At 41.0% G+C, this 144179-nt stretch overlaps 7 protein-coding genes across 12 annotated transcripts; 5 read left to right on the top strand and 2 right to left on the bottom strand.

Annotated features, from left to right (window-relative positions):
• Positions 1–84651: 84651 nt before the first annotated feature.
• Positions 84652–87246, bottom strand: atox1 (antioxidant 1 copper chaperone). Its single transcript, XM_061290400.1, has 4 exons — positions 87086–87246; positions 86091–86166; positions 85317–85447; positions 84652–85014 (listed from the first exon to the last, which is right to left on the bottom strand). Exons 1-3 carry the CDS (start codon positions 87089–87091, stop codon positions 85323–85325), a joined length of 207 nt encoding a protein of 68 aa, XP_061146384.1. The 5' UTR covers positions 87092–87246; the 3' UTR covers positions 84652–85014; positions 85317–85322.
• Positions 87247–90724: 3478 nt separating this feature from the next.
• On the top strand, positions 90725–104026 carry mbnl3 (muscleblind-like splicing regulator 3). Of its 3 annotated transcripts, none has more exons than XM_061275843.1 (7): positions 90727–91750; positions 96377–96541; positions 97114–97317; positions 97383–97607; positions 98017–98164; positions 98465–98565; positions 99119–104026. In XM_061275843.1, exons 1-7 carry the CDS (start codon positions 91577–91579, stop codon positions 99134–99136), a joined length of 1035 nt encoding a protein of 344 aa, XP_061131827.1. In that variant the 5' UTR covers positions 90727–91576; the 3' UTR covers positions 99137–104026. The 3 variants fall into 3 exon arrangements, with proteins under 3 accessions (XP_061131844.1, XP_061131827.1, XP_061131836.1); XM_061275852.1 differs by having other exon boundaries at positions 90729–91750; positions 99116–104026; XM_061275860.1 differs by lacking the exon at positions 98465–98565 and having other exon boundaries at positions 90725–91750; positions 99116–104026.
• A 670-nt stretch (positions 104027–104696) lies between these two features.
• rap2c (RAP2C, member of RAS oncogene family) lies at positions 104697–109224 on the top strand. 2 transcript variants are annotated; one of them, XM_061284164.1, is made up of 3 exons: positions 104697–105663; positions 106356–106668; positions 107883–109224. In XM_061284164.1, the coding sequence occupies exons 1-2, from the start codon at positions 105391–105393 to the stop codon at positions 106632–106634; spliced, it is 552 nt and encodes a 183-aa protein (XP_061140148.1). In that variant the 5' UTR covers positions 104697–105390; the 3' UTR covers positions 106635–106668; positions 107883–109224. The 2 variants fall into 2 exon arrangements, with proteins under 2 accessions (XP_061140148.1, XP_061140139.1); XM_061284155.1 differs by having other exon boundaries at positions 104699–105663; positions 106356–106641.
• A 967-nt stretch (positions 109225–110191) lies between these two features.
• On the top strand, positions 110192–114315 carry zgc:92907 (uncharacterized protein LOC436733 homolog). Its single transcript, XM_061287543.1, has 6 exons — positions 110192–110402; positions 110725–110887; positions 111714–111852; positions 112581–112688; positions 112856–112945; positions 113270–114315. Exons 1-6 carry the CDS (start codon positions 110322–110324, stop codon positions 113307–113309), a joined length of 621 nt encoding a protein of 206 aa, XP_061143527.1. The 5' UTR covers positions 110192–110321; the 3' UTR covers positions 113310–114315.
• Positions 114316–115985: 1670 nt separating this feature from the next.
• On the top strand, positions 115986–125713 carry sesn4 (sestrin 4). The gene is made up of 9 exons (XM_061287736.1): positions 115986–116252; positions 120576–120773; positions 121126–121308; positions 121518–121769; positions 122213–122315; positions 122520–122644; positions 122713–122879; positions 122963–123107; positions 123763–125713. The coding sequence occupies exons 1-9, from the start codon at positions 116004–116006 to the stop codon at positions 123850–123852; spliced, it is 1512 nt and encodes a 503-aa protein (XP_061143720.1). The 5' UTR covers positions 115986–116003; the 3' UTR covers positions 123853–125713.
• A 330-nt stretch (positions 125714–126043) lies between these two features.
• foxo4 (forkhead box O4) lies at positions 126044–133869 on the bottom strand. The gene is made up of 3 exons (XM_061287629.1): positions 132119–133869; positions 129867–131284; positions 126044–129114 (listed from the first exon to the last, which is right to left on the bottom strand). Exons 1-2 carry the CDS (start codon positions 132569–132571, stop codon positions 129878–129880), a joined length of 1860 nt encoding a protein of 619 aa, XP_061143613.1. The 5' UTR covers positions 132572–133869; the 3' UTR covers positions 126044–129114; positions 129867–129877.
• A 977-nt stretch (positions 133870–134846) lies between these two features.
• Positions 134847–140321, top strand: ubl3b (ubiquitin-like 3b). 3 transcript variants are annotated; one of them, XM_061287973.1, is made up of 7 exons: positions 134849–135007; positions 135088–135191; positions 135303–135416; positions 137682–137790; positions 138313–138399; positions 138493–138570; positions 138941–140321. In XM_061287973.1, exons 3-7 carry the CDS (start codon positions 135390–135392, stop codon positions 138991–138993), a joined length of 354 nt encoding a protein of 117 aa, XP_061143957.1. In that variant the 5' UTR covers positions 134849–135007; positions 135088–135191; positions 135303–135389; the 3' UTR covers positions 138994–140321. The 3 variants fall into 3 exon arrangements, with proteins under 3 accessions (XP_061143846.1, XP_061143957.1, XP_061143909.1); XM_061287862.1 differs by lacking the exon at positions 135088–135191 and having other exon boundaries at positions 134847–135007; XM_061287925.1 differs by lacking the exon at positions 135088–135191 and having other exon boundaries at positions 134849–135023.
• Positions 140322–144179: the final 3858 nt, after the last annotated feature.

Genomic DNA, 144179 nt, shown 5'->3' with positions numbered 1-144179 from the left:
CATGTAAATGTCGGGCGGGCGCCGACTGTAAGGTGGGATCTGCGCGTTCATGCGGGTGACAGCTTGAGCTTCCCGCTTTTCCTTTACCCATGCCAGATGACTAATCTGAGAGGCTTGGAGTGCAGCCGGAGGAGCAGGAAGGTGATGGGAGTTAAGGGTCCAAGTGGTAGTATAATAGAAGAAAGCGAGGGAAACAAATGCCGGTGTGTTGCAGGTAGAGGAAGATCAACGGGCAGCTTTACTGTAAATGTGAAGTTTGTATGATTTTGGCTTCGAAATAATCATCCATCCATTTTCTATACCGCTTGTCCCCATGGGGGTCGTGGGCGGGCTGGAGGCTATCCCAGCAGGCAGTAGGCGGGGGACACCCTGAACCGGTTGCCAGCCAATCGCAGGGCACACAGAGACGAACAACCATCCACACTTACCCCTTGGGGCAATTTGGAGTGCTCAATCGGCCTGCCAGGCATGTTTTTGGGATGTGGGAGGAAACCGGGGTGCCCGGAGGAAACCGGAGTGCCCGAAGAAAACTTACGCGGGCCCGGGGAGAACATGCAAACTCCACACAGGGAGGGCCAGAGGTAGAATCGAAAAGCTAAACAAGTAGTGCATTGTATCCACACAAAACAATCGGCTGTGCGAACTTCAGATTTAACTTGGCCAAAACGTCTTCAATTCATTAACAAGGATATGAATGTGTAGTGTGTGTACGTGCATGTACGGTCAAACAGTGCGCACTTAATGACAATGGCGATAAGATAAGCATAATTGCATATCTGGCTGGGCAACATATTGATTTCCATTCTCTGTGTAATTAAAATCATTTGGTTCCAGTGAAGAAACACTCCACATAATTATCGTTTGCCTTGTGAGTAATGCAGTCACCTCTTCGCCCCCCCGTTTGGTGCTCTGCTTGGCGCCCCGCCGTCCCCCCATGTGGGCACCCCCATTGCCGCTTTGGAGAAGTGACACCTGTGACCTACTGCGGGGAATTCAATTGGATCGCCGTCGTCGGCATGCGGGGGCCCGCTGAGGCTACGATGCAATACCAGGTTTATGCATGTGCAAATCAATATTCATTTATTCCTTCATTCACACACATGGTCCATTTATTGTTCATTTTTGCAGCATGTGGCCGGTGATTTTTTCGTTTGACATACCAGAAAGTCCGTCGTACTTAGTCAGTCACTCAAGCAGTTAGTCACTTATTTTGTGAGTTAGTTGCATAAAGTCAAGCAGCCACTTTATTCGTCTGTCACTTAATTCGGCTATTCAGACAGTATTTTAATATGTTAGCAAGTGATTGAGTCGATTGGTTAGTTTGAGTCCATCAGTTGGCAAACTAATTATTTCGTTAGTCAACCAGTTGAATAATCACTGATTGGTTGGTTATTATAAAACACTGGCTTCCTAACAAAGGAGACGGACGGACGGGACTGACTTACAGACTATTTAACAATTGATTGTGTAGCCCAAGCCAGAAAGCATTTAGTATCAGCAGATCCTGATTTAGTGCATCCATCCAGCCGATCATCAAAAGCAGTTTGCAACCAGCTGAATTGGACTTGTTAGAAGTTGACCACCTCGAGTTGATTAATTCCTCAAGTGACTTCAGCTTTCTTCCTTCCTTCCTTCCTTCCTTCCTCAATGAGAGCAGGACTGTGGCGAGCAGGATGCCATGTTCTAATCAGCTGTGATAGTCTCATAATTAATGGGATTTGTTAATTGGCTCTTTCCTCTTCGGGGACACTTGCTGTGAATAAAGTATTTACAGGACACATCGCCAAGCATATCCTCCAAGCCTCCCTCCTTCCTCTTCCTTTTCCCCCCCGACAGACTTGAACTCGGCCTGTCTTTGACATGGCTTCCCACGGCCGTCATCTTTGTGTTTACTAGCTCGCTACACGGCCTGATAACTCCCACAATGCAATTCCAATCAAGTTGCTTCCCTCTTCAAACAAGACTCCCCCATAGCCTCGCTTGCACCCACTTTGGTGCTGTCGAGCTTGACAGGCGAGAAACCGCGATACGAGCGCTGCCGCCTCCAGATGAACAAGTTGTTTACAAAGACGGCGTCGATTTTACGGGCTACAGGTGTAACGGAGCAGTCGCTGTGCTCGAATTGTGTTACTAAGCAAGTGCAAGTTACTACAAGCTTCTGGATTGACAGCTACAATGTACAAGACAAACACCGCCACTGAGTGATGGGCAATCCTGGCATCATTGTCACCTAACGTTTTTTTGCGTCATGTCCTCACAAGCTTTACCTGACTCACGCTTTGGAAAGGAACTTTGCTCATTTCAAAACTTGGGACCCTGGAGCCTTAAATCAATTTTAAATTTGCTTGCTGTAAAACAATGAGAAAGTCCCTCATGACCTCTTGAAAAAAGCCAATTGAAATTGTTCTGGTAGCTAGTTCCAGGCAGCGACTCCACCCCAATAGCACAGTGGAATATAGTTTCGCAAGTATTCCTAATAGTTCTGGTTTGACCTTCTACGCTCTGGCCTTCCTACGTGTTTTACAAGTTCTCTCTATTCTTATGTTCAATTCAATTAAAAAACATAGATGTTAGGTTCATTGACAATTGAAGATGTGTTCTATGGGTTGTTATCGACCTGTTAAACTCAACTGTGACCATAAAGAAAACTAATAAATGAAGCCATACTGTGAGGAATCTCGTCAAGAAGTCTTCTCAGTAAATAAACAGGAAGTGGCTGACTTTTATGCAACTGCATCGGGATCAGTACCGTCGTCACTATCAGCTTGTTGTCGGGCCATCAAATCAGAATCAAGTACCCTGTGGATAGATTTCAATTATCTGCAGCAAAATTAAACCAAACATTGTGATGCTTGTCTTAGGTTCGACTCTTGTTTTATACACAGGCATTCCCAGGCCAGTTGCAAGATGCAGTTCCTGAGGACCCTCCTGGATGTCAGAACCTCTCGCCCTGTCTCTGGGGGTGAGCCCAGGCACCCTATGAAGGAAGTTCATTGCAGTATTTTCTAAAGATCTTTAGCACAGGTGAGGCTAGCAAGTTAGCTTGGTCAGTAAATGCAAAGTGCTTCATAATCACAACTATTCACTTCCCTGATTTTTTTCCGGGTTTTTCATCTTGCCCCTGGTATCCTCGGCCCCCTTCTTTAGGTCAATTTGTTGCCAGTCTTTCTTTTTCAACATTTCACGGGGCTGTTTTATTTAATCACTTTGGCGCTGTTTACAGGAGGAATTTTTCTTCCACGCCGCTGTAAAATCGCATTCTACCCCAGTCGTGGAATCCACGGTGGGATATTTAATGCAAAGCTGGCGTCTGGTGCTGCTGACAAACTTGACACGACAGTAAAACGAGCCTTTCACGGGCCTTGTCAGCCGGGTTGAGATTTAAATAAAACAAAACGGCCCGCCTCCAAACAAACAGGATAATTATGGCCTGCGGTGCCAAGCGCTGTCTGTCTTCCCGCATTGACTTTCATTGCGCCGACATTTAAGCGGGAAAGAGTCGCCTCTCGTCACCAAGCGGGAGAGAACGTTTGGCGGTGGAAATCAAGCGTGTGACAGACGAGAATAAATCTTCTCGCTAGGCGCAGTGTGAAGACAGAGGACAGAAGGTTACGTAACGCACATGGAGGAGACGCTCAATCTGCTTTGTTCCATTGCTTGTATGATGTTATTCACCGTCCGCTTTGGAAAGTACGTCGTCTGATAAGATCTGTTTTAAAAATACAAGGTAAATGAAACTGATATCTAGGTGTCATGATCATACCTATATGACGTCATAGTCGGGGCCTTACACCCACAAACCCTTGTCGAACATACACTGTAACAAGCGTAACATTTCCCCAAGCTAACGTTGATGCCGCTGCCATCAATTAAGTACCGTATTTTCCGGACCATAAGGCGCAGCGGACTATAAGGCGCACCTTCAATGAATGGCCCATTTGAAAACTTTGTCCTTATATAAGGCGCACCATTAACGCATCATGTCAGATTTTTAATCCATATCAAATCATTCTCCATTTTATCTTTTTTATTTCAACTTCAGACGCAACAAATTACTTTATAATCACAAAATAATGATCCATAGTCTTTTTGATTCATAATTCATAGTCTTCAGCAGGCCACTTAGGACTGAAATCATGACACAAAGCTTCGGGCCATTTTAGATTTAAGATTTTGGTCCACACATCAGGCGCACCGGACTATAAGGCGCACTGTCGGCTTTTGAGAACATTTTAGGTTTTTAAGTGCACCTTATAGTCCGGAAAATACAGTTCACACAATCTCCGTTGAGATCATGACAGCAATCGCTCATCCAACCTTGTTTTCTTAAAAGCTCTGTCACTAGGCAACCATCAACTAAAGTGCCCTTTGCACATTTTGCTTGACCAATTGATGTCTAAATGGAGCACCCGCTTCTCTGAAATAACATCAGTCGGCTAGCTTCTGAATAAAAAACGCATTAGAGGAGTCTAATAGGGTGCCTTAGTCCGAAGACCTTTTGTACAACTTTGCTTCCGGTCTGTTCACTGTAAACTATCTCCTCTCGCTCCTCTTTATCTCTATTAGAGACAATGTTGAATAATAAACGTGCTTGTTGGCACGTAAAAGAGTCTCGTGGGGAGCCTTCTGCTGGTTCCCGGGTTTTTCTTCTTCTCAGCAACGTTAATGCCGACAGATTGAAGCATCAAGACAAATGATGGGGTCACTCCAAATGGTTCAGCTACACTCCGGATGAGTAAATAAGATGAATAAGATGATAAATAAAAGGATTCATAAGATCCTTTGCAGATCCTTTCTGGTGAGTTGATCATTTGAATCGTGTGTTGGCACAAAGTTACATAAAACTAAGAGCTCGCCAAGACCTGATCTGGAGAACCCTGATGTTTCTTTAAACATCAATAATTGGGTAACCATTTTTTTAAACAACTATTTTTATTAGTATTTTTATCATGTTAGTCTTCAATTAACCTAAAATGTATTTTGTAATATTCATATTACAAAAACGGGCAGGGCAGGTCTCTAGGACCAGACCTGGTCTACAATAAAGATGACTTGCAGTCTTGAATGAATCCAACAAATATGTTTTTCCTGTTTTAAGCAGCTTTAATATCCATGAAGATCATGATTGCCACTCATGAAGGAGTTGTGCCTCAGAAAAAAAGATCATTACAGTCTGTTTGTTATGCATTACAGTACACTCGGAATCTTTGCTTGATGAATGAAAGAGGAAGATTGAACAGGAGAAACTGGCATGTTTAAGAGGAGAAAGTATGACAAGAAACAGACGACACAGTCTGGCAGCTCCCGTAATTAAACGTCATACTCGAATGACGTTGTGCCGCATGGACACTTTTTTTTTTACCACGGACGACTTCCGTCATTTATTTTCATCTGTCTCCCTTTTTATGTTCGCATGATAATTTTACTTTTCACAGCGATTGGCAAGCAACCCGTTTAAGGGGATACCTAATGCTTATCTGCTATTTAGAACAAACTCCAGATCCTGTTGAAGATAATATATGCCATTGAAAAGCTCAGACCTGATTGTTGTCGCTTGTACTCAAAAGCCGTTACTTGCCGGAAATTCCTCCAACACGATGTTTTCTCCAAATATACATTAAAAAACAATCCAAATCTCAGAGTCCATTTGAGTATAAAGACAGGCTTGTTTTAATTTCATTTGCGTAAACAATCTGATCCATGGTGTCATGTCGCCCATTCCCAGCTACATTTGTCTCTGATTCGATATTATTTTCATTCGTCTATGTCACGCCTGCCCGTGCAGAGAAAATGTTTCTCTCACACGTTATCACTTTGTCTTCATACATTTGTTTATGGATTATTTCCTCTGCCTATGTATTATTATCTGACGTTGCTGTACTTCATCCTCCTCCTCGGAGCGTTGCCTAACGAGCATCGGGGACAACGCCATTTTGCTCTGCTCTGTGGGGGCCGGAGGACATCTATTCAAAATGTGCTCATAAATAAAGGAATGGTGGAAGAAGGACGCTTGATGCGCTGCTGCAGATGGGAGCGTGGAGGGCCTCATCCTGCAGAGAGCGGCCCACCCACCGACAGCTCGCTGGGCTAACATCAGCAACACCGTCAGCCTCATGGAATTCTCCAACAACACCGGTGTAATGTCGTGTGGCTGGAAAAAAGCTTGGAAAACATACTTATTGTCCTCAAGATATGCATTATTATTAACATGGATGATGGTTTAAAATCTTGTATTTTTCAGACATTGAGGAATGTTTAGCTTTCAGCAAAATTGGTTTAGATTAAATTTGTGTTTTTGATAAGAGACAATAACCAATTTAATAATTCAAAGGACACATTTGTCAACAATGACAATATCTTCAGTAAACCTAACAATGGAGAAATTAGTCTTTTAAGAACTTAACGTACAAGTTTTTGGTTTTTAGTCTTCTTGTGTCTTTGTTCCAGGGCAATCACCCTAAACTAAACCTTTGTTGTCATCAATTAACCTAACCTGAAAGTCACAACAATAGACCGAATTAATCGTCAATGACATGTTAGTGTAGACAATTTGGAGTTTTCAAAAAACCAATTATGGAAAAAATGTTTGTCAACATTGAAGACGGCGGACTGAATCGAACATAGTCTGCGTCTCCATTGAAGTAAGTTTGGAATCTTGAGTGACGCTAACAATTGTTCCCTTTTTTTATGGAATGTAGTTGATGAGCAAGCATAACACGTCGAGGTGTCTTCCTGGTTAATGAGGTCCGCTTCGTGGATGTCGTCGCCGTGTTGTTGTGCCTCCAGCTTCCCAAGACGTCAACTGTTTAGCGCAGCTAATGATTGGCAGGATGAACGGATTACCGCGCCTTAATGAGCTGCGCCCGGAGACGGCTTCCAACATGCCTCGCCATCACTTGCCCTCCATGATGTTAAAGATTCACACCTTCCTTCTTTTCCGTCATTAAGGTCTCCGATGTCCACTGGCAACCTGCTAGCCTGTCAGCCAGCTCGCTCGCTTATGCTGATGATGCAACTCATCCATAATACTAATTGGACGGAACAGCTGCAGAACCTTAAAATGATCAAAAAAATCAAAGGCTTCGAAATCAAATAAATATATATGTTAGATTACTTCAAGGCTAAATGTCTTTGATAATTATGAAAACCTATACGATAAGATAAAGACTGTAAAAAAATGTGCTAAATAATCTAAAACCAACTTATTTTAGAGACTGGCTCAGGTTTTACTAAAGACATTTTTATTTCCGTATAAACACCTAGATAAGGTTCATTAAATTGTTTTTATATAAAGTGATTTAAGTTTCCAAAAAATGTGGTTGTACGGACAGAATTTCGTGTTAAATAAAGATTAAATTGGTTTTGATATTTACAACAATCTACATCAGGTTCTTTTAACCACAAATTATTTTGACCATGACTAAATCGTAAGTGAATTTTAATCACGATTAATTGACTTTGGTTCATTAAGGTTAAAATGTCTTTAATTATTAATTCGTCACCCGAACCGCCTATCCTCACAAGGTCACAGGGGTCTGGAATATTAACAGAAAAAAAATTACAATATTACAATTAAATTAATAAATTGAAAATTAAAATACAGCTTCATTAATTAGCTTCATTAAAGGCTAACTTAATTTTGATGTTAGCAAAACATGGTCAAATATCTTTTGATTTTTACCTGGGCTGTACTCAAGTAATTATCTTGAAAATCAAATAATCTGACAGTTATTTCTCAATAAAATGGATAAAAAATATTGAATTAAATTATATTTATGACTTTAAACAACACAAAGTTAATATGATTCAATCGTTAGTTTGGTTTGTAACACATGGGAAAAACACTAAAAAGAATGTCGATTGTTGATTTTCAAAATAAAAGCAAATATTTTCAAACGTCTTTTTTGGTTTCAGCACAATTTGACAGAAACAGACTTTTGTCGAGAGGTGACAATTCTGAGGACTTTAACCAATTTTATTAAAAAAAAAGTCGCAATAATAATTCAAATAGTTTTTAGTGCACTGTAATGTTTGCAAATGGTAAAGATTCGATTAAGATTAACATGTCTTGAATGTTGACTTGGAAGAGTTGATCTCATCTCCCAGCATGCAATTCTCTTCAACGTCTGCCCTGAGGGGCCCGACACAAGCATTCAGCGCGAGTCAGGTTGACGCTCGATTCCTTTGCGTCCGTCTTTATTTCTTTGGCTTCTATGATGAGCATCTGTGTTCAGGTGCCAGTTTCTCTGCTGTCTTTTCTCCGCCAGGTGAATGTATCAAAGTGCTTGTGACGGCACCAAAGGAACCGAGAGAAAACAGCTGAATGTTGAAAGTTTCAAAGTCATGGGTTTCGGGTTTTAAGGATTCAAGGTAAAGTTTACAATCTGTATTGGGTTTTCAAGCCAGGATTTGTATGCTGGGGTGAGTTCTTTAGGGTTTAAATACAGATTTGAAGCTTTGTCAACGTGTCATCTCTTTTCTGCACCTAGCAAACATGCTAAATACGTTTGTGACGGCACCAAAGGAGAGACGGCAGAAAACATGTCAGGAGCTGAATGGCCACTTTGTTTGGGAAAACAAGCACCTGCTGGCTGCTGGGAAGTTCTTGTTTTATTTATTTGAATGTTTTTTGGGTTTTTTTACTCCAACAGACAAGCATGAAAAGACACGTTTCCCGCCTTTGACGCCATGACGAGCTGACACTTGAGGAATTTCAGCCTGACAGTCACAACGACCAATTTGAACGGCGTCCCGATGTCTCCAAATGTGTCATTGGCGTCTCCCGTCAAGAGAAGCTCAAAACCTGGTGGGAGATAAGCTAGCGCACTCGTGTTTGACGTACAATACAAACATTTTGTCAGCTCAGACATACGTCAAACATTTGGTTGCCAAATGTTGGACTCTCGTCCTCCACAGTAAGTGATGACAAAGTGTCTCGTTTTAATTGTTACAGTTACTGAGGGTTGGTTCATGTACTTTGGATGGTGCACAAGTTTCAAATTTATTTGTACAGGCTATCAAGCCTGGGATGGAATTTTAAATTCTAATTCAAATTCTAATTTCAATTCCATTTCAAGTTTGGGGAAGCTCTCAAATCAAAGTATCAAACCACGGTTAGGATTTCAAATTAAGAATTCAAACCATGTTTATAGTTTTCAAATTAGGGTTTCTGGTCCTGGTTAGGATTTCAAAGCTGGGCTAGGAACATCTATTTAAGATGCTTGTCACAACGAAAATATCATCTCTCCACCCTATAATCCAGAAATGGTACGACCCAGCAGTACATAAACCAGGAAGTATCCAACTTACTTGGCCTTTCAACGTCATCAAAGACACGTTCATGTACCAACCCACACTGTCTGTGAGAGGACTTTATGCTTATATTTATATTCTTTACATATAAATTGGGATCAAAAACAACAAACTCATACATTCCACACATGATGTGTGCGTCTCTACTATGTTTATCTGCTTAATGCTGTAGCTTCCATACAATTGCATCACTCCATGAAAGTGACATTTCATATTTAGGATTTCCTCCTTGTTTTAACCCGTAGAGCCATCCTAGCATTAATCATCAAACTTGTACACTTTGTCATTTTACGCTTCACGTTCATCTGCCTTCAATGGCACGCTCACACCGATTGGAAATGTTTTTTTGGAAAATTCACAGTGAGTGGCAACTGAGCTGCAAAGACGATGGATGATTTTGCTCCTCCCGGTAATTAAACCATATCGTTACTGGAAAAATCTTGACGCACTGAAGCAGGGATGCCCACGCTAATGCTGGCGCTGTCAGTCAAAATGGACGCCAAAATCGCAGTTTGAATGGATTGTTGCCACAAACAACAAATTGAGCCCTTGAAAGTATCTCAAATAATCCTAAAAGGCATCATCTTGACATTGTTGATTAAAGATGTTCTTGGCAGACACAATGACACATCCTCCAAGGATGAACATGGAGCTTTTCCACAAGAAAGGATCCCACTTTATTAAGCTGTCCGCTTCACAACTTCATTAAAGAGGATGTTTGCGGTGTTGTCACAAGATTTCACCATCGCCTCTCTTCGCTAATCACTTACCAACGTTACTCGGGAGAAGTGACAGTAAAACAGGTCGAAATCCAGATATTGTATTGGCTTTTGCTTTGAGTAACCAACAGGAAGCGCTTGTTATATGAAGTTGTCTGATTGTGTCTTAAAGATGGAAGGTCAAGTCAAGCGGTAATGGCCACGAGTTTGTATTTCATGCGGACGTGTTTCGTACGTCATGTCCAAAACCTGAATTTCTAATTTCATACACAATCGTGCATTGTGGACACAATTTCATCTTTTTCTTATGTCATGTCGAGTGCTCCAAACAAGTCTGACTGCGTGACCAAAAGATCCTCCCAAAGATCAATATTTGCACATTTGAGCTTGAACGTCAAGTACACAAAAGCTACGCTACGCTAACAGCTGGCTGTAATGAAAAAAAAAAAAAAAACGCAGGCAGGCAGATAAGGCCGTCTGGATTTAAGTGATGCCGCAGAGCGAATCAAACACACCTACCAAGCCGGCTTTGAAGCCTGATTCTACTTTAGATCCTTCACAGGGGAACGCCCGGAGCGTGACGAAGCTCGCGTACGAAGGGCCGCTAAAAGCCTCTCGGACTCCTGCTCAGGTGGTCTTTTATTGGTCCCTCCGCTAATGTCCGCAGGCGTCCATTCTATTCTAAGTATTTTTACAGCTATGCCTGTGCTCGCAATCTGACCCAATGCACGCACACACCATAACTGTTGATGGATGCGTCCATCGTAAACACGTGATTCCGTACTACTACACACTTACTTTCTGCTTTACACTTTATATTGGACAAACCAACTGCGCAGTGGATTATGTACTTTTACCTTTTTGGAAAACGAGGTAAATCTGATTTTTCTAAAAGGTATTAGGCCTTCCTTTTCCGTGACATGCGCACACTCACGGCGGATAAAAAGGAACGGCAAAAGTTAAGTTTCATTTTCAGTATGTGACTCACTTGCAAAGATCATGTAATATTGTAATGTAATTGTGCGAACAAGTTCTTTATGGAACGTCTCATGTTTTTATGAAGACCAGCGTGTCTTTGATGGGAGGGGCTTAGCTTTTGGATGAGCTGCTCATGTTTCATTTTGCAAAAAAACACCTGCCGGTCATTTTTTATTTTTTTGGAGGGTTGCGTTTTACTTTAATTTTCCCAGAGTGAGTGAGGCTGTTATTTGGCTGCACGGATGGAGGTGCACAGCGGACACCTGTCATCCAGATTAATTACACCCCAGGCAAAACATCACAGCACACCAGAGCAGGTGCTTCCTGCTAATGTGAAGATTTTATTTTTTCAATGATGATGATTTCTTTCAAACTGCAGCTTTTTTTTTTTTTTTGTACTATATGTACTTTTTATGCCAGACATCCCCTTAGAACTTCATATTAAGATGAACCACAATGTGTACCCATTTACAAAAAATACTGGTAAAAAAAATAAGACCTACAGTCAGGCAAGGATGGATGGATGGATGGATGGATGGATGGATGGATGGATGGATGGATGGATGGATGGAATCAGACAGACAGAGATAGGAAGGAGGGAGAGAGAGATGGCAGAAAGCACGTCTATCTCATATAATGGAGACATTCTACAAAAGATGACATCACGTTATTGCAGACCATAATAAATACTGTATGTTGTAAATTCAAAATCATCTCAACAAATACATATGGTAAGAAACCACATGCAAAAATAAATTATACCGTTTGTCCTGCTACTTTATCTAACATGGAAGCGTTGAACTGCAATAACATTCAAACATAGTTTTTACAAGAACATTCAAATGAATTTACAAGATACATAAAGGTTGAGAGCTGTCCTCCACACAATATTGTGTATCATTCCATTTTGTTCACCTGTTGTTCTCCTCTCTGAAACACTGCCGGAAAATGAGAGGAGCATTTTGTATAGAAAATTGTTTTTTTTTTTCACGCTTTATTTTCTGCTCCAAACAATCAGCAGCAAAGTGCTTTGGACAGATGCAAATCACCTCATTAACTCCACAACCTAAATCCATTCGGCGGCGAGCAAGCATGAGGAGACGGGAAGAGACAGCGAGGCTGGAAAACGGCAAGAAAAAAAACGAAAATTCCAGTTCCGATGAAAACATCTGCCGGATTGGTCCATCTGTGCCAACGAGGGAGGGAGCGAGTCGGCGGGCCAAGACAAAAGACAGCAGACAGAGGCGGACGACACCATTGTGCCCACGTATGCCACTGACACAAATTGTTTGGAGTGGTGAAATTCAGGATAACGAAGGCGGGGGCCGGAACAAACATTTTTATGGTAATTCTGTGTTATATTGTGGGTCAAAATGACCCCATTTCAATATTTACCCCTTCTCTAATATAAATTATCAAGATTTATTTTGAACACTCATTATCTTGTCCTCTTAGATGGTGAGTCAAATTGACCCATTTCAATCTTTACCCCTCCCACACTCCTTTTAGCTTTGTCTCATGTTGTAGGTCAAACTGATAAAGATTTAACCCGCCTGCTTTAATGTGAATCAGTTTGAAAGATTGTGTGGATTTAGTCTTCATGTGTGGACATGTGGGTCAATTTGACCCATTTTAAAAGATCTTTAACCTACTTCTTATCATGTAGTTTATAGTGACCAATTCATTCAAAATTGACAGCTTTTCAACCTTCTTCTTATGTAGCGGGTCAATTGACCTGTTTTTAACGTTCACCTCATCGCTATCATGACGGGTCAAAAGAACCAGTTTTTAACATTTGTATTATGCTGACCCATCTTTTATGTCCTTAACCTGGCTAAATTTGAAATGCTCCTTATATACTGTGGGTCAAATTGATTTTTGCATTCAAATATTGTGTAAATTTGATTGAATTTTAATATTTAACATTTTTCTCACCTACTATGATTGCTCAGCGTGCCAGTTTGTAGCACAGATGTGGAGGAGACATTGTTGGCATTGTACCCACGTATACAGGTGCCACAAATTGTTTTGAGGAAAAACCCATGCAATTATTTTTTTGAGGAAAAAAAATGCAAAATAGCGGGGGTGGATCAAAATCCCAGAGATAATGCTAAATCCTGTAGGAAACAATTAAAGGCGCCATTGTCTCTCACGGCCATCTTTTTAGTCACACGCTCGCTCTTTGTGCCGTCTATTGCCTGATTCCGTTTTAAGAGGATTTAGCGTTTGATACACCGCCGACGTCGCTGCTGCCCGCAGCGTTGCTGGAGTAAAGAAGCGAGAGTCCCGGGGTCAGCAGAGGACAAGATGTCTGCTGCGTTATCACCACACGGTGGTGAGAGGATTATTATTATTATCGTCAGGATTATCGCCAGGATTATCCCGCCGCTAAAGTAGAGATTAGCGCATCCGTCCACCAACAAACAGACAAAAGACTTACGCGATGCATCACCAGTGTGAGGATATGGTACTATCATCCAGTCCTGACGGGTCAAACCGACCCGTTTTAAATGCTACGTTATACTGTGTGAAAACTCACCTGTTTTTATGGTCCTGTTATACTGCGGGTCAAAACAAACCAGTTATGGGTCAAACTGAATCGTTTGAAATATTTAGGACTGTAACGTTTACCTCTCACGTTATAGTCAGGGTAACACAAACCCATTTTTAACATTTAACTCTGTTGTAATACTGGGGGTGAAACTGGTGGGCTGTGGGTCAATTTGACCCGCTTTTAAAATTGAACTCTGTAAAATTGAGTCACAGTGACAGATTTTTCTACGTTTTATGTATTTCCCTATTCTCATATTTCCAGTCAAATTGACCCATTTTTAGATTCGATCCCCGTGTTCAATTTCAATTTGTGATGACATTTTACCACTTGCCCAAAAGTTTTCAAATCAGCATGAAATCACAATTAACATTGTCAATATTATTTATTGGGTTATTTGTTTATTATTTATTCATCACTCATGTTATTTATTTATTATTTATTGTTTGTGCCTTGTTTTTATTTTGTGTCGTCTACTTGTATGTTTATCGTGTACTGTGTCTCGTCACCGTGGGATGGAGGAAACGTAATTTCGGTTTCTTTGTGTGTCTTGACATATGAAGGGATTGACAATAAAGCTGACTTTGACAATATCTTACTATCAGGTCAAATAAACATATAGAAATATAAATAACACTTATGACGCCACTACACTCACTCACTACACAACTTTGAAATGTGTCACTATGACCCACATCATAACAGAAGATTAAATTGCTAGATTAATACGCACTCTATGTTCCCGTGAGAGTGGCACCTCCTCTCACCTTTGTGTAACACTTCATCTTTGCTGTTTAATAGCGCTAATCTGCGAGAACGCAATGTGCCTCCATAGAATACATTTATTACCCTGAGTGATTGATAGGACAGCTTTCGTTGATTTTAATTAATACGGCAGGAGGTGAACGGGCGCCTTGCTCGGACAAAGATTTATGCCACCGGTGAAGTGGTGATGGCCGTTTTGGCAAAGTATATAATCTGTCAGCTCTTTAAAATGCAATTATGGATGATCAGAATAATAGCAGAATACAATCTCGAGCAGAGAAGACGACGCAGATGAAGCAACGGCTAATCACGGCCAGAGTGCACTCGGCAAAAGTTTCCACAAGTGTAATTAGATAGCAGGGAGTGTTTGCGTGGCTGCTAAATAATTAAATAATCTACTTAGAAACAATCGAACATCATCTTTAGGAGGAATTCAAAGGATCCATGGAATCCCAATGAATCCTAGAATTGCTATTTCAAACCAGAAAGGCAAATTTACTGATTTTATTGGCCATGGGTTCTTGAGACTTTTATGTGGATCCATTCATGAAAGACATTTCTGTCAATTACTTAAATAGTGAAACTGGTTTCGGGGACAGATTTTTTTAAACTCTTTTGAGTGCTACTAAGTCGATTAGGCATCAAAACAAGATGGCCAACTTCCTGTGTCTTCTCGGGCCTGATTTCCTGAGACGTTTTTGTGGGTCTACTCATTATAGACACGCCTACAAAATTTCATGTTACCAAGAAAAACTAAGTTTAAATTTCCACTTTGATCCAAAATGGTAGACCATTCGCTAATTGTTAACATTAGATTGCAGAAGCCCATAGATGGCCTCGCAGAAATCAACATGTTATAGTAATTCTAAACTTTTGGAAACCTGCTACTATAACCAATGACGCAGACAACAATCCTCAAAGTCAAAAAAATTCATAAAAAAAGATTGCTTAAAAACTGCAATATAGCAGGGTCCATCATTTGTTTAGCTTTGGATTCCGGTCTGCTCCAGTTGCCCACATCTCAGAGTGGACCACAGCTCTCCGAGTCATTGGTTTCGTTTCCCCGGATCCAATCGATGCGCCACTAATGGCGTTGCTGTAATGTGTGTCAAATCCATGCACCAGGGCGACCGTGACAGTGTGGCCGCCACCCGTGTATGATCTCAGGTGGCTGGACGAAGAGGACGGGGTGGGCACTTTCTACCTCCACCCCCGACCAACCGCCGGCGGGAATCGGGAAGCAAAGTGGCCCTAACCTGATTTTCACGCCATGATTGGATATTGAAAATTCAATATTGGCGGGAAAAAAAAGAGGTAGCGAGGATCAGGTGGCCATTTACACCTGCCGTGTTTCCGCCAGCACGGTTAATGTGTGAGAAGTGGATTTATCAAAGGCCCACGGCAAGAGGATGGGATAAGTTTATTTGGACGGCCCCGGGTTGGACCACTGGGATAAGGACGGGGGATTTTTGCAGTCAATTTTGCTTCATTTACCCATCTAGCGATTCAGACTGTCCACAGATGAATAAAAAGGTTTTTCATTATTGAGAGCAGAAGAAAAGGAAGGAATGCAGTACAGTGGAGCCTTGTGATTTGAGTTTTTCTAACTAAAGCTAACAGTACCCACAGTGAGATTTTTTTTTTTCTCCTATGTGGAATAACAAATACAATGTGTGTGAGTTGCAGTGTAATTTTAACTTGACCCACAAAATCACAGCAGGCTTTTTTTGTCTTCCTGCCTAGTCTGTAAGTTTTTTATTTTTTTTTAGCGCAGATAACAAACAGGAAGAGTCCGTTATGGATTTTCACTCTAGCGGCGTGGCGATCGATACATCATCTTAAAAGTAAAATGCGCTTGTGCCAATTATTGCGCACGTCGGCCGCCTCGCGTGAGTAATCGGCCAATTTAGAGGACGACGGCGAGGCTAAGTGCGGCGGCCGTCGTCATAAATCGCGGACGTCCTCGCTGGGCCGTGCGCCCGACGTGAAATTAAGTTCCCCAAACGCACGTGTTAATATGGCTACCGCAGCGAAAGGTGCGCGGCGGGCTTTCGCTGACTCGTCGTCTCCCTGGACGGTCCTCAAATCGGACATTGGCAATAAAGGTAACAGTTCAGTAGAGACGGAAACGCTGCTCTTATCTTTTAAGTACGTTGAACTTTTTTTAAAAAAGCTTATCTTGATTTTTAATATGCAATGGTTATAGAATATTTTATTTAATTGTATTTATTTTGTTGGATTAGGCAACCATTTTAATTTTCTTTAATGATTATTAAAAATCCATCCGGACTTTTATATAAAATATTAAAATAATTTGGCTGAAAAATATTTTTAAAACTTTTTACTGTTGAGAAAAATGACAAAATAATTATATTGGAAAATGATACGTCTGGTTTTGGATTTTTAAAGGTATTTTCATTTGTATGTTTTTGCACTGGGAAAAATAATTTATCCCGAGTACGTATGAAATGTATTTTAGAAAAGTCTACACGGTAAATATATTTGAAGTACTTACTAATGTTTAAATATATATAATCTGTATGTTGAACATAAAGCTGCACATTTTTACTTATTTGTAAATCTTTTACTTACTTTTTGGAAGTTTTTCAGTTTTCTCCAGCCTGCATTTGCAATCATTCTGAATCATGCTAGACTGATTTTATACCCTTACCCACCTTGTGCTAGTTTTTTCCCGCATCGCCTTCATACTATCAAGTTTTAATCATTGCTCCTAAATGAATGGAACTGCATTTTATCAATGCATATTTGTGTTTTGTATGACGTTGAACAGAATGCGTGTCAGCTGTTTGTGGTTGTTCTGACCAGCAGACAAGAAAGGTGCTGAGAAGCTCACAAAAGCTGTCACCATTATGAAGGATAGTAATTCACGTTTGGATGGGCGTGCAAAGCCCAAAATGAGCTTGATAGCTTCTCACACACTGGTTAGAAAAAGCAACCCCTGCACACAGTTTGACTTGGCAACACGAAATTTGCTAGACATGTCCATTGATCACCGTTTTGTTTTGCAGCAGACATTTCACGGTTATCTCTAGAACTGGAACAATTGTTGAAAACTCAGCCTATGAAGCCAGTTTAGCTTTGTGACATGAACATTGGTGGACATCTTTATCCTTAGGAGGCCCACAAAAAAAGTCTCAGGAAGCTACTCCCGGAAATCCAAAGGAAGTCAAACCTTTTACTTTGAAAAAGTCGTGAAGTTCAATTGACTCTATTGCTGAACCTGACTTGTACTGAAAATTCAGCCCGATGACCAACATAACATTTTCTAGAGATGTCCATCATGATAATACCCACAAAAAACTTCAAGAAGCCCTGCCCAAAAAGACAAAACAAGGCTGACACAAATGTATATAATACGTACATTGTATATAATATGTACATGTTGTGATTTCCTTCAAACAGCGTATCGTTGCATCAAATTCTATGACCGACGGTTACGACAACACTGGCCACAAAATGGAGTCAACAAAGCGGCAGCGACATTGCGACTGTTTTCATTTTCCACCGCCTGGGTTGCGTCAAGTCGGTCCACTGCGCCGCATCCGTTGCATCAGCGGCACGGCATCCAAAGCGCTCGTTACGGCACGCCAGAGGACACAAAAAGTGCCTGCACAAAATAAGAAAATAACACCAGAATGATCAAAGCGCGTGTTTACGGGAGGGGTTGCGGTCAATGATACTCCAAATTCTGCCCCCAGGTGAGAGAATCAACAACATGGTGTTCTCAGCTTGCCCCCTCGAGTCAATGCACTCGTGCAGGAGCCGACTTGCTGGTTAATTACTGCAGCCAACGGTCAGAGGCGTGACTGTTTAAAGACTGTGGTTCTCAAGAGTACTCGCCATGGGATTTTGTTATTGTCTCAAAGTTGCAACGGGCTTTTACAGAAGTTGGCAACGACGAAGAAAAGATTTGATACAAAAACAGAATTTGAAAACAGACCCCCTTATTAACAAACTGACGAGGCCTTGTAATGTGGTTGACTTATATTTTATAATAAGTCTCCGGTTAGCATGTATGTGGTGTGACTTATTTTAAAGTGTGACTTAATATCATTCCCATTTACGTTAGACCACAATGTCATGTTACTGCGCAGCTCATTTTTGTTAGCCAGGCTGTAATAGTGTTTCCCATTATGTTAGCATTAAGCTAGCTGACGTTATGTAGTTTGCGTGAACATTTTCGGTCTTTATTATAGTGTTGGAATTGTATATCTCTACTTATCTCTTCTGAATATTTGTATAATCCAAAATAAAGTTCTTAATAGTTTAACTTCATTTTATGACTGTTTTGAGTGGATTTACACAATACGGGTCAAAATGACCCACAACATAATAAATGTTTTTTTCTTCTCAGGGTTAAATGCATACATTACAATGATTAGTTTTCTTGTCTTAAAAAAACTCATCAGGGTGTGTTCAATATTCCGTTAAACCCCAAGTAAAAACAATTTATTCTCGTCAAGGTAATTCCAAATAAAGAGCAAATTCCACCTCGGATGCATGTTAAATTTTTCAGACACCTCCTGTAATTTATTACTACCGCTCCACGACCCATGCATAATGGACTTGTAACCTATGTTTGGGTCCCGACCCACCGGTTGAGGATCACAGCATTAGACGTGCTGAAGGTGTTGTGTCATCGCAGGGTTGCCAGACTAAACGAGCATATATTCCCCCCTCATGCACTGCATAAAATGTTCAAAAGCCAGATGGTAATAAAAGCAGCACATGGAGAGCAAGCAGGGGGGATGCACCGGAGGGGGGAGGCCGCCTGGTGCTTGCGATGAGAGCGAGCGAGCGCACACGGCCGCTACCAGATAAGCCAAGTGGGCGCCTCTCTGCCTTTTTTTTTTTTTCTCGTCTCCCTCTCCGTCATTACGGCGCTGAAACATTTGATTATGCAGGCTGGCAAGAAGTGTTTATTTGGTTTTTCTTCTTCTATTTACTGCCACGAGTGAGACGCCACGGGGGCCCTAAAGAAAAGAAGAGTGACATGCAAAAGACAAGTGTCGTATTAACGCCTTCATGCATGAATTAGCTCCCCCAAGTGTTTTTATTACGACTCGTCAGGCATGACGGAAACGTGAAGAAAGGAAGTGTGGAGCTAGGCAAAAGTGCTTTTCTTCTATTGCCCCATCAGTCTGTGTCAAAATTGAGACAATTCAAAAGCTATTCACAGCAATATTTTAAGTCTTTAGAGTAAAATGTGCATCAGGCTATACAATGAGAAACAATTCACAATCAATCCAACCTTATTTGTGCACCACTCAGAGAGAAACTTTCAAAGATGTGAATTAGTCAATACAGGAAGTAACTTTTCACAAGCAATATTTTATGCTTCAGCACTAAAGGTACAAGCTATTTTCTTAATGTCACTAAAGTCGATTGCTCGTTGCTCAGTCACTACAGTGAACGGCTGATGACCGTCAATTAAATATTTGGCTAACTGTAGTGACTGATGCGATTACGTACTTTGACCATTTACGCATATAAAGTAGTAACCGTCTTTTTAATAGCATCCACTGTCGTGATTGATTATTTTTTTTCCAAGCCTAAAGGGGAATAAAACCCGCCTGCCTTTTGATCCCGAGCAAGTGGAGCGATATCTGTGAGCCGCCAATCACGCTGCATCCATCTTAAGTCTCCAAATGCAACAAAAGTTATTTGGGAGTCAGCGCGCGTGGTCCCGACTCGCAGCATCCCGCCTGTGACGAGGCGGAATATCCTAACGCATCCCTGACATTTCCCCTCCCAATTATACACTAATCCGGCATCCCCGCCACAATGTGTCTGCATTTATCAGTGGAAATTGATACCATTTATATTCATTTTGCAGCGTCGCACAATAGCGCCGTACAGGAATGGATTGGCATCCTAAATGCGCGTGCATGGAAATGGCCAGATAAGACGTTCAGCAGCCTGAGCGGAAAGATGAAGATTTAAGGATTTTGGATCTATTTTGTCAACTGTTTTTTTTGTGTGTGTGTGTGGCTGTTGGCTGTTTTTACCTGCATGGAGGAATTCCAAATGAGAACGCTATCTCCCTCCGTCAGTCAACAGGACTTACTTGAGGCCTGAGATGCTCACTAAATTGGACTTGGTTGTATGTTTCATTTAAAATCATGTCAGACGTGAACGTTTGTTTTTACACTTGGTCAGGATTTGGTGTTAACCCCTTCTGTTTTGGTCAAAATATTGGTCTTGATCTGCCCTAGGTCTTGACTCCTTAGAAATCCGCAGTTAGATTGCATTTTTCTCTAGACTTAAGTTGGGCAGAAAATAAGATCTTTGGTCTTGAATCCCAGGCCTGCTGACTTGTTTACAGATGGTTGAAGTCATGACCATGACTAGGGCTTAACTCCTTAAGTCTAGGCCTGAGCGCCTTAAATGCTTGATCTTAACAAGGATACTGGGTATGAGAAGTTACCCCAAAAAGTAGGGTCATGATTTTTTCTGAGTCTAACGTCTCGACCTTAGCTCGATCTTGATGCTGCGATGTCATGATCTTGACTTTGTCTCAACTGCTCAAAGGTCTTGGTGTTGATTTGGACATAATACATCAATGGTCTTGAATTGGTCATCTTGGCTTAAAGTCCCTCAAAGTCAGGGGTGCCCAAGTCCGATCCTCAAGAGCCCCCATCTAGTCTGTTTTTAGACATATCCAAGCCTCGTCCAACACACCTGATTAAAATGATTAACACATCTGCAAGCTTTGCAAAATCCAAAACGATCCTTATTATAAGAATCAGGTTCGCTGGACGAGGGCTACATCTAAAACCGGTTTGGTAGGGATTCTTGAAGACCAGTCTGCTTACTAGTCTTGACTCCTCAGTCTTTGTCTTGGCTCTTGAGTCTAGGTATTGTCTAAACTCCTTGAATTGTGAAGTCTCGGTGTCACATGAACATTCAAGCTTCTCGTTGAGGTTTTACTCTGTGGTTATTATTTAGTTTGTTTTTGATCCAGTGAGCCAAGCTGACATCATCCCCCGGCTTCTCCCTGGTCTTCAGGTACATGTTGGGCTGCACCCGCCGTCTATCTTCCACCATTCTCCTTTCACGTTTGTTTCGAGTGCCACCTGTGAGTACAACGAAACCTGGTACAGTATCTAATTGCTGCAGGCGCCTGCCATTATTATCTCTCCCTCCTGTTGTCCCACCGTCTAAATCCTTCACGTTATTGTCGGCACGTTTTCATTATCTTTGAGAGAGTCGGCGCTCTCGGTGCGCTTTGATGAGTTTATGAACAGTGGCACCTTTAATCCGAGGCAAGATGCTCTGGAGAGCTCACATCAGAGCGCCGTCAGCCAGGAGGGACCAGGCTGATGCAATTTTACATTTGTAATAATAATCTGGGAAGCCTTTAATACGAGTCAAACAAAGCCCCGTCAAAAGGAATACGGCCCAGTTTATATGAGGTAAGGGAGGCTGCTGCTCTCGTTTGTTTGTCGCAGCACACGCTACAAATGGATTTCTCATTACGACTGTGTTTCCTCTACACCTGTGAGGATACTGACCTTCGCCAGCTCACAATTAGGAACACTCGCAGGAAGCCTTTCATGCAAATTGGAGGGATTTATGAGATGTTTTCCAGAGACGTTATAGGGGCCATCTGATCGGGAGCTTTGAATCTTGACGTCAAAGTTGATTATCAGTACGATGTATTATCCCACATTGCCATTTTTACACGCTAATTTTAGTTGGTCAAAATAGATTGAGAACAAATTGAGAGTTGTAAAACTCCATTTCTTCCCTCACTCAACAGGAGCTACGTGGCATTACATCTCCTAAAGATTGTTAAACAATAATGTGAGAATATTTATTCTTATTCTTATTATTCAAAAGTCACAATCAATTTTATAATAGGTCATTTTAATACTAAAAGTAGCATTCATCTCATACATGACTAGAAAGAACGCCCTTTAGCTCTCAAACAGGCTGCTTGTTCAAAATTACAAATATATACTATTTGTGAATACATATGTAAATAAATACAATTTAATTTAAGAGAAAGGAGGCAGTTACCATAGCAACATTTTTACTGTATTGTTTTTCCGGTCCTTCTACAAAATGAGACTCGCTCTCACCTGTGCCTGTCATCGCCGGGACGGCAGAGCAGGACAGGAAAGATTCTCCGGATCTCTCCTTAAATTGCCAATTAGCTTTAATGAGAGCTTTAATTTTAATGAGATGTGCCATTCATGTGCACGTCAACACAATCATAAGCCGAGCGACCGGTCAGCGAACCTCCGCCCGATCAGGGTTGATTTCTTCTCGCCCCACCGCCATCCCTCCTGCCCTTTTTCCTTTTAATTCTTTTCATTTATTTATTTCCAGCCGGAATGTCAGTCCATCTTATTCTAATGAAGCTTTGATTTCTGCGCGTTCCAGAGCATCCGAGCCGTAACGATCCGCCGCCCGCAGCCCCGGCCTCAATTAGATTATCCGTGGGGGAGGCAGAAGTGGGGTGGTGGGGAGACGGGATGATGTTGATGGTGGTGGTGGGAAGCATTAAAGGCATTGGCATGACTGACCTCATGCCGGAGGTTTGATATAAATTGCGTTAATGGTTTTAATCCCTCTGAGTGCACAAGTTAGTTTGACAGGACTTTTCTGTTCAACACGGAGGATGATGGAGAAGTCCATTAAAATGTTGTTGTGTTGCGCGCTTGGGAATTTACATGCTTTTGTTTTATGACTTGAAGATTACACTTTGATATCTGTTGGTTCCTCAAACTCGTTTCAGACTGTCGTAATTGTCCTATTTTGGTAATCACCAATCCAGGTTGTCCTCAATCTTAAATCCCCAGGTCTTCATCCGGAGAGTCCTCACTGAGGCTGTATCCATCTGAGCCTGGAAATTCTTTTTTTTGTGTGTTATTCCCTTGGTTTGATTACGTGCTGACTCGCGAGAAGAGTTGCCTCTGCTATTTGACGACTGACCCTTCGACATTCATTCACTCATTCATCCCTATTCCCACATTACATTCATCTCCAGTCTTGCTGGTCCCATCCAGGTTACATTCCAACACTAATTCGGACAGTCCCTGTTAGGGTGGTGCTCACTCTAACTTATTTTGCAAGAACCACACAGGAGACAAGTCCTTTTAGACACCTGCAGGTGGAGAGTCCATTCGTCGCTGTGCTTACAGCGAAGGTCGAATGAGATCTGACTCTGGGCCCATGCAGGAACATTTTTATTGAGAGAAACAGAGTGGGGTTGAGAGTGGGGGTGAAAGTTAAAACAGTATGGGGTTGAAGCCCCTTGCCTGCTGATCAAAGCATAGCAGGGGGTCTTTTACGACGTTGTGTAAACAAAGCAACTTTGATTGCATACTCTGCAGCTAGTCAATCAGCTGAAAATATCTTAGCATTTTGTTCTACTACTTTTGTTAAGACAGGACAAGCTAGGTAAATTATTACAGGTTACATTCCAACATAATCATACAATGAAGATATTCTGTAAACCCTAACAGTCCCCACCTTGGCTTTTTTTCTTATCCACTTGGGAATCTAGATCAAGTCTTTCATTGCTTTCCTCATCCTTGCTGCTCCCAATGCAGGGATCAGATGTCTTTCTCCATCATGGAAATCTTTAACCTGGTGAGCCCTTGAACATACTCAATGCCTATGACTTAGCTGTAGTGTCCACTCCTTATATACTTTATATCCATCCCACGTCCAGTTTTGGTGATCTCTATCCCAATATTCCGATTCTTGGAGTCTCCATTTTGTCAGTTGCCCTTTTTTGTAGCCTCCACCCTAACCTTTTCCATTTAGGTTGTCCTTATGCAAGCATGTCTAGTTCCATTTATTGTACCCACTGTCCTGTTTTTTTTTTTCTATTGCGGTCCCTTTTGAGGTTGTCCTCAGTCCACTGACATACCATGGTGATTTTCTTTGTCCAGGAAATCCTCATCCTGGATGGCCAACATGGATTTCTACTTTTTGGTTGCCCCTATCCTGGGTGTTCCCATTCCTGCTGTTCTCATCCAGATAGTCTTAAACAAGGTGGATGGTCGTCTCATGCTTTCTCACGAGTGTGTTATGTTGACTACAAGCGAAAGTCACTTTTATTATTCCGAATATGTGACAGCCGTGGCTCATCCCTGCAGAAGAGGCTGCCAACTGCAGACGACATTAACATTAAAGTAAAGATGGAAGTGACCGTTCTGAAAGCACCTGTGACCAGAAAGAGACTCCAGAAAAGTTATTATACACCCTTTCGCACTGAGTGTAAATGTCTTGGGTAAATAAGAAAAAATATCCATTGAAAGTGTTGGTAATGAGGCGTTTTTCCTGTAAGCTAAAATCTTCTCGTCAAGGAAATGTCATCAGCTTTCGCCGTGGTAACTGCCGCCCAGCTACGATTAAGGGTTACCACTTTTAACTCCCACACGAACCTTTAAATGCAATTTAGGATGGGGAATGGCGCAGCTCAGAATGTTAGATGTGTGTAATTAAAGGGGAATGAGCAATAATGTGCATGGCGCCAGGTCATCCTTTACGTGCCACTATGGGGATCTGGATAGAATAACAAAAAATTTATAAAATGCGTATATATGGCATCATGAATATTGCATCAGCTGCACATTGTAATGAGCAACAGCATTGCAACATTTAGTCTTTCCAAAGAAAACTAATATTAGTTTCAACAAAGAACTAGGCGTTTCAAATTTGATTCCTAAGAAATGGTTAAAACTTCAAGTTAGGGTTTGAAGCCAGAACTGTTTTTTTTATGGATTCGGATTTTAAACACAGTTTAGGCTTTCATGCCAGTGTTAGTTTCAAGCATAGTTCAGGAACAACGTACAGGGTATGCGTGTGTGCGTGGGTATGTGTGTGTGTGCGCGCGTTTGTGCCGAGGAGCCTCGGGGTGCTTGTGAACAAGGTTTCGAGATGGAGTCAGAAGAGGACCTGAGGGAAACGCTGTCGTTTCTGGCAGCTCACGTCCATCCAGAAAGTCCACAAAGTCCATAAAGTGTCATGCGGACGCTGTGTGGCTGCAGGTCCAAACAGTCGTACATTCTGCCAGAGAAAAAAAAAAAACAACCCGAGCAAGCACAACACCTGCAGGCTGATTTATTTCATTGTGGCACATCCACACCTCGCTTTTATTTACAGCCAAGAATGTGACGTGGATATCTACCACCTCAATGCATCTATAATGTTTAGATTACACAAAAAAATGATACATTTGAACAATTTCAATTGCATGAGCCCTAAAATTTACAGTTCAAACCAAATTGGGAGATGTTCTGTATATTTTCAGGCATGGTTTCTCAAGACTTTTTAGTGGGTCTACTAATAATAGACAGGTCTACTCATTTTTAGGTTGCTCAGTAAGACTGGCTTTGGGGGGTTGAATTGAAAAAGAAAATCCAGGGGTCACCTTTTCTTGAGAACAAGCACTAAATTGTCTTCTTTAGAACAAAATAGATGCCTACCTGTCTATTTTGGGGCGTGGCTTAATGAGGCTTTTTTGTGGGTCAGCTTATGTTTGACATGCCTACTAAATGTCAGTTTGCTAACTCAAAAAAACTTTGGGGGCTTAGTTTTAAAAAAAAAAAAAATCCAAGGGTGATCCCTGGAAATGGCCCTAAATGTTACCAAACCAAAATGTCAGACTTGTATTTTTTGGGGCGTGGATTTTTTGTGCCTCTTTTTTTTTATTCTTGACTGTCAACAGAAAAAATCATATTGCTAACGGCAACTAGGTTTGGAGATTGAATTTTTCAAAACGTCCTCGGGCCACCCTGCATGGATTCCACTTAGTGGGTGCATTATTAGGTAGCCTTTTAGCCAGCAAGTAAAAGACTAACCTTGGTGGGAAGCGTTGACTGCCGCCCACACGAGAAGTGAGTCATGGCAGTTTATGAAAAACATTTGATCGCCTACACGCTGCGGACACTTCAATAGGTACACCTGCATAAACTCTAGCCATCAAAAGCTAACTAGAAATGGCTCCTTTTATGGTCGTGAGATTATAAAAATACCATTGTTGTCTGCAACTATTCCCATCATAAGTGGCCAATTGTTGCCTAGAACGAGTTGACTGCTTACAGAATGGACATCAACCTATCGTTAGTCATGCCTGGAATGATTTACTTTGACCAATTGCTGCTCTTAAGTGGAATGACAAGTAGGTCAAAGTGAATGGACAATACATGAAAATGGAAAGCAGTGACGGGGATTTTCCAAAGAACCTCAAGGTGCAGCGAAATGGAAGTGTTTTATTTGAGATATCAGGTTGCCTGGATTCAAGTCAGTCAGTTAAATATCTTTGGAATAGCGCCCCCTGGCTTTGCAGTGCATAATCAGAGGCTTTGCAGAGGACGTGTATCATTAGGACGTCTTCATCCTGAAGGTGAACAAGATGGAGTATTATCGTCTTCGTCTTTTGGCCTCCAGAGAAGTAAAGATCGTCCCGGGTGAGAGGAGGTCTCTCCCGTAATGGCGACTCTGGGAGACGAGACTTCCCGAGGTCATGCCGCTGACAGTTAAAAGAATCTTTTGACCCGTCAGCCAGCGCAACGCTAGTTTCTCCGCCGGTGATTATACCGCCACTTCTAGCCCCCCCCCCCCCCATCAGCTGACGGGGGCTGACAGAGAGGGTCGACCCGGCCGCGGGAATGATGTTGTCGTGTGGTAAGACAGTCAGGACGGAATGGCAAAAGTGTCTGGAAGCTTCCTTGTCAAAGCAACGAGGTCAATTTCAAACTGTGTCATCAGGGCAAGAACTGTTTTAATTGGCTGGCTGGTCAATGTTATTTTTGTCACAGCTGGTAAAGTCTACACTTCTATACTCGGGATTACTTTTGGAGACTTGTTGATTCCTTTTTTAGGAAAAAGACGGACCTGTTGTTGTCGATCAAGTGTCAACACATGACAATTGCATGATTGTGAGCCTGAGCAGGCTCCATCTTGAGCTCAACTGTCAATAATTGTGTGTTCAAAGCCAACTCTATTTTTTTTCCAAGTTTAAGATAACAACACTTAACTTACTGTTTCTTGGCCAAGTCAACAATTGCATGTTTGTGCTCAGACGTTGCCTCGTGTGTCCAAAGGCTGTTTAAACTGCCGTTTGTTTACCATGTGCCGCTCTCTTTCTTACCAGATAAAAGCCTCCGATTTTTCACAACAGTAATAAAAAGCGCCATGACACATCTTCATATCTGCAGAACAACAGAAAAGAATCGAAAACGCATCAAAGCTAAATGGTGGACTTTTTTTTTTTTTTTAAGCCCTGCAAGTTCATATTGATTTTCACAGAGTGGAAATGTAATTTTTCTTTGTCCTTCCTCGCCTGCCTGCCAATCAGAGGTGAGAGTACGAACTCCCACCGACGTCTCTCACTTGACAGCCTCATTTCCAAGACGGGAGGCCAAAGTGGCGGCCAAGCCAGCGAGCCGGCCGGCGGCTTCTGCTTTTGTCTCCTCTCATTTTGCAGAGAAAAAAAAAGGAAGGAAAAAAAAAAAAAAACAGCGGGAGAGTTTGAGATGGTCCTACCGACCGTTCAGCCATTAACTGCCAAGCTGATTGCTTTGTGCAAAAGGTATCCAAAGAAAGAGGGGAAAGAAATTAGGAAATAATGGGCGGGGGTAATGGAAGACGATGAAAAGTGGCAGCCTGGCTCATCTTGGCAAAGTTGAAAGAAAAAGAGAAGGTGGCAGGAGAAAAAAAATGGTATCACCGATTAGAGGTGAGATAAAGGGAGTTCTCTTTTTCTCCCAGGATTTTAGCTTGCTATGAAGTGGGGATGATAAAACTAATATTGAAAAAAGTAATAATAATAATAATAATCTTTCCCTTTAGAAACATCTCAGATGAATGTGCATCAGTTCCGAGAAATGTATGGCAAAGAATAGTTGTTGTTTTTTTGTAAAAAATAAACCGAGCGTGTAATAAAAAAAAACTGTACGAAATTAAGATGAAAAATTAATGGAAAACCGAACCATCTAAAAATTAGGGCATACGAAAAACAATGTTCCACTGCATACAAAGAAACGGTGTTTATTTACTGTATGCAAAAATGTGTACCGTTTTTTTCCATGTATAATGCGGCCCCATGTATAAAACGCACCCTAAAAATAGCATGTTGATGCTGGAAAAAAGCCTGTACCCATGTATAATACGCACCCAAATTCTGACTCCTACTTAAGTCCGTAAACGTAAAATTATTTCGTAAAGATCATCTTTGGGAACAACCGGATGTTATTCTGCCGGTCAGTATCACTGCGCATGTGCTAGCAAACTCGATAGCGAAGAAATGTTTCAGATTTGTGTAGGGTACATTGTGACAGTAAACGAGCAGGTGATCGAGCAAGCGTCTGATACGAGAGCATTGTGTTCGTATGGAGCGTGTTTGAAGTGAACAGCAGAGAAGAAAGTGCATCTGTAATGGCGGCCTCCGTATGATATCCGGATTAAAAAAAAAAAAATTGTACCCATGTATAACGCGCAGCCCAGATTTTAGGACAATAAATTAGTTAAATTTTGCGCATTATACATGGAAAAAACGGTACTTTTGCTGTACTTTCCAATTCAAGCTCGTATGATATCGATGCCGTGCTAGAAGCTTTATTCCATTTGCCATTTTAATCAAATTGGATTTTTCATTTGTTGGATTATGACTTGTTTTTTGTTCTAGAAAAGCCCAAGATAAAAATCAATTCGAACCTGACTAACTTAGCACGAATGGCAAGTAGAGATTCCAGCTGTAGTTTATGCTAACATGTATACTCTATTAGTTGTATATAACTTCATGTTCACTGTATTCAGTATAAATAGTCAAAGTCTGCTTTATTGTCAATTTCGTCACATGCAAAGACACACAAAGAAATCAGAATTACGTTCCCACTATCCCACGGTGACAAGACATAGTACACGATGTACATACAAGTAAACAACACAAAAAAAAATAAAAACAAGAAGGCACAAACAATGAATAGATAAGAGTGTTTATCGATAAAACCAGCTAGTGTTTTACATTACCTTTCAACACACTTTAACATGCTGCAATAGGATAGCAACCCATTTCGTCCCTTTTTTCGTATATTGACCAGGAAATGATGAAGTAGTTCTTTTTTTTTCTGCCCCATCCCTCGCCTCCCTTCAATATTGAGCACAATGAGGCGCTCAGCTGGATGCTTTAACAGCGGCGTGCCGCTAACAAGCAGTTGAGGGAACTCCAGCTATAAGGAGGAGGGAAAAATCAACAGTTTGATTTGCAAAACGCTGCACTCGGACCAGGAGGAGCCCATTACGGGAAGAGCGAGGAGGAAGCGGAGGTCGGAGGAAGATGAGGAAGGTGACGCTGGGAGCGGGAAGAGTGTCGATATCACAGCTCCAATTACGGCTTTCTAAATGGGCCCGGTGTCGGAGGGAATGAGCCGCTCCATCCATCTGTCCCGACAGCCTCTCTCCTTAGCCCGTCACTCCCGTTTCCCGTCGCAATCTGTACGTTTCTACTTGGCCTCGCAAATTGATAATCCGATTGCGCCGTAACCCGGTTAGCCGCACGGTGCGCCTTAACAGAACGAAGAGGAGGAGGATGAAGCCGCAAGCACGGCAAATCCAGAGAGCTTGAATCTGCTTGATTGATCGTCAAGGAAATTCACATTCGATTAACAATCGTGGCGGAAGCCTAGAAAAGCCAACCGGATGAGTTTTTTTGTGGCAGTGTAACGGCATTTTGAGTCCAAAAGTGGTTCATTCCAACTGACATTTGGTGAAATACGGTAAAATTAGATATTGTACAAAAACTCATACGATACGACATCAGCATACGACTGATTCAATTATGATACAATCCAAAGTGATGAGATATCAATAAATTACATTAAATAAAATTGACTTCAATTACGATACAAAACGATTAATTTCAATGAATATAACAAGGCACAATACATACAATTCAATCTGGTTCAATTTAGCAACACTTGATACCGCACAAAAATAATGTTTTGATTTTGACACAAAGTGATCCAGTCTAACCGTACCGTACGATTCACTGAAATTACAATATGATACGGTACAACACGATTCACTCCATTACAATATGAGGCGATACACTTCAATTAAAATACAATTACTATGATACAAAACGATTAACTTCAATTAAGATAGGATTCATTCGTGTTACATTTCCGTCAAAATGTAATTCACAATTCACTCCAATTAACATATAGTAGGATAAAATGCGATTCACTCTGCGACCCGTATGATTCAGCACGATGCAATTCATTCCAATTCCACTGTGTGATTCACGTCTGCTACAATTAAATGACGTAACACGTTACAATTCGGTCCTGTAACAGTGTTACACGCTACTGTGTGATTCACGTCTGCTACAATTAGATGACGTGACATGTTACGATTCAGTCCTGTTACAATGTTACACACTACGACGTGGTAAACTATGATACAAAGCGATCCATATTAACACACACTCTGATTATGATTCATTATGCGATAGGAAGAGATTCAATCTGAAGCCATAAAATATCATTCACTGATTCCAATTTACTCTGAATGTAAAACGATTCACTGGAATTACCATTTAATACGATACAATGTGATTCACTCAGATTACGATAGCGGTCGGCGATCACTAGCATTAGCGAGCCCTATAATTGGATTGAAGCAAGTGGTTCATTAGATTTCTTCAGAGAGTTTGGGAGACCTAAACCTGACGTGTGCCAATAAATAAAATATTTCAGTTGGCTGCGGTTTTGCTCTTCATGGATTTGTTGAAGCGGCGCAGGTAACGGCGTTCATACAAAGAGGAGCTCCGGAGTTCGATGGAGGCGAGCGATCCCTCGCCAGGCTCCGTATTGATCCCGGGGCTCTTCTCGTGGCCCGCGGCAGATGAATAGCGCAGCGCCGACGTAATTGAGTCTTTACGGAGCGCACGTGAAGACGACAGAGGTGGAATGGCTTTCAGATTGTCAATCTGCTCCTCTATTACGCTGCTTGGCTGTGCATGTTTGCCAGAGGACCGCGCGCATCTCAATGCGCTTTTTGTGTCGGGAGTGGCGCCGGCCGCGGGTGAGCTTGCCGACGTCTCGCTTTCTTCGTTTGACGACCGCTGAGTCTGGAAGATGGCAACCTCAGCTCGAGTGAGTGAGTGAGTGAGTGAGTGAGTGAGTGAGTGAGTGAGTGAGTGAGTGAGTGAGTGAGTGAGTGAGTGAGTGAGTGAGTGAGTGAGTGAGTCAGTGAGTCAGTGAGTCAGTGAGTCAGTGAGTCAGTGAGTCAGTGAGTCAGTGAGTCAGTGAGTCAGTGAGTCAGTGAGTCAGTGACAACCCTCGATCTGACCCCCTTTGTAAAAGTGACTTACCGTGACTATAAGGCGCACCTAAAAACCTAAAATTTTCTCAAAAGCGCCTTATAGTCCGGTGTGCCTTATATATGGTCCAAATTCCTAGATTTAAACTGGCCCGAAGCATTGTGTCATGAAATCAATCATAAGTGGCCCGCTGAAGACTATGAATCATGAATCAAAAAGACTATGGATAGTTATTTTGTGATTATAAAGTAATTTGTTGCGTCTGAAGTTGAAATAGAAAAGATAAAATGGAGAATTATTTGATTTGGATTAAAAATCTGACATGATGTTTTAAAATGGACCATTCATTGAAGGTGCGCCTTATAGTCCGGTGCGCCTTATAGTCCGGAAAAAACGGTACTTTTTGTATTGTGTAGGTGAGTTACTTCCATGATAAGTGAGGGAGTGAATGTGTGAATGAGTGAGTGCATTATTTATGAGCAAGGGAGGGAGTAAAGTGTTTCCACATGCAGCAGAACATCCCAGTTAGTTGTTAATGGCAAAATCATGAAAAAGACCATTGGAAAATGCCCGTCGGCGGATAGAAGCCCCCTGCCTCTCGTGCCCCGACGTCACCTCAGCTATGCTGTCGTCGCCATGGCGATGGCGAAGACTCGGGGGAGGATTAATGGGCGTCGGGTGGCGAGGCATCTGCAGCTCGCTACACCGCCAACTGCTGCTGTCACGTGATGAAAAAGAACCTCTTGGAGCTAACGTGTGCTGACTTCCTGTGTGACTCGGTCTCCCTGTCTGTCATTTCTTCTGTCTTGTATTATTTTCAACCTCTGACTTTTACTCTCACCAAATTGTTTGCTTGTTGGGGACCGGTTCTTTTGGTTCCTAGATAGGCCCTGGGGTTACACTCAATGCCACGGTGATTTCAGGGTAGAGTTCCGGTTTGTCTGTGATTCTCCAAGTATATCAATCTTAAGATTAGCGTTAAGTTTTTTGTTCGTTCTTGCCACTAACACAAACTTCTTAATAACCAAAGACCCGCAGACAGATGTCAATAAGTCATAAGTGTCTTCTGCAGATAATACAAAAAATTAAAATGAGGTGTAAATGTGAAAAGCAAACCTGCTGCCAACTTATTCAATGCAGCAAACCTTGACAAGCTAAAGCCTGAAGGCCGCCGTGTATTTGCCTTCCGTTCCGCGACCTCAACCTGGACTGGGCCTGCGAGTCCACCTGACAAGACGAGGTCAGTGACCCGGACAGTCTTTAGAGTCGTCAAACCTTGAGGCGGCCTTGGGAGCGTCACCTTTCCTACGAGTTCAGGAAAATGTGGACACAGAGAGAAACACAAACTCCCTTTGGACCTCATTGTCTGTGGATGCTGTGTCATCTTAAAATCATACAGACAGGGAGATTTTTTTTAAATGTTGGATTCAGACATTTTCCAGACTTTAAAAATAATGTGAAGAACCACATAGAAATTAGGGTTAGTTAAGATTCTGACATTTTTCAGACTTTAAAAATAATGTGAAGAACCACATAAAGAATCAGATGAAAAAAAGAAACACATTGAGGTTGAGGTTAGTTTTAGTTGAGGCGTGCTTGATGAGCCATTGGTATTGTAATGTCAAAAACAGCAATCTATCTTTAGCACGAAATTTCTTTACATTTTCTAGATTAGTCGACAATTTAACAAAAATACCAGACACACTCAGTGATTTACTAATAATTGTGACAAGTGAAGAAGTAATACCAAACTGACCAAATTGTCAATGCCATTGTAACTTTTTCAAATGAACTCAAAATTTTATTTATTTTAATCAAATGTTTTTCTTTGTCTGGAAATAAATTATTTAATCAAAAGTCATTCATTTTTTTTAATTTTTTTATTTCAAAGGTGTCACCAGAGCAAACAATATTTGTGTTCTGCCTGTTTCTTTTCATAACAGGTTGTTTCTTCATTTTTTGGTCATAAACCTGTGTTTTTCATGAAACGGTTGTTCTATACTGCTGATTACCCCCCAAAAAATAGGTCTGATTTCCATCCCAATGAAAGAGAAGCGATTGTTCTCCTTGGTGCGTAGATTGTCATGGAGCACACATATGCATCACGAAAGATCCGACAAAATGAATATTTCACTCAGACTAAAACTCCTTCGCGTGTTGTGAAAGAAAAACATCAGCTTCGATGTGTTACAGCCCCAAACACTCTGAAACTGGAGAGGTCTCTTTTTTTTTTGGTTAGGGTTTTCTTCCTGCGGTCTCGATACGTTCTGGTCGGCAGGTTGCCGCGTCGCTGGCTATCTTGGATCACAGCGGCGTGACCTCTCGCTCTCATCTGGCTTTCATCCCCGTCACACCTGCCCAAACCACGCTCCGCCAGCATGGCCTCACTCTGTGGTATCATGGCGCCCCCTAGAGGCCACTTTTTTCCCCTCCTCATCCCCCTCTTCGGCATCAGCGGGGCACCTCATGCATATTTCATCAGGTTTAACTCCACTTAAAATATGCATTCTAATTGGGCCTAAGTGGCACAGCTCAGCTCCCTAAGTAGCTCCTCCGCTCGTACGCTCACGTCCTCCTCCTGACGGACACGTTCGGTCTCAGTCTGTGTTCTCCTGCCGGCTGTCTCGTCTTGTCTTCTTCCTCCTTTTTTTTTTCTTTTTTTGCAACTACTTCTTCACAGACTTGACCGAGTCGTGTTGCTTTGTTTTGAGCACATTGTACACGAGGAGGAAGGGAGGTGCGCACTGTGGGGATACTAATGTGGCTAATGTTAGCTCATGTTTATTTGGATTATGGATGAGCTTTAAATAAAACAAAATTTAGTGGGGTACACCCTGAACACATTTTAAATATAATGTTTAAATACAATGTTCAGACACACTCTTTCTATCACTCTTTGTCTCACATACACACATAGAGCACACGTTAGTTAGTTAGTTAGTTAGTTAGTTAGTTAGTTAGTTAGTTAGTTAGTTAGTTAGTTAGTTAGTTAGTTAGTTAGTTAGTTAGTTAGTTAGTTAGTTAGTTAGTTAGTTAGTGTGAGCTTAGCGAGTGCACAGTGTACGTATGTGGTGGAGTGTGTCGGGGGCTCGGCGACATGATGGAGCACACTGTGAGGCAGGAGGCAGCACTTTGTTTCCATGGCGATGGCAGAGCAACTAATAACATGGTGGTGGTAGATAAGACGGCTCACACATATGCTGGAACAGGAGGTGTGCGTGGATGATAAATATCCAATCAATCACTCAGCAAACAATTTCTTTTTTAAATGTTTAAGCTAGAGCATGTACAATTTAACGCCCCCTGGATTTTAATTTTGCATTACAGCAATAGAAAAGAGCCGTGGGTTCAATATGACGTGGCCCGATGGGTTATGTTACTCAGCAACATTTTTATTACGTTTTGATGACAGGACCTTTGATGGTCAGCTAGAGGTCCTTGTGAAGTTGGACTTTTCAGCAGTTCTTAGACGTTTATCAATATGAAGAATGTGGGTTCTCGTAAACTTGCCAAGCAGTAAAATGCAGATAAAATGATTCCCTATAATTGCTGCGTTTTCTTTGTGTATTTCATGTCAGGCACCTCGTTGGGCAGCTATACATCTTTGAGAACGCATTTGTTTAAAATGTTTTATAAGATAAACGATTCTGGTGTCGGGGGCATTTTTTTATTATTTTATTAAGAGAGATGAGAACCCCTAAAATTCTCATCAGGATACAATTTGGAGTACTTTCAGGAATTGTGAAGCCAGAAAAAAGGCGATTAATATACTAACAGCGAGTTGAAAAAAAAAATCATGATGGCCACACTTGATGATTTGAAGAAAGAAGTGAAGAGTTATTTCCAGTATGTTCCTAATGTTCTCATTCAACTACACTCACATGAGTTGAACACACACACACGCTACATCTCTACACACGCTTTCCATCCGCATACACATTAGTAGTGCAATGATCCAATTAATCAGACTTTTCGCTTTGGGTTAGAATACTGATTCCTCGTATTTTCTCTTTGCGAGCTGGAAATCCATCCGTCTGTCTGAGGCGTTTTTGGCCAGGAGGCACGGCGTCGCCTCCCGTCGTGCCGGCTGCCATTAAAACTACAAAATATATCGACGTATAAAAAGGATCCGCATAGAGGCTGGAAGAGGGAACGACGGCCACTCAGCTGGATGCCGCAAATGAAGCCGAGGCCTGGCTAAAGCCTTCATACGGGCCTGGACGTGTGACAACTGCCAACGCCCCTTGTGGGACCTTAGCTGTTCTGTTGGTTTGACCGAAATCATTTGAATATTACAATTAAATAAAAGCAGAAATACATACGGTAGGCCAACATCAACAGCATTGAGTTGTCTGTGATATTTCACTTGCTTGTTTTTAACTCCCGTGCTCTTTGCGTGCGTGTGCTCCGTATGGGTGGCTTCATACACACACATTAGACGGTTTGATACACACACACGCACACACACGCAGGCACAGTCAGACCTCCACTTGCGCAAGCGGTATAAACTTGAGATCGTCGAGTATTGTCACATCACAATCGACTCCAATTACAATTAAAGTAGCAATCCACGACAATGAACACTTGAGAAATATTGAACACGAGTGAACAGCAATCATGCTTTAACTAAAATCAACCTCCACTTATGTATCATACTTACGATATATTTGATTCTAAACATGTTTTTTTATTTAGCAAAGCTATTGAATCAATGTAAACATCAACTATTTTGCAACATGTACTAGATTATACTACCTTATAATTTAACAAATTGGCATCACTATTATTTTCCACTGCACGTCTGCCTCACAGTTCGGAGGTTCAATTCCACCTCCGGCCCGCCCTGTGTGAAGTTTGCATGTTCTCCCCGTGCCCGCGTGGGTTTTCTTCGGCCCAATGACCACTCCAAATTACCCGTAGGTGTGAGTGGGAGTGTGTCTATGTGTTACCTGCGATTGGCTGGCAACCTGTTCAGGGTGGCCCGTTCAGCCGCTTCCAAACAACCGTATATACATCATAAATGTAATTTGTGAAAGAGGCGCTGTCCCTTTAAGAAATGTTGCATTCAAAGTTGCACCTCCCGTGCATCCAAACTAAACATGACAAGTCCAAAAGTCCTTTGAAGACTATCAGCTTGACTTATTTCATTTGCCTGATCAAAAATCATTTGGAATTGTCATAAGTCGCATCCTTCTCATCCTCTTCCTCGTCGTCATCATCATCATTCTCATCATCACACGTGTGTTTGAGGCTTGTGAAGGATTCATCCAGGGATTTTTATTTATTTCATCACTCCCCGCCGTCTTCTGAGGGAATCAGATAACGGCGTCGCTAACGATGATGCTGCCAGCTCGTCTGATGCCTGACAGGAAATAGCTGGGGGCGGCGCAGGAATGACGCACATATCAAAAAAGTCCTACAAAAATTCAACAAGCGCTCAAGTGCTGAGATGGGATCGTGGACGCCGGCTCAAGGTGGAAAGCACGTAGTGACTCGGAATATAATGTACTATTTCTTTTCAATATGCTCCCACGGATTAATCCATGTATTTCAATCCATTTTAGTGGGGGGGGGGCTCCCATTTTGGCATTTTACTGCCCTCTGCTGGCTACTCAAATTGACTTCAAAGTGCCCCCCGGCTCACATTGCAAACGTCACTTGACCATACCAAGAAACCAGGTGAGCTGTAATCAGTTATCTTAATTCTTATTCCACTAAAGAAATTTTAATCCGAGTATTTTGCCAACAAAAGACAATATTGAAGCGATGATCATTTTGTTTTACTTCCATTTAAAAAATAATTGAGCCAAGTTAACACAATATCGCCAACATTCTTCATCACAATTGCACAATCAAAATAATCACATGTGGAAATAATCCATAAAAGCAACGGCAAATTTTTCCTCACATGAAACGATTAAGGATTTACCGTCGGGATTAAAAGATTTTTACACTCTCAGGAAGCCCGACACTTCATTAAAACGGAAAATAATACTGCAATTGTTTTTTTTTGTTAATTATGATGTTGCTCTCTGACTGCTAATTTGGAAGTTATGTGTGTGCGTGCAATCGTGTTCACGCACGTGTGTGTGTGTTTTCATTAAACCCGGACAGCCATTGTTTTGCCGCCTGCTGTTTATCGGGCTGCGGCTATCGCTAACACAGCTCATCATTCACTGCCATATTGTGGTGGCAAACAATGAGCCGCCGCCACGCACAATGAAGCCTGACGGGAGCGCGTCAACAATTGTACGTTTGTGAACTCAAAGGTGGAGAATTCTGACAGCAGTTGCCGCGTTAGTTAGAAGGCCTCGTGTCCTGCCCGTCTGAGCTTTGGACGATTTCTCCTATCCCGCAAGATAGACGATAAATTTGAGTAATCGTCCACAATTGTTTTTTTTTTGCAATTTAAACGTGGCTCAGAATTATGTAGTGATAAAAAATCTGGCAGCAGCGGATAAATCAATCAGAGACATTGGATGCTCTTTTAATTTGCAAAATCATTTTGAAAATGTGTATGTTGATGCGGAAACAAGTTTACATTTTTAGTAAACATGTTGAAATACTAAAGAGGAGACGTCAAAGCTTTCATGTTGTTGGTGTCAGTACGGAAGGGGCGAGCGGGAGACTCTTTGTGAGAGTTTCCCCCTCAGAGCGGAAGAATCGGCGAAAAGGTTGCTCGGTGGATGATTGGCGGCTGGTATTTGCCGTGGCGAGGTGAACGCCAAGTCTGCTTAAAAAAAAATAAAAAAGTAAATAAATTAAAAAAAAGAAGTGGCGCCTCCCTCCCCCTTTTTGACTCTATGGTTAGAATAAGAAGCAGTCTGAGATAAAAATCGCTGGTTTAAAAAGTTAATTTGAACCCTTAATTATACCTCGAAACCCAATCAATGTTTAAATTTGAAACCAAAAATCCGAGAAATTTTGATACCCGGCTTTGAAATTGTAATTCATGTTTGAAAGCCAAATATAAAACCCTAACCTAACTTTTTCACTAGAAGCCTTAACCATTACTTGAAAGTTTGAAATCCGACTTGTCAATTTAAGACATAATTTGAAACCGTAATTTAAATCCTGACCCTTCAATGTTACAACTAGTCACCAAACGTGTTGCGGCTATGTGGTGTTAGTGTCGCGTTGGCATCTCTTCGGTTCATTTGAACTTTGACCCCGCCACAAAGGGGCCGGTGTCAGTCGCCGCTTCCAAACAAATGAATGAATAAAATGCGTCCGCTGGAGGTTAAAAGCTGCCTGATGCTTTTATTGAAGGTGAGCTATGCACAGCGGCTCTGTTGCGACGAGCATTTCTTTTCTTCCTTTGTTTTTTTTTTTCTCCACGCTTTTGTGACATTTGGGCTGAGATTGCTTTTCATTATTGGACTCCGCTGGATGCATTGTGGGTAAATATGGCAGGTGGAGGTCGCCCGGGGAGACGAGAGAACGTTTGGCAAAGTCAAGCCGCAGGGAAACGCCGCCGCCTGTTTCGGATATAAAAAAAACAAACGATAGTACAAAAAAAAAAAAACACCCACAAAACAGGTTGTGTACAAACACAGCAAGAGTGACCAAATCAATCCCACAAAAAAACTATTTGAAATTTTATTCAAAACCCAACCCACTCCTGAAACTGCACTTTGAAACCTAACCTGAGTTTATAATCCTAATTTGAAATTACAACCACAATATTAATCCCTGCTTGAAACCGCAACATTGAAACCACAGCCATTGTTTGGACTCCTAATTTGAAACCTAAACCATTGTTGGTAATGCTCATTTAAAATCTTAACCCTGACCACGATGAGTCATGACAGCATTATAAACACTCAATTCTGTTATCATGAGTTAGCTACATGTTGCTCAATGCTAATAACAGATGGAAACGTTCACGTCTAAAATCTGTGCATCTACCTAATGAAATAATTTTGATGTTAAAAAAAACAAAGAATTAAGGAATAACGAAAGCCAAACCAGAAGGAGTGATACATTTTTCCAAGGTGTCTGTCCAGTGATATAAGTGTTCAAAAATCCAGATTTTGTCTTATATTTCAGGTGTACCTTTCCAATGCCCTGTGTCATGTCTGAGTTCTGCTTTTATCTCATTTTTTTTATATATCCGATTTTTACTTGGCACTTTATATGGAGCTGTGGTTGTTTTTAAAGTCTTCTAAAAATAAAGTTGAGACTTACTGTTAAAAAAAAAAAAAGACCCTTCTTGGAAGTGGATTTTAAAGTAAAACTGTGACATTTCCGAGACGAGTAGAATACTTCAGGACACGTTCGACATCTTTCTTCCACTTTGAGCCTGTAGCGAGGCTAATGAGCGTTAACATCCGCTTATATGTAAAGTACCCCACCAGCCCAGCCGCCTGTGGTGCCCCACAGAGTGATGCGGAGAGGTGGCTGTAGAATACGCCAAACTCCTCCTCATCCGCTCATTAATGCCCGCTAACACGGTGAAAATGCTCGCCGGAGTTTTAACAGCCGCTGTTTATCCATGTTCAACGTGACAATGTTGACTTTCATCATCTCCACGCCAGCCAGGACATCAAAGTGAGCCAAGCTTCACCAGGACATAATAGAACAAACATAGTGTGTGTTTTAATGGCACTTTGAATTGTTTCAATGGAAGCTAACACCATGTCCAATCATACAAGTGTCCAAGGATGCGGGTGTCCATTGACAAAGGTCCCTGAGGATATAAAGCACAGGTGTCAAACTCAAGGCCCGGGGGCCAGACACGGCCCGCCACATCATTTTATGTGGCCCGCAAAGACAAATTGTACATCAAATTTGTGTGTCATTACTAGAATTGCAAATTGTCTTCACTTTTAATATATATTTTTTTAAATATTTAACCAGTTCTTACTCGTCTGATTTGAAAACAAGTGATTTGTCAGTTTGTTTTGTAGCTTTTACTGTACTATATAATATGAGGTGCTCATTCATTTATTTGGGTTGACAGTCATAATGGCCCTCCGAAAGAAACTATGACTACAATGCGGCCCGCGAAACAAATGAGTTTGACACCCCTGATATAAAGTATAAAAGTTATTTCCTACAGGTACACCAGTTTAATTATACAGGTGTCCAGTGATTCAAAAATTTTGCAGTAACATACCGTGGGATTCTAATGATATACTTGTGTAGAAACAGAAGTGGGTTTTTTTTTTAAATCATCCAGTGTTGAGTGCTTTAGTTGTGATGTAATGTCAGCCCGAAATAATCAGAGCTTATTCGCTCTTCACATCTCAAAAAGAAGATGAACATCCTGGAGGTGAAATACTTACTCGCAACTTGGTCCTCGTTTGTAACATTCTTTTCTTCAAAGGAGGGATGCCGTTAAACCCCAGTTTTCTCCTCAGGGGTCGGCAACGAGAAGCTGAAAAACACGACAGGCGATGTGCAGAGGAAAACTTTCTGCTTCTGTCAGATGATACAAATGATTATACATGTGTTTGCTTCATTTTTTTTAGAAAGGACAAAATACAAAGCACTTGCTCTAATTTGGAGTTCCCCAGGGCTCTTTACTAGGGCCACCTGTGTTTTGTTATTGGTTTCAATTATTGTTTGGATGCTGAATTATATATAATAGGAAGTAAATCTATCGTTGACCTAGATTCTCCATGCAATAAATTGAACAAGTCTCCATTTTGGTTTAAACCAGCCATTTGTGGGTCAAACCCAGAATGGAATTTGTCCAAATGAGCTCCAACCGAAGGCAGTACTTTTCAAAACGTTTTTGCCATCGTATGTGGTTTCATCATGTGAAAGTTTGATTAACATACCAACATTTGGAGCATTGCCAATGAAAAAGGTAGATGCAAAGTCCTATTCATCACAAGTTTCCGCCTTAATCACCATAATAATAATTATTATTGTTTATCTGAAACATCAGCAAGGTCAGAGGAAATTCTTTGCTCCTTGCTCATGTTTTGAACTACTTTAAATACCGACTGTCAATGCACTAGCAGTGAAAGGCGTCATCCTTTGAGTGTGCGTGTGTGCGTGTGTGTGTATGTGAATAATTAGAAGATGAAGTGGCTCCTCTTTTCATGGCAAACACAAGCTGTCTGAATTCCCTTCAATGAGTCATTATCAAAGTTCAATGTGAGGTTGTCGCAGATACAAAAGGGCTGCCGCGGATGTTCAGCTGAATTCAAATAGAAGATTTCAAGAACACATTGCAGATTCACCAGCAATTTGTGTCAATAACATCTTTTTTCCCTCCACCTGAAAGCTGCTAACCCTGAACGCCCACAAAAGTTATAAAGTTCCTTTTGCACCAGCAGGACACAAGCTAACCCTGTCAATGCATGTACTGGTTCTAATGTTACAGGTTGACAATGGCATATGTGTCCAGAGATACATGTGTCAAGTCACACGTGGCTCTTGAGATTATACATGTCCAACGACGAAGCAGGTACCTGATAATTTTGTCCGCTAACACAAGATTACCATGTTTTGGGGATTTTACTAGCGTATTTTCCGCACTTTATGGCGCACCTAAACATATTCTCAAAAGCCGACAGCGCACCTTATAGTCCAGTGTGCCTTATATATGGACCAAATTCCAAAATTTTAACTGGCCTGAAGCATTGTGTCATGAAATCAATCATAAGTGGCCCGCTGAAGACTATGAATCATGAATCAAAAAGACTATGGATCATTATTTTGTGATTATAAAGTAATTTGTTGCGTCTGAAGTTGAAATAAAAAAGATAAAATGGAGAATGATTTGGTTTGGATTAAAAATCTGACATGATGCATTAATGGCGCGCCTTATAGTCCGGTGCGCCTTATATAAGGACAAAGTTTTAAAATGGGCCATCCATTGAAGGTACGCCTTATAGTCTTGTGCGCCTTATAGTCCGGACAATACGGTATATGTGATTATGAAACAGGTGGCGAAGCATACCTGTCACGACACGTCTGTGTGCTCGCCCCTCCCCTCCTGTGTGCTCATGTCCGTGGTTTCTGTCTGTGTGCTCGCCCCACCCCTCCTGTGTGCCCATGATTAGTGTGATCATTCTCACCTGCCTCTTGTTACCTGTCGCATATTTAAGTCCTGTCTGTGTGTCACTCCCTGTCGGAGCATTGATGTGTACTGTCATGTCGTTTTGGTTCCTGTCTTTGGTAGTGTCACCCTGTCTTTTTGTTCCACGTCTTTTATGGTCAGTCCTGTGGTAGGTTTTGTTAGAGAGTGATGTCAGTTTACCGAGTCTGTATTTTGAGTTCCGCCAATAAACCCTGGTTCAAGCTGCACTTGGTCGCCCTGCTCCATTTCCACCCCGTTCCGTGACAATACCATTATCTGATATAATTTACTTCCATGTGTCCAATAATACTAGTATCATAGGATACAGGTGTTATGCTTGAAGGATTATAAAAGTAATATGAGGACGAATGAACAAAAATGAGCCTGTATGAGAGTTACGGTCATGTTTAGTCATAGTTTTGACCGTTCAAAGAATGGGAACAGTTTACCAGAAATATTGTTTACCATATATAAGTAGCTCGTGATCACTAAAAAAAATTCCAGTCTACATCTCTTTGGGTCATTTGGTTATCCACGACTTTAAGGCGTTTTTCCAGTGTGGACATCAAAGTTAGAAGTTTCCACCCTGTGAAAACGCATGTGTGAACAAGCTAAGCTAACTTTAGTGAAATAAAAGAAAATTACCAACAGTAATAGAGAGCTTTTTTGTTTTTTTCTGTAAATGTGGCTTTTTCTCTCCCGATCAAATGTGGAGCATTAGATATTTTCAATTTAACTAAGTGAGCAAACCAAATACATATTTTCAGGCTGACCCTGAAAACCATGCTAACACAATAGCATTTTGTCTGAAGAGAAATAAATATTTTATGCCTTCATGACTGAGCTTTGTGGAGTTGTTGACCAAGCTGCTGCCTCTTCCTGACGTTGTTAGCGCCGCGCTAATTAGCGAGCAGGCTTCTAATGGCGGCATGGACGGCACTCAAGTTGAACTGAGACCGGCTGCGTGGCTGCCTAATGTGTTCCGCGGAGTACTCGAAAAATCACGTGTACTTCATTTGATAAACAAACTACTGCCCTCGCTATTTGTTTAGTGTAGCCATTGACATCTGGAGACCAACATGAACCAGGGCTAACCCGCTGTGATCGGACAGTCTGTGACACATCGCCCCATGACAGCTCCTTATTGCGTGAATGAACTCTTGACGATGAATTTATCAACAATGCCCTCATTTAAAATGACAGAGAGAGAATTTCCCGGAAGAATGCTAAGTGTAGCTATTATTCTATGATTTCCAATTAGGATAGGGTTGATTTGAATTTGGACGAGTTTTTTTGTTTGTGTCTGTCGGTTTCCTCGGCGCAGTGATTTTATTGTCAATCTTGTATTGAGATTTGCGTTTCTATATGCAACTTGAAAACCCTAACCCAATTTTGAAACTAAGATTTAAATGTCAACCCTGTACCTTCATTTTGGATTTAAAGCCCCATTTTCCATGATGGTTCTTGATTCCATCTAGTAACCCTGACTTGAAATCCCTTTTTGTTCTCAATGTGATGTCTAAAACGCAACCCAGGCTTAAACCCTACTTTTAAACTGTTACTCTGACTTGAAACCCAATCCACGAAATTATTAACCGATTGAAACCCTGGCTAGAAATCCTGTTTTGAAATGGAACCCCAACTTGAAAGCCGAGCTTTAACCCTTGCAAATCCTACTTTGAAATCCTAAGCCTTACTTAAAACCCAACCTTTAAGGTCTGACCATAGTTTGAAACATTAACCTTGTCCTCAAATTGTGATCAAACCTCCATCTTGAAGGCTCGACTAAAAATCCTACCTTGAAACCTTAACCCCGGCATTAAACCCTAATTACAAACCAATCTAACGTCCTCTCAAGATGGCCGCAATCATTGATCCCAAATGATTCTCTGCTGCTTCCTGCGTGCAGCCTCAGCCTCTATTACGGCATCAAGAGGCTGTGGAGCCCTCCAGCGTAGAAAAAAGACAAACAGAAAATTAATCGGCATACTTTCTCTTTATCTGATTGGACTCTTGTCTGGTGAAGAGGCTTTTGTGCATCCGCTCAAAACCTCATGGACAACCTGATCTTGTTGATAACCACACAAAGAAAAACCTCTAAGCCTATTTTCACTTTCCTTTCAATTTTTCAACCAGGTTTGTGCCGATATCCACCCACACTGCTCTCGTTTCTACTCCTGGACAAAGGAAGGGTTGCCGAGCACTTAACTTAAAAAATGCTCAACTTGCTGTCGCTTTTGATTCTGATCAATACTAAAATTCCTTTTAAAATTGCACAAGTGAACAAAAACACTACAAAACAGACAGCATCACCTGTTGCTAGGCAAACGTTCTTGAGTTTCTATTAGCATTAGCCAATAATGAATACTGTAAACATCCATCCAATCCATCCATTTTATAGAATCCAAACTCAATATGCTAGTTTGATGCCCTTACCTAAATTCAAACCGTTAATTACAAAGTGTAACCTGAAAACCCCTGTCTTGAAACGTCCACTTCTTTGTGGATAAGAGGCTGATGACAACAGACGGAGTAAAAAGCCTAACAAGACAGACGTGAAACGGACCACAAGACATTAAGACACAACATGCCACGCAACTAAATGTATTCAAAATGAAACCAAAATCTCAATCCAGAATCCAGATCAAAAAAACGCGGCAACATGCATGTTAAAAAACAAAAAAACATTTTTTTTTTTTTTGGTTGTAATTAAAGTTGATTGTGCACTGCTGTCATATTGTTTTCACTTGTGTGTGTCACGTTCAAAGCCGAGTGGACATTTCCTCTTGGTCTTGGGTTTCTTGGTCATTCCGGCTGGATTTTAATTAGCCCCGCGTGCTTGGAAATGCACGATTTAATGAACAAAACGTCTGTAGCGTGTGTCAGCGTCGTCGTTTGGCCGTATCGCCGGTTGCCATCGCGCGGTAGAAAGGGAAAGTTAATTAAAAAGATATGACAAAAGGCTGTCGGGGCTCCAGCCGCCTTTTCAATTACGCCTTCATTGTGCCTTTAAAGCTCTCAATCAGCAAACATCCTTTTTCTTCTCAAAATCCTCCCCAGTGAGCGGACTTTGTACAAGCCGCCTCAAAATACCAAAAAAAAAAAGGAACAGGTGAGCTACAATGAAGGATTTTGTGTGATGCTATTGCAAGAAAAAGCATTTTGTTCCACAGCTTGATTCTGATTTTGAAACTCTAACGCTGACTTTGGATCTAATTTTTGAACCGTAACAGGACTTTGTAACTGGTTCGAACCATTGTTTGAAACCGGTAGAAAGAAGAATAGGCAAATTGAAAGTTGAATAGGATTAACTTGGGAATTTGGATTTCGGTCCGTTATGAACTCACAAAGCGCGAAGCTCTTCGTTAAAATGGTGGCGCGTAGAAAAAGAAAAAAATGATGAACCGCCCAAAAGGAGGTCACATCTTACATCCAGATGTATCATGTCTGCTGGATCTACAGAAGGATAAGCATGAGATTTTCCAGGAGATGTGGAGAAGAGGCTTGTTCATGTTCTCTTTTAATTTAGTATCAGATCTGGATTAAATTTTTCAGAGCAGTTCAGTTGCAGAGCCCTCATTTAAATCAAATGAGATTTGATAGTTTTCTTTTGAAGTTGTGCATTATTATTTTGATTATTATGTTATGAATATCTAAACTTGTCCAAACAATTTTCAAAGTTCTTTTCAAGTGTTGCTTATTGAGGCGCTTTTTGTGGTGTTGTTAAGAATTGACTTGGATCTACTAAATTTCATGTCGCTACAGCTGGAATCAAAATAATTTTCAAATTTATACGAAAGGTAAAAATATCTTGAAAATGTCTCCTTCAACCCAAAAGGCCACCTTCAAGCGTCTTTTTGAAAATGGCTTCTTGCATCTTTTTGAAAATGGCTTCTTGTGACTTTTTGTGTTTCTGCTCAAGATAATTTGCGTTGCTACTGGATTTGTGGACCACATTTTCAAACCTGTGTGAATGTCAAAAATGATTACAATTTCTTTGTAAGAAATTACTGGCTTTCTGTCTCTTTTTGAGCATAATTATTTTAGACTATTTTGGTGATTCCTATTTCAAATGTCACGTTGCTCAGTCATACTGACTATATAGATTACCCGAATGGCTAAAATTGATCCTTTGAACCGACCAAACTTTCTGTTTCTTTTTTGAGCGGACCAGATAGTAGACCTGTCGGCTAAATCTTATATTGCAAAGACAAACTGGCTTTGAAGGCTGAATTTTCAAATCCGTATGAATGACCAAGAGGATCTTACATTGGCATAATTGAACCAAATTTGCTGATTTTTTTGGGGCTTTTTGAGAGTTTTTGTGGGTCTATTTGGGATCCTTACCTACCAAATTTCACGTGACTAGGTCCAACTGACTAAATTGACCAAATACGATGTATGGCCATCATATGCCTGAAACCGATACCTCAAATTAAAATGGCCGATTTCCATTTGGGTATGGCTTCTTACGACTTACTTGTGGGTTTACTCATGGGAGTCGAACCAACCAAATTTCATGTTGGCAAGGGTTTTGGGGCTAAATTGAAAAATACATTAATCTTTGGGTCACCACTGAGCCCATTTTAAACATTTCCATCTCTTTCTCTTTTCGAAACATTAAATAATAGCAAGGATGAACACACAAGTAAAATTTGGAGAGTTTTTTAGCATGGCAAAGCCCTCCAAATGGTGATTTAGTTTGCGATGAAAAGATCCAGGCAACGCTCGAACGGCTTCAATTTTTTTGTGCTTTAACCGTCAGACATCCGCAAAAAAATGGAGCTTTCAAAAGCTTCTTTTCCTCTTCCAGATGTTGTCTTTGAAGCAATAAATGACAGCACGCCGAGAGTCAAGAATAATCTGAAGAGGAAGAGGAGGTAGCCATGAGTCAAAACAGATTTGGAGCCCTCCGCCTCCTTCTCGTCTTCCTCCACCACTTTTTTTTTTCCATGTGCAGGCAGAGCGGGGACAAGAAGTTCATTTCAGGGCCGACTAATTCCTTCATTACAGGTGCAGGGGGCTGAAGACGCAGATAGGAAGGACGGCGCAGCTGAGGAGGGAGGAGGCTAAGGAGGAATAAAAGGAAATGAAAGAAGGACGCTTGAAAAGTTGCGATTTTTGCGTCACAGACAAAACCCAAATCCAATATAGACTTTCTGACCGCTTTTGTCCAGTAGGTGTATATGAGCATTCTCAACTCTTAAAGAAGAAAAAAAATCTATCTCTGGACCCTAATTTCTTGTCTTACCTAGAACCCAAACCTAGATTTGAAACTCGTATATAAAACCAACACTGTTTTGACACCCTACTTTAATACCTTAAATGGGCTCTGAAATTATCATTTACATCTCCAAACGTTCTTTGAAACCTAACTCAGGCTTGAAACCCTACTTTAAACTCTTAACCCAGTTGTAAAATCCTAATCCAGTTTTGAAAACCAAACTCCAAATTGAAAACCCCAATGCTGTTTTGAAACACAAATTTGAAACACGTCTCAGGTTTGGATCGAAACCCCTTAATCGAGTTTTAACCCCAATTGTATCACCAAAATCTGTGACACAAAAGCCGAAACTGTGTTTAAAACATAAATTGTGACTTAAAGCCATACTTTCAACTACTAACACTTGTTTAAATCCACAATCATGGTTAGAATCCCTATTTAAAATCCCTACCCATAGTTTGGAACCCAGACTTGCGATCCCAACCCTACCCAGATTTAAAGTCTTGCGTTAAACCCCTAATTCAGGTCCAAAACCCCAAATTATAAATGTGCTAGCCTAATTTAAATCCTTAACTGTGGCTCAAAACTCTTTCCTTAAAGCCTAACCCAACAGTCTCTTAAAAGCATCCTCACACATTTAACAATAAGCATCTCTGCTGGGTATGAAGTCTTTGCTGTAAATGATTTATCACGTTAATGGATAAATATCGATTATGAGCCACTCCAGATTTTGCGTTTTGTACACGTGCTATCGACGGTTTCTATTATTGCAACCTAAGCGCGGTGTTGTAAAGAGGCGGCCTTAATTGCCTAACGATAAGTAAATAGTTTTTCTATATTGCCATCTGGATGAAGTCTCAATGGGAAACTGCAGTTGGAGTCAATACTAACTTCCAGTCTTTCGAGTTCCGTAAAAGAAACGAGCGCATCGTTTTGCTTGCGTGTACCGTAATTTGTTGTCGTCCTTTTTAGCAACTTTGCCTCAGCGGAGCTCCTAGTTAATGGCGTAAGCGCTGCCCCGCTAACTTAGTGGCGGTCAAAGAGCGGTCGGAGGTGGCGGGCTAATCGATGGCGAGCGCCAGTGATTTATTAGGTTTGCTGAAGTCAGCGGCGAGGCAAAGCGAGGCGGAGGGGATTCTCGCCACCTAGGATTCCCTCGTTTGTGTGTAGGCACACGCCGCCCTCGCGCGCCTTCTTAATGTGAAGTTTTTTAAGACCTGCGCCAATAACCTGCATTGCTAACAAATGCTGTTGTGCATCCTCGGAAGCTCCATTAATTGTGTAATGGGAAGAAAGGCATTGAGGGATGCCACAAGTGGCGCTCAGGGGTTGTGATCTTAAAGAAACAAGAAGCTAGCTACATGCTATACAGGAAATGACCACAGAAAGAATTTTGAGCCTGACCCAGCAGTTTCCAAACTCAGGCCTGGAGACCATTCGCGGCCCGCTGACCATATTTTTACGGCACTCGGCATGTACGTTTTAAAAATGACTTTTGATAGAGCATGCAAATTTAGCTTTTCTAGACATGCAAGGAAACTATCACTGAAATAGTAACTTCTTGCTAACACATTGTGAATTATGATATTTCAGTTGCATCAAGGTCTGATTTGTGAACATACCAAATTAGAGTCATGGTTTTGGTTCTGAATATGGCTGTGGGACACCTCAAAATCTGGAAAAAAATGTTTGCCGTTTCAGCTTCAAATTAAAGCCCTGCAAAAAAATAACTAATATATCTTGCTTACATTTACTGAATTGCTTAATTGGTTGGGTTTATCATATTTAGATTAAATTGAACTACTATATTAAAGATATCACTTGTAGGTTTTGATTTCTATAAATGTAACCCTTGATATATTGACATATGAAAATATTTTGGACACCCCTTACCTAAATGCCACTGACACTGAAGTTAACACCAGCAATACAAAACTGGATATGGAAGTGTGTAGCAAAAAAATGGCCTAACCTTGGAAAACAATTTAACTTATCGGCGGCACAATAAGTAGAAATTTATATGAAAGTATTTTGAAATAAAGAAAAATCATGACTGACATGTTCCCATGAATAAATACAATGTAAATGCAATACTATGCTGTCTAAGAAAATTTGAATAGCAAAAAAAGCCGCAAGAAAAGTCAGCGGCGTATGTGACGAGTGCTCTCAACACACTTCCGTTGTCTTCTGCGAGTTCTGTGTTTATGATATTGTCACCAAAAAAAAAAGACGTTTTAATCTCCTTTCATCTTGTGTCTTTCCTCAAGTGTTTTCCCACCAAGAAATAATTGGAGCAACCCCACTTGCACCCCCTCACTCCTGTCTTTATTCCCATCTTCGGTGCCATCCCGTGGGAAAAAAGAAGCTCATTGCAATTCCCGAGCAGGAAAAAAAAAATCCCTGAGAACTTCCCCTTGGGCTTGCCATCAGCGGATGACCAGCAAAGGCTGCATACATCTTACCGCAACCCCCTGCCCGAGTGCATTGTGGGAAGGGTCCCCCGAAGGTCCCCAATGGCTCCTCATAGATGGCTTTTTTGTGAAATGAGTCCTCCCATAGGAGTCACTTGTCTTAAGCGATTAAGCCACAAATGTGAGATATTTTTATACCCCATTATATATTTTCTCTCCCTGGGAATATTAATTGTAATTTGCCTGTGTTCTGCCCGGCAACTGGTTAACACTGCACGCCAACCGGCTCTTTAATTTAAATGCTTGATTTCTTTGTCGATGTTTTTGAACGTTACGCCTGTATGTTTTGCTATATATAGTATATAGTACAACATAAAATACAGAAATAAAAAAATAGCTACAGTTTAGATTTTTGTATCTTGATTTAATTGATAGAGAATAAAAAAAATAATAAAATGTAATTTTGCAAGATCAACATTCTTTTAATAATAAATTGATAAAAGAAATTAAAAAATATATATATTTTGAAAATGATTGAGATTTATTTTTGGAACTGAATAAAAATTACAGAAGTTTTCTTTTAAATAACACATCTTTCAAAAATGGAGAGACAATAACAGATGCATTATTCAATGTCTAAAACAAAATTATTCAGTCTCAAAGTGAGTTTTTTTTCCTAAAACTTATTTTTTAAAAATCACGAATAAAAAATCTAATACAATGTAAGAAAAAAAACATTTTTAAATGAGTGAGTGCTAGAAGATGCACGATCACGCGTGGCAAACCCGTCGAGATTTCCAAGCTTATTAAAGACACTCGAGAGCCTTACCCCAGAACCCCCCCCCCCTCTCAAGGCAGTTTTTGTTGCAAATTACATGTGCATGCGTGTGTGCGTGCGTTACAGCATTCATCTGAAATGCAAATAACACAGGATTTCCATATGAATGTGCATTTATTATGCGGAGCGTATGTATTTCCAGAAATGGAAATTCATCCTCATTTCCATCCAACACGTCTTGGCTTCTCTTTAAAGGAAATGTGATGTCATCTTGTCAATCATCTTCCAGGGTTGCATGTACGTAGTGGTGTGTTGTCATGATTTGAAAATGTAAATATTGCTTCTAATTAGTAGTATAGATTATTAAATAAGTAAGAATCCATCCATCCTTTTGATTTCTCTTTTCAGTGTAACATTTAGCATTTTATCTTCAATGGCATTTTAATCCAGTTTTTCAACCATCACAACCATCACAAATAAACTTGACTTGACTTGACTTGACTTGATCACATGCAATTTTGACAGTAATTGCAACTTTCTCACACATTGTCGATACAGCATTAATAATGTGAGTATTGCGGGATACGTTTCAAAAATGTGGTCACGATTGGGTACAGATTTACATGACTGAACAAATGAAGCACTAAAATAAATGACAGTAAATTATTAAATTGTCATTCAAAAGATGTAATATGCAACGTATAGTATAAGACAGTTTGCTGCGAGGGTTTAGTGTACTGCCTTTGCGCTCCAACGTGTCTTTTTCCATTATTAATCTCTGCATGTCCATAAATAAATACATAAATGAGGTCACGGTGCTTGAGTGTTTGTGTGTTTTATTTTCTTCTTCTCAGTGGGGGATTGACATGCGTGAAATGTGACCGTTAGCCACGTTCTGATGAATGTGGCGCATCTTGTCTGATATGGACGCAGCTATGTGTGATGTACTCATCGTTATCATCGCCGTTGTCATTTGTAGGTTTGCACACAGCAGGATGGAAGCTCACTATTGAAAATAACGCATGTGATCGTATGTACATGCAGGAAACGGGTTACAGCAAGATTAATCCATAACACATATTGCATAATTTATATTGCAAATCATCTTTCCCCGTTTAAATGAATGGAAATGCCATAAATGTCCCCCCCCCCCACCCCCTTCCAAAAAAAGACCAAAAATATCATGTTTCTAATGAGGGAAGTAACATTCGATTGTTTTGTAATCAATATTAAAACATTTGATAAGGATTTCATTGAATAGATTATAACGAATGTAGCGTTTTTTGTTAGTTTTTGTTTCAATTCAGTGGACATTGTGCTGCTCCTTGGTTGTGTGCCATGGCTGCTAGGGGGCAGTATAACACAGACTCCTGCTGCTGGAATTTTTATCATATTTCTCAGAAGATAAAGAATATATGCCTGGCGGTTTTATATATTATCTGTCCGCATGTTGTTTTTGATTACCGTATTTTCCGGACTATAAATCGCTCTGGAGTATAAATTGGACCAACCATAAAATGCATAATACAAAAAGCATATATATTAGTCACACTGGAGTAGCGGAATGTAACCCCAGCAAAAAATGAGGGATTACTGTAATTCATAAGCTTCCTCCTTTAAGTCTCAGACTTTCTTACTTTTGTTAGTGCGTGTCTAGGTTTTCCTTGTGCAGTGATTTGTGTGTGAATTTCAGGGGGTGGATGATTTAAAAAAAAGCAATCTTAACTGACATTATCATGATGCTTGAATAATTCACAATGGCATCAAGTATTCATAACGTATTGAACAGACCTACCTTGAGGCGCATCCCAAACCTGTGTGCGTGTGCACGTCTGTGTGTGTTTATTGGAAAAGGCTGGGGTTGATATTGAAGCCCCTCTGGAGCAACAAAAGGAAGATTTAAGCAAAAAGTAGCTTTTGCTGCACTTTATTGACGTTTTATGTTCATCCGGGCAGAGAACACAAGAATTTACACAGTCTCGAGTCTATGCCATTTGTAACGATTGCTGCTCGGCAGGCGCTGATCTCATCGGCAGGTTACACTTTTTACGCGAGTTGTACTGATTGATAATAATAATAAAAAAAGAAATACTGTACAATAAGTGTTGAAAGATTTTTTTAGCTTAATACTTGTATGAAGGCTAGAAAATATATATACTGTATTAAAAAATGTAATGAAAAATAAATAATGTCAACAACAAAAACAAAAAAAATTCATTATGAGAATAAAATGTCATAAAAGCTAATATTAAAAATGATCTAATCATATTTAAAATTATGTTATGGAAATGATACACGCATCTGATCCAAACTGTATTCATTCATTTATCTGCCTGTTATGGGGCCCTATTTTCAGCACAGCGTAGAATTGCCTGCACCTTAGTCACATTCACCAAAATCACATTATCTGAGCCGCAATTTAGACCTGTTGGTTTGAAGTCTTTCTGTCACAAAAGCGCCTATTACATCCAGTGTGGTGCAGTGTGGTCAGTCAATTCACAAATACGATAAACTAGACTTGCCCCAGCAAAAAACTTAAAGTACAAAAAATGGAAAAGACTTTTTACCGCAAGCGCACATGCAATTGACTACCAAAATAAAACTTTGTGATGTTCTCAAATACCGTACAAGTATGTATGTGAAAGTAATAGGTTCAATATTTCATTTAATTCTTTTTTTTTTTTTTAAATAAGTCTACATCATTTCTTCGTTCATGATTAATGTAGGCTACTTTTAATTAAAATGTACTGTGTTTTTATTTGAGTTTTTTCATTTTGATAAAGATTAAATATGTTTTGTTATCTGCACTGACTTGGTGGTGTTTTCCTTGACAAAAAAGGTTTTGCTAAAGAAATACGAATCATGATTAAAAGGGTCACTGGAATCGGACGTTTTTGTTCCACTGTAATGGAACCACCCCCACACGCCCCAAGCCACCCTCTTCCTCCTCTTCCTCTTCGTCAGCTTATTATGAAAAGTGTCCTCTGGGTGCGAACATGAAGCAATAACACAGCGGCAGCGGCTAATTGCGTTAGCCGAGCAGCACAGTGGCTGGCGAGCGGGACAAAGGGCAAAAATCTAATAGTCAGGTGGCAATATGGCAACCAAATTAGAGCATTAGTTTTCATCAGTGTCCCCCCCCCCCCATCAGCCAGGGGGGGGGAGACAAAGGGGGGGTCTACAAAACACCCCAATCTAATTGCCAGCGTGCAAGCGTGACTGGAGGGCCGGCGAGTGGTGATGTGAAAGATGTGATGTCATTCTTGGGAGACGTAAGCAGCTTTAACGCAATAATGCCCCAAAAGCCGCTTCATTGGGTACAGCATCCAAGTGCCTTGACCTACGAGTTGAATTCAGTCCGTCAGCTTGTAACACAAATTCGCTCAGATCGGATCAGTTTTCCGATTTGAAATGAGGTGAAAGTCTATTATTCTGCTTGAGTTTCAATCAACTAACCATTGGAAAATAATATACTTTGGTTAGTTGGAGTTGGAGTTGTTTTTTTTACCTGATCAGTTGGAAGAACTAACCAAGTATCTTGTCTGGGAAAATAGATTTTTCCTCAATTTCAGCAAGGACACATTTATGCGCTGTTTGCACTGTGTACAAATTTTTGGGGTACAAATGGTGTCGGCAAAAAAGGAAGAAAAGAAGCAAAAGTGGGGTATTTAGCGCTAATGTTGGCAGTGTAGGGGCGACGCGTGACATCACCGAGCCGAGATCAATAAACGGTGCATGAAGACGCACACACCCGACCTCCCGGCACAAAGAGACGCTGACCTTTTTTCCATGATGCCTCCCCCTCTCGCTCATCTTTTGTGCCACATCAATGTTGTTTTCCTCGTCTGGCTGAGGCCTCGGCGCAAAGAGCAAAATAATCACCGCCTTCGCTGAAAGCCACCGCGTTATCGACTGATTTAAAGCAAATGTACGCCGGGCCAGAAGGTCGCGGTGCCAAACTCGTTAAATGGGGGGAGTTAAACAAACTAAAGATAAAAGGAAAAAGGGAAACAAACACCAGGAAAGGAAAATTGCCCACAAAAACTATTGAAGTTCATCAAAGCTCGGAAACTTTGGGCTGCCCGTGATGTAGTAATCTTTTCAGGTCATCCATCAGATGTTAATCGAGCAAATGGTGAGCTTTGCCCTTATTACAAATGGTCGGTATCAGCCTTTTAAGGTATCGGGTATCATGGAGGCTGCTGATGCCAGCCACAAATACCTCAGGTTAAAAAGAATAACTCTGACATTGTGTAAGTCCTCTGGGGCAGTAGTTTATTTGTAGTATGGTTTGTTGGTCAATCAATCACCCAGTCGATTGGCTGGTCATTCATTCGTTCTGTTGGTCGTCTGATTGGTTGATTAGTTGGCTGTCGAAGAGTCAGTAGGTCTCTTGGTCAGCTAGTTAGTTAGTTAGTTAGTTAGTTAGTTAGTTAGTTGGTTAGTTGGTTGGTTGGTTGGTTGGTTGGTTGGCTGGTTGGTTGGTTGGCTGGCTGGCTGGCTGGCTGGTTGGTTGGTTGGTTGGTTGGTTGGTTGGTTGGTTGGTTGGTTGGTTGGTTGGTTGGTTGGTTGGTTGGTTGGTTGGTTGGTTGGTTAGTTTGGTTGGTTAGTTTGGTTGGTTGGTTAGTTTGGTTGGTTGGTTGGTTAGTTTGGTTGGTTGGTTGGTTTGGTTGGTTGGTTTGGTTGGTTAGCTGGTTGGTTAGCTGGTTAGTTGGTTGGTTAGTTAGTTAGCTAGCTAGCTAGCAAGATCTAAATGTGATGAAGGCGCTTGCATGGAGAGCCCTGAACGGCATGACCAGAATACGGAACCCCAACATCCGCCGCCATATCAAATTCAGCTTCTTCTATGTGACGGTAGAGTCTGTTCCCATCTATGGCAGAGAAAGTCGGACACTCAACCTAACCTGAGAGAGGTCCCAGAACGTGTCCTAGACCAGGATGTTGCGTGCAGTGCTTAACATCAGCAAGAATGCACACGTGACCAACAAAATCCAGTACAAGGGAATACAAAGGGTGGCGCACAAAACCTTGAAGTTTCCAACTTTTCCTTTCAGTCACACAAACTCGCCTCGCCCGCCCGTGGTGGAATGCAAGTTTGCTGGTCGCAACATTTTGCGTCAAGTCGACAGGCTTTGAAGTATCAGGGTGAGGAAACATCACGTATCAGATGTCGTTGCCTGGCACGTCTCACTGCAGTCGAGTTAATAATTCACAGTTGGAAAGTGCTAGAGTGAGCCAGCTCAAATCAAAGAATAATAAAAGTATTTCTTTTCTTCTTCTTTTCTTTCTTCACACAGCTGCAGGTGAAGCGTCATATCGCCGCCCATCAAATATTCACACAGCCGGAGGGGAAGGGGGACCCGGACGGAGCTGTAGCCAGCCTCTTTTGTCACTGAATCAGAGCCCGTCTCGTTGTGGTGCAGCAAAGCTACTCGCTCCAAAAGAGGTGTTCAATACTAACCAAAGATTTAAAGAAATTGATGTTGAGGTACAAGGATGGCCGGTTGTTGTAGGATTTTAGATTTATTTATTTATTCATGATATTATTTTAGACTTTTGAGAGAAGAAATATAGAGTTTATTTTTTAAGTTGATTCCGTTGAATGGGGCGTGGTTTCTCTTGTTTTTATAATGCATTTTTTAGATTTTCATGAGGAAAACTAATATTTTAGGAAGAAAGTCACAATCTTAAAGAAATATTTTTAGAAATCTAATTTTTGGTAAAAGGAAGAAAAAGTTGACTCGGTTTTGCATAGGATACATTATACTGACTATTGAATATAAAAAAGAAATATTTTTTTGTATACTAATAATATTTGTCTATTTGTCTAGGTTTTAGAATAAAAGTCCCAATCTATAAAAAAATACTAAGAATGATAATGATCAAGCTAATATTTTAAAAATGTACAACTAGAAATTCATTCCCGTTTTTACAGACTTCTTTCAAAGTCAACATTGATGTACTTATTCTTATTATTAACCAGCAAGAAGCTGAACAACAAAATATGTTACAAGCGTAAGCTGGAAAAAAAGTGTTGACCTTTCGTGCTCCATCTTTAATCACCAGGCTGGCGTGTGACTGATTTTCGCTAAAAGTCGAGTGAGGAACAACTTTTGAGTCTCCAATTACCGTTTTTTTCCGTGTATAGTGCGCAAAATTTTACTAATTTATTGTCCTAAAATCCGGGGTGCGCATTATACATGGGTACAAAAAAAAAAAAAAAAAATATTTTTTTTTTTAAATTTTTTTTTTGTTTTGTTTTTAAGTCCCAATGATCGTCACACACGCAGGGAGGCAATGGGTCCCATTTTTATAGTCTTTGGTATGGTCTTAACTAGGCTGGATGTAATTTTTTTTGTTGGCGTTGATTTCTCCGACTGCCCGTAAACGCACCACCGCGCTTCGTGCGCGCACGGGACAGCAAACGAGCAGGTGATCGAGCAAGCGTCTGATACGAGAGCATTGCGGTCGCATGGAGCGTGTTTGAAGTGAACAGCAGAGAAGAAAGGCAAAGTGTTGTGAAATAAAATGCACAGAACGGATGCGCAAGACACGTCAGCTATATAAAGAGCGAGAGTTGTTTTCTTCCTATTAGTTTCAATTCACAGTTTAATTAGCAGTTTCAATCAGCAAATAACAAAATGCGTATTACAGGTAATATTTTATTTCACAACACTTTGCCTTGTTCCTTTGGTCTCTGCTGTTCATCCTAAAACACAAAGGCGCTCTTTAAGCAATGCGACAGTGAGCGCCCGGCGCGCTGCGGTTGCGTGACCGCACCAAATTAAGCTCCCTGCGCAGTGCGCACTGAGGTCCACTTAAATTTTAGAAAGTACATCAGGACTTTAAAAATATCTTCTAAATTTCAGCGACGGCTCTGTCACAATAATCGGCCAGCCCGGTGCAGTTGGGCGGTCGGCGGCGCGCTACGGTTGAGCGTTCTCTCGCACGCTCTCTCTCTCGCTCTCTCTCGCTCTCGCACACACGCAAACCGGATATCATACGGAGGCCGCCATTACAGATGCGCAGAACGGATGAGCAAGACACGTCAGCTATATAAAGAGCGAGAGTTCAGTTCTCTACCTAAATCCGTATTACAGGTAATATTTTATTTCACAACACTTTGCCTTGTTCCTTTCTTCTCTGCTGTTCACTTCAAACACGCTCCATGCGCACGGAGCTCGGTGGTGCGTTTACGGGCAGTCGGAGAAATCAACGCCAACAAAAAAAATTACATCCAGCCTAGTTAAGACTATACCAAAGACTATAAAAATGGGACCCATTGCCTCCCTGCGTGTGTGACGATCATTGGGACTTAAAAAAAAAAAAAAAAAAAAAAATTAAATTTTCTTTTAAAAAAAATTCATAAAAATTCGGTGCGTATTATACATGGTACAAGCTTTTTTCCAGCATCAGCATGCCATTTTTAGGGGTGCGTACTATACATGGGGGCGCACTATACACGGAAAAAAACGGTAGATGCGTTGTTATCGCCATTACGGCGGCGTCGGCGATGTCGACGGGGTCTAATTGACGCCCCCGAACAGAAGTGTTGCCGTTCCCGAAGGCGAGGCGAGCGCATCCAGTGTGAGGAAGTGTAGCTCGATGACAAGCAGATAATGAGATGGCTAAAGGCTTGATCTTGACAATAATTAGCTGCTTTCGCCCCAGCATCCTGGTGCTAATCAAAGGTTAGCGCCAAATAATCTTTCTTCGCAAGGTGCGTTCTCCCTAAACGTTTCATACTCCAGATCCAATTATTTGACTCTTTTAGCGTATCACGCTCTCGTACTTTGGCCTGATAATTGCTGTTTTGCTTTCAGACACTCAGTCACTGCGGAGAGTTTTGATCCATCTGAAATATTTGGAATGAGAGGTTATGTCAACTTCTCTGTTGTACAATGACAACAAACACATTCTATTTTATAGTTGCCTGCTTTATGCCGGCAAGCTACGGCACAAAATGGCAGACTTTAGTTGACTTCTCGAGATGTTTTGGGGGATTTTCTCACCAAATCCATGTTGTAAAGTTCAAGTGACCTGGAGGGCTGTTTGTATGATTTTGTGGTCATGGCCAAATGGTCCTAAAATGGTGGCTTCAAACCAAAATGGCAGACTTTGCATGTTTTTCTAGGTATGGTTTGCGACTTTTTTATTTTGTTTTTCAACTTATGGTAGATGTCTCTAACAAATTTCATGCTCTAAAGTCAACAAATTGGTAGAATTTTGTATTCATGTTAACAGCCATTATGATCCAAAATATTGGCTGCAACCCAAAATTTTATGCTTCCTGTGTCTTTTCAAGCATGGCTTTTGAAGGTTTTTTGTGGGTCACCTCATAATAGGCATGCCTACTAAACTGGCTTTTTTGGCTATAAAATTTGCAAACTTGTTTAAACTGCCAACTTGAAACCAAACCAAAACGGGGGGGATTGCTGTCTTTCAGGTATGGCTCTTTGGACTTTTTTTGTGGGTCTACCCATTCTAGACATCCCCACCAATTTTTTTGCTGCTGGGTTGTGTCATGTTTGTTTGGTTTCAGTTTCGATTTTGGTTTGTTCTCCTTGTGTTCATCTTCAATGTCTGCCTCGTCAAGTAGTAATTGTTCCTGCCTATTATGGTTAGCCCCACCCATTTGTGTCTTCCAATCAGCTTTCTCGGCCATTTGTGCGCTTCGTTATCTCGTCAATGTCTCTGTATTTATTTCCTTTCTTTCGGGTCAATGTTGGTTGGGTCGTTCTCAGTGTGGTATGCTGCCGCACTGGGTCATGGTCCAGCCCAGGCTGTTTTAGTAGTTAGTTTAAAATGTTGTTGCCTGTAGTTTTGACCACCAAATTTCTAAGTTTACCTTGTGATTGCTGAAGCGGTAACAAGTTGTTACTTTTTTACAGTCATTTTTTACATGTACTTTATCAAAAGGTCTACCTTTTGGAGTTTCTTTTGTTGAACCTTTTGCAGCGTTTGACTTTTTTTCCCCCTTGTTTGTGAGTGCTTTGTTTTCCTTTTTATTTCCTTTAAATTATATATTTTTTTAACTGAACCACTGGCCTGCTTCTGTGCATTTGTGTCCAGGTTGAAGTAGCTTTGGATCCTGATTTTTATTTTTTTATTCAGATCAGTGGTCGAATTTGATCATGGTTTGTACAAGGACATTGAAATTAAATATGTTTAAGTTTTCATTTTCCTTGAATTTGCATTTTAATCTCTTGTAATATGTACTCATGCGATTCTTGTAGTAAAATAATTGTAAGTTGAATAACTTTGTTTGGGTTTAATTCTATAAAAAACTAGACTATTTAATATTGAGTATGGTTATGATGAGTCTGTATTAAGAATTAATATGAATGAATAATTATTAAGAATATGTGTGAAATGAATGAATAAAATATTTAGAACTCATCTGGTTTCAGTCAGACAAGCGTGGTGCCTTAAGGGGCCATTGGAGTTTCAAGCGATCATGTCGCCATGTTCTCAGCTTCTTTCATGTTAATTTTTCTTTCATTTTCAAGGATAACATCCAAATATTAGTCCATGTGTCACAGTTGTCCTGTATTTGAAGGTTTCAAGTAAGGATACATCAGAAAATTTTCAAATTTGAGTCAACGTGTCTCTGATTTGCTCGAAAAAGACATACAATTGTCCTGATTTGGCACCTCCTTCAAATGCAACCTTTACCATTGAAAGGATGTTTGACAGACTTGAAGTTAGGAGCCTGCAATGTGACCTTTTAGTTTTATCAAGGATGCAAATTCCAAATGAGTCCCTCAATGGGTTAAATTAATAATTGGTTCTAATCATGAAGGCTCCTTCAACTGCAACAGTCTTGTTTAATTGTTTTAAAAGAATTATAAAGTCCAAAAGGAGGTTCATTTTTTTAAGATAATGTCATGATATAAAAGGACAAATGTATTAATAAAACAAAGGATATTAAGGAACATTTTAAGTAATCAGGTTTCAGTTTCCGAGTGAAGCTCTATGCCTTCAAGTGCCGTCTGACTTTCAAGTGCTCAGGCCCTGTTTATGTATTTTCAGTTTGATTTTTTTTTTTGTCTACCTCCACCTAGCCTTTAATGGATGCAATTGGTGGTGCGAGCGCAGAGCTACTTGCGAGCAAATCGTGAGGCTGTTGTGAGAAGCGGCGGCGGCCAAGCGACGCAAATATGAAAAACAACAAAAAAAAGAGGGAGGAATGAAATTTCCTGGAATGAGAGCCCTGCAATAAAGTGATTCTATTAAAAAGCCATCTGACCGTTAATAAAAGTAATGATTTGACATCGTCGCCCTGGGCTGGCGTTCTTTTATTTTATTTTGATGCATGCGTACATGGAAAAACATCAAATACAATTGCAGGCTGGCCCGTGTTTTGTAACTTAATGAGATTTGGGAAGGTGGCCGGGCGAGGTGTTATTCATACGCGATGGAGGCGACGGATAAAGCCCGCCGCCTCAACGTCGCCGCAGCAGGATATCAAACTCGCGCGAATACGCCACCAGATGTTTTTATTTGAGCCGCAAATACGCCTGGGAAGATGTGGCAGTCAGACAGGAAATGGACTGACTTCATATAGCATCTGCTTCCTTCCAGAGGATTCGCAAAAGCATTGACGGACCTTGTCATTCTTGATGACTTCAAAAGGCCGGAGAGATGTTTATCACTACCCCAAGTGGAAATTTACTTTAAAAAATAATTTCAGTTTTGGTTCACTAAACCATTTTGCCTTATGCAAAAGTAACTAGCTTAATGCTAATATGCAATCGAAAAGAACAAACAGGCTAATGAAACTAGCATCAATGTTGCGATATAATGTAATGCCAAAAGAGCAGTTTGGATGGAAAAAAAAACAAGTTCTGTCGATTTCTCATAAGAGGGCAAGTTGAAGGCCGGTGACATCATAAACTCTAAAAGTCCAAACGATTTTTCAAATGTGGATTTCTTACACAGTTTTCCTTAGCGAATACAAAAAGGATGTTAAAATATTTAATCAAATGAGTCCATTGCAATACAAAGTTAACTTCAAATATAGCCTTCTTTTCACATTTTTAATAGAAGGAACTACTGTCTTTGAGGATTATTGGATATACAAATGTGAGGACAAATGATCTCGAAATACTGTCTTGATTCAACGGCCCCTTCAAATAAAATATAATATAGTCCAGTTTTAGGTCAATGGCTGAATTGCTGGATCGGGGAAGCAGATTTGAAGGCAGATGACCTCAAATGCTGTTTGATTTTAAAGGCTGCTTCAAAGAGGTTTTATTTTCTTTTTTTTTATGCATATATAATATGAGGTCCAATTCTAAGTCAACTTTGTCTTAATTACTGGACTCCAAAGACAATTTGAAGGCGGTTGGTATCTACTTTCAAATTTTTCTCCAAGCTAGTACATAGTAACGTACTTAGCTACTTCTTCAACATCCTTGTCGCTATTAAGTCCTGATAAATTACTCAAAACTTCTTCCTCTGGTTTGGCAGTAATTAAAAATATAAAAAAAGATCCAACTAATCGTAATATTTTCAATATGATTGGCTGCATTTGTAAGACCTTCTGACGAGCGACCTCAGAAAGACGCGAAGGCTGCCTTTGAATGCGTCGCCCTCGCCGCCTCGCAGTGCTTTGTGCCGCTTGTTTGTTTTTTTCAGCAGCGAATGAATGGCAGCCTCGTTAGCGACATTTGACGAGACAAAAGGCGGCGAACGTTTTGCTGTTTTTATAGACGAGACCTTGGAGCTGAGCCGACGCAGGCTCGCTCGCTGAGTTTGAAAAGTGACGCTTGACTATGAAGGTCCATCAAAGCACTCCGCCAATTAGCTACCATGAACAAACTTAAAATTATTTTTTCTTTTTCGACGGCATGTTGTTTTGATATTTAAATTTGTTCTGCTGCGTCTCTCTCTGGAATAAATGCCAACAAAAAAATTTGCTTAATAAAGTTGATCGCAGTTGGATGTCTCGCTTAAAATGGAAGTCGAGTCAAAAATGGTCTTTGCTCCCACACGACTAAACGTGCTATTCTAATTGTTCTTGTGTTGGTGGAATAAGAAAGTCGATGAATCCACCTGTTTTCAACCATCTGGGTAGACCCAACATTTATGCAGCACCGCTCCCTGCTGTCGACTAAAACTGACGTAACAATCTATTGTGAGTATCACGTGTGAGCGGAGGGTTAGAGACAGTACAAAATGGCAGCTCCCTGAGATTGACGAAAGTGGGTGCTGCTTAATTATTATTCTAGCAACCAAATTTTCATCAGAAACCATGTTCAGAGCAGCTGGGAAACATGAAACATGATGCTGCAAAAAAGTTTGTTTTTTTTTACTTGAGTTCTAAAGAACACAAGTTGCGAACATACAGCCGAAATTGTTACTATAGGAACGGATTTAGGGCTGAGTTGGGAATTTGGATTTGGATTTCGGTTTGGCTTGGTGTTAGAGGTTGGGTTACAAGTTTAAGTTGATGTTTCATTTGGTCATGTCACAATTCTCTATGGCCACTCACAGTTGATGTTGACTCTAAAACTTTGAGGTATAAAACAAAGCGAATAACACTGACACCACGATTTTTGTGCTAGTGGAAATTAGCATCTATGCTGCCGTGCTTTAAATCCATGAGCAATGGACCGATGAGCCGATAAGATTATGCCTCCTCATATTTTCTTTTTCCTCTGCATAGAATTATTAGTGCTGTACTGATGAGCTCAGACATTATCATGAATTCCACTCCATATCCATCTGTATTATACTGCCTCCAAGTGGTCAAGGTAGGCATACCATAAGCAATGTCATTTAACTGATGCAGTGTCCAAAATTTCTGATTATTGTTCCATTATGTGTGTGTTTCTATTTGTGAGGTTTTATTTTCCTCATTAAATAACACTACATTTTTTGGTACTTATATGGGGAAGGCTGGAAGAGATTGATGAAATTATTTGTAATTGTGTTGTTTCCGATTTTTTGAAGTCTTGTATTCACTTTTTACAACGTATTTTAATGAAGTGAATCAAATAATAAAATCAAATAATATAATGAGGGCTAGATCGTCTAATTGCCAGTTTTTGCTAGAAAAAGACTGAATATTTTCAGGCGTATCTCAGCAGCTGGTCGCCGTCGGTTCATTTCTCCATGGTGAGGTAGGGGGGGTAAGACAACAGTGTAATTACGCGGAGCTTTGAGGGGCTAATGCGGGATTGATTTGTAACTGCGGGACATCCTTGAACCAGATCCTCTCAAATGAAGCCAGCCAGCAGCTAGCGAGTGCTGCCTTAAGTGAATTTAAAAATGCACGAATAATTACACGTATGCCGCAAACTAATTAAGACGGTGTGAACTCTACGGCCCGGCTCGTCGCTCACGGTGATTAGCACCCTCGTATTTCACCACCAACCCAAAATGGAGTCTTTGACATCGGACGTGGACTGGCGGAAATATAGGAGGGAAAAAAAATTAAAAAAGGAAGAAAGTCAGACTGTGGTTACTATTTCCAAGTCGTCGCATTAATTGTGAAAAAGGCGGACGACTGTCGGCCAAGAAACATGAATATTTTTATAATTCAATGGATGTGATTTATATCCGGGCCAAAGCATCAGAAGGGCTCCTCTTTTTTTTTTTTAAATATGGAGGAATAGATTCATAAATAAAATGTGGGCAGAATGTAGTCGCTTGTAGAGAGAGAACTTTATTCTATTTTATGACATGGTTAAATGCACAGGTTAAATGATAATACAAACATCACGCTCACTTTCTATCGACTTTGTCCGAGTGTATTACATCTTGAGATTTTTCAAATACTGAAGAAACTGTATGTAAAGTCGAGAGTGATGAACATTTTATTTCTATATTCAAGCTAAATACATCCGTTCAGATTCCCCAAAATGCTTTATTTTCAGATTTATTATATGTAATCTTTAAAAGGGGTATTAGTATTATGATCACACTGATATGGATAACAAACTGCAGTCTGATATCAGGATATTTTCACTTTTATTCCTATTCTATATTCAAATTTTACAGCTGGCTCAAATTTGGATTTGACTGCAGTAACAAACTTAAGATGAGTTAATAACATGTGCCTCTTAACATGAATGTTTTTTAATTGTATTGTTTTTTTGATTTTTTCAAAGCAAAGTGAATCAGCATTTTTTAAAAACATCCAGTTGAATAATTGGAGATTTAAATAACTTTATTTATTCATTTATGTATTTATTTATTTATTCATTTAATTAATTGGGTGTCATTCATCACAAATGAATAAAATAAAATAAAAAGAATAAAACTTCTGCTTATATTATATTTGTGGAGACACTAAAAAATGATTTTTCAATGAAAGAAGAGGAAATGGGCAAAAAGTAGATATTTGATAAAGCATGTGAGGTATAAATAAAAACTGCTGAAAATGAGCCATGTTGAGTTTGGTACACAGTCAAACTTACATTCACCATGGAGCCACCTTGTATTTACAATATCGGCATTGCTAACATTAGCTTAAAATAACCTTGATGGAGCAACTATATGCCACTTCATCATGTCTCAAGACAAGGACATGATGATTTGATCACTTTAGAAGCCTTTGCAAAGATCTCAGCTAAAGTCGTCTTCGTCTCTTTGTTGGAGCAAATCTTCCGTCTGGATTAAGACAATCTTCAGGCCGCTCTTCATCCTCGTCTTGCTTTTCGTCTTTCTCGGCGCATCTGCGTTGAAGCTCGAGATTCCGTTTAGCCTCATCAGCGTCCGTACGACTTAAGCAAATCCTCGTCGAAAAGCCTTCGAACTAACTCTTTGAGACGCACAAACACGCCTAACCAAAGCGATGCCAGCGCTTTATTGGAACTCCAACTAATACTTCTTCGTCCTCTTCTTGGTTCAAATTGCAAGAGAGGATTGTGACCAGCAGATTCGTCGGGAAAGCTTGTGTGTGTCGGCTGTTCTCACTGACAAAATACAAAGCTTCGAGAGCTGATTGCACTCATTTTTTCATTCTACCTCTTAGAAGCGGTTAACTATCACGTGAAAAATAGATTTTATTTTACGTCAATAAAAATAGCTCTGCTATGATAGCTCAATGCGCATAGAATATTATTTTTGCGCATAGAACATGTAACTAATCTTTGTCTAATTATTAAAACAAAATCAATGTCAAAGCTGTCGAAAGTCAAAAAAAAAATCTGACTGGTTTAAAAACAGTAAAATGTTCACTACTTACAAATCTTGTAAATATCAAAATACCCGATGAGTACAAACCAGTCAATACCATCAACAAGTCAAACAAGAAAATGCCAGAATGATGCACGATAGTAAAAGGAGAACATTTCCAAGTTTTATAATTGGCACAAATCCCATCATCTAAGAAGTAAAAACGAGAAAGCACCATGACTGTCCATTATTACTGAAATACAATTAAAAAAAAAAACCTTATAACTTCCCATCACCACTGAGATAAAATGCAGTAACTTCCCATCAGAACAGAAATGAGCACTTTTCAAACCCGTTGTGATTGTCCAACATCTCCCAAGAAAAAAAAAAAAAAAGCCTCAACTGGCTATTATCACTGACGTAAAACTATGCCCTAGAAAAGTCATAACTGTCCAAAAAAAAAAACTTCAGAGGGAGAAATGATCATTCTCCTGTAAATGCTTCTCTAGACCTCCTGGGAAGTTGGAAAAAAAAAATCCCTAAAAGCACCAATGATGCTCTAGCTCCTGACGTGCTCGCATCTGATGCGACCCCCTCTCCAGCGAGAAAGTGAGCTGACAGGGCCTCGTAGGTAATCCGGCGTTAGCAAGTTAGCGCTTTGCCACCCAGCTGGAGAAAATACCTGCATTGCACCTTACGGATCAGCGGCGCAGAGCCGCAGCTTTACCGCCTCTGTCGCGCGACTTTGGCCTTAATTAAGTCCATCTCTGAAACGGCGCGGCGGGGATGGCGGGCGGAGCGCGAGGCGGATTTACACTAGCACATCTCCAGCGTCAAAATAGACTCTGACAAGCGTACGCAGTCAAATCTAAAGCATTTTGGGGAAACCCTCATAAGGCGAGGCATTTTCGAATATTGCGAATTTTATTATAACTATGACAATATTGTTTTTTCAGCAGTTTCCCTTTTATTTGAAAAGAATCGCACTCATTTTTGAATGTTTTAGTTATCAGACTTAGACTCAGAATTAGACTCAACTTTAGTCACCTCTTGGGATTGCTCCCTCATAAAATTCCAGTAGAAGTAGCTCATATAGAAGCAGTACAAAAGAGAACATTGCACATGAATAATAAATAAAGCGCAAAGCAATAGCATTCACACTGGGCAGGTACTGTGGGTGACCAATTAGCTAGAAAAGTTACGAAGACCGGATCGGAATATCTTAATCAAAATAGAAATCAGATGTTTGTACTTGTGATGTCATTTTTGTGTAGTTGCCTTTGGTTTTTATGGTTTCTTCTTCATGGCTGTCGAAGGGACTGCAGATGGACTCCTGAGGGACTCCAGTGGCCCCGCTTTGTTTTCCCCAATGTGGCCTCTCAGGACGGCGTTCGGGCAGCCGGCCAGCAGCCCTCCTCGTCCGTTGTTGTTGTTGTTGTTGTCGAGCCACAAGCTGCGAAGCAAACTTTTAATGGGCCGAGGTACGGGTCGCTTGGCTGCCCTAACTGGTCTCCCCGGACCCTCCTGTACACGCCCCCCCCCTTCCGCCGAGCACCAAAGCATCATGGGAAGAGGCCGGCGCAGCCGCCTCATAAGTCAAAGCCTGCAGGCTGGCTTCTTTGCCTGTGGGAACATCATGGAGCGCATGTCCTATAAAAGCAACGTTGCCTTTTTTCTCTTCAGGAATCCAATCCCGACTGTAGCGTTCTAAATTTATTTCCTGGCCACAAAAAGAAGAAAGAAAATCAGACGCAAGGGAAGAAAACACGTGTGAGCAAGTTAGGGCGAAAAAACAGCAACTTTTCATAGAAAGAAATGATCTGGAATGACTTTTTTGTAGTTAACAGCCACTTTCCGCCTTTTTTGATTGTCAATATTTTTAATTATGGACTGGATTTAAGTTCCTGAAACTAGTATTGTGTCTTTTGGGGCAAATCAAACATACATGTGTATATGCTGTTGTATATACAGTTCAAATTTCTAGCACTGTTGTGCAGGGTGGGTTAGGGTGAGGCTAAAAATGTCACTTCAAATCAAAATGGTAGATCATCTGTCTTTTTTGAGTAAGACCTTCTTATTGGTCTACTCGATTTATCCTCCCAAAGCCGGGGTTTGATCACATGCGAAAGGAAGTTGCTTTCGCTGCAGATGACTTTGAGGGCGTGGCTTGCCCAACTCGACACCAACATTCACCCTGAGTGATTCACGGCTGATGTTGCCACGCTGATGGTTCTCCTCATTGAAACCTCATTTAATCTCGTCGTCGGCCTCCCTGCCTGCCAGGCCTGCTGTCAAGACCGTTCGCTTCTCTCAGCGTGCATCAGGGCCGCCAGGGAAGATGGAAGGGGTTTCATTTACAAACACATTTTGTGAATAGTAGCACTGATGGAGAAACATTAAATTTCACAGCCCCGAAGCCAGTTACCCTGAACAACATTGAAATTTAGTAGTCCTCTCAATCATAGGTAGATCCGCAAAAATCTGACTGAGAAAACAGGAAGTTTGAAATTCACCCTCGGAAGCTCGTTCCGTGTAGCAACAGGAAAATTGGTAGGGATGTTAGCCATATTTTCATCAAGAATTTTTTCAAACTCTGCCATCATTCATGAAACTGTGAATTTGTAAACTCAGTCCTAGAACTTAGTTTCACTTACCATAGCAAAATTTGGTAGACATGAGTAAATCGTGAGTATCATGAGTAAAGCTGCATTACAAAAAAATCTCAGGAAACCAAACCCCAGAAGACACAGTAAGTCTAACATTTTTGGTTGAAGCGGCCATTTTCGAAGGATCCTGGCTCCTTGTCTGACTTGGCAACAAGAAATTTGGTAAGCAAGGCTATTATGAAGAGACCCACAAAAACACTCAAAAAAACCAAATAGAAACTACACAGTAAGTCTGCATTTTGATCTGAAATGATAATTGTAGGCATATTTGATCCATTTCCAGGGATGCTTCAAAGACAATCTGCTCCCAAAGCTTTTGTCCAATTGCTACCAAATTTGAACCCAGAACACTGAATTGATTGCCAATACTAAACTATGAAGCGTGTGAGTTCACGCCATTGTGTTTAGCCAGAGCATGGTGGTAAATTTGGATGACCTGCCATAAAAGACGAAACTGGTAAGTTGTTTTCAGCGCTCAAAGTCAGTTAGGATCATAAAATTTCAACGTAACCTTGCTCCTTAGAAAGCCAGTTTGACTCAGCAACATATTGTCAAGATGAGTAGACCCGCAAAAAAAAAAAAAGCCTGAAGAAGCAAGCCTGAAAAGGCACAAAAATGGTTTCAAATTATGCTTTCAGGTAACAATTTTTTTCCTTCAAAAACAAACTCCAATCAATAACTTTGTCCAATCGCTACAAATTTAAACCTTGAATGCTGGACAGATAGACGACACTTAAACATGATCAAAAATTGTATGTGGGATGAAGGTCACATCCTTTCTCCAGGCAGAAATATATAGATGCAATAATGCTGTATTGCAGTCTAAAGATGCAGGCCATAAACGTGAGGAGCATTGTAGATCCTCACATGAAAACAAAAATAATCACGCTGGAGGCTGAGTGTTCATTCCCGCCTCTGCAAAATGAGAAGCTGTTTCTCATCACGGCAGCAAGGACGAAAAAAAAAACCACCCACCACGATTGACCCGAGCGCGCTCGCGCCTCGCTCGGCTATTTCTCCGAAAGGCCAATCGACGAGTCGTCCTTTTACGACACTAATCAGAGCAAATGCGGTTACAGAGATGCACTTTGGGAGAAATGATTGCTTTTCAGAAAAGAATCAAAGCAAACGCGGGGCGCTAATGCATCCGCCATGCTGAGAAGCGCTACGTGACGAGCGCATTTAATTTGCCCGCTAAATCAAATAAGTTAAATTAGAGAGTGCTCATTTTAACGGCCCTCGGAGGGCGAGAGGCGGCGTCAAAAGAAAACAAACAACAAGCTGTCAGAATGGCTGAGAGGTGCTCTGTTACTCGGAAACCAAACACACAGACACAACAAAACCTTGTTTGCCTTTTCAGGTACAAGAAAACAATTCTCTGCAACGTCAACGAAAAAAAGCTGAGGGCCCAATCAGGAGGTCCCACCGCTGAGCCGCGGAAAAGGCCTTGTTCCGACACGTCTTCAAATACGCTCAGACCACAGGGACGGGAAACCCAGTTGGCTAATTAAAGGCGGCCAATTAGAGCGCTACTCTTGTGTGTGTTTTTACAATGAGCCTAAAGCACTGGTTTCAAACCGGAGGCCGATGGGCCAAATCTAGCCCACTGCATCATCAAATGTGAGCTGTTTGAAAAAAATGGAATTATCAGGAGCTGGATGATATGTCATTTAAGTCACATTTTAGACTGTCTCGATGTTTGCCCAAGCTCAGACCTTATGAAGTCGACTTCTTAGAGTTTCGGGTGTCATTGCGAGTCTTCAAACTGTGCCGCTCATATGCATTGACAAAAAACTGTTTTGTGTTGAAGTTTTTGAGGTTTGGATTTAGTCGTACCGCATTTTCCGGACTATAAATCGCACTAGAGTGTAAATTGCACCAGGCATAAAATGCACAATAAAGACGAAAAATACATATATAAATCCCACCGGAGTAGAACTCGCATTTTGGGAGGAAATTAATTTGATCAAACCCATTACCAAGAACAGACATGTCATCTTGAAAGGCAATTTAAAATAAAAATAGAATAGGCAACAACAGGCTGAACGGTATGGTATGCCAACGTTACATAAACACATAAACAAGGCACTAAGAACGTGCCTAACATAACATATCATGAGTTACTCAAATACCAAGAGCATAAATAACGTGCTCACAACTTTATCAAACCATGTCTTATTACATCCAACAATATCTCCTCTCTGTCACTTATAAACAACTCCGCTAACCCCGTAAGTAGAAGATACAGCACTCCCTCTTCTACGTCGCTTACATATGACTCGTCAGTTTTAGTTCCAACTATTCCACAAGCCTAGAGCGCCCTCTTGCGGTTTTGTGTGGAAATATGTGAAATGTATAGAACGTCATAACAATTTCACACAAAAGTCGCTCCTGAGTATAAGTCGCATCCCCGGCCAAACTATGAAAATGTGATTTATATTCTGGAAAATACGGTAATCAGACAGAGTCTCTCGGACAAGTGATTGCGATTCAAGTCATTATAGGCCAATCTACCAAATTTCATGTTTCTTCATCTAACAGGCTCAAGCCAGGTAGGCTGGAGTCCATGGTGCCTCCATGGTGCCAATTTTGTTCACGCCCACTACTTCATCCAAACAATATTTTCGAGAGGATGAACATGCCTTGGGTGTACAGTACATTCTTTTGCAGCTAGTCATCTCCTTGCTAGCCAGATGCGTCCTCTCATTTTTTTGCCCTTTTTCCTCGTGTCCAATTAGCCTCCCGCCTTTCCACCTGTGCCTCATTTGCGTGCATTTCAGCGCGTTTGTTTGCTTGCTTGTAAGTCCTGCTGGCTTTGTTGGTTCATCCATGGCGGGAAAACTAACAAATAACAACTCATAATTGCCACGTAATGGCGTGAAAATGAAAATGCCTCTGCAGGTAGGCCCACTAATGTCTCGCATGTTTAATCTAATTTGACATGGTGGCTTTTATGAGCGCAGTTCATTTGCTGGTATATTGACTTGGTGGGTAACAGCGCTTTGTGAGGATCCCAAGAAACGGACTTTTGGAAAATGATGCCGACAGGTTTGGGATTCTACAGCCACTTGATCATCGCCCAATGGCCAGCCAGCACTGAGGTTTTGAATGAATGCCTCAGATTTAGATAAGGGTTTTATATCTGTATTAGGATTAATGTTTGAAATTGAGATTCAAAGACAGGGTTTTAGATTAAAGCAACGATGTCAAACTAATTTTAGTTGTGGGCCAGATCATAGTTTCCTTCGGAGAGCCGTTATGAATGTAATAAAACTTGCAAGCAATATGACTATTAGTGAAGTCAATTTGTAATCTTAGTATTGAAACATAAAGTTGATGGAGGATTTGTCTTGGTGGGTGGGCCAAATATAATTACACTGCAGGCCAAATTTGGCCCGCAAGCCAGATTTTGACGCCCCAAAATTGAAGGTTCAACTCTGAATTGGGGTTTCAAAGAAAGTTCTCAAACCTGGGTTTGGATTCAAGACAATGTTAAGAACTTAAATTGGAACTGCAGGAAAGAATTGGGGATTGAAATGATGGTTTCAAGGCAGGATTAGGGTTTCGAATTAAAGGGTCAAAAATGGATTAGGGTGCCAGACAAAGGTTTCAAATCTCGGTTAGAGATTAAAAATAGGATTTTAAAAGAGGGTTGGGGTGTTGAACATGGGGTTCGGATTCAAATTAGTGATTTAATTCTGGTTTAGGGTTTGAAGGGAAACCCAAGATTTCAATATAGTCAACAATCTGGGTTTCAGGTCTTAAAAAATAGGATTTCAAGATAGGGAAAGAATTTTTAACATGATTAAGGGTTTTTAAGTACAATAGTGTAATCTTTAACGGACTGCGCTTTATCTACACAATATGGTGCTCATGCTAGTAAATGTGATTGCTATGACTACTTGAAGATGACTTTCTGTGTAACCCTTCAATAAAGGGATGGGATTTTGTTCCAAAAAAAAAAGAAAATCGCTGGCCATTTCTTTGAGTAATGCGCTGACACAGGCGTATGATTTATGCGCTACACGCTTGATTTGTGCGGTCTTCATAACACGGCGCCACTGCCTTCTTCTCGTGGTCCGCCCATGTCGCCTTCGCCGGTGCTGTAAAATGCTCACAGATTTGTGATTAAGCAGCTGCTTTGTCATGCAATGCATCAGCGGAGGTCAGCCGCTCTCCTGGAGTTTATCACTGCTGCTGCCTCACAAATTCAAATGGCTTCTTTATTTGCTGTTAATCCCATCATGTGGATACGCAGAAGCCTATTATTATTATTATTATTATTATTATTATTATTGTTATTATTATTATTATTATTATTGGAACATTTAAGGATTGTAAAAGTCCACAACACAAAAAAAGAAAAAATGAAGAAAATTGGCCTCAGATTCTATGCTTACTAATAGAACTGTGAAATTTTATGAAATATTCTACCATCACTCAATGCATGAAAAAGTCACAAGGAGCCGAAACTTGGAGTTGAACAAGTCAGCCCTTTATTTTTGAAAGAGACTTTTCAATTTGGCGCATCCCATTAATTTGAAGAAAAAAAAAAAAAAGGAAAACAGCAAGACCTGTTTTAGTTATCAAATGATCAGTGATAAATGACATGTCTGATATAACAATCTGCACACAAAAGATTTAAAATTAAACAGAAAGTCTGCCAAGGTTAACTTGGTAATTAACGAAAGTAGCCCCCATTACCAGTTTCACTGATCAGTCTAAAATTGGTTGGACATGACCATCAAGAGTTTCAAGCGCTCATGAATTCAACAGGAAGTCAGACATTTTGGTTTGAAAAAGCCACTTTGAATCAAATTAACTAGTCCTGAGACTTTGAGAAATTACCACCAAACCGCATTTTCACCAGTCATTAAAAAATTTCAGAAGACATCTTTTTCATAATAGAACGGACACAAAATTCTCAACAACCCACGCTTTAAATTGAACAGGAAGTCAGCCATTTTGTTTTGATACAGTGTTATGGGGCCAATCCTGGGCCGTCACGTCATTTCTCATTTTTGTAGCAGCAACAGTTAATTGACGGCAGGAAGAAGTGAAAGCGTGTCATCTACCTGCCCAGGGTCCAAACAGGATTCGGGTCAAAGCCAATATTAGCGCCATCAAAGGCAAATTGTCCAAAGTGATTCAGACGCAGGAGGTGCCACGCAAACGTGCTGTTTGAGATTCATGAGTGCGATTCGCATGCGGCAGCAGGAAGAAAGAAAAAAAGAGGAGGAGGAGGACTGGTGAAAATTGCTGGGTTTAATTTCCTGCCTCATAGACTGTTGAGTGTATGCGCAGCTACGCCCTTATCTGCAGGAAGCGAGATTTAACACCTCGCCTTGACTAAATGTGACCACTCTCAGCTCAATATATTAGCGCATGATTTTAAGACTTTTTGTCATCACATTTTTTTTTTGGGGTGTACTGGATAACCGAAGTAGGGTTTCGAGTCAAAGGTTGGGTTTAAAGAAAGGATTGAAATGTTGAAAAGGGGCTTTAAAGAAAGGGTTAGGGATTTAATTGAAGGGTTTGAATATGGGCTTTTGAAGCTTTTTTATAGTGTCAAACAAGATTTAGAGCAATACTGATGGATTTTACTCTTACGGTTCAAAATTAAGTTTTGAAGCGAATAAGGGATAGGGGGCGAAAAGAGAGTTTCAAAACGTGCCATCACTTTTAAAGGGTTAAAATTTTAAATGGGTGTTCCAAACCAGTATCAAGATTTCAAATTGAGATTTCAAACGGGGTTTGTTTTTAACATAACCATGTCAAGTAGGGAGCACATTGTGATTTTTCACACTTTAACAGCAACAGCACAATAATCTGGAGTGATGAGCCACATGCTGCTTCACCTAAGATGTTACCATGATAAGTCTTTGATCATTGTTGTTAGAGTGCTGCTCACTCTAACTTATTTTGCAAGAACCACACGGTAGACAGTATGCCCTTTTGAACACCTGCAAGTGGAGAGTCATTCGTCGCTGTGCATACAGCGATGATCGAATGAGGTCTGACTCTGGCCTCTTGCAAGAGGATTTTTATCAAGAGAAACAGGGTGGGGGTGAGAGTGGACTGGATGGAGAGAAAGCCCTTGACCTCTAGTCAAAGCATAGTAGGGGATGTTTTACGACGTTGTGTAGGATGGGACAAGCTAGGTTATTTATTACAGGTTACATTCCAACATAAGCATAAAACTAATCTAGCTAGGTTATTTATTACAGGTTACATTCCAACATAATCATACGATCAAGAAAATCTGGAAAACCCTGACAATTGTGTTCCTAAAATTCACTCAGTCGTGATACATGGTGACAGTCGCCGGGCGACTCTCATCAGCGGGAGCATGGAAACGAAAACATTCATCAACATCATTGGCAAGCAGCCGTAAATCAGCAGGCGGGAAAAGATGCAGGCAGGACTGTAGAGTAGAGCAAAGCACTCTAAAGTGTCAAACGAGGGGCCAGAGAGTCGCAAAGACAATAAAGCATTGTGACAAATAAGAGGCAAAAATCAAAAATGAGACTCGAAGAAGGGCGGGTGTTACCTCTGACAACGAGGTGGAAAGCAAATGAAGCGACGGTGAGAAAGGTTGAGCGATATTAGAAAAAAGGGAAGTGGCGGAGCGGAGGTGAGGGATTAGCGTCACGCTTATCAGACGGCAGGTGCAAAAAAGTAGCGCTCATTTGCATGGCTCGCCACCGTTGCCAAAAACGCCGCCACTCTTATCACAACAGGCGCCGCTCTTTCACGCGGTCAGAGGGCTTGGCCTCGCCGCCGACATGTGGGCCCCAAACACATAGCGTGCTTTCAAATGTTTAACCAGCGTACAAAGGATAAGGTTCAGTCTGCTCTGCTTCAAAGGTTATTCAGAGGTTGATTTGAATAATTACCATAAAGCCCCCATACATTTACATAGCAAGAGGTTAGCGCTACAGGATTAGCATTTATTAACATGGGTCAAAAGTAAAAGGGCAAAACAATCAGACTCGTTGAACTCAACTTAAAGGAGCACCAGACAACTTTTTGGCCATCATAAAATGTTTTCAAAACTCCTCTGATGAAACGTTGACTTAAAAGTGGTTAACGGTACACACTCCACACAGGAAGGCCGGAGCCAGAATCAAACCTACCACCTCTGCACAGTGAGGCGGACGTGCTCACCAACATCACCCGGTATTGCTTTTACCAGTACAAAAACATCCTGCAGCACACATAACTACAATAGAATAGGCTACAAAGACTTCGGTACGGGGACCACGCAGGAGGTCTTCCACAGTCCTGGGACCTTGTTCAGGCTCAAGTTGAACAAGTACCTGACTGCACCACTCAGCTGGTCCTCACAGTCCCTGAGCAGTATCGGCCAGATGCCGTCTGGGCCCGGGGCCTTGCCTGCCTTGATCTTTCTGAGGTGACTCCTCACCTGAAGATCTATAAAGCAGAGGGGGACGTCGGAAGGCCGGGGTGATGGAGTGGAGACAGAAGAGTGGCCCTGGGGGGTTGAGAGGTGATTGGTGAGCTGGCGGGGGGGGCTGGAGTGACGAAAGTGGCAGAATGGGGTACAGAGCGAGGTGACTTCCTATGACTCTGTGGTCGCCTCAGCCATCCTCTACGCTGTGGTTTTCTGGGGTGGGAGCAGTACTGACCGGGGGAGAGCGAGCTCTGTCCTGGGCTGTCCCCTGGACTCCATTGAGGTTGTGGGTGAGAGGAGGACGTTGATTAAGTTTAAGTCCATCATGGACAACACCTCTCACCCCCTCCATGAGATTGTGCGGTCCCTGACCAGTTCCTTTAGCGGCAGACTTTTGCACCCTCGGTGTAGGAAAGAACGGTTCCGCAGGTTCTTCATTCCCTCTGCTGTATACACACAGACCCAACTACTCCGTGCACCTTACTCCTTGCTGTACCATCTGCTCTCCAATATCTTTATGGTGGATTCTTGTGCTTTTATTGATTTTCTGTGATGTTAAATGCACTTTATGTTTTATTTCCTATTTACCTGTGTCTTATCTCAGCCTCTTACTGCACATTGGAATTTGGAGAAACGCAGTTGCAGTCTTCATTGTAGTACACTGTTGCATAGTCTGATTGACAATAAAGTTTACTTTGACTTCCTTGTTTCCAGATGCTTCCTAGTGTCAGAAAGTTTCCAAGGCTCCATGGTAGCGAGTGCCTCGCCTGATTGCTTGGTTGATTGTTTGCTTGCTCTGCTCCTGTGTTGAGTACAATCCAACACAACAAAAGTTAGCTCCGAGCAGAACAAGTCTACAACTACACCCCTTGACTCACTAGATCAACAGAACCCACTGACATAAGCGTAAGGAAGCTCAGGCATACTCCGGTCGCGACTCAAGGTCGCCCTCCTCCAACACACCCGATTCAAACCATCGGCTTGTCAGCAAGCTAGATGACAGGTGTGTCAGAGGAAGGAGACATCTGAAACAAGCAGGATAGTGGTCCTCGAGAAGTTTTGAAGAAGATATACGAGCTTCATTTTTTGCCTTTGGAATATCTGTTATTGGCCTTTCTTTCTCGCCAAAGGTTCAAGTTTCATTATGGCTCCCAATTGCTTTCATCGTGTTTTCTTGTATCGTAGAGGTTCACTATTCCAGATGATTCCTCAGGAACTGGTTCGATTGCCCCTCATACTGCACAATCTGTAGTGCCAAACTCCAACTAATGGTTTCTAGGGGCTACTGGTTCTGCTTGCTTGACATGTACGTGTTTTTCCAACTGTGGCCCCTTTCACGTGGTTCCTTTGGAAGGATAAAATCGATGTCACAAAATTGTAACTTTTCAAAGCTTCTTTTTGCGTGCTGACTTTTCTCTTGACTTGTTGCCAGAGTTTGTGGCGAATTCCTGCTGCCTCAACAATTCCTCATCAGAAAGGTTTCCGGTGAAGGATGGTCGCGACTGTTCCACTCTAGATCTGGATTGTCAACCTCCGCTAATATTTAAGGGTTTTCTATATTAGTGTGTATTTTCTTAACGGTTGTACTGTCACATGCTTCCTTTACATTTTTAGGAAGTGTGAACCTGTTTTTGAAAGAATTTAACATCCCAAGTATTTGAAGTTTCTTTGTTAGCCAAAGTTTAGCGTTGACTTTATTTTCTTTGCTTTCTTTGGCAAAGTTTTCAAAGTAAAATGTGATCATTAAAAAACATTTCGAAATCTCTTTGTTCACCTGAGCGCTCGCTTCCCGCTCTTTCCTTCAACCTGCCCCCCCCCCCCTGTGTTTTTTTTCCCTATCCTTTTGTTTAATTTCTCCTGTAAGCACACAAAGATTAATTGGCGCTTTCTTTTAACTCTTAGCACGTGCCGTCCTGCCGACCGCTCATTCTGTCTCTCAGGAATGCCTCTCATCATCTTTTCATTAGCGCTACCTCTGCCCTTATACATTATTCAGCCTGGCTCTGGTGTGCACGGCCTGTCGCCAGAGTGCATTGCGCAAACTCATTAAAAAACTATTAAAGCCCGATGATTTCCTGTGATAGAGCCAAACGGGCGGCGGCCACGGCGTTTCCGACTGATCTTCTGACGAAACATTGGCGGCGCCGCCTGTCAAGAGGAACATTGGCACTGCGCATTTGTTTAACCCTTAGAAGCGATGCTTTCATCCCGCTTGCATGCTCAGAGTGGAACGCCGCCGGCTTACGCACAATGCAGCCCTCTGCTTTTGTTGACTCTGAAACCTTGTTCGGGGCTTTCGAGGAGCGTTTTCTAGGCTCAGGGGATCGCAGTGCAGCGCTACCTTGACTTTCAAGCTTGTGATTATTCTCATTCATACAGGTCATTTTATTCGCGGGGCATTGAATCGATGGCAACTAAACTGGGATTGTCTGGTTGTCTTAAAAGACGTTCCGCCTCTTATCTGAGCAGCCTACATGTTCAGGCAACAATGCTAAGCTAGGACTAGCTTGCGTTGGAGTGTGGGCGGGAGTCAACTATTTATGCTTCTGATGACTTGGCTCTCTCATATTGGCAAGGAAAACCACACTGGCACTTTTAGCTGTTCAGAAAGATGACAAGTATTCCAAAATGTATGTATGTACTCAGTGGCTCTCATGTATTGGTCACTAGCATCATTTACCACGTTCCTATGACTTGTACCTAATAAAATGTCCCGTGAGTGCAGATTGAATCCAAGGTGACATTTGTCCTCAAAACATCAAATATTGAGTGGAAGCTCTCCAGTAGGCTTTTAGTGGATTAATTTATTCCGTTTTCAGTGTCTATTATTTACCTGAACGCTTTTGGTGACGACTGACGCCCTTTAGAAGCCAAGCCTCTAAGCGTATTGCAGATGTTTCTGGTTTTTTTTCTTTTTCTTCATCCTCACATCCTCCACAGCGGGTTTTGAGGAAAAGAGTTGACATGTTAATTGACGCTTTGTAGGCTTCTCTCCAGGGAGGCTCCTCCTTCTCCTTACTGATTTGTTTGGCGTCTTGCGTGATCAGAGCTACTGTAAAATGACGAGGAGATCATCTGGAAGAGTCATTCAGCTTCACAGGGAACAGGCGCCACCAATTTCTCAGTCTGTTTTAAAATAACTATTTAGAGGCAAAAAATTATCTTTTATTAATTCTTGTATCCAAATGTTTCATTCTTTATTAGATTTTTATTCATTTTTATATCATTTTTCTAAATTAAATTTTTCAAATTAATATAAAACTAATGTACATTGAGTAATAAATATAAATGTATTTCAATTACAAAGTGAGAAATCTATCTGTATTGTATTGTTTTCTACATATTTTTTAAGCATTATACAATGTCACTGATCTAGCGTAAAAGTGATTTAATTCAGCCTTTGTTTTAAATTTAAGATCCATATGATGTGAACCTGTTATATATTTTTACAAAATAGTAGATTTCATGTCATTTTTATAGCAATACATGTATTCTCGAGTATAGTAAGTACTTTAATTAATGTAAATATATTAATAGAATACTGTGTGCATTAAGGCAACCAATAAGCCAAGTTCTAATCCTGCACACAAATGTTTACGTTCTTGTTAAATTTAGAGCGCTGAGCCAAAAAACAAAAACTTATGGTGAACTAATAAAGAAAGCTTTCAAAGTTGTGTGACTGAAGGGGCACCATAAAATGATATTAATGTGATTCATATCACAGCCTATGAAGGAAAAGCTATACTCGTGTGCAAGCTCTCCTATCAATAGTCGCCTGATGTGATTGTGTGCAAAAGGAATCCTAATTCTTCATCTAGCCCCTTACACTTCCTTTCTCTGACACCAAATTTGCCTCGAAACATGATCTATTTTCATCCGACTGATATACTATTTGCCCGGAAAAGGGATAGAAGATGACACTCTATACAGCCACTCGTCAGATTGTATTACGCATACAGAATATTTTGCCTCTTTAGGTGAGTTTACCACTTTTGTGCCATATTTTGCTTATTGTCACTAAAACACTTATTTATTTGGGGGGGGGGGGGGGGGTGAAGAGACGCTTTAGCTTGATAACATGACAAATTGTTATGACGTCTACTACTATTACTGTGATTTTATGAAGTGTAATATCATTGAGGGCTATTAGTTTGACTGCCAGTTTGGAAACTCCTGGTCTCCAGTATGCTTTGAAACACACTCTAATCTGAGTGTAATAATTCCTGCAGGTGGGCCCATCCATCTAATTCGCCTAAATTAAACGAGATCCGTCACACGTCCCTCTAATGGCCGCCGCAGATTGTGTGCAAAAATCTGAATTAATAATTCAGCATTGCCTTGCATTATTCATACCAGCGCCTTTATAAGGACCTGCGTGCACTTTTTACAGTCAGAACTTTCTTCCTGCAGGGTCAGGCCACGACGTGTTCGGGGACTGTGGGATATGACAGTGACTTTACTTAGTTTTGTCCATTTCAACTATAGTGACAATGCAGTAATGTTACTTTGGGTTATTAGCCCGTAACCTAAAAGAAAAGGATACAACCATTTTGGTTTGATGTAGATGTTTCAAACTCCTTCTTACAAGTTACACAAATTCGTCCCTCAAAATTAAATGACGATATGAGACTTGGTAACATGTTTATTATGATTGGTTCCTAAAAATAAATCTGAAGAACATAAAGACACAGCAAACCTAAGCCACCGTTTTAAGGTCATTTATGCCATTGAAAGAAATTCAAAAATTCAGCTACCCATTTTTGATTGGCCTGTTTATCATAAAAATACCCACAAAAATGATCTAAAGAAACCATTATATATATCTAAATAAATTTAAAAAAATGCCATTTTGATTTGATGTTGTAAAACTAAATTGACTCAATTACACCCAAATAGATTTTTCTGGTTTTTAAATTTACTTCATTCAGCAACAGGAAATTTGGTGGACAGGTCAATCACGATCAAACCTACAAAAAAAAGTATCAAAAAGCCATGCCCGAATAGACATAGAAAATCTGCTGTTTACATTTAATTAACCCAACAAGATTTTGAATTCCACCCAATTATCATCAGTTTTGAAAATACATTTTTGTCTTCACCTTTTTCATTGCTAACATGACACTTATTTCCTTACAAGGATAAAAAAGATTATTATGATGCTCTTTAATCAGATCTGTGTGGGGAAACAAACCTTCCCCAGTGTCAATAAGTGACTTTTTTACTTTTTTCCCAATTCACACAAATTCCAACATGGCTCGATGAGTCGTAAACCTTCTACTGGAATCTTGCTGGCAAGCGTCTGCTATATATTCTCCATGAAGGTGAGCGGGTGCCATGATTGAACGGGAAGGCATTAGCAGCCAGTTAGCGCTCGCTCACTCACTTTTCCCACCGCGCTAAGGTGCTTTTAATCCCGCCGCTTTTGTCGCCTCCATCGTTAAGACCGCATTGTCGGCGCACTGTGAAAAAAAAAAAAGAAGCAAGGGTTTTTTAATAAGGCCTAAAACTTTGGAGGGTTCCTTAAGAGAAGAATCAAGATCAAACTTGGGCCAAAGACAAAAAGATCTGAGGCAATCCCCCCAAAAAAGTCGACCTTCAAAGAATTTGCAGAGGAAGTATAGTTTGAATGTGTAATGCCATACAGGTAACTGGAAGGCCATTTGAACAAAGAAAAAAATTCACAATTTAATGTTGTCTATCTGCCTTTTTAAAAAACCAAATTGGGTAGCAATCAAACTATATTCTTTTGTTTTTGCACACGCAAAACAGCGGTGTGTAAATCTGGTTTAGTCTTGTTTGCCAATGGGTACCTAAGGTTGTGACTGATGAAGATCTCACCATTAACTTTGAATGAATACATTTTTCTTTTCTCATCCATTGGTAATTGGGTTAATTGTGATAGAAGTTGTCATGATGGCCAATATGTGTTCCATCATTAGCCTCAGTCTGCATCTTTCTCCCAGGAGCACATACATTATGGATGCTCCTCATCCCCACTCTTCCTCCTCAATATGATGCTCGTCCTCGCTTTTCCTCTGAGCTGTGTAGCAAAAAATAAAAAATAAAATGATACTTTGCTGCCATCAAGTGGCTCTTTCATCTTGTGCGTCATTATGAAATGCAAACTCGACTTTGTCGTCTAGTTTTTTTTGGGGGGGGGGCACGTCATCTTTGAATTTTACAACAAAGACATACTAGATTAAAAATGAGGTTATGAGAAATAGTCATACTTTTCAAAGATAAAATTGCATTAGCATATTGAAATCCAAATTTAACAAAGGAATATTTTAAGAAGTAAATAAAAGAAAAAAGACCTCCATCTGTGAAAATGTTTTATTCTCTAAAGAAAAAAACGGGACTATATATTCAAGGACACGCACTGTTTGAAAATAAAATAAAAAAATACATCTTCTGTATTATTTTAAAAAATGACTGTAGAGAGGGCAGATTATATAATGGTCCATCACCGTCATAGTAGATCTTTTTATTGTCCCGAAGATGAAATCACAATTCAACTCATTTACATAATCTCAACCTCACACTTAAAGACGAAAGGGAAATAGTGAGAAAGGAGGAAAGACTGAAAGGAAGGGAACAAGGGCCAAAGGAAGATTAATTTGGAAGGAAGGAAGGAAGGAAGGAAGGAAGGAAGGAAGGAAGGAAGGAAGGAAGGAAGGAAGGAAGGAAGGAAGGAAGGAAGGAAGGAAGGAAGGAAGGAAGGAAGGAAGGAAGGAAGGAAGGAAGGAAGGAAGGAAGGAAGGAAGGAAGGAAGGGAGGAGGGAGGAAGGGAGGAACGAAGGAAGGAAGGAAGGAAGGTTTGTGGTCGTGAATGTTGAAAATGTTTAATATTTAAGATTGTAAGAGACCAAAACAATTTTGTAAAGTATCTGTGGTATTGTTCATTTTCATTCACTCCTATTTGTCACCAAAAACAAATTCGTGGGAAAAGTGCCTTATTCATTTCAAACGGCAATAATGAGCAGTTGAATTACTTTTCAAATCAGTTCAGCCCTAATCAGAAGTATGATTCCGGCTTTTCGTCTCGGCACAAAATTCCCAGTAGTTGGGCTGTTGATGAGCAAAACTTTCAAACTGAGGGTGAAAAAAAGTCACTTAAGCCATTTTGCTGCAAACAACAGCTGCAAACGGGAAATGAGCAGCTGTCTCCTGTTCGTGGGAATTAATTGATGATTTATTCGTTCATGTATCATTGTTATCATCTTAAAATTAAGTGCCGAGCCTCTTTTGACCTCTGAACCTCGGCAGCCAGCATGCTTGTCCCTTCGGATCCCATTGCTGGCTACTTTGTTTATTGTTGACTTATTTGTTATTTATTGCCGGCGCCTGAGCCGTAAGCATAAATCACGGCGCTTCCTCATATAAATGTCAGCGTGCACGGGCAAGCTCATAAAGCTCTAATTTGATCGCCATTCATGTGGGGATGCGGCGTGAATAAACGGCGGGCCTCTTCAATCATAGTTTTCTGCATCCTGTCACAAGACCCCCTGGACACACATCCATCAGGCTGATGATAAGACCCACCCACTAGCGGCCGTTCAAATGCACAGCAGGCTCCTGATTGGCCGTCTCCCCACGCGCATGCATTTAATTGGTTTATCTGTCATCTAAATTGAGGCGGTCCTTCAAATCACTCATTTTCTCTGCTTTTCAAAATCTGTTTTGAGGTTAAAAAGGAGAATGTGTTTGTCATATTTACTATTCACGAGCCCTAAAGGTAGGGTTAGAACTTACTTTTGTCACGGGCTGCATTGTAGTCATAGTTTCCTTCGGAGGGTCATTATGACTGTGAACCCAAATGATTCATTTGGAACACTAAAATGAAATCCTTCAACAGATTAAAAAACAAAAACATCAAATGACTATTTTTTTGTGTCCAATCTGAATGAAAAAAAAAAAGTGCAAATAATATTCCATAATATTGAGTACGTGTTTGCTGGAGATTATTTCATGCTGATATTTAATAGAGCTCTGCTGCCATCAGCCAGCGCAACAATGCAGCTGCAATTTTACCCAGAGCACTGCTGATGCACAAAAATGATTTTTTTGTCATCATTCACAATTGCATAGTAAGACATTTTAATATCGTGTCCTTTGATGGCTTGTAATACAAAATTAGTTTACATTAAATTCTTGGACTCGGGTGCAAAATATTGTGTTTGGGGTTATGCCTACTTACAAAAATTCAAAGTTGCTATGCTACTACCAGCAGCTAATCTGTGCTAACATGAGCCCAAACAGCTAAGGGTGACAAATTGAGATTTCTGATACTTGAAGACAACAAACAGAAGAGCAGCAGCTACAAGCTGGGCATGTCAAACTTCAAACATCTCAATAAAAACATGAAAATTAGAGCATTTTTAATTTTATTGCGTTCATATCGTACAATTCACAAGTAGGCCATGGAATTCATTTTTCCTTGCTACAAAAATGTGTAAATTTGTTTTTTTTTAGTGTTAGCTGTTCAATAAGAAGTCAAACCGAGGAATTAGATCATAAGTTGTAGAAGTGAAAAAAAAATGTTTTTAAAAAAATCTGGACATAACGACTGACTGCTTTATCGCGGAATGCATGAAGGTGTGCAAGAAAAAATGATTGTTCTTTAAATTAAAGAAAGAATGTCGGCAACAAAGACAAACTCTTGAGAGTTGCTCCTACAACGTCCATGATTGAAGCTCGTTTCTTCATTTGGCACCACCGCAAAATCTTCGTCTTTGAAAAACAAAAGCAACAGCAGAAAGAACAAGTTAATAACACACCATGCCACTGTATGTCGGCTTTTTGGGTATACAGTAATCCCTCGTTTATCGCGGATAATTAGTTCCAAGACCACCCGCGATATGTGGAAATCCACAAAGTAGTGTCACCCTTTTTTTCTTCCACATACATACATTGTTTGTGTATCAAGAAGTGTACATTAAAGCATATAAGTGCATATGTTATCATTAGAACATTAAATAATAGTTTCAAACATGTCAACACTATATTAATACGTAGTATAACGGCGGAGTCACCTGTTTTTATTTAGTGCCCTTGTAGGTGACTTCTTTGCCGCACTTCTTTAGCGTCTCCAGCAGAACGTCGGCGTCCTTGTCCGACTCGATCCACACCAGCTGATTCGGGAGGTCGATTTCAAACTTGACATCTTCGGAAATCAACCCATGTACGTTTTGTCAAATCATGTTCGTAACACTGAGCAGTTTGCACATTAAGACTATACTTTTTTTTTTAAATAAATGAAAATAAATAAATAAACAAACAAATTAATGTACTTTAAATCCATCCATTTTGTGCATCACTTAAATTGTACATATATGTTGAATGAAAATATTATCTAAGTATGATACAACAAACAGTTGTTTAGGATGACGGAGAATTTAATTGACTTAAATTTTGCTTATCAGATGTATTGTATACACTTAAAGGCACTAATAAGACAACTAATAATAATGACCTTCGATCTGATTGGTTATTTCTGGACATATAATCCCAGTTGTTTACTTTTTTACATGTTTCTTGATTGCGTCGTACAAGTTACAGGACCGATTAATCCTGACTAGAGTTTTGAAATGATTTATCTTGGTTTCATATTTTTTACAATTTTTTTTCCATTTTCACTTGGACAATTTTTCCAAGCATATCAGAACAGAAACATGAAAAGGAAATACCACAGGATAAACACTAAGGATTATTTTACAAAGAGATCCGACAGTGGGACTTTGGCAGTTGAAAAACCAGTGGAATTGGTAAATATTGATATGGACGTACTGGGCCTTTAAAGGGCTCACCTTCCAACCTGTTGAGGACTCGGCTGACGGCACCCGAACATCCTTCACACGTCATAGCCACTGCAAACTCGTGTTTCTGCCAAAACACATAGAAATTCCTGAAACATTTTATTCAACTTTTGTTCCAATCAGTGACAGTCATTGTTTCTTGGTTTGTTCTAGTGGCACATTTTCTTAACTGGTCATTCCTGGTGAGGGACAATTACGTTACTCATACTGTGGCTCCAAGCCTGCAACTAAAGATTATTTATTATTGTTATTATTATTATTATTTATTATTATTTATGCAACATATTACATCAATCTCAAGTCAAACAAATGAATCTAAACAATTGTGCCGTTATCTAAATAATCTAATAAATTTGACCAAATTGTTGTACGTATAAATTGGAGTCATGTTATAATAAAATTTGAAATCAAAGAAACGTTGATTAAAAACATTTCATTCAACAATCTAGTTTTAATGTTCGTTTTAGAGGTAACTTAATGAGTTTGGCAAAGCGTGAATGATATATATATATATATATATATATATATATATATATATATATATATATATATATATATATATATATATATATATATATATATATATATATATATATATATATATATATATAGTTGATCGTTGATAGTTGAGCAGGACAAATCGACAAATGAAGACGATTGAATTAAATAGAAAACTCATCCAAAAAAGCACAGCGAAAGGTTTGTTTGAATATAAATTCTGCAACGTCACAAATGCAATACGGAAGCAAACTACTTTATCAGCTTACAACCAGCTTTTCGAGTGGTAACACAACCGACTTGCAGCTAAATAAAACAAACTCGACATATTTGACAGCTTGTCGTAAACACTGAGCAACTGTTAGGTATCAAAACAAATGGTTGCTAGCTTAGCAGCAGCACCGCCGCTATAGGCAAGCTATGCTAATCCAACATTAAAAAAACATTTGCAGATGTTATTGCGATATAAATATGTCGGGAGAACTTACGGGCATGTTTATGATTTTGAGGCGTGTCCCAAAAAAAAGCACTTTTACCACCGAGTGACAAAACACAAACAAACAAACCACCACTTAACTCTGGTTGACTAGTCAAGCTAACAACAACCAATGATTGAACAAAAGGTTCCGGTTAGTTTTGCAAATTTCTACAGCTGCGGCATGTAAAAGCAAAATACAAATCTTTATACTCTTATTTTTTATCTGCTTATAATAAACACGTTTTTCTATTCAAAATCATACCATCAATCATTCTGAACCTGACTTTTATTTTGTTGACCATTTTCTTTTCCTGACAATTATAATGCCATTACGGCCACCTTGACGTTGTCCCCTTTCGTACATTTTGCAAAGGTATCCAAATATATCTTTAAGGACTAAAACTATTTTTTTTATTTTTTTTAGTCATAAGTCCGGTCAGGTCAAAACAACAGCAAAAATATGAACAATTTTTTTTATAATTGTCATTTCGACAAAGTCAGAAACTAGTTGGATTAAAAAAAAAACGTGGTTATTGTGATTACTGTCAAATATCAAAAAGGGTAACAAAAAAAAAAACTGACATCGTTGGTCAGATTTTAGGGTATATGTATCACTTTGTACATTTATTTTCAAATATGCTCTGATTCCCCAATGAACCACTAGAGAGAGCCCGCATACTTAAACTTGTGCAGTTCTGCCTTTGGTTGTCAAATCAAACTGTAATTATTTTGCAAATCGAGTCGATCGTTTCGAGATCTTGTTCATTCTAAAATCATACGGTCAACCCCGTCAATAGTAGCGCTTTCACACAAAAACAAACACTATTACAACATTGGATTATGATGATAAATCGAAAACAACAAAGGAAATATACGAATTTGTTGACAACACAGCATTTTTTCACAAAAATAGGCAATTTAATTTGACACCCAAAAAAGTATTTTCCCATTTTCATTGATTCATTCTGTTTTCGTCCTTGTTTCCCAGGGTCACAAACTTCACCACCACATATTGCCCTCGCGTAGACACACGCACACACACACAGATTTGTTTTTTTGTCTCATTCACACGCGCGCACATACAAACTATACCGTATATGGAGCTGACAGGGACAAACCGATTGAATGCGTCAACGCCTTTATTCTGATTCAAACAAATAACAGTTAAAAGAATGGATGTTTACATCATTTAAAAAAATCAAGACTTCATCAGAAGTCTAGTATTTTCATCATAAACTAGAGGAATTTTTTATATGTTCCCAAACACAATAGCCCATAATTGCGAACACTTCTATAAGGGAAGTTCAAACTGTTATTGCGGTAAATTCTTACAAATGGTGTTGTACTTTTGTCTTGATAGCTTCTTATCTTGTCTTACAAAACCGGCATCTTTATTCAAAAATGATATGAATTTAAATAGGTAATTTCTGAAGGAGTATAGCAGTAAGGAGGACTGAAAGAGCCCAATTGACACCAATAAATATTTATGTCATTCATTATTTAACAGTGTTGTGTTTAAAATTTTGTTTGTGAACTATAAATTAAACAGGCAAAATTCACCTGTTTTGATCCATCTTGGCGGGTGGCCATTTTGTCACTTCCTTTTGACTGAAAATGACATCACGGTTGCCAGCCAATCTCAAGTGGCGGTTCAGCTTCGGAAAACTAGTGACCCGTGATCGGCTGTGACCTGAGATCTGAAATCATAGACCCCTATAGATCCCTTCAAAGTTTCAAAACAATGTCTAGAGACCCCAATGACAATTTTTATTATACAATCAGCGGAACACAATGACTGATCTACTTCTCACACATTTCCAAAAGGGCTAAGACACCATTATACATTACATTTTGGTGTATAAATACTAGGGGTGTAACGATTCATCGATACACATCGATTGATCGATATAATGCTCTACGATTTATTGGCATCGATGCTAAACGTAAACATCGATTTATATCGCCGTGTTTGACCTCGGACATTAGACGCGACTTTATTTTGAAATCCAGTTCATTGTTGCTTGATTCCTCTTTCCGGAAGCAGTGAGCGGCGTGTTGTGTTGTGAGCAGAGCAGGCACGTGAAAGGGGAGTCGACAACTAGCACGCGGCTCCTGGGCTGGTGCTATGGCTAGTGTCCAAAAAGACGAGGAAATTGGCTCCCCTTTAGGCTTCAAGTCATTCTTTGGAAGCACTTTGGATTCCAAAGAAAAGATGACTCAACGAGTCAACGGACAAAACACGTGCAGTTTGTAAATCCTGCCATGCGGTGATAAAATATTTAGGGAGCACAAATCTCAATGCACATTTAAAGAAAAAACACGACATCAAAGTTCAGTGTTAAAATAAGCACTTTGTATACTACAATACTCTTGTAATTTCCTAAATAAAGAGTTTGCAGTACCTTGTTGATTTTGCGTATGAATTGTTATAAATCAGGATATTGTTTTATATTTTTTATTTAAAAAATGAATGAACTGCTTGAAGTAAACAGGATTTTCAGAGAACTGTGCCAGCAAGTCACCTCTTCCATTTCTTGAGGTGATTGTTATATTATCTTCTATTTTTTGATAGTAAGAGACTGAGAACAGGTACTTCTAAATCTCCCCCATTGTGAAATCAACATGTGAACCGGCCATGGTTGTACTTAGCCACTGTGGAGGAAAAATAGCTCTCTGTGAAAGGGAGGAGTCGTCATGGAAACGTCTGCAGCCATTGGCCGTCTGCTCGTCGCTTCTGGCTGACTGAAGCATCCGATTGGCCTGCCTCCTTTCTTTCCACCTTTTTTCATCCTCCTGGTTAGTGTGTGCCTGGCTGCTAGAGCGTTAATCATCGGCGAGGGCCTCTTGTCAAGGACGCCGCCTGTCTCGCTGCATGTGATTCATGTCACGTTTTAGTCAGTGGCTGTTTCAGGATGAGTGAATGAATCCAAACAGCGAATAAACAAATAATTACCTCAGAATAGTTCAGTTGTGTTTGACTTATGCTACATTTTACACTTTGGAGTCCATCTATTGAGACCTATCCCCGTCCCCAAATAAATAGCGACGTTGGCATTTTCTCAGAAGTGTGCATTTCGCAATGCAAAGGTAGGGCAACATTTTATTTGAAAATTACTTCCCTCTCAAATCTTAGCATCTCTTAGCCTTCAAAAGTGCATCAGCGTCAGGGATCACGTATACCGGCGATTGTCAACCGGTGTTTCGTGACCTTTTAGTGGCCTGTGGCGGTATTTCAGGTGGTCTCCGAAATTGGAAATGGATAACAATTGTAAGATTTTGACAAATGAAATGGATTTATTATTTAGACTTTATTTATTTTCCATTTTATTTCTATGAATCATTTACCCATCCAAATTATGTCAAATATTGCTGAGATTCCTAAAAGAGACATAAAGACGCAAATAAATAGCCTGTATAGCTCTATCCTCCTTGGGTGCAAAATAAAATAATAATCCCCCAAAGCATTGGTCCCTGAGTTGCTTCTTCATTATGTTTGTCCCTTGGTCCAAACCAGTTGAAAACCCCTGACATACAGTATACAGACAATTTCAGAATGTCAAGCAAGTGGTTGTGCTTGGGCCCTCCAGTGGACAAACGAGGAACAACAGTTATATTGCGAACTAGCAGTGAATGTGTTATCTATCGTCACGAGCCACGTTAGATTCCCTGGTGGGCCGAATATTTTTTCTCTCTCTCTTTCTCTCTCTCTCTCTCTTTCTCTCGCTCTCTCTCTCTCGCTCTCTCTCTCACTGGCTGAATGAAGGCATACAGTCGCCGCCGCCTTTCCTGTTTATTCCTGCCGCCCTCCCTCTTTCGTTCGGCAGGTCCCCTCCTTGTCTGTTTGTCGTCGCTTGTTTCTTTCCTCCCCTTCCTACCTCGTGGTCCTCATCAGCACCCTCCTTCTCTTCCGCCTTCAACGCCGCACAATCTTTAGCTGGCAGTGCTCCATTTCTTCTGTTAGCCAACGCGTTTTTCGGGCCGTTTATTAAGCCACGGAGACCAGGAAGGAACATATGCAAACGGGCCTAAAGTAAGACGTGGAAGTGGGACGTGAGGAGTCGTTTTATACCCTTTTTTTTTCCCCCTGGATGAGGGCGTCACGGTGCCCGCTAGCCTGGAATGCAGACTCCATTTGAACAAGCTGCACCTATTTGTCTTGGACGTTTCAAGGACGCGGACCTGCCAAGTGACTTTTTGGGACAAACGCGCACTGCGGTGACTGCTTCTGTCTCAGCATGTTGACGTGAATGGAGTAGCGACGCAGGGTGGGCCTGGCACTGGCACCCCACCTCCACATCCCCTCTCCACTATGCCACACATGATATCCCCCGAGTAGTTTAGTTTATTCGCCCCCCCCATGGACTCTGCTATCTCATCCCTGTCCAACTTCAGCTGTTACTTTTCCCAGGAAGAGCCAATAAAACACAGCACAGAAATCCCCGCGGACATTTTCCATCCGCGCATCGTCGTTTCCAGTTGCTCCAAGTGAGTTTGCTCGGTCATGGCGGTGAGTGTGAGCCTGGGCCGGGACACCAAATGGCTGACCCTGGAAGTGTGCCGCGAGTACCAGAGAGGCACCTGCTCGCGCTCGGACGCCGATTGCAAGTTTGCCCACCCGTCGCGTAGCTGTCATGTGGACAACGGCAGAGTCATCGCCTGCTTCGACTCGCTCAAGGTAAACGAGCTGCGGACAGCAAAATATTTGCGCTGTCACTCGGGTTGACCTGCAGGTGCCTCGCTGTTTACCTTTGGCAGGTGGTTTTCGTTTAACCATCTGGTTTGCTAGCTACGTTGGCTTAGGTATTACTTCACCTTTAATCCGTTGCAGAGCGTGGAAAAATCCTAACACGTAAACCATTTTATATTTTGTGCCCAGGTTCCAGGTTGGCATGAGTTGTGTTGCGTTTGGACAAAATGTGTGCTTTGCAGCACCCATTTACGTTCTTGGTGACAGGGAACTACAGTAAACGCAATTATTGTTTTCTTTTTGGGGCGGGATGGGGTTTCCCATTTTACTCCAAGGCAATTTCTTTACTTGTGGCAATCATAATTATGGGTTAAACCCCCCTCCCTTATATTTTAATTGGCATCATTCATTCGCAGATTGTAGTTATTTGTGGCCCAGCTTGGTACCATTCCCCTATTGTGTGAGTTGAGGGGGTTCATCTACAAAATGTAGTGCTTTGACACCTTGTAGTGGCACTTTGTTAAAGTGAATTGAGTGGCACCACTACTAATTTCTATAATCTTGTGGCACTGTAATGCCAGGCAATATGAGTGGAGGTGTTTTATTTAGACAGATAAAGTGCTTTGCCGCCATCTGGTATGAATGCTGCTGGAAACCTGAATTTCCTAATGGGGATCAATAAAGTCTCTCTCTCTTTCTCTCGTTCTCTCTTTCTCTCTCTCTCTCTCGTCACAAATGTATGTTGAAGTGAGTTCAGAAGTTTTATCTTGCTGAAAACTGAACATTTGAATTGGACCACCAATACAATCAAACAGGTCCATCCTACAATCCTTGGGCATCTTCAGTTTGGCTCTCCTCCAAGTGCCACATTCAGGTGTGTCTTTTTTATCACGTCGACTCATTTGCTCGCGCCTGGCCTAGGAATGTGCTGGCGAATATGAGCCGAGGAGAGTCTCCTTAAGTGTGCATGGGTGTCGGCCAAAACTGAATTTTGGAAAACACCTAGCGCTCTTATGCTAGTATGATCAGGAAATTGTCCTTTAGTTGGATAATAGGTTACAAGAATTATGATACTTCATTTGTCATGAATAATTTGTGTGCCAAAATACATTTAGCGTCAAATAGTGAATCATGTTCTTACGTGGGCCTGTGCATCCTCAATTCTCATCGCAACGGCGCTTGTGACTCACACGCCTTTCCCACACAGCCGCAACCCAAAGCGTTGGAAAATGTTTTACTGCTTTCAGGTTTTCAATGACTGGGCGATGACTTGGTCAGTGGAGACATTTGCGGCTGCATCGTGGTTTGAGGTTCAAGCTTTCCCTTTATTCGGCGCCCTCATATGTTACAGCCGCATATGCATACATCCACATTCAATACCATTTGGGCAAAACGTGCACATTAAGTTGTTGCAAGGATGTGCAAGCTTCAGTGCCACAATTAGAATTTAAATGGACACCAAGTTGTTTGCGTCAACCTATGAATGAAAAAAAAAGTTTTCTTAAAAAGGCGACCTCAGCAAAAATAATAAAAGAATTGGAATTAAAATAAAGCAGGTAAGACAGGAAAAAGGTATTTGCAAACGGCATCATGTTAAAAAAAAAAAAGTGTGAATTATAGTGCACATTGATTTTTTTTATGTACAGAAAATATTGTACCTCATTACCGTAATTTTCGGACTATAAGTCGCACCGGAGTATAAGTCGCACAAGCCATAAAATGCCCAAAAAAGTGAAGAAAAAAAAAACATATATGTATATAAGTCGCTCTTGAGTATAAGTCGCCACCCCCCCCACCCAAACTATGAAAAAAAACGCAACTTATAGTCCGAAAATTACGGTAATAAGAATAATAATCAGAATTGGTTTCGAAATAAAATAGTTCTTGTTTGTTTGGATATACTATGTATGCATATGTATAATGCAATGTCTTACGTAGATGAGCTAACGGAAATTAGCATCAATGTTTATGGTAATTCCAACCAAACCTTCAACAACTGCCACTTTAGCGCGTTTAGACCAGCAGCACATACAAGGACAGCTCACAATCAAAAACACCAAAATGTGTAGCTGTTTCATGAACATTTGCTAGCTTGATGCTAAAATATGCAAGATGCCATGGACAGGCTAAATGCAATTAGCTAACTGCTACTTTACACACAGAGCACAGGAGCAGCAACACATGCAAAAGAAAACAATATAAAACATTTATCATAGGCAAGTCTTGTATTCTCAAGGATGATTACAATATAATTATTCATTTTGCATGCAGGGTGTCCGATAATACAATTTCTGCCCAGCTTGTGTTCAAAGTGTGCCTTTGCGGGACGTTTGGTTTCCTGCTGCAAAGGAAAAGTGCGAGCCTGACGAGTGGAATGGTGTAGCATCTCAGCTCGCAGCCGCCGCTGTCTCCTTGCTTATTGAGTTTGAATGCATTATTAGTCCATTTTTTCACGTTATGTCATCCAGAGCAGCAGAGATGGAGAAGGCAGTGTAGAGGGGGGCCTAGCAACAGCACAGGAGTGCGTAGCCATTGGATAGTTTGATCATCCTGAGTGGCACGGCTGTTTTTAGCACTGAGCAACAGTCTGCCTCGGTATTGTTGGCATGGAGGGCAGCAAGAGGCCTGCTGCCGTTTTGCGCAGAACGCCAGGAGGACGCGTTGGAGGCCTGCCTCGTGGAACGAGGAATTTACAAAATTGGTTTACCCTTCCTGTTTAATGTGTTTGCACCTCCTGTCTGATTTAAGTGCTCGCTGCGCCCGCAGATATGATTGTGTCTTGAAATGTTGGGTGTTATTGGGATTTCCAGGAACTCAATATTTTGAACGTTGTATCATATGACCAAACAAGTAGCCACAAGGTGGCGGAGATTCCCCGGCAGACTCTTCAACTTTTCAGTGTCTCGTTGTGTGCTTTGTTTAGCGTTTGCTGGGGCATTTGCACTAACTTGTGGCTACTTGCCCGATCATGTGATACAACTGAGTTCCTGGAAATTTAAATAACCATATCTGCAGGCTCAGGGAAAACTTAAAACAGACAGGCTCAAGAACATAAAAAATGGAATGGTAAGGGATTAGTATAGAATTTAATTGAATGCAATTGAGAAACTATACTATAGCTTAATTCTCCGCAACAAGAGTCTGTGCAACAAAAGTGGTACCTTTTGCCCCAACGTCTGACACATATTAAACTTGAGGTGCAATAAAAGATGGTTTGACAACACGGAGCGCTGAGATGTGACCATTTGTTTCCATTCTCCAACTTTTATCTCATCAGTCTTGTTTGTTCAGCTTGTTGGCTACGAGGGAAATTTCACAAACTGCGGCAAATATTTTCGCATAGTTCAAAATGAATACATGTATTGGAGTCTTTTTTGTTGTTGTTGTGATTTTATTCGTAGAATTCTGATTAGGCTGCTGTTCTTGTTGCCCTGCCACACTCAAAAATTTCTATAAAGTTTTACTGCTGACAGGTATTTATGACATCACATCATGTACATAGGGGTCAAACGTTTACGGCAAAGTTCCCAGTGGTGCAAATAAGCTATATGTGCCCTGAGATTGGCTGGTGACCAAGTCATTGTTTACCGTACCTCTGAGCTAAGGTCACCTGAGGTCACCTGAGTCAAGTTCACCAATGATGCCAGTGAGTGCTCCAGTAATTAAAAAGATTGACTTTTTTTTTCCCCAGCAGTACATGGCCGCAATTGTTCTTTGCTCAACCATAACCTTTCCAAATGCATCTGACCATGTACAATTTTGGAGACGGCTGGCGCATTGTTCATAAATTATCCAGCACAAGATCCTTGGAGACCTCATTAGTGCTTAATTTTAGCAGAACTTACAAAATGCCACCCTGTATTTAAAACCCACTTGACGCTTAGCTAACAAATCGTTCTGTTTTGTGATGATCATGAAATGGCAAGTTTTATAATTATTGATGTCCGGGTGAGTCACAGATTTATTTATTTGTTGTTGTGTTTGTGTGCATATTTGGCACTTGTGTGTGTGTGTGTAGAAGTAGAAGCTCATTTCTGGTAGCTGTCAATGGTTTCCTCATGTTAGCATTAAGCTAGCGGACTCACATTAGACAAAATGAAATTGTTTGATTACATTTTGGTGTTCAGAAGTTTAATTTGCTTTAATGTGTACGTTTTACAGTAGACTTAATCTACGAGTAACAAATAGTTTGACGTAAGTGCACTGCCTTTTATTTGAACAACTGAGCAAAACAGTCTTTGTTTTTAAACCTCAACGTGAAGTTGGTACTAGATAGTATCCCAGTGTTTGACACCAAAAGCTAAGGAATACTTTTAAAAAGTATGTTTTGATAAATTTACACTTGTTAAAGTGTGACGGGTAAAAGGATCTTTTCACTTTTGACAAGGAACACCAACTGGGCATTAACCCTTTAAGTTATTCTGTTAAGATTTCCAAGATTGACGACACAAGTGCTCCTATTGCTTCGAGGTAGTTTGAGCAATTTGATGCTTGAAATCAAATCTGCCCCGGTCGTGTTTATCTTTTGCGGTGGCCATAATGTTCCATAAAGCAATTTATGGTCTCGTGTTTGGAGGCTCATCAGTGTGTCGCTTTTCCTGTTCTTTTATTCAGGGCCGCTGCGCGCGAGAGAACTGCAAATACCTGCATCCTCCGCCACACCTCAAAACCCAGCTGGAGATTAACGGCAGGAACAACCTGATCCAGCAGAAGGCCGCTGCCGCCATGTTGGCTCAACAGATGCACTTCATGCTACCTGGAGCGCAACTGCAGCCTATGGTGCGTCCCCAAATACGACATTCTTATTTCTCAAAATGTTCTGGCATTAACCCTTTTATCTCATTGGATATGGGCAAACCCACCTGACATAAGTGAAAGTCTAAATACGGAAAAAAATCATTTGTGATGGTAATGCTAGCATATAATGCAAATCACTCTGGATGAGCTAATGGATATTAGCATTGCTATGACATCAATCATACCGCAGTCTCTGCGAGAACGATTATTACATCTGCAAATGTTTACACTCCGTATTTTACAGTGGCGCTCAGTGCTGCCCAGTGTGGCGCAACATTTTACGACACTGAAAGTGTTCAAATGTATTTGAATGTTGTCTACTGTAAAAACATTTGCAAAATATGCCATTTACTGCAACAGAGGTTCACTGTATACTTAAAAAACTCTTAAGTTACGGCACTCTTATGTCAAGGTGCCACTATAAAGAATATCCTCTTTGTGACATTTTTGTTTGGTGGTAATGCTGTAAGAGTTTGGGCTGTACAATATGTTAATTGCCTCAGTAAATATCGTGAGGCAGTGATGTAACAAACGTTGTTTTCTCGAACCCACAGACAACGTTCTCTGTGACTCCCTCGCTGGCGAATAGTCCCAGTATGCCATTTAGTCCCTACCTAAACCACATGGGCCCGAGCATGGGCTTGATGCCTGACCTGCTGCCCAGCACTTCCCTGCTGGTCCCCGGAAGTCCAACCGGCCTGTCTGCCATGGGCAATGCTGCGGCCCCGCCCAAACACTCCCGCACCGATAAGCTGGAGGTATGGCACCGATGTGTTCCTTTGGCGCACATTGAAAGGTAAACACGGGTCGTGGTTTGTCGCAGGTTTGTCGCGAATTCCAGCGTGGGAACTGCACTCGCGGGGAGAGCGACTGTCGCTATGCGCACCCCCTAGAGGCCGCCATGGTGGATTGCAATGAGAACTGTGTAATCGTTTGCATGGACTACGTGAAGGGACGCTGCGGCCGGGACAAGTGCAAATACTTTCACCCTCCTACTCACCTGCAGGCCAGGATCAAGGCTGGACACAATACGGCTTCTGCCGCCTTGGTGAGTCAACACCATAAGGAGAGCGCTATTTAGGGGCTCAGTTTGTCAGTGCGATTAGATTCAAACCCCGTGACAATGTGCTGCTACACATAAAAGAAATGCATATAGAAAAAACATTTTTATCACATCTGCCTGTTTTAATTCTAGCCTTATCCCTAAAGTCAGTTGAGGTCACATGAGCGCTAATATCACACTGCAGCGTCCTCTGGTGGCCAGGTTTTTTTTTTTTTTAAACATAAGCGTATATTTTACATTCACTCCATTGAAGGTTTACTTTGAAACTAACAAGTACATCAAAAGAGGATTATGCATTGTTCATTCAAATACCAAGAACTTTTCCATCACCATTCATTCATATGATTTTGAAAGTGGAGCAACTCTAATGATGCTCCGCGGTGGGTGTGGTCAGGGTGTTCCGGCAGGAGGCGTGCAGTCGCTACCAAAGAGGCAAATGTTGGACAAGAGCAACGGCGCCCCCGTCTTCAACCCAAACATGTTCCACTACCAGCAGGCCCTTGCCAGCATGCAGCTGCAGCAGCCGGCCTTCATCCCCACTGGTGAGTGAGCAGCTCCGGCGCAGGCCTCTCAAAAAAGGCATTTTATTTCCCCCTCACAATCCCTACGCCGATCAAACATGTAACTCGTAGTCCATTTTGAATACAATTGTCAGATATTGCCGTCTGATCACATTGTATGACTATTTGTTGCTAAACTTAATACTTTGGCTTTTATTTTGTTTGCATGTCCGGCGATACGCCTAAAATCATCCTGCCAATGTGGCGTCACCTGTTGCCATGGTAACCGTCTCATTCCTGTTCCTCCCCTCATCCTCATCTTCTTGTCTGCCTGAATAAAAGTTACCATGATGCACGGCGCCCCCGCCTCCTCCTCCGCCGTTTCGTCGGCCTCCAGCGCAGTCGCCGATGTTCCTTTCACTGAATCCGCCACCTCCGATCAGGTTTGCCCTTGTCTTGTCTTTTAATTCGACTCTTTAGTATGGAAAGCCCTTCAAGCATTTATTCCTTTTCATTTCATATCTTCATATTTTTTTGAACTCTTAGGATGTACGTATGTATATAGGAAGGAATGACTGGGGAATTGTAGTTTCATGTACTACATCCATTTTACGTCGTCCTCATTCAGTGAGGACTAAGTTAACGTTATACTTAGTGGTTTGGAACAAAATGTTAGCTGTGTTAGAAGTTTGTCTAAATATTCACTTAATGTGTCATTTGATCATACGAGTGCTACTGGCCGTCCCATCCGGCCTTCTTTTATTGCTTCCTCCTCATCTTACCATTATTCAGACGTTAGATAAAACAGAAAACGTGTCCATCTTGCTAATGCTAAGTACAAGCCACAATAATGTTAGCTAACCACTGACCATGGATGTGCGCGTGTTTAGCTGAACACACGTTAAATAGCAACAGCTAGCTCCTCAGTTGTGCCTTTTTGCACCTTTTCTATATTTAAGGAATAACAACTTCTCTCCTCTTTGTGTCTCCCAGTAGAGCTTTCTGAACTTGTGACTCCCGATCCGGTGGAGCTCCAGTGCATCCCCATGAATATGGAGGCCCACCTGTATCCTGTTCCCAAACTGCTGATGGGGGCTCTCGTGGCCTTGGATTCAGTAAGCCTTTCTCCAAATGCTACTTAAGGCCCTACCCAACCCCTCCAAAAAAAATAAAAGACAAATGTGTGCCTCTTTAACTGCACGCCAACTTTAGAGGTTGCGCCCAAGGGACGCCACCTTCTTCTCAGCCATAATAACCGACACCTTAAAAGTGCACCAGATGTGCATGCTAACTGAGCCGGAACAAGAGTTGGCTAAGTCCATTTTTGTTTTTTTGCAGGAAAGGGATTTAAAGTTTTATGGTGGTGGACATTGATTTTTTTTTTTTTTTTAATAATTTATCATTTTTTGACAGAAATGGTTCTTGTTCTTACATTTTACATTATAATTTTGGACTGACCATTTTATATATTCATATGAGATCATATTGTGACATTGTAATCCACGACCAAGGGACTGTCATCATCTTCAATGTCATAGTATCATCTCGATCAGAAGTGATAAAAAACTGCTCCTTCTCCTTAAAAAAATGAGGGGTAAATGTGGGGAAAACATTAAAATATCATATAAATAAATATTGGGGGTAAAAAAATATCAACTGTACTTTGCGGTTGTTATCCCACTAATCACCACTAAATAGCAAACGCCTACTTTCTTTTGATTCGTCTACAAATCTTGGAAGCTCACTTTTGAAGCTACGGAAATGAAAGTTGGCCCAGTGTTTCACTGGTAGCTTCAGAAACGCGCTAATAGCAATTGTGGACTTGAAAACTTGATTTTGACCAGTATTCATCTGAATATGACAACAATGGCGTTAGCCCACTCTGGTTCTTGGTAGCTCAACAAAATATAAGACACAGACAAAGAAGAGGAAAGGATAGTTAGACTCATCTCAAAGCCAACCTTGTGAATGTTGATAACCAACGGAGGGAAGATGGAGTCGAGTTGAATGACAGACTTCTGACAAACTATCACAATGTGTTTGCGGATGGCCTTGCGTGTAAATCCTTCTACGTTTCATTTGTGCGATATTCACTTGTGCTTATAATGTTGACTTCATTGGGATTTTAATTTTAGCTGCAGAGGAGACGTCATGCAAACGCAAAACAATGTTCAGGGAACACACGCTCACTGTCATATATTTAAAAAAAAAAAAAAAAAACGAAAGTGTATGGGATTGGTACAAAGCCATGATATCGAGAGATTATCAATTATGAAAAAAAGTATTTACCCTGTATGACGGTGGTGCTCAAACCCCTGTTGTATAAAAAAAATAACTAAGATGAATAGAAAAGAATTTGATCATAATAGATCACATATAAATGATAACTACTGTAGTCGTAAAAAATGATGGCAGGTGCAGAAATGATTGTGTTAGACTTTTATTGCATTATTATTATTGTTGTTGGTTTTATACTTGAAAGGCAGTTAAGAATGTTGACATGTTACTTCCAACATTGCCTGGACAGTTGGACCAGTTTAAGTGGATTGGTTCTATTTTCCTACGGGAAAGTTATGTTGAAAAAAGCGTCCATTATAGTTGTGTACAGCTAAAAAAAAAAAAAAAAAAAAGCCATTCACAGTAACGTTTGTGTTTCACTCAGTCTATCTATAAACATATCCTACTATATACACAATAGAATACTGAATCATTCAATCATCATCAATTAACTGATCACACGGGTGACATTATGGCAACGGTTTTGTGTTCAATGAAGATTGTAAAAGCTACATTTTGATCTCAAGACAAAAAAAAAAAAAGTGACTTTACCATGCTGACGTTAGACTGAATGCAAACACTTCAATCGGGCCAAAGTCATCCACTATTATATGCAAGGAACTGCACCATTTAATGCAATGCTGGATTCAAATGTACATATTCACTTTTTAAATGTCATTTTCGTTCTGTTTAAAAAGTTTTGGGGTTTAATGTTTGACATCATAGAATCCATTCCTGTGTTTGATGGCCCTCAAAGGGCGCTTGAAACTTGAAACAAGATCCCATCGTTTTGTCAAAAGACTTTAAAGATGAACAAAATTTGCAAAGGAATTATTTTAGTTGGGTGGACATTGTGTGTCAATTGTAGCTTGCAAAATCCCTTCAATCTAAATTGTAACGTGCCTCTTTCAAATGGATTCATTGTCCCTATACTTTAAGATAAAATGTTGGATTTTGTTGTCACGCATTACATGAGAACACTTTTTAAGGCAGCTGTGCTGTTTTATTGAGTGTCAGTGTGGTAGGTTAGTATGTGATGATGAACGGCATAGGAGGCGTTTTAATAAATCATGTCTCTGTTTTGGTGAATGTATCCAACCCTTGGATGCGAATAGTGGCCCTGTAAAAAATGCTGACATAGATTTACGAAATCACTTTGTTGCCACGCAGAAAAGATGATTTAATTTTATTTATATGGCATTGGTCGATGTATCAGGGAGCTAATGGGGATTTTTGAAGTCAATACTTTATTTTTGTTTAAAAAACAAAAATATAAACAGTGGTGACAGACAGTCCACAAGTCTTCTTTTTTGGGGGGTAGGGGTCGCTCGCTGTGCTGGCCGATGTCCACCCTCTACGAATGTGTGACCTTCACCTTGTTTGCACTTATGTATATATTAGAGAACTGTCTGACTATCCCTCCAAATGTTTATTTTGAATAAATTTAGACAAAAGCGTCTAAAATAATCGTCAACCAGTGTATTGTTAATATTACTGTACGTCTATTGAGTACAGTGGAACGCTTTTACTTAATATTCTTTTCTTTAAGTGTGTATTATTTTTGGACTTATGTAATGCTTTTTTTTTTTTTATTATTTAAAAGAGGCTGTTAAATTTGAATCAAATCCTACGTCGGTGTCAAATAATTGAGAGGAATTTGAAAACTCAACGACTGTTGTGTCTCTAGCAATATGACTAAAATGTAAATTGGACCTGTTGTAGCCTATTGCTAATCTATGCTAGCGCATAAGTAAAGTTCTAATTACGGTAAATATTTGTATTTTCTTTAATGCCTTGATTATTTAATGAATGACTCCTAACTATTTGGTGGGGGTGGGCATTTGACAGCAGCAACATAACTCGAATATGTGCTTTATTTGGTAGCCTCCCACTTATGTATGCTAACCTAAAGTCAGAATCTGTGTAAATAGACGTACGGAAAACATCTTTAGGCCAGGATGTAGCCAGCAAACTATCTGAAATTCATTGCATGCACGGCCAACGTGTTGATAATTTGCCTCATAGGATCCCTTGGTAGCTGTTGCTGGCGGGTGGCTAGTGGAGGACTCCCGAGAGACTGTTGATATTAGTCCATATCAACGACATCACTAGATTGGGGGCGTCAGAAACACTAAATTGAGCACGTTCTCCCAAAACTTTGAATTTTACTCTGCGTTTTTGCCACAGTCGCAGCGTTTAGATGTCCGCTCTTTCTTTTTTTGCTCCTGCAGCCAGCTGTTTTGTTTCAATAGCGCTGCCCCCGGCTAGAGTGAGTCATCCTGATGAATTGTTTCACAGCCCTCCAACATATGAACACTAGTGCTGACAGGGAAGGGATGGAAAGCCATTTGATCATTTAGCCCGTATCTTTGAGGCCCAGGTTAAGTAAGCTGCTTGTCCTCATAAATAAGACAGCATAGTGCACTAGTAGAACAACGGTGTCTTACTAGTAGTACGGATTTTTGGATGACTAATGCCTGCTGGTACACCATACAATTAAACTGGTACCCCATGTAAACAACTGTGCTAAATTAGTAACACCACTAGAAACTAGTCCACCCTTTGTACTCAATAAGAAGACTTTTTAGTGAACTAGTACAATGACTGTGCCTTACTAATAATCTTTTTTCTACCACTAGTTCCACTTTTGACCTCTTGTGCCCAATTAAACCTTACTGATAAATGACTGCTGTGCTAGTAATACTACTAGGTCCAAATTATAGGCATGTCATGCACTAGTAGCCTACTGAACCCTACTAGTAGACAAATGGCCTGTTATTGAGCAGAAATGTTATACAGCAACTCGTGGTCTCTACTAATGTACTGATTTGTCCCGATGCACTTGATATCAGCTGAGTGTCCATGTACTAGTAGGACAAGCATGCCACTAGTAGTGACAGAAAAAGATTACTGAATCGCTAATCATTTTAATCGCCCACCCTAGTTCTACTGGTGTGCCGAAATGTCCCACTGCATTGGTGGGGAAAACATACCTACTAAGACACAGTCATTCTACCATTGCGCTGAATTTTTTTTACTAATGAGTGCATACAAGTGTATGGACTTTAACTAGTAGTTCAACTTTGACATACTTGTAGAACCTTGTGCTATTAGTGCAGCAAAACTTCACGAGTTGATAATTGGCTGCTATTAGTTTAGTAGTTCTACTATGATATAAAATTCTACCATTACCGTTAACGTCCTGTGCTTCACTAGTAGTACACAGACTAGTCAACTAGTGTCGTTTTGCCTCACTGATAGCATAGTTGTCCTAATAGTATGTCAAACTTGTCCTGCGACTGAGACAAAGTAGTAGCACGCAGAACTATGTGTGCCTTTAGGACACAGTAGTGGTTTTCTGTTCATATTGTCTGTTTATTTTGATACTTGTGTCCAAAATATTCAAGGAACATACCAAGTTGTAGTTGGGAAGTTTGAGAATAAGCCATATACCAGGAAAAACTGCTGTTTATTGTTTGCCTCTGTTTCTTCTTCTTGTGCTTTTTACATGCCACGCTACTTGTCAATTGTATACATTGTTGTTATGATTGTTATTATGACGAAGGTACCGTGCCTATTATTCTGCACTTTCTGTTTGACCTTTAATAAATACACATTGTGATCTCAGGGTGGTGTCCATTGTTTGTGCCACTTCTTTTGTATGTTTGTGAGTGACCAAATCTAGGTATTATATATATATATATATATATATATATATATATACCCATGCCCACTGCCATGCCCACTGCCCCCTTTGGAGACTACCGACAATATCAGTGAAAGGACTGATTGCCTGAAGCTTTTCTTAGTTTTTTGTATATATATATATATATATATATATATATATATATGGCTCTAACTATATATATTATATAGTATATAATATTAATCAACTTAAACAGGGGTAGACATTCATATGATCGGCCTAATTTTGGGCCCGATTATTATGACTGGAATTGTGAATGTTATAGCGATTCAATATTTACCATTGTGCATCTTAATACATAAGAATGAATGGAAAATTTGGGATATTTTTTTTAGTTTTATCAGTTTTAGTATTCTGTGTATTTTTTTTCCAAATCCATATAGAGTATTGTTAATGCTTGTTTTCAGTGTCTTAAACTCCCATTACAATATGAATGATACTAGCTTCTACTTTGGGACATACAAGAATGTCAAAACATTTAAAAGGATCCACAAAAGCACATGGATATCATTAATTGACAAATATTAAATCAAAGCTTTTATGCTCTAATTATAACATGTTTCGGGGTTATACTGATGCCTGTGATTGGCTGGCGACCATTTCGGGGTGTACCCCGCCTTCCTTCCAGAGTCAGTCGGGATAGGCTCCAGCTTCCCTACCGACCTCACGAAGAAAGATGAGCACGATAGACAGATGGAGGGCTTTCCGCTGTAAATCCAAACCTGCCTTTCGGAGCCTCTGCGTTTAACTCTCCGCTGCAAATCAGCCGGGAGCGCGTCGGTAACACACACGGAGTCCGTCAAAGGTGGACGGCAGCCCCGGAAATACAAGCAGGCCCCGGCCGTCGGACGGACGGACGGACACGCCGGGTTGAGGGGCACCGCCGTCAGCCGAATGGTGACGCCAAAATAGTATGCGGTACGCGGCGTGCGTCACTCGACGACACATCCCCGACAGTGCCTCTTCGTAACTGGGTCGGACCCCCGACGAGCCCGGGTATGGGACCGCGGAGATTTAGCCACCGTCGAGCTAGCTAACAGGCGGAGTGAAGCGGAGAGGGTAGCAACTTTTCTCCCCCTTTACACGCCGAGTTTTTCATCCTCAACTGGTGGCAGTTATGACCCATCGAGTTTATTATACCCACAAATAGACGACGTTTGATATCGTTGTCTCGGCCTGGTTTTTGACAAAAGAATAGGGGTGCAAAGGGCCCGTCAATGTTTCGGGGCGTCGCGAAGCTAATCCGTTAGCCGCTCCAAGTTAGCTTCGCCTCAGTCCACCACCAATGAAGGAGTACAAAGTGGTCGTGCTGGGCAGCGGCGGCGTCGGCAAGTCGGCGCTGACCGTCCAGTTCGTCACCGGCACCTTCATCGAGAAGTACGATCCCACCATCGAGGACTTTTACAGAAAAGAGATCGAGGTGGACTCGTCCCCGTCTGTACTGGAAATCTTGGACACTGCGGGCACCGAGCAGTTTGCCTCCATGCGGGACTTGTACATCAAGAACGGGCAGGGCTTCATCCTGGTCTACAGCCTGGTTAACCAGCAGTCTTTCCAGGTAAGAAAGGACGACCCTCCTACTCCATATTTATCGCAGGGGACACATTCCTGGTCCATTTGTGATAGGAACAAATCTGTGAAATTGACAGACCATCAAAACATGAAGAACTAGACTTGCTAAAGAGAACCGCCGGGTATAGTCCTACCTTCAATGTATTAGATATGCCCAAAGTGCCCCATCAAATGAAAAGAACATTAGTCTTACTCAGGGGTGTCAAACTTATTTTTGTTGATGGCCGCCTCGTCATCATATTTTCCATCGAAAATGATATGCAGTATAGGCTACACAACAAACTGATGAATGACAAATTTTGGAATCAGAAATAAGTTAAAAACTGCTCAAATACTTGAATAACTGCATAGCAATAAAAGTGTGTATTTGTTTTAAAAAACTGTAGAAAATTTGCAATTTTAGTGTTGACACATGAAGTTTTCAATTTGTCATTGTGGGCCCCATAAGATGATGTGACAAACTGTATCTGGCCCCTGACCAGGCCTTGAGTTTGACACTTCTGGTCTTACTGGTTTTGAATTGAACATTTTTTTTATTTGACTGCTAAGTGAATCACATTCATTAGGGATGATATGTTTGAAAAACCTGAGATGAAATTAGCATGTATAAATATTTCTTTCACCTTTTGTCATTTGAATTGCCCAAATTTACTTTTCACTTCCTCTTCCTCCTTTGAGGACATCCGACCCATGCGAGACCAAATTGTGCGAGTGAAACGCTTCGAGAAGGTGCCGCTGATCCTGGTGGGTAACAAAGTGGACCTGGAGTCAGAGCGTGAGGTGGCGGGCTCTGACGGCCGCGCCCTGGCCCAGGAGTGGGGTTGCCCCTTCATCGAGACCTCGGCCAAGAGCAAGACCATGGTGGACGAGCTGTTTGCTGAGATTGTGCGCCAGATGAACTATTCTACGCTGCCCGAGAAACAGGAGCAATGCTGCACCGCCTGTGTGGTACAGTGAGGAAGAGGTACGGATGCTCATGCACTCGGCGCGGGTACGTCCCTTAAAAGTATCTGCATAGATTCTATTCCACCTGAGAGATTTCAGCCTAGTAAAGTGATATTGGTGACTTAATCATAGATGTACTCAAAAAAAATGTTATTTGATTTGTCTTCAGACAGATTTGAACCTCTCACTCATTGGCTTTAAGATGGCGCCAAATCAATAGTTTTATATTAATCTTCCTTTAGCCAAATTTGTGCACGTTCACTGTGTATAAAAAAACAAAATGGACGCTCCGGTTTGACAAAAGTAGAAATGAGACCATCAGATGACTGCTCCAGCGACAAGAGATGTAGCGAGAAGGACGAGTGGGCGAAAGCATTTAGGATGGATGTTCGACGGGGGGCGAACCACAAACGACGCCGCTCGGTGGTTCGAGCAAAAGAGCGAAGCAGACAGTTTAAAGAGGAAAAACACCACGTCCTGAATAAGAAATGACGTTCCAAACCAGGAAGTGACATTGATGCAGCGCAGCAGCAATCTATTTTCTGAAACTGAAACATAGCTTACCTGAATTCTAATTTGTTCCGGGAATTTTTTATTTATTTATTCCCAACAATGAAATCTCTTCATTCTTCAAATTTATTTGGCACCCATATTTGCCAGCCGCTTTCATTTTAATATGTATAATTTGCACCTGAGTAAAAGGCACAGGACCAGTCAAATTTAAAATAACTCCAGACAATACAGGAATCGATTATCAAAGTAATTGACAATTCTTATCCTAGTTTTTTTTTTTTTTTGATAGTCAATTTATATTTGGTCAATTTATATTTGTTCTTTTCTTGAATTGTCAATTTAAAATAATGTTCTGATTATGAACAGGTTGACAGGTTTTGTAGCTCATTCCTTGATTCAATAAAAAAAAAAAAATCACGGATTACTCAATTATTGAAATAATCGTTGATTGCAGCTTTAATATCATTACTATAGATTTTTGTCACGTAAAATAGTAGTTCTGAACTTTTTTTTGTTTTATTCAGGAGGCTGCTAAAGATTAATGGCATTGTCATTCATTTCAATGAAGAAAGATCATTTCAGATTTATGGGTAGTGTCATGGGAGTTAAGTCATCGCTGTACTTGGACCTTCAAGTCTTTTGCAAAATATTTAAACTCAATTCCGGTGTATGTGCCCTAAGACAGTTTCTTAAAACATGTTTTTATACAGTCTTGCTGACTAGTGGATTTTGTGTGTGTCTTTCCAGATGCAGTTTGTCAGATCAGCGGGGTGGGGCGAAAGGAAGTGGGGGCACCCAGAATCGCCAGCCCCTGCACAACATGGCCGCTCAGTTTGAAGGTTCCCTGATATCTTAATGCAGGCGTAACCACCAGCCGAGACTCCTATTTTTGATATCCCGATTTTCAGAGGGACATTTGGGTTGTGCCGCCACTCGAAAAGCCTTGAAAGGACCACGGAGAGACTTGCCACGTAGTCAAGTGCTCGTGAATTTCGTCCCCTGCCGATCTCCTTCCTTCCCTTCCTTCCTTTTAGTCAGAAAAATGTAATAACCAACAAGTGTTTGTGAGTCAGCAGCTCCTTTTTTAAAGCTGCTTTAATCGCCATTATATACTTTCTTATTATTAAAACTTGTATTGCGTCACTATGGGATGCCGTTTGGGCATTTCTTTTTAACATTCTTTACATCCAGCTTAAGGTACGTGCACTAGCACGCTCCTTGTCAACATTCGGCCCACTCGTAATAGTCTCCTGGACCCTACTAATTACAAAAAATGTCTTCTAGTAATTTTGCCTCTCTTCATCTTCACTAGTAAGACAGTTAACTAGTAATATTGAAATGTCTGCTTATTAGTTGGTCGACTTTTGCATATTCATCAAATGACTGGATCTTAAGCTGGATATCAAGTATATTAAAAAATAAAATGCTCACAATGGCTTTCCATATGTCATTGGTTTTAGGGGAGTCTGAAGTAATTCGTCTTCAGGAAACATTTTGAATTTTAAGCACGGACACTTAAGTTCCACTTCCAGTATATTGCTCACTTTTTTGTTTAAATTCCTTTTTTTAGTTTCACAAAGTGTTGACAGGATGGTTGACTGCATTGTACCAAGGCATTTTTTTTTTGCAGTAAAGTCCGTTGTTAAATGTTCAAATCCATGTTTGATGCGGCGATTTAGCTGAATTTGAATGACTGACTGGAGTCTCAGTAATACGTGTGTGTGGATCATATGGATGGACACCTGTCTCCCCCGTACGCTTTTTTTCCCAGCGTCTCGGCGGCGGCAGAAGGACCAACGCAAGCACACTTGTCCACATGCATATTTTGTCTTTTCATTATTTCCACTTGACCTTTTGTCATTCAATAAGTCTAGCTGCAAATTGTTAAACAGATTTAACGTTGCTTTGTTTTTTCCCCTCTTAATAGTATCATATTTATTAAAAACTTATGATGTGATTAGCCAGTTTTAAACATTTTGATTTGATACTAGGTTTTTGCTTTGGTGACATCAGGCTACAAAGGTATATATTGTTTGTTTTTATATTAAGATGAGAATTTAACAGAGCCTTAAAAATAATTTCTGATGCATCTCTGTGTCTTGGTTTTTCTTCCACTAACACACAGGTGTCAAAGTCAAGGCTCGGGTGCCAGATGTGGCCCGCTACGTAAATTTACAATGCACGCAAGGACAAATTGTGCATCGGATTCATTTGTCAATACTAAGATAACAAATACTTTTCATTTTTAAAAAAATAATATTGCCAGCAAATTTTATTGCCATTCATAGTGTTTAAATATTTGATCCGTTTTATTAGTCTCTGTTTGGAAAATTAGTTTGTTGCGTAGCTAACACTATAAATACTCATATGAGATGTTCATACATTTATTTGGGTTGATAATTTTAATGGCCCTCCGAAGGAAACTATGATGCGGCCCGCAGCAAAAATAAGTTTGACACGCTTGCACTAACCGCATTTAGCCTTTTTCTAAAAAAAAAAATTAAAAATGTTTTTATTGCATACAGCAATTAATTTACTGGTACACTCTTTAAAATAGTAGGACAACCTTGGCATACTTGTAGGATGTTAACTACATTATACTAACTTAACTTGTTGACGTGCATGCTTTTGGTACTAACAGTGTTGTGACAGATCTTAACTAGCAGAACTTGATGTCACTGGTAGCATGCATGTTAAAGATTTATTGGTATGCCAGAGCTGAACTGGATATATCAGAGGTATCAAATTATAAGAAGCTGTTTGAGCATTGATTCAATATCCTGGTACCAAATACAGATTTGTAGCTGACTAGTAACTGTGACTGTTAAAATACTTCTACACAAGACTCTTATTTCTTACTACCGCACTGACTTTTCTTACTAGTGTGGAGGAAATGTGTACTATTGCACTAATCTCTTGTTGGAAAAAAGTTAATCGAATAAGTATAATAAGTAATTAGCATTTAAACGCTTCATTTCTAAAAAATATTGCAGTTTAACCTCCAACCGTTAGAGGCAGTGCATGTTTTCTCTTTATCTTAAAGCTGTGACGTCAGAGGTAAATACGGAAGTGATGGTCATATTCACGCCACGACTTGGCTTCTGCCCTGCCAACTGAGACATAAGACAGAAAAAAAAAAGATCTGGAATGGCCAAGTCCGCGTAGAAGATCACGCCGTGAGCAGACATGAAATCTGTGTTTGTTACTGTGGGCACGACAAGCTTTGACGACCTCATCAAGGAAATCACCTCCATTGAGGCCATTAAGGTGATAATAATTTGGTGCACCGCAAAAGCCGTTTATCGAATACGTATGTTGCAGCACAAAATTACAAACTGTTTTATTAGGTTGTGCTCAGATTTAACACTGCTGTTTTGGTCACTAACTTCATTCAGAATAATGAAATTGGAGTGAACTTTTATTAAGTCTTGCCACAAATAGCACATTGTAATTTTTATACATGCCACGAGATGACACCAAAGCCCTAGTTTTATATTAGACACGGCTTTGGCAAATTTGTGATTGTTATGACTATCCAGGTTGATTGTATTTCAAGTGAATAAACCAGTGGTTATTTTTCTTCTACCAGGCATTAAAGCATCGCGGCTATGAACGTTTGGTTCTCCAGGTGGGAAGAGGTGCCGTTCTGCCGGATCCTAAGAACTTTCCGCACGTCACCATGGAGGTTTTTCGCTTCAAGGACTCCATAGCCAGGGACATGGAACAGGCAGATCTCATCGTCAGTCATGCGGGCAAGTACTCGCTAATGCTCGTTTTCTGTTTGAATACATTTTACTCAGTTGCCTTCGGAATTTCAAGCAAATGCAAGTGTAACTACGAGTGGATATAAAAAGAATTTGTGACGTTGTAAAGGTGGGGGAAAAAATCTAAATGATTATCTTGCTCTTCTATTGTTTTAGCATCTTTTTATGGCTTTAGCCAGCCTCCACACCTCCATTAGGCCCTGAGCAAATAATATGTTTGGGGTCCTGTATTTCTGCCAGTAATATGATTATCAATACTTCATTTTTAAATAGTGTCCCGCCTATCTTATGTGTGCAATTCCTGCCTCTATATAACTGTAATAATGAACAAAGGCCAGTAGATGGCAGAATTGTATTGCTTTGGATTAGATATCAGTGTGACCTTTAAGTAGAAGATGAAGATAAAATGGTAAATCACGGAATCATGTGAATTCTGGGTCACAGGAATGACAAAATGTCACAAATCCTGACACCTGATACTCTAAGATTGTTTGTCTGCACAGTTTGGTATAAACAGCATTTGTGCCACCGTGGGTAGTTGAAAGTGTGTGTTGTGACCGTGAGTGCAGGTGTTCAAGGGTGGTGAGGACTGTGTAAAAAAAAAAAAAAAAAAAAAAAAGTCACCAAGTTTGAAAGTAATTCTTCAGACTCAATTTCCAACTTTACACACGTCCATGTCTACCTTTTGGATGTTTTTTTTGTTTTTTTTGAACGTTCACACACCCATTAAAACACGTCGACATGTGAAGTGAAACCGGGAATTTGCAGATGGGCTCGTGGACACGTTAAGGAATGTGGATCTTGTTTCTGTCAGGGGCCGGAAGTTGCTTGGAAGCACTGGGCGCTGGCAAAGCCCTGCTGGTGGTGGTCAATGACAAGCTGATGGACAACCACCAGGTGGAACTGGCCCGACAGCTGCACAAGGACTCGCACTTGCTCTACTGCACTTGCCTGTATGTAATGTAGACCTGGGGAGGGGTTCTCAAACGTATTTGGGTCCAGAGGGGGAAAAAAAAAATTCCAGGGACACACTGGTGCAAATTAAACATAAAGCAGAGGTGTCAAACCTTTTCGACAGAGTACCGCAAAAATAAAATAAAAGCAGATTATGCTGTAGGATAACATGATGAGATAGCAAAAACAGTTCGGTATTATTTTATAATGGTGAAAGACAGCAAGATTTGTTATCACGTTAGCATGTAGTAAGTTTAACCTCCAAATTCGGCCAAAAAGAAGTCATTCTGATTTGGGTAGCTGGCAGAATCCCATTCGCTGATGTCATACTTTTTACATTTTCAATGTTTTTAAACATTGTCTTATTTTTTATAGTATTTTAGAAGAGGAGCGTAGAATGCAAAGAAATTTGAATGTTGCGTATCTTTGAAGGAAAAAAAATCAGAAAGTTAATAATTGTCTCAAGAAAAAGAAACAAATCTAATCAAACAAGTATAAAGTTGTTTCTTTTTTCAAATAGTCAAAATATTATTATGTTAAATTGACCTTAAACAAGGCAAGAAATACAAAAAATACATTGTGATTATTGGCTTTTTTTTTTTTTTTAATTGTCTTTGTTCTGTTTGTGTACTTTGTGTTTTTTTTTAATGAGAACCCCGGGACTAGATTGTACAGAGGGATGATTAAATTGAGTGAAACCTTTTTTTTCCCCCTCTTCCTCTCGCAGAACGCTGACAGAAACCCTGAAGAACATGGACCTTTCCGTCCTTCAGCCTTTTGTGCCGGGTCAGCCAAAGAAATTTGCAGACTTTATGGACAAAGCACTTGGACTCAAGTAAATCTTTGTGTCACTTTAATTTGGACCAAATATGAAAAAAAAAATCATATTTGCTTGGGTCTCTGGAATTCATGCCCACCCATATTTTTCCTAATAGTAGGGCTGAATTACACACCAACTGCCCTCTCACACTGAGTTTCCTCGTCTATGACATAATCTGCTAGGCTGGGTGAAGATCCCGTGCCACTTTCAAGTGACAGCAGAAACAAACGCATCCCATTACGAGTGCCTTGGTATCATGTCAAATCTGAAAGGTAAGCCAATCTGCAATGATTTTTGATGGGTATACACATTAGCAATAGTTGCCATTGTTAGCTTATGCTAAGCGACACGATTGCTCGGTGACGTTGTTCCTGGAGTATTTTGACAGAAGCATGCCACAAACATGTTATGAGTACTACTGGGAAGTGTTGCGGTATTTCTCCTTTATTTTCATATCCTCACCAAGGAACAGCAGTTTTATTTAGTTTAATTTTTAATCAATCTAGTGCTCCATCTTGTGTATGTGGGCCAAAGTGCAATTCAGTCTGTTTTGTCTATGCGCTATCAATGTCACCTCAGTCTTGTATGTTTTGCAGACCTCGCACCAGTAAAGGCAATGAAGCATCATACTCATAGATCACTTCCTACACTTCTCAGCATGTAAAAATACACATACAGTCAGTCAACCTTTGCTTGGCAATGCATCATATACTGTAGTGACCACATTATAAAAAAAATAATTGCTGGTTTTACCATACCAACACCCTTTAAAGATTTAGGCTTATTGAAAACACACTTTTAAAGTATTGGTTAGTGCGTGTTCTTATTCTCGCCCTAATCATTTAACATCACTTAGAGGAAAAAGAGACTTCTTTATCCTGTACAAATGAGAGGCACGATGTGCTTGCCTCCAGTTGAAGTTGATTGTAAAACTGATACATCCCAAAAGTAAACATTACTCATATTATTTTGTCTAACAAAGGTTTGCGAGCATGTTAATAGATAGCAGAAAACATTATTGGACGGGCTAACAGAAATGTGCATGTTGGGGGTATCATGTCGCTCAATTTTTTTTTTTTTTTAAGACAACTGTTGATCAGGCTTTTGCTGATGATGATCGCAAGGAAGAGAAATGCTCACATTTTGCTTACGTATGGCTTTGATTGAGATATTTCCAACTCTCTTAATTCAGCACAGAGAATAATAATATTAAGCACTTGAGTCCCACCCCCACCTAGCTAGCAGATGGCTCCTAACTGATTGTTAGCCGTCTGCTTGTTCAGACCGGTTCTGCCAGCCTGTTCAATAGGATCCACATGATGTTTGCGCAAAGCCTCAAGTAATTTAATAAAGGTGGACACTCGCTCTTTCTCTCACGCTGTCGTGCGTGACGGCTATTTTGTTTTTTCCCCTCCTTCCATTGCGCTTCTTTTGACATTTTGCATTGCTGCCAGACAGTGAGTTGGTTGTACGAAGCAACTAGAATAGAATAGATCTTTATTGTCATTGTCACACATGTACAACGAAATTTAAACTCTATGTACACACACACACTTTTATTTGGGGGGGGGGGCACAATGACAGGAGTTGAAGGCTTACTGTACGGCTGTACTGTTATTTATAATAAATGGATTTTTTTTTATGTTGTTTTTCTTCCTTTTTTTTTAGTTTAACATAAGCACTTCCTCTTATGACCCTGCAGGTTCTTCACTTTTGCCTACTTCTGCCTTGCATTGAGATTTATTGTTAGAGGAGAATATTAAAAGCAGGCACAAATGTTAAAATGATGCTTGTATTTGTACTTCTATAAGTACAGGAGTAGAATTAGTCCTTTTACCAGAGTCTACTTTTGCCACATCTGTGGGTATGTCATTAATCTGGTAACTTTGAAATTATGCAGTCGGGCAAAATTCATAGTTAAAAAATATTATGTGTACACACTTGAGGACAGCCGGAATGCCGTGACTCCTGTTTTCACAAGTGGGTGAAAAACAACTTGATTTAAAACTGTTATGTCGAGCGCTTTAAGAACAATCGTCCTATTCATCACAACAGAACTGGACCAAGGAAGGCCATGCAAAGAATCACAACTGTGTCAGTTTTACAGTAACCTTAACAAACAACTGAAAAGATACACAACTCAGAAAGTTGGCGGGATTAGGATTTGGGGTAAAACTTCAAGATGAAACTGTAGAAGTTCTAAATTTCCAGTGTTTCCCATCTTTTTGTTTGTCCCTCTTGCTGTTCTTGCAAGAAGAATGACAAAATTCACATCAGGTCTTTGTTCCATTGTTTTTTTCGGGACTCTTGCAGTTTGTGTTGCTCTTCAATTCAAATCCATTGACCAATTTGAATGAGGAAATTTAGTGGTTGATTCTTGGCTCAAATTTCAGCACTACAAGTTTATTCATTAGAAATCTTTGCGTTATCTATCGGCTATGGCCAGTTACCCAAAATAAAGGATTTTGATTGAATTCTTGTTTCTAAACCCCTAGTCATAATATAGGGAGTTTCATATTGTTGATCAACAGATTTTGTTTTCTGTCCGTGCAAATACACGTGTTCCCATTCAAAAGCCCTTCCGTGGAAAAAAGGCAGCTTAATCAATCCAATCAAAGACTTAGTTGTTGTTCACATGCATCCATGTTTGTCTCATTAAGTCAAACGGAGATAAATGTGCGAGCTTCATGTTGTGGATTGTCGTATGAATGTCACTTTTAAAAGAAATACACACTAGGTCTAATGTCCACAGTCTTTGTATGTTATTATTTAATAAGAATGATAAAAGTCCCTTTTTGTTTTGATATTTTTATAATAAGCTTGGCGTCCTAAATAGAGGGCATGTTGTTATATGTTAGATCCTTTGTGTGTTTTGTGTGCACTTGTTTGCCGAAGGCATCGTAGCACTTTAGTGTCCGCCCCTCGGCAGCCAAACCCGCCCTCGCTGTGCTGTGATTGGCTACCTGACACCGGAACTTCCACGTTTTCCGACCTTCCTTCGCTGTGATTGGCCACGCTGTTGCTAGACCCGCTAGTCTCGCGCTCTCCTTTGCTGTCATTGGCTTTTCCCATCTATTCCACATTATTTTTAGTGCACATTTAAAACAGGTTTGACAATTCATTCAAGACGCAAAGGAGAAGAACGATTGTCAAAGGTTATTAAAAAAAAAAAGACTAATCTAAAACGCTATGATTGGCCAAGTAGCTTGGCTACGCAAGTACGCCCGCCCATCTTTTACTGTGATTGGCTGCGCCGCTAACGGAACCGGCATCTGACGTTCACCTCCTTTGCTCTGATTGGTCAAACTGCAGTCGTAGCTGTCAGTTCGCATGCTGGCAGCTTTTGCCTGGACTCAGTCGTCACTCGTCTACCGGGGCAGAACGCCGTACGCGGCCTCCGGTGCTCCGCTTCTCCGGTCTTCCACCTCCTCCTTCGCCTTTTGTTACAAGCAGCACCCGGCGGGGGACCCACCAGACAACCGCGTTCATGTAATTAGCACACTGGGCTGGAAAATGATCATCTGTACGAATAAAATGGAGTACCCGCTCAGAAGCCAGTACCAGAGAGTCCAGAAACAGGTAGGCGAAGGCGGCTAAGTTACGGGAGCACTTAACGGCTAAACAGCATAGCGGGCACTCCATGCATTTTGCTCAAGGTCCAAAAAAAAAAAACCTCTTACATTTGATATCTACTTTTGTTTTATTGCACCACCGAAATCTTGTTAACTCGCTTTCAGTCTGGTAACTTTGGCGTAACAGTACTAATATCGTAAAAATGTATTTATCATTCATCTTTTAAAAACTTTATTTTGGGTTATATCCATATCACGTTAGATTCTTTGACTTGTAGCCATCGTGAAACAACTTTGTGAATGGTTCCTTTTCCGTTTAAGGGTACTTTCTCGTCACTCTTAATACATGTCGCGTTTATGTGACTTAATTGTATACATTTAATTTATGACCATAGTTTATCCACGAATCATGACAAATGTGTGGCAAAAGCGCACCACTGGGCTGTGTTGAAATGGATGAGTTACAAGCTTCACTGGAGGTGGGGGATGACGTCAACCCGAGAAGATTTTGGAAGGAAAAGTGTCAAGTGAAGGAGGACGTGCAGTGCAGGGGAAGCCTCAGCAAAATTGTTACAGTTTTGCATTTTCATCCAAATTGATTGATCCTCTGCGCCATTCTTTTTGTGTGTGTTATGTAGTGATGTTTTTGCAGCTCAACAAGGACTGCCAATCAAAGTTGTTTTTCTCCTGTGCCACTGCTATTCGCTTTGCAACCTATAAGGGGGCGCTGTCTCTAGTCCAAAAAAGAGGAGAGACGTGTTTGCTGCAGTTAGAAAGCAAAAAAAGGCAGGAGGAATGCGAGAGCAATGAAAGATTTGCTGGAGAAAGGGCTCTCGTCATCACCAACAAGCATTTTTATGCACCAAAGGCGAATACAATTCGATCCTAAAGCCAATCAAAAAAAAAAAAAAAACTGTGAAATTGCAAGATTCTCTTCTTCATCCTGCAGCACAGTTTTGTTTGTCTTGCTCCTCTTCACATATCTTTCTTCTTCTGCGGGGAACGTCTCAACATGTATTCAATATCACTCAAACAAAATAAGATCCATGCACGAGTACACTTTATTGGTACTAGTAAGACCCTCAACCCCACTCACCCCCACACACACTATTACTAGTGAGAAATCCTCGTCACTAGTAATGACTAGTGACTGAATCTTACTAGAAAAACAATTTCTGATACATTGTTTGACCTTTCTGCACCCTTAGCATCACACATGCTCACTAGTTTGGCCTCGAGTGCAGCACCGTTGTTGAGTTGCATTTTAGTAAGCCAAAAGTAATATCAGTAGTGGGGAAAAAAATGACACAGCACCTTAGTCATTTAGTAAGTAGTATCATGCAATTGTCTACTCATGCGTTTTTTGCCTCACAAGTAACATGACGGACGGATAGATGACACCTGCTGAAATGGCTTCATGGAGAAGAGACTAGGAGCTAGTTTTGGGCCCAATATTGTTTCCAGCAGAGTAGTTTACCAGCTAACTGTGTAGCCAGAAGTGGCACTATTTGTGAAAATAAAAACGTGACCTGGGAGAAATAGTGTCCTGAAATGGCTTCTGATAGTGAGAAAAGAAAAAAGATTGTACAAGTGCCTGTAGCTTATGCTGGATGTCAAGGAGACTGAATAAATGCTCAAATGGCTTCATGGAAAGGCCAAGCCCATTTTTTATAATGAATGAAGTTAATGTTTATAGGCTTCATGAAAGGTTCTTCTCTTCACCCCGCTGTAGTATTGTCTTCTCCTCATTTCTTCTTTCCCTCTTTCTCCTCCCCCTCTTCGTCGGCATCCTGGGGCTTCTTTGGCTGGTTTTGTGCCGCGGCCGATCTCAGTTCGGATTGCACGGCCAAAAGCAGCCCATGTGTTTCCGGATGAATTTATGCCAGGCCCGCCGCGTGATTGGGACGCAATCGGCATGCGGATTAAATGTCCTGCTACTGTGACCCACAAACACACACACACACACACGCACGTCTCAAGATGTCACATGTACCCCCCGAGAAGCCATTTTGTTTTCCGTCTTTGTGTGTTGATCGCTACCGCCATATTCCTGGTCTTTGTCTCCTTTGACTTTGATTCCCGTTGGTGTTTTTCACATGTCCATCTTTTTTTTTTTCTTTTATAAATTGTTTTTCACAGCAATCCTTCAAAATCTGTGCTCTATCAGATTGCCATTTACTTTAAGGGGGTTCTTCTCATTTGATGGCACTGAGGCTGCTCCTTTTGGCCTACATTCCTGTCATCACAAGATCAGGTCAATTCATCAATAAGATAATTAACCAATGAATCCATTTTAGAATTAATTATTAGTTCCATCCTTGGTTGTGGTTTTTCTGTGTTGCTGTCGCATTTGTATGCACAAAAGCCTTGGCGGTCATGCCCTCCTCCTTCTCAATGTTTACTGCACAGAACAAAATGTGCTTTGTAATAGCTCCCATCGTCTCCTAAATGGTGATTTGGTTTTTTTAGCGGTATCCACCCACATGCAACAGTTTTTTTTTTTTTTTTCACCCGCTCTCCTTTTTCATGCGGGTGTGTGGTTCCCCCTCCTTAATTTTTTTTTCCACCTGCGTGCACAGTAAGGTGTGTGTCGGCACCTTTACTTGTTTGTTGTCAGCCAATAGCAATGAAGTGAATTAATTTATCCTTTGCGTGTCTGACTGGACCAAAATAAGACTGTAATGGAGAGATTATGTAATCATGACATTAGAATATAATTTTACACTCATAACACCAAATGGGTTTATTAAAACACTTTTTTACGTATCATCGGTGCTTGTTCTTGAAGACATGGAAAAAAAATCACTTTGAGGAAATGAAAGAAAGACTCACACACAAGAAGCGAAGACTGCTCGCCTCAAACTCTTCTTTGTTGTTCCCGCTTAAAGTTTACTTTAAAAATGGCATATAAAACAATAATATTCATTCCAAGTATCGTACTCTGAATTTACAATTCAGCAGTAAGAGGACCAATATTTCATAGATTGTCAATGAAAGATATCTTGAACTTTCGCTTTCACATAAAGGGAAATGTTTGCCAGTCAGCTGTGGCTCTGTTTCCCCTTAGACGCACTTTACTTGCGAAAAGACATCATACATTTCCTCATTGTTTCCCCACCAAGACAGTCATGATGGCAAAACACATTTTCCAAGTCGGCATAAAAATGCCCTTTTTTTTTTTCTGTATCATACCATGGGTTTTATGGAATAAAATGCACACGTATATGCAACCTTACGCAACACAGTCGTACAAGCAGGATTAAGTCTAAATCAAAAGTTTTAAGGTTAATTTACGGCGAATTCCATTTTATATGCCGTTTCGTTGCTTTTGTGTACTTTCTCTTAGTCCACTTGTATATATCTCATACAATGATTTGCATCTACGAGCTAACAGCCAATCAGAATGAGCCATTGTCACTGACAGACAATATCGTTTGCATACTGGGATTAATGGCAAAATGACAGCCAAACTTTTTCATTCTTGACAATTCTAAACGCTGCATTTTGCTTGGATTTGTTCTTGCTTGTATTGCGCGTGTGCGTGTCTGTGCGTGCATGTGTGACTTGTTGAATTGTCAATCAGATCAATTGTCTATTTGTTGGTATCTAAATCCAATTGGCAGGAAAGTCGAGTTTTTGTTTTCTTTTCTTAGATGTGTGAATCCCCATTCATGTTACGTGTTAAGAAATGTTGGAATGACGTGAAAATGGCAAGAAAGGCAAAGATTTTTTTGTCTTAGAATTCCCATTCACATTACATTGTCGGAATGACGTGATACTCACAATTCTAGCAGCAATTTGGAATCCCCGTTTACTTTTCACTTCACTCCACATGTTACGTTTCTTATATGCTCGTATCGATAAACAGCGTTTACAGATAATCGCGTGTGAACTTGCGTGTCTGGCAAAGTCCACAACTAATTACACCGTATCTCCAAACGATAGTTCCTCAAGAGGCTTCATCTCTTGACCCAAATAGAGTCCAAGCAACAATCTCACAGGCTATAAATTGAAACACTCTTCCGCAGTCCGTGTCACCCCCGCCAAGTGTATGTGGACGCCGCAAGTGGGGGCACGCACGCACGCACGCACGCACGCACAGTTGCCTGCCACTCAAATCACCTATCGGGATTTCACACTAGCAACCACACAATCTGCCCCTCCTCCCTCCCACGCACATTTCCAATGGCTTGCAAAACAAAGTTAAATGCCCGGTCACGCTTTAAACGTGTTTAAACTGATTAAAACTCACTTTATGCTGCAGTATTTATTTGAGTGCCTCCAACGGAATGCTTTTTTTTTTTTTGCTTCTTTGTGATTGTTTGTTCAGGCGATGGTGAGCAAGGAGAAGGAGCGCGCGTCTCTGGTGCTGATGAAGACGGCGGCGGGCCGCGGCAGCCTGGACGCCGTATCGCAGCAGATGGCCTCGCACCCACAGTATTTGGAAAGCTTCCTGCGAGCGCAGCACTACATCTTGCACATGGACGGACCTCTGCCGTTGCCCTGCCGCCATTACATCGCCATCATGGTGCGTCAAAAAAAGGCAAAACTCGTGGATTTTGAAATTAGAAATATAACTTTATAATAGTGTACTTAATAAAAAAAAATACTAGACAGTGAAGTCACGATTAAATACATGGTTTGTACAAGAATTAAATCTGCGACCCATTCTGGTGTGTGTACTTTGGCCACGAGGGGGCAGTATAATGCAGGCATTTACAAAAACAGTCACTGCTCAGTGCGCCACAGTAATATTAGTTCTTTAAATAGGATCAGTAACGCCTCAGTGACTATTATGTTGTGTGCCGACTTGTGTACAACCTTTTCTTCTTGAAACTGCGCGACTTTATTCTCATTTGATCTTTTGCTGCTTTTTTTAGGCAGCGGCACGCCACCACTGCAATTACCTGGTCTACCTGCATTCGGCCCAGTTCCTGAGGCTGGGTGGTGACCCCCTGTGGCTGCAGGGCTTGGAGGCGGCACCCTCGCGTCTGCGCCTGCTCGACCACATCAACAAGGTGCTGGCTCACCAGCCCTGGCTGGCTGCCTGCTCGGACATCAAGGTGGGAAAAAAAACTAAATCAACACATTCACCTTGACGCTAGGATGCACTTCATTGTTGGAATAATAATCATTCAGACACATCCACCAATCAGACCTTCCCTGACTGTGATGGAAAGTGGGGGAGAAGTGGTCCAATTTGTCCCGATTATTAGCATGTGTTTATCCGTGAGCTGACCACTAACCACTAGTTCTAACTGTGTTCCCGCAGACGCTGCTGAAGTGCGGCGAACCGTGCTGGTCTCTGGCCGAGCTGGTTCAAGCCGTTGTGATTCTGGCCCACTGCCACTCTCTATGCAGCTTTGTGTTCGGTTCCAACGCTGCTGACTGGGGCCACCCGGCGCCCCCGAGCAAGTCTCCCAATGGCACGCCGCCTACCTTCTGCGCCTTTGACGTCACTAACGGCAACCCCAACGGGCCTCAGTCAATCGACAACGTCGCCGAACAAATAACACGACGCTGGGTAAAAAAAAAAAAAAATGGAACTCACGTCACTGTAATAGTGCTATGTACAAGTGCTTGTCAGCGAATTAGAATGTCATGGAAAAAGTAATTTACAATGTACAGAGCCATTCTGTGAATTTTAAGTTTACAGGTACTAAACGTCAATGCCTATAGATGCCCCACAAAAACAATTGACTCTCAAAGTTACCGTATGCAATATTAGGCATAAAAATATACTTTTTGTGTAGCCAATCAATGTCACAACTTTATCAATTGAACTACTAAAACAGATTTTTTTTTTTTATACTGACCTCTAATCTGTTGAGAAATCCAAGCAGTAGACACAAACTTCAAATTAGCAGATGATGTCTGGCAACAATGTTTTCACACCTTGTCAATCAATCATTGCTCACACTGTCCTTGTAAAATTTTTTTCTTTTTTTTTTTCTTTTTTTTTATCAGTCTGTGGACTCGGGTGGTGACCTGTTGAATCTGAAGGACAAGAGCCATAAAGCTCATGAAGAGCGAGACAAGCGAGAAGAGCGTCTGCTGAACAACCAAGCCGGTAAACAAAAAACAACTAAGGTCTATTTCCTTAAATTAGTCTTAAAAATTGGACAATGCAAAATTATAGGGTGTTGAGATGTAGAGGCCAACAATGTAAATACATCCAAAATAAATTGCTGGCAGATTAAAATTTACTTTTTAAAGTGAATTTAAAAAAATCGGCAATTTAGGAGTTAAGTCATTTTATGTTCTTTTTTTCCAGATGTTGAAGAAGAAGACGAGATAATGTACTTCGCCGACCCGTCTCGCTTCGTCACAGAGCCCGATTTCGATTACAAGGAATTTGCCCGCAGAGACGAGGACCTTTTCCAAGTATTTCGAGTTCAGGTGAGTCGAAGGTCGTACACCGTGTAGAGATTAATAGATAGATTGTGACTGTTTTTAATCGTGGTCAGGACTACTCATGGGAGGACCACGGCTTCTCGCTGGTCAACCGCTTGTACTCTGACATCGGCCACCTTCTGGACGAGCGCTTCCGAAATGTCACCTCCGTGTCGTCCCCGCACGGCCCCGAACTGAAGAGGGCCGTCTGGAACTACATCCACTGTATCTTGGGAATTCGGTTGGCCTTCCATCTCATATGTCCTTTGGTTGTCGCCGTGGAAACTGTGAGCGGATTAAAAGACTGTTTACTGCCGGCGGCAGGTACGACGATTACGACTACGGGGAAGTGGACCGGCTCCTGAAGCGAGATCTGAAGGTGTACATCAAGGCCGTCACGTGTTTCCCCGACCCTAGCAAAAGTCCGGCGTCTCCACTTGGCTGGGCTTCTCTTAAAACATCTGAGCGGGTGAGTCAAGCCTTGCAAAGATGGACAATTTTGAGTGTTATTCTCCTTTAAAATGGATACAATTGTTTTGGCAGCAAAATCCTTTTCCAACTTCCAGAACTGTTTCCACATTGCCCAAATACCCACAAGTTTACATTTTTGAAATATTTATCACATGACTAAAATCCCACATTTTCATCCCCTAAAAAATGGTCATTCTACCTACGGCCACTTTTTCAGAATGGACATTGGCCATTTTGATCTGACTTGAAAATAGTCATCTCATTCAGATCATCTTGGTGACTATTTTATAGATGAGGCAAATTTACACACATGTCCATGACGGCATTTCTAAATCAATGTAGACATTTGAGATATTTCTTTTCCTTTTCTACTTGGATATCCACGCACTCATACTTATCTACTAGAGTTTGATTTGTGGATGGTTGTATTTAAAAGATATATTTTTGCGTGTTTTAATAAAAACTAAAAATGGTAAAAAAAACAATTAAAACATCTCTTAAAACTGATTCAAAATGATTTAACAAATTTAAAAATAAAAAAAAAAAAGATTTAAAATAAACCCATAGGAAATCCCGATATGGATCTTACCGTTTGATTTCTACGTAAAATGTGGCACATTTTTGTTGCAATAGTCTTTCTCCTCCTTTCCCAGATCCACATGAATTTACTCATCATGGAGGCGCGTCTGCAAGCGGAGCTCCTTTACGCCCTGAGAGCCATCACTCAGTACATGATCGCCTGAGAGCCTCTCGCAAGCGCACGCTTCTTTTTTTCTTCCTTCTCCATCGAGGTACACCCGCTTGACGTGTCGACGTCTAAATTAGGAAGAGCGCATGTGTGCCCCAAAGATGTGCCACACCGTCTCTCCCCATGTGCAATCCTGAAAAGACTTCAGACAGAACTCACAAAATAGTATTCAGCTTTTGGGTGACAATTCACATCAACTTTTACAGGTCAACTTCATTTGACCTCCTGTAAACTCCTGAATACAATTAATTGCCGACGTGGCCAGAATTTCTTCTTGATCAAATACTTTTTGTGTGTTCAACTCTTTACTGTCATGCAAAAAGTAGTGAAATAATGAACAGTTGTGCATTCAAAAATTGACAGAAGGTCGAATTGAATTCACACAAAAAGGCTCTTGAGCATTTTAGACTCATCTTGAATTGAAGCCCAATCTCTCCAGCTTTTTGTGCTTAGTACTGTAAGTATTTATACTGTTCCGTCATGAACACTCTCCTTATAATAGTAGTTGTGTAGTTTTGTTGAATGTTCTCCAAGGACAATCCTCATTCAGTATTGTTTGAAGGACCCTTTTGGATCTCCTGAGCTGTTTGTTCAAAATAATAAACCCAACAACCTTAGTTTCTTTTTAAACAAGCACTTTTAAAAAATAAAAATAAAGTATATATATATATTTATAATGCGAGGAAGCAAGCGAAAGACAGACGTGACGTGGGATTTTTTTTATTCGTAGACCTGCTGAAAAACGTTTGTGACTGACTGAAAACATAAAAAACTTTGAGTAAGTTTGTACGTGAGCGCTTTGTGGTACAAACACACACACACAAAAAGAAGGTGTTGAGCCATCGACAAAATGATTGTTTTTGTTTTCCTTGCTCATTGAACAAAATGGATGTTTTTGTGCTTTATGGAAAGAAAATGCACGGTACCGTTTGGCAAACAGAACGAGACGCAAACATGTTTTTTGAAGGATTTGTGGGGGAATTTGACAGCTTTTGTACACTGTTGTTGTTGTTGTTGTTGTTATTGTGCTATGATTAGAATTAGAACATTTGACGAAGCACAAGTGCTTTTCAAATTTAGGTCCCCAAAAAGTCGTTTGCAAAAAAAGCGCATACCCATGCCAATGAATCACTGACATGCCTAAATAGACGTGTATGCATGTGTGTGTATATATATATATATACATATGAGTGTATGTATAGAACACACACACACACATACACACGCAAAATTTGTTTTTGCGAAGATCATGACCTTTTTCTTTGAAAAGAAATGGGAAAATATTTTACAAAGTTGGTAAGGTTAGCATTGTATTCCGAGAATATACCTTTCTTTAACATGCCTCATCTCATAAAAAAAAAATTCCGCAATCACCAACTTTTGAACTTTTCTGTCATTTCTGGGCTGGATATACATGATAACTGGGAGTATAATTTCAAGAGGCTCCTTGGAAAAACTTCTCCGCTGGACTCAAAAGGTTTTCCAAAATTTTCCCGTGGCAGTTGGATGACAAATATGAAAGCAACGAAAGCACAGTTAGTCACCTTTAGGATGGAAGCAGAGAGCTTGTGATGATCCCTGTCGCCTGCAGCGGCATCGGAAACAAAAACAAAAGACCAGGGAAAAGAATCCTCCAACTGACTTGAAGCATTTGTTTCTTTTTTGTTTCCTCTTTGGAAACGACACCTGCAAAAACCCTGGAAACAAGGCAAAACGAACCTTTGACCCACACGGATCTTGCAACCACACCAACCTGAACAAGACATCATTATGGACACAAACGGAGCGACATGAAAAAAAAAGATGCAAATATATGTGTTCCTTTCTATAAAGATGCTTTATGAAAGAAAACAAAATGCTGCTGTCTTGCTTGTTTCCCACTTTTTGGGTTTTTTGGCACCTGTTAGTGAGCAGCCACAGGAAGTGCCGTGATGAAGACTCTAATGAAGACGCTAAAAATAACTTGTCATGCCCAAAACAATCACAGGCACTAATACATGCCCCCCAAAAAATGGACACCATATATTTATCAAAGATGTTCATTTGCATGAAAAAAAACTAAAACATGCACCACACCCCATAAAAAAATTAACAAATTAAGAAAATCCTAATTATTTCAAAAAGCTCACACCCACCCCAAAAACTATATGAAAAACATCCAATGGATTGGAGGCAGGAAGGCAAAGTGGGTTAAAGCAGTTTATTGACTCGACAAGTTTCTATTTGTCGCGTCTCTAAGAGGACAAAAGAGGGCAAACATACTTTTCAAAATCAACCCATCAATCAATAAATTCATCATAAACATAACTGCTTTCTGCTCTCCCCTCGTTAACCCCAGTTCTAAAATACTGTGTTGACGGGGAAGCAATTTATCCAGATCATTAAAAAGAAACTCATCAAAGGGGACCACTAGCTTAAGGGGATAAAAATATCAAATGGAGATCAAGTACAAGTGGAGTGACCTCGCATGGAGGCCAAGCCAAAGCAAAGTACACCAGAACACTTCTGGAAAGCCCTGGGAGCATTCATTCCACATTCAGCACTCTTTGTCCCTACTAGTACTAATTCAGCACACTGGTGTGGTTTACTTCTCGTGTTTTTTCCCCACTTTGGTCAAATCAATCCTTAACACGTGCTGCATGAAGATGTGTCAAGCACGAGTAACCTCTTTATCAAGGTTATCCAATAATTGCTCTGCTTTTTATTTTAGCATTTAGCATGTAGGGTAATAATTTGTTCTCACTAATAAGACAACTTGTCGGACAAATACTAGTTCTAGTCAGGCTAAACTTGGTCACTAGCTGCAAAAGTTGCAACTAGTGCGCTGAATTGTCTAAAGGGCAAAGAGTTTATTCGTAAATGTGAAGAATATGGAATGAATGCTGCAATTTGTCTCACACACAAACATACGCACACGTCCAGTTTCATATTTAACATTCCATAAATCAATTAATTAAATGATCGGGATGTCAGACTCCATCTAGTTAAGTGAGAGGTTTGGGGACTAACATGTAAAAGAGTGAGATACTAAAAATAAAAAAAGATGAAATGAATAAAAGCATTATTGTTAATTCTTGAAGGTAACTTTCAACAAGGCCCTGATAGTATGCATTTAAACTTACTCGTAGCACCACTTCAAAGTAAATCGAGTGCATTCTTTTTGTCAACTTACTGTTTTGTTTTTTTTTTTTTTTTTTAAACAAATTGTTTTTGAATGTCTGAAATGACTGGTGAAGAAACTGTACATGACCAGAAAATTAAATACACAAAAAATGAGAACAATTTGCATACACGTTATAGAAATATCATGCTAGTGTTTCATCTTGGCAGGAAGTAAAAAATCCAACCTGAAAAAAAAAGTGAAATGCATAGCAGATTTTTTTTTTTTTTTTAAAAGATGCAGAGGTCTTAAAAAGCAAGTTTCCAGTCGCAACAGAAAAATAAATATGTTGTTTTTTTGCTTTTGTCACATGATTGTGCATGTTCTCTTCCGAGCGACCCTGAGAGGTAATGGTTGTATGAGTCTTTTTGTTTTTATGGTTTCATTTTGAGATGACTAATGTTTAAAAGCAAGAAAAATATGTAAAAAGGAAAAAAAAAAAAGCATCTGTACAGTGAGATACGGTCAGGTTGAGTGTGCCCCCTAAATGCCATGCAAATATTAGTGTTCTTTTGGAAGAGTTATACACAAAAAATCTACATGCACATACATTTTTACAAAAATAAGTGTATAAAAATCGCTGTTACAAATCTGAAAAATGCATCCTCCAATGTAAAAAAAAAAAAAATACAAGTAGCATCTTTTTTATTATTCTCCATCTATGTTGTATATTAAAGCTAGAACCAAATATATATATATATTTATATTTCAAGTTAGTGAGGGTACATGACAAAATAGCAAAACCCTTCGTGTTTTTGTTGTTGTTGCTGCTGCTGCTTAAAATTTCCTTCAAATTCTTTTGATTAATCTGCATAGTGTGTCATTGTTTATGTGCAACGTGTGCATCGCGTGTCGAAATGTTTCAAACCGAAAACAATAGTTGGGATGTATGGTACTGGTTGTACATAAGTGCTAATCAAAAAACAGAATTTACAACAAAATCAAAAATGACGTTGCAACATTTGATAAGAAGCCAAATCCAATGGCAATTTAACATCAAATGCCCTAAAAATTTCAAAACAAATAACTTCATTTTATTAGTTCAACTGCACATTGCATTCTTTCCTCTTTTTTCACTCCTAATATAAATCATGTCTAAAGCGGGGTACACACATACTATTTTTAAATCATCGAGCCCCCATTCGACCAGGGGGAAAAAAAAGATTCTTCCAACAATTGCCAGTCTCCTCCCTTCAGAGCAAATGTCTACCGCAGTACCAAGTGTGACCTGCGGGAAACAGCGGCCAAGTCGATAAAGAAATCCATGAGGCCCAAACGAAAAGTTACATTGTAAATATTGAATACGTTTAAAATTGATGATTGTCTAATTAGATCAGAGAAGAAAAACAATTATCGTATGGGTCCACCCAGCTATTGACTGTCGTCCAGCTTTATTCTAATCGCCAATCCTGATGGTTTTCCAAGCAGTTAAGAGGTCTTAACACACCCCGTGCTGTTTTAACATGAATTCTTTCCACATCAAAAGTCAGCCGCTTTTGAGATGTCTGTTAGTCAGGACTTTGCAGACTTTGATTGTAAAGGCGGGGTAGAAATGCATCCTGATTATCGCTATGTGTGTACCCTACTCAACTACTTTACACACCGCATGGAGTTAAAACAAAACAAAAAAAAAAAGACTACATTGCCCAAAGAGCAATTAGTGTTGAATCAGCCAAAGAAAAAAAAAAAGTTATGTATCGTCTTGTTTTAGCAATGATCATCGGCGTCCTCGTTTTGTACCGATCTGCAGGTGCTTCCAGGGAAAACTGGCCAATACGCACACTCAAGGTCACCATGTGGAAGCCATTGAGGTACTGAAGCTTCGGGGTACCGTGTCCACCTGTAAGATGCTTGCGCGAAACATCTTGACAACTCGCAGGCAGAATTGAGGAAGTCTTGAAAATGGCCGCAGCCAGGTTATGAAAAACGCCAAAATGGAGGAAGATGGGGAGGCGGAGCTAAAAATGGTATGCATAGTCGGTGGTTGCGTTGGCACGTGACGAGACAAGAGGCCGGTCCGCGTGACTATGTGGCGGGACATTTTGTCTTTTTTGGGGTTGGCCACGTCAGGAGGGTGGAAAGGTGGCTTCTCTACTCCTGGCGAGAAACAACATGAGAAAAAAGAATGAGCGACAGAAGGACGAAATTGTCAACATTATTGACATTTGTGTTTTCTGGTAAGTAGGTATGGGAATTTGACTTTTTGAAGTAATGTTAACCATCAATGGCTTTATTGTTATACTTCTAAATATTTCTTTTTCATTCTCAGGGAGGGGGTGAGATTTATCCAAGAGGAGACTAAGAGCCGTAAAACACCTTAACAAGCAGAGGAACAAGGCAAAAAAAGGGGTAAGTAAAAACACAGGTAGAGTATTTACGTCTTGATAGAGACTTTTTTTTTTTATCCAAGCACTAACAAGGCCTAATGGCAGCAAGCTCGTGAAGCACCAACAATGAACAAAAATACTGGTGATAACTTCTCAAATAGGAAACAAATACTATCCAAGAGCAGATAGAAAGAAAACAAAATGCTGTAACAACGACCCAAATGGAGACTAAGGACAGCAAGATAGTGGAGCACCCGAAAAATAACAGAAAAAAAATAAATACTCGTGTTAACTTGTCGGTTACAGGACAAGTTTAACCCGAGGAGACTAAGGGCAGAAAGAAAATAAAGGTTGAAAGAAAAGGCATTTATCCAAGTGGACACTAAGGAGAGCAAAAAAACAGAGCACCAACATATAAAAAAGGAGCCAGAATACAACAAATATTGGCGTTTACTTCTTGCTGTGGACACCATTTGATCCTAGAGCACACTAAGGGCAGCAAGAAAACAACAGTGAACCTACTTGGCAAGCCTTTAGCTGGGCACCCAATGGTGGGCAGAGCCCTGAGTGGTGGCAGGCCCCGCATAGCCCTGCCCAGGGGGCAGGACTGGGTCGAAGTTGAAGTCGATACCGTCTCCATCCATGAGGTCGCTGTTGATGATGTAATCCACATCACAGTCCAGATTCTCTGTGAACATGTCCACGTCCAGGTCGGTGGGCAGCCGCTCTGGTGCCGCCTGGAAGCAAGGCGGCGCCCCAAATGGCCCCACACCCGGGAGGACGGTGTGCTGCGTGGTGGCATGCTGCACCTTCAGGCCGGGCATCTGCAGCGGGTCCTGGGACATACCGGAGAGAATCATGCCCAGGCTGAGGGGAGCGTGGTGCTGCTGCTGGTGGTGCTGATGCTGGTGGTGCAGGTGGTGCTGCTGCATGGGCGCCTGCAGGCTTTGAGGCCCGACTGCGTTGGCTTCCAGGCCTTTCCCCAGCAGCAGCTGGGTGGGTTTGGGTCTGATGCCCACCACCGGGGAGCCCAAGCTCATGAGGCCCGTCGGGGCAGGCACCAGGGTGTTCACCTGTGCCATGAGGACGTCGGTTGGAGGAGGGGAGTCGGAGGTGAGCAACGCCTCCAGGCTGGAGGGCACGTGGGTACCATAGTGGGTGGTGCCGTGAGAGGAGTTGAAGAGGGAATTTCCAAAGCTAGGGGTGGCGTCCTTGCCGGCGGGTCCCACCGCCGCCTGGGGGGATGTCTGCGGTGCCTGCAGGTGATGAAAGGGGGGGAAGGAGGAGGAGCTGCGAGGCAGCAGAGTGGCTGCCGACGGCAGCGGAGTTGGTGGTGCTGCCGGGGCTGTGCTGGGACTGGCGCCACCCTGCTGGCCACTCATGAGGGTCAGCCCGTCAATCAGGTCCAGCTCCTCCATCAGGGTCTCGGCCAGGGTGGGCGTCAATGCGCTAGAAGCGTAGCGGCCCAAGAGCCCATCCTCGGGAAGATTGTCGTCTTCCTCCTGGCCCGGCGCGATGGGTGACAGCCGCCCGCTCAGGGTGCTGGCGTTGGAGCTGGTGCGCGGACGGAAGGAGGTCCACATGTCGGCGTCGTCCAGGCTGCCGCGTGACGACGGGCTGCTGCTGCTCACGCCCCACTTGGAGAACTGCTGGGAGGAGTTAGGGCTATCGGCACCGGCCCCTGCAGTCGCTGACGCGCCGTCGCCCTGCAGCGCTCCGCCGGCACCGGCCCCTGCGACAACCTGCTTCTTGGTCTGCTTGGCACGCATGCGGCTCTTCAGCAGCTTGCTGCTGTTGTCCATGGAAGCGGCGCGGCGGCGGGGGGCTTTGCCAGTTTTGCCCCCTTCTGGGTTGAGCATCCACCAGGAGCTCTTGCCCGTCGATTCGTTGTGGACCCTCAGGAACTTGTTGTGCAGCGACAAATTGTGGCGGATGGAATTCTACGAGAAAAAAAAGCTCTTTCAAGTAAGCCACTCTTCAAATGCTCCCCACATAATTATTCTTATTCACACGTTCCGATTTATTTGGGCGCCATCCTTTGGCATCTCGGTACCAAGTAACTGTGTTGAAGTGATTTGAGGAGCTTTAAAAGAACTATGTTGGGGTGAGGAGTTTTATGTTACGCTTCACCGCCAACTTTTGCATGTGTTTGCTTCCCAAATGATTCCAGTTTACAGCCATAGTATTAACCAACTGTTTATTGAGGGGGAACTATCCAAAGACGATCATGATAGGTGAAAACCAGCACAAAGAAAAAACTGACTAAAAACTTTTGTATCAAGTTAAAAAAATAATAATTTTTGACAATTTGTCTATTTCTCTATTGTTCATTTTACTCTGCTGTCTTTAGCCAGGTCGGCTTTGCAAATGACAATCGGTTCTCTATGTCGTTCTCTGGATAATTGAAGGTTAATTAAATACAAATGCTACTCGCCAGTCAAGAGTTGCAGACGACAGGAGATTTTACTACATTTAAAATCTAACTTTTAAAATTTAGACCTATTTTTCTTTACTCAATCTTAAAGACTGGCAAAAAAAGTTAGGTATGAAGTATTTTTCTACATTTAAGTGTTTCTTACTTTAATGGTTAACCCATTTTTCTATTTGTCTATGAATACTGTCAAAAAGAATTTTTTTTTTTTTTTTTTTTTTACCTATTTCTCTATTTACAATTACATTCTACGTCACTGTACTCTGCTGTCAAAAAGGTACAAATCTAGATTTACATTTTAGCAAAGTGGTGTTATGACAACAGTGCCCAACGAGGGACTGACCTTCCACCCGGCCGAGCTGTTGCTGTCGCCCTTGTCTCGAAAGTAAGGCACCGTCTTGACCATCCATTCGTAGATCTGCGCCAGCGTCAGCCTTTTGTCGGGCGAGTTCTCGATGGCTTGGCTGATCAGGTCGGCGTAGCTCTGGTTGCCCCACGCGTTGCGCCTGGACGAACCCTTGCGGGGCGTCACGCCACTCACGTTGGGGTCAGTCGCCGCCGCTGCAGCCATGGCGGCAGCCGCCGCCGCCTTCTCCGGTTCGGACGCCGCCACCGTGTGCCGTGGATCTGGCTTGTCATCATCGGCGGGCGGCGTGCCGGCAGCGGACTCGGTGCCATCGGGGGCTTCCTGCTTTACGGCCGAGATGTCTGGCCGGGGCAGCGGCCACGTGCACGAGCGGGGCCGGCTCTGCGGCTCAAAATCCGGGTCAATGGGCGGCGCCGGCAACTCCTCCATGGTGATCCTCTCGTTCACCTCCACCACTTGGCTACTTCCGCTCCACTCCAAAACACCGGAACTACTTTCAAGCCTCCAAATGTTTTTATCCCAGGAAGGACAACAACAATAACAATACACTGGGAGTAAACACTGGGGGCCTAAAAAAAAAAAAAGACGTAATAATCTGGGCACACCAATAGCTCCAGTTAATCCTCAGATTGGAGATTAGGGAACCCAAATAATCTCCTTAATACTAACTATCATAAACCTTCTGATTTATATAGAAGGAGGGAACGGGAGCGCCTTTGTTTGAAATTACAATAGTAATTTTCCCTTGTAGACGGATAATCGACTAAAAAAAGGAAACATGCGAAAAAACTGAAAAGTACTTTGCATCTAGTAGCACTACTTTTAGCAGTAGGGAGTAATGGACAATAAATGGATGAGTTTGTAAATAATGTGAAGCGTTGCCACTTCAATTTGACCTTGAAGGATTCTAAGTAGTATTACAAATTACATTTAAAAAAATGTGTTCGTCCTATTTATTAAAATAAAAACTTTCCAGAAAAATAGACAAAAAGACTGCAAACGACTCGTACCACTACTACACTGACAGTCCAGCCAGAGCCAAAATTAAATAACAATCACGTCACCAATGTATTTACTCGTGGAGTTAAAAAAATATATAAAATCATTAATTTTGGGTGGAAGGAAAAAGGGGGAGATGAGTTTACTTACAAACTGTACGCGATTACAAGAATCCCAACTAAAGTGCAGTGTTTTTAGATGTGCACAATCCGCCACATGTCGCCATCTGCCATGTTTGTCCACTCGTGGCGCCGCACACGATGCCAGAGAGGCGGTTACAAAACGCCTCCGACTCCGCCGCCGAGGCCCCGGAGCACGTCGCGCCGGGCTTTTCCCCCGCGATGTCTATGTCTAGACTCCCAACAAGTGGCCGACAAGGCAATCCCTTTAGGCTGTGGCGTTGAGTCCCCCGGGGGTGAGGCTCCCAACTTTTGGGGAAAACAAGCCCGGGTAGCCCCCCGGTCACGTTAGCCGCTTAAGCTGCTGCTACTCCGGAGTTTGGAACGCGCCGAAAAGTCCGCCGAAAGCCGCCTAGAACTCGTTCAAAGTTGCCGTTTGGAGGCAGTGACGACTCATCTGGTTGTTGTGGTCGTCCCGGTGGACGGAAGATGCTCCTCTCGGGTGTCTTGAATAGTTTGTTTGCGTTTGTTTTGTTTTGACTCGAGGCGAAGACTCCCTTCTGACGTCTGTTTACCACTGTCAAGTAAAACGCACTGCGCATGCGCACACGTGCATTCTGGGAAAGGTAGTCATTCCGCTGGGAAACGCGGGCGTAAACAAAAACTTGAACCTTTTATAGCGTCTTACGTAACCGTCCCAAGTTCCAGGTACATACAGTCCTCGCGGGCCAATTAGATATTAACCAGAGGTCTGTACCCAAAAATTGTACTAAAGTACATAGGAGTACTTTTACTTTAGAGTAAAACCAATCAAGAAAAGGGTAAAAGCACGCCTTCAAATCATTACTTCAGTATTCCGTGAAAAAGATAATAATTAAGATACTGAAGCCATTACCAACTACTAACTTGTATATTTTGTCAGATTGTATGTGAGAGGCCAAAGTGTGTTCCATGTCGGTTATTGTTTGACCTGGCTGGTAACAATGTGTTCTGTTCTTCTGTTTTATTATTCTAATTACCAATTTCAAAACAGATAAACAGGAGGCATGGTAATAACGTGTATGCCAAAGCAATATCATGATGGCCCATTAAATTCAAAACGCAAAGTTAATTTTAGTTGTTGTTTTCTTTCTCACTGAGCCCATGTGTGATGATTAACACAATTTCCTGCTTATACTCAAACATACAAAGTAGCGTGCTGTACATTTTGTGTAGTTTTGTTACTCATTTTTTGCTATTGACTGAATTAAGAAAACAGATACGTATTGCTTTCATAGGTTGCTGGATGACTTATTAAACTGGGAATCTGTGCGACCGTTTCGCAAATATGTTTTGCGCAGTAGGATGAGATGCAAAGAGTGCACTTGCGCTTATATGTATGTATGTACTTATATCTATCTTTTTTAAACGTTTTAGTTTTTCTTTTAATTGTGTATGTTATTTTATGTTTATGTTTTATGCATGAAAAGCGCCCTACAAATAAAATATATATATATGAGTAATTTTATGTCCTTTTAGATTATGAATGAGCAATCGTCGTGTATGAACGTCATTTCCCAGTGTGCCTTGCGGCTGTTTTGTGTGTTTACTATCAGCTGACATCCGGCGTCTTGCCGACCATTAGCCGACAAGCTCCACAGTCAGCCTTCTCCATCTACACTCGATAATTCGCCCCGTCAGAAAAGCGTCACTCGATGATTCTTCCACGCTGCTGAATGCGCATTTTGACCGCCCTCGTCAAATGCAGGTGAGCTCAACGTCAGGTAACTGGACGCCGTGGATTTTTTGCACTTAGCCATTTAGCTTCCTAATAGCCAGCGGCGGCAGGTTTGGCGTAAGCTAATGCTACCATTAGCTGAACCCCCCTCCTTCCATCCCCGGAGTTCGATGGGCTCGATTTGGTCTGACACCTACACGTATATTTGTCAAATGTGGGTAGAGCAAGTGCATGATATTACGACGCCGTCGATCACACAATAGACGCCAAGCGGCTGTCGCCGTTGAGGAAGCTTGTTAAAATGTCGTCGTGCTGTTTGTTTCAGGGCTCTGGCCCCGTCTGCTGCAGCTGAAGCATATCCGTCCTGCCTCCACTCTGCTCCGGCTACACTGCCTTGTCTCTTCGCTGAGCCATGAGCACTCACCGGGACCTTGACATGGTCAGTCAGCCTCTGCAGTACCTTCTAAATCGCGCTTGCCTTATGTCCAACGCTTCGCACATTTTATTATCATCATGACGTCACACGGTGAAAAAAGTCGAAGCGTTCGCAAATGGCTTCACAAGTAAACAAATCATTCTGTCATTTGACCAAGGCAAATTAGAGTATTTATCTGCCATCTGATTCTGAATTTGCATTACAAACTATGAGTTTTATTTCCACCAATATATTCAATGTCCACTTTTCAAGAATTCACATAATTTAGACTGCACTCTTGATCTTTTCAGGTTTCATGTTTTTTCTTAGATAGCGAGGAATAAAAGACATTTACAAGTGCAGTGCCGACGTCCAAAATATGGGATTGATCCTCATCCATGTTTGTGTGCGCATCTCTACTCATGCCCACATCACCTGCTGAAAATATCAGAATGATTGATGATGATTGAAACATTTGACGCTCAGTGTAATACAGGTTTAAGGATGAGCACTTTCCTGTGACAAATATTCATATTTGCCACATTTTTGGCGTCATCTATCAATCATGAATTATTGTCATAGTGGTGCTCTTCCATGATTATCTTGTCAGTTTGACTCGGTTTTTGACTTGTGTCGTTCGGTGTGTGGTTGGGTGGGTGGACGTGGGTCAGGGGTAACGGATTAACCAGTGTCCGTAAACACTTAGCCGAGACAGTGATTGCTGCCCCCGTGAGCGCCATCTGTCTAATCTCAGTTAAAACATTGCCCTACTTTCCTTTTAAGGATGGGACACCCCATTGATTGTAGCCTGGCCTACGCTAAATCCATGCCTGCCGTGACCCCTGTGCCCTGATCGGCAACACGCACGGATATCAATGAAAATGATAGCGTGTCATTTGACAGGTTTTTCTCTCCCAGCATCTAGTCCGTTATAGCAGAGGTGAGAAACAACTAAAAAAAAAAAAAAAGAAACGTTCAAAAAATATTTTTTTGTTATTAGTGTGCTTTAATTTGAAATGAAGGGGGGTAATGGAGAAAAAAAACAATTTGTTTATTTTGATCTTCTCATGAAGGTCATTCTGTGCCGGGATTTTTTTTTTATTTTTTATAAACGGTGCTCAAGGTACTGAACCAAATTGAGGTGAATGTTAGTATGTGTTCCCTGAAGCATTAGCAGGGTTGCTGGTGTTTTTGTTGTTTTTTGGAAAAATGTAAGGCTATCAAGACGGCTAAGCCTTTGAGAGCCCCGCATTATCAAGATAAATAAAAGGGTCATTTGTAACAGCGTTTGAAGGATTTGATATTGCGGACCTTTGGATTGGAGAATCTCAAGGACAGTCGCGATGCACCGTGTTGCCACGGGAAACGGGGGCAGATTGGCGGTTGTTTTCGTTTGGCTGGGGAGGGTGGGGGTTGAGAGGGAGGGGAAGCTTGTTGAAATGACATGGGTATGTAACCCCACTGTAAGGTTATTGGGTTCAGAAGGAGGGGGGGGGGGGGGGCGGTCAAGGGGGCTGTCGTATCAGTAAACAGATCAGAGAGCGGGATTGCCCCGGCTTGACGTCACACCTCGTGGTAATTCCCTTTGTTCGTCCCACTTCGCCTCTTTGTGGCAAAGCGCGAGGAATTTGACACAATTTAACAGTGGGATGCTTTTCACATTGATTCCGCACAACAAACGGAAAAGTCACATTAAGCGTGGTTGATTGGTCTTGTGACCTGTCAAATTTAGGAGCAGTTTCAAGCGATACAAATGGGCTAAAAATGACATGATTAGCTTCCACAGTGCTTGTTTTCCAAATCACAGAACATCACATTGAGGAAATGATAAAAAACTGGCCAAGATTTGAACCCTGAAGCAGATGTTCTAATTGCCGCATCCACTGTGTTCTTCTCATTGATATGACCCTGGAGTCTTTTGGAATTCCCGCTGCATAGTTTTGAAGCAGCAATCCCCGTGCTATTTTTAGTTATTTGTTCCAGCATGTTGCTTCGTGGTCACCCCCCACCCCTTCCCCTTCTTCAGGCCATGCAAATTTAATAACATGGCCCAGAGCTGTCTGGGACACCTGCGGTTAGCGCATTAGACAGACAGACTGACGCATGGGAGCAGGCCGCCCTTACGGCCCCGCCCCCGTCTCCGCCGGCGTCTGGCCAACGGGAATGCCCGTCTCCTCGTGGCCCCCACCACGAGTTTCCTCGTGCCGGCCCAGGTTAGATGTGGAAGGCGGATTCCACGAGGGATGCACTCCCGGCCGGGAATGATGTGATGATGTTTTGTTGTCTCAGGTGAACCTCCGCCTCATCCTGGTCAGCGGGAAAACGCAGGACTTCACCTTCTCGCCAAACGACTCGGCCACGGACATTGCCAAGCACGTGTTTGAAAACTGGCCCACGGGTGAGCAGCGTTTGCACTCGATGGGTTTGTAAAGAGTGCGCGCGGCAGAAAAGGGAATGACTGCCGCTAACCTGCGCCGAAGTTTGAAAGTCAACTCAATCAACCATGACCGGTGAACTTAATTTGACCTTGTCTAAAGGTCACTCTTGAGTGTATTAGTAACTTTTGTACTACTTTCTGTTGGCGAAAAACTCAATGAAGGCAGCCAAGTTGGGCTGGCTGTGCCAGAACTGCTGCTGGCACGGATTGACAACAATGCTTAACAAAATTCCTAATTTCATAAATCGATGAAGCAGGCAAGCGGTCTTGGTGGCCAAAGAGCAACAGTACATCAGTTGGGCGATCAAAGCAGCTGCTTAAAAAAAAAAATGTCCGACCAGCACTTAAGTGAACGTTTTTTTTGTTTTTTGAACTGTATGTAGGTGGTTTACAATGCGTCCAATGTTATTCCGAATATTTGAGCTAGGTGACCGGACTTTAGCTGACTGGTTGACTTTCTCTTTGCTTGTGTTTGCCAACCAGGATGGGAGGAGGAGCGGGTGAGCAGCCCCAGCATCCTGCGCCTTATCTTCCAGGGACGCTTCCTTCATGGCAACGTCACCCTCGGAGGTCCGAGCCGCTCCTTGAACTCAAATGAAAAGAAATGTGTCGCTTTCTTATCATTCGCTGAAAGATTACAAAATCAACATGTGTCTCTTCCAGCGCTGAAGTTGCCCCCGGGCCGGACCACCGTCATGCACCTGGTTGCCAGGGAGACGCTTCCGGAGCCCAACTCTCATGGTGAGCGCATAAAGTAGAGCAGTGCGCTGCGCCTGCATGACTCCACGCCGGGCTTAATTGCCAGACTACACGCTGTCGTCAAGCACCTTCTCGCCGATGCTCTCATTTCCTTATTTGCACCCTCCCGGGTCCTCTTATCCTGGCTTCAACCCGATCTCATCACACCAGAGGCGCCGTTAAGCAGATGACTTGAGGACACGTAAACTAGAGCTGAAAATCAAAACACACAAAAGATTTCGTAATTGCAGTTTGCAGCATTTCTTTGATTGGCTATGGGGAAAATGGCAGCTTGCGCAACACAACGAAGCCATTCCTGAATTGTTATCATCATCCCCAATCTTACTTCTTGTTGTCTCTGCTTTCTTTTTAGGTCAAAGAAACAGAGAAAAAACCACAGAGAGCAATTGCTGTCTCCTCTTGTAAGGAAACCACCCTTCCCCTACACCCTCATATAAATGCATATATATCACACACACACACACACACACACACGTCGTCCTCTTGCCGGTCGCCCGTCAGCGGTTGACTAAATTCACTGGAAATCTAGTTGATGTTTTTGTTTCGTCCTGTCAACGGCTTGTTTTTTTTTTGTGCCAACTTATCCACGCAAAACACTTAAGTTCAAACATTTCAACATATCCTCAACATTTGTGCCCTCACTGAACTGCTGGACACACACACACACAAACACACCTGAATAGATTCCGTGGATGGATACTCGGCTCTGACTGAACGCTGTTAACCCCATAATGCACTTAACCAGTTTAATGGCAAGTGTGTGTGCTGTTCTTCATCCTCCTCCTTCTTCTTCTCCATGGATGTTATTTGATCTCCTTCAGAGGAGCAAACGGAACTTGTGCCATCTTCTTCATCCCACGTTTCTGCCTCAGCACCGGTGGCATCTGTGCCATGAAAATGTTTGTGTCTTCGTTCGGACCAGAGGGAATAGGGCGCATGGAGGGGTTTGGGGGGTGTAGACTTTTAAGAAAGGAAAAGGGCCGGCCTTGTCGGCTTTAAAAGGGAACACGCTGTGGTCAAGGTCACAGCAGGCCAGTCCAGTTGAAGATGAAGACGAAATTTATTTGGAGGGGAAGGGGGTCTTGTTGATTGTGGATTTGCCCTCCTGTTTCTTTGAATGCTGTCTCTACTTCTCGTTTGCCTTTTATTGTGGAATCCAGTAATATCATTAATATTGAAATTTAAATATATCGATTTTTATCTCGTGTGTAGGTATTTGTGTGCGAGTGTGTGCGCGGGTATGATCGGGGCTTGATAAACACTTTAAAAAAAGAAAAAAGAAAAAGCTCGTCGCCGAGGGAGCACCGACGAGCTTTGCTTACAGGTGGGAAAACGTTGAGCTTTTTTTTCCCTTTTCGAGTGTGCTTTGCGTTGTGATCCTTTTGTCTCATCTGTGTCACTGCTATGAACTTTAGTCCGTAAGAATTCATGTGCAAACTAACATGCAAAGTGGGCTGTCTCGGCGCTTGTATGATAAAGTGATCAATCTTGAATAGCGCAAATGCTCCCCCACTTTTTACTCTGGAGAAAAGCTTGAACGGCTGCCTAATAGCTAGCTCTCCTCACGTCATCTGTTTTATACACGATGTACTTTAATAGGCTGTCTTTGAATGGTTGACCTTTGGTGTTCTAAGTATTATAATGACCTCTGGATTTAATGGCATATTGTATAGAAGTGTGAATATTAATAATGATAATGAATTCTGTCTTAAATAAATTCCTCTCACACCTGCTGCAAATGGTTTCATTTGGTGTCAGAACCTTCAGTTTTGTGTCATTTGTAGGAAGACGTGGAATAAAACAAAACGATACAAATTCGGTTCCATAGTCAGCAAACTTATTTTATTGTATTTGATGTTACACCAACCTGTCAAGTGACTGGAAAGCTGTAATGTAGCAGTTACACGTAAACGTTCATTAATATGCACAGACCGTGTGATGCACGTAAATTACACGATTAATAGGTTCAAAACGGCTGCAGTAGTCGTACTAATTTTTGAAATTATATTGAGGCGAATCGAGACATTATTGCCAACATTTTCCTCACACACCATTTGAAAGGAGACATTTAACAGCAAAAAAAACTTCCGTCCACTTTCCCAAAACATACATTAGTTTCATTGAACGGGACAGATGTAATTTTCTTGTAGTCCTCAAGGGGGCAGTGGTTCTCCGTCATGCAGACGACGGAGAAAGCAGCACATTGGACTTCAGCACGTCATCATTCAAAGTCTCACACTTAATTTTGTACGCTCAAACCATTTTTACCTGTTTCCCCCCTCCCTCCCTATTTGAACACTGCACTGAATCAATGAAAAAAAAAAAGTCAAATTGCTCTCATGTTATATTGCTCCCCGTCTCGAGTTACGACTGTTATTGTAAGGCGAGTTGCGCATTTTTGTTTTTCGCGACTGCAGATTCGTCACAGCGACTTGGAACGTCCCTGATTCCAAAACCCTAACCCTGACCTAACAAGGGACTATTGGAAAACATGCGGCCCCGAGGACTAAAGCTTGACACCTGTGACCTTTGACCTATGGGTTAGGGGTTAGGGTTAGATTTTTGTTAGTGGTGTGCCTCGAGATTTTTTCCAATGAAAAGGTGTGCCGTGAACGAAAAAAGGTTGGGAAACACAGTTCTAGGGTACTAAAACCTATGGTTTATTCTACAGTAAGCCATTGGTGCTGTGACTGTGGTTATACAACTGAAGAATGATAAAATAATCCTTTTGATCATTTTCATATGGTTGTATAGGTCAAATATTCAACAAACAAATCCTTGGGAGTTAGAAAAGTGTCTTTAAAAACATAAATCTAGCTTAGCGAGACACATTTTTGTGTTTGGTCAAAGCCCGGCGAAGAATGATAATCGGGCAGTGTTTGATTTAGGATGGAAAAGAAAGGAATTCTTCACAGGATTAAGATTGATGGTTTTCTTCTTCTCTGCTTCTGAACATTTTGTTATCTGGCAGATATGAAAAGCAGCTGTGAACACACACTCACGCAACTGTCATTATGTAGACCTGTGATGGAAAATGTATCGTTATGGGCGATTCTCCAAGTTTTGGCCAATGCCAGTGGATCCTTACATCTCAAATGAACACTTTCCAGGAAATCAAAATGCTCAACATTCATTCAAATAGTTTGTTATTATAGTAGCAGAGGCGGTAAAAGAGCACTTTGCTTTATTCCAAGAGAGCTTGTTGTAATTTCAATATCATTTTCATAATCTACCGTGCTTTGTATATTGACATAACACCAGTCCTCTGTAAGCTTGTTTTTGTCAGTAACATCTGTTCCGATGCTTATTGGTTACTGTTGAACAAACGCCTAGTGGTAGATAAGTCATGTGACATCATCGCAGACATTTTCTCACTTTGAAACCAAATCTCACAAGTGCAAAGACAAGTTGTTGTTCAATGACGCTTGTAATGGGAATTTTGGATTATATAACAAGGTTTAGTCATACTATCACTGCAAAGGCTAAAACAGATGGTTAATTTTCAGACCCACCCACAATAAGTGAAAGTTTGACATATACACACGCACGGAAAGTTGCACCCCTAAAACTCATATAGCCATGGTTTACTGTTTATGCCATGTAACAAACAATTGCATCTTCGAAGAATGGAGGAAAAAGTTGAATAACATAGTATCTTTTTACAAGGAGAAACGTCAAAGCTCAAATTGAGCCACAAAGTTCAAAGTTGACATAACCGGCAATAAAAACATTGACATTGACAAGTTGTAAAGCTACTCGCCTGCGACTCAACACACAATTTATGACCTCACACATGAGAATGTTTCTACATTTTTTTTTCAAACGCTTTTTAATAACCCCCCTTTCCATTAAATTTTGACAAAATTATTCAATAAGTAATTTTGGGGCTTTTCCCACATTATGTGTTAATGATCGACCTGTGCATGACGTCACAGTCTCTTACTGTCAAAAAAATATTAAAAGTACCTATTAGAAACAAAAGTTTGTGAATACCACTTTGACCTTCTAAGCTACTGTTTTTATTGATTTATGGAAATTGAGTGCAAATAAAGCAAAACACACAGTTCCAGACAAGTATGACTTTGTGTAACAATAAAAATGTTGTAAGGAATCTTAGTCTCGAGACAAGTTGTATTAATATGGGAACAAAAAAACAAGGGACACATGCGAAAGTGATTAAACGGCACGAGTGAGGGCAAAATGTGACAAAATGCAGCCCAGAACATTTTTTTCCTTGAATCTCATGGAAAGTGTTTGCGTGGGGTTGAGCAAAGGACGTTGTGTGCTTGTCTTGTTAGTGTGAGTGCAAGTTAATTTCCTTATGACTTAGATGTGACTTCCTTCCACCTCTGATGTGAACCACTGCACGAGAACGGATGATGATGATCATTCCGCACATGGAGTGACATTCAAGTGTTTTCTACATATTCTCACTCCGACGCCTGCTGACATCATTAAAGTGGGAAAAATCTTGTTGGTGGAATGAAGGCGCGTTGTGTGATTATTGCTCACTGACACCACACGGTGACCTAAGCCCATTCCTCTTTCTGCCTGAAGGTGGCAAAAGTACTCAGGCTCGATAGTAAGGTAGACCGGGAGCTCATTTGTTACAAATGCTAATTTTGTGCAACTGCAGCTCACGGGCCTGTTCGATATATAATTTACATCAGCAATTTTCTCTCCTCTGATTGATTGGTCAGAGCAGCCAACTTTAGCTAGCCAAACACATCTGTTGCAAAATGTACCCTTCCCTATATTTTATAATTAACTGAGTAGATTGCATTTTATTTCAATCATTTTATTATGATATATCAATTGTAAAAACAATCAATTAGCGTTTTTGTACAGTATTGATTGCTTCTATGGTTGCAATGTGAAAATTGAGAAGTGGATTAAGCAACAGTATTAGTAGAAGAACAGTACATCCGTGTGTGTGTGTGTGTCTCTCTCGTTGGGCCTCTCACCTCGCATGAGCAGCTCGAGCGCTGAGAGCAGCAACAAGAAAGGTCAGGAGGAGTCCAGCGCTGCCCCGCTTATATCTCGCCCGCTCGTTCTCGTGTTCATTCGGCGTGTTTCCGCATTTTGCTGCCAAACGAACTCAAGGGAATAGATATCATTTTGAGCGGTTGCCCCGCAATGAGCCATGATTTGCCACCTAAAAAGTTAAAACAATTCAAACAAACGTACCAACACTAATCTCTCTGATACAATCGTAACACATCCCCACATAAATCTGACCTCCCCTAAATGAACATAAACGATGTTTTGTGTTTTCGCTTGAACTTTTCGTTCTTTTGTGTCCTGGCCATCGTCCCGAATGTTTGTGCGCTGGACATAATACCAGCGGACGTGTCGTAATGGTGGCGTGGCCCGAGTCCAAACCTTTGCTCCGTGTGTCCTTGCAGTGTTTGTTGTGGGTGAACAAGGGCCAGTGAGTTGGCTCGGGCCACTCTTTATCGGCTGACAAGCCTTCAACGTGCACACACACACACAGACACACACAAAGCTTTCAACAGGAACTCTATGTATGGCTGTGCGAGCTTTTCTTTCATATCCAGTGTAAGTTTTATTCACGTTTTTTTTCCGGGACT

Source organism: Syngnathus typhle, linkage group LG1 (assembly GCF_033458585.1).
Source record: "Syngnathus typhle isolate RoL2023-S1 ecotype Sweden linkage group LG1, RoL_Styp_1.0, whole genome shotgun sequence".
In the NCBI taxonomy this organism is placed as follows: domain Eukaryota; kingdom Metazoa; phylum Chordata; class Actinopteri; order Syngnathiformes; family Syngnathidae; genus Syngnathus; species Syngnathus typhle.
This window is presented reverse-complemented; position numbering and strand designations above follow the sequence as displayed.

Excerpts from the sequence above, each read along its gene's own strand:
- rap2c (XM_061284164.1), top strand. The coding sequence starts at position 105,391 with ATGAAGGAGTACAAAGTGGTCGTGCTGGGCAGCGGCGGCGTCGGCAAG. Across the intron at positions 105,664-106,355 it reads TTAACCAGCAGTCTTTCCAG|GACATCCGACCCATGCGAGA; the intron begins GTAAGAAAGGAC and ends TCCTCCTTTGAG.
- zgc:92907 (XM_061287543.1), top strand. The coding sequence starts at position 110,322 with ATGAAATCTGTGTTTGTTACTGTGGGCACGACAAGCTTTGACGACCTC. Across the intron at positions 111,853-112,580 it reads TTGCTCTACTGCACTTGCCT|AACGCTGACAGAAACCCTGA; the intron begins GTATGTAATGTA and ends TTCCTCTCGCAG. Across the intron at positions 112,946-113,269 it reads TATCATGTCAAATCTGAAAG|ACCTCGCACCAGTAAAGGCA; the intron begins GTAAGCCAATCT and ends TATGTTTTGCAG.
- foxo4 (XM_061287629.1), bottom strand. The coding sequence starts at position 132,571 with ATGGAGGAGTTGCCGGCGCCGCCCATTGACCCGGATTTTGAGCCGCAG. Across the intron at positions 131,285-132,118 it reads ACAGCTCGGCCGGGTGGAAG|AATTCCATCCGCCACAATTT; the intron begins GTCAGTCCCTCG and ends TTTTTCTCGTAG.
- atox1 (XM_061290400.1), bottom strand. Across the intron at positions 85,448-86,090 it reads AGTCCTCAACAGGTTGGAAG|ATGTCAAGTTTGAAATCGAC; the intron begins GTGAGCCCTTTA and ends TGATTTCCGAAG.
- ubl3b (XM_061287862.1), top strand. The coding sequence starts at position 135,390 with ATGAGCACTCACCGGGACCTTGACATG. Across the intron at positions 135,417-137,681 it reads CTCACCGGGACCTTGACATG|GTGAACCTCCGCCTCATCCT; the intron begins GTCAGTCAGCCT and ends TTGTTGTCTCAG. Across the intron at positions 138,400-138,492 it reads TGGCAACGTCACCCTCGGAG|CGCTGAAGTTGCCCCCGGGC; the intron begins GTCCGAGCCGCT and ends TGTCTCTTCCAG.
- sesn4 (XM_061287736.1), top strand. The coding sequence starts at position 116,004 with ATGCTGGCAGCTTTTGCCTGGACTCAGTCGTCACTCGTCTACCGGGGC. Across the intron at positions 120,774-121,125 it reads GCCATTACATCGCCATCATG|GCAGCGGCACGCCACCACTG; the intron begins GTGCGTCAAAAA and ends TGCTTTTTTTAG. Across the intron at positions 122,316-122,519 it reads TCTGCTGAACAACCAAGCCG|ATGTTGAAGAAGAAGACGAG; the intron begins GTAAACAAAAAA and ends CTTTTTTTCCAG.
- mbnl3 (XM_061275860.1), top strand. The coding sequence starts at position 91,577 with ATGGCGGTGAGTGTGAGCCTGGGCCGGGACACCAAATGGCTGACCCTG. Across the intron at positions 96,542-97,113 it reads GAGCGCAACTGCAGCCTATG|ACAACGTTCTCTGTGACTCC; the intron begins GTGCGTCCCCAA and ends TCGAACCCACAG. Across the intron at positions 97,318-97,382 it reads CCCGCACCGATAAGCTGGAG|GTTTGTCGCGAATTCCAGCG; the intron begins GTATGGCACCGA and ends GGTTTGTCGCAG.